A 135,014-nucleotide genomic window follows, 5' to 3' on the forward strand; every position below is an offset into this window, starting at 1 on the left:
ATGCATTCAATGTAAAGCCAGTAAATAATATGCTCTTGTTTTAAAGATGAAGGTGAAGCAGAGAAACCATATCCCAGTTAACATTCATTTTCTTCTAATTTTATATTGAAATATTGATAATACATGTTTTTCATTTGAAATACAAAACACTAAAATATCTCTGGCAAATCAAGAAGTAGAAAAGATACTTATTGCTCAGAATTCAGAAACATGCTTTGAAAATAAACGTTTGTCCTTTTCCTATATTTTCTCCCTGTGAGGAAGAAGAATTTGCTTCTGAAAGCATTTAAAGTTGGTGGTACATGATAGCAAGTTTAGACAATTGTCACAAAATCCCCAAACTTTAACAAAGTTCATATTTATCTCTAACCTAGAAAGAGTTAAGAAGCCTATTTTCTACTGGAAGAAAACTTCAGATGGAGCAAAAGTTTTTGTTTTTACTTTTTTCTTTAAGATTTTGATTGAGATACTATTTGGAGGCAAAGTACAAATTTAATTATACAGTTTTACTACTAAAAAACAATTAGGGCAGATTCATGAAGCAATTACATCAATTGCCCTGTGGCTCCTGTTAGATTTAGTAAATGCTTTCATTTTTTATCGGCTGCTTGAGCCATAATAAAGCAGATGGATTTTAGTTGCTCTCAATCAGTGGTTAATTTTCAGATTTTTTTTCTTTTAGTCTCACTGAACTAAGTAGTGAGGGCCATAAGTTGTCATGTAAACTGCTAGCATATCTTTCAAAGGAAATGGATATTTTGTCATTGCAACTGCCCAATTACAAGTTTCCAGGCAGTGTATGAGCAGCCATCAAATTAAGTGAAGTCAAGTTTGGTAACATCAGTTCGTAATCTTCAGTATTTAATATGATTCTTGTCTTTGTAGTCAATTTCTGCATATTGGATTGATTTAGTCAAATTGTTTGGTCAGTTTGAGATTGTAGGCAACATCAGTACAACACAAAAAATATTACATTCTTAATTGGCATTCTTATTTTTTTTCCTCTGAAGATAGTAGAAGTACTTGAGTACCACAGAACAGAAGTATCCAATGGTGCCACTCTTCTCCTATCATTTTAACTTAAGCAAGCTGAATTCTAAGAATTAGATCTGGTTATTTTCTCTTACATGATATTTTCTAGTCTACCAGGGAAAGAAATCAAAATTTCTGTACAAAAATTATTTTAGGTATGCTATTCGTATTTCATAAATATAAAGAACAATTGAAAAAAAGTTAGGGCTGAGACATAATGAAAGCAGTGTGTGTAAAAAACAATATATATTTTTTTCCAGTTAAACATTGAGTTATGAACAACTTCTGTACTTTTACTTCCTTAGAAATGAAAAAAAAATTCTACAATTCATATTTTTGAAACTTGCACATTATCCCAGTTCTACCCACAATGTTTAAACTGCTGGAAAACAAAACTGTCAAAGTGCCAAAGCAGCCGCATCTTAGATTTACAAGGTAAGATTTGTGTAAGAGTGATTGAATGTGGTTTCTCTTGCCTTCCATTTGACAAAGAATACTTTTGAAAGGAATGTAATCTTAATGACAGCAAAGAAGAAGCCAAATAATAAACATTACTGTTTTGTATCCCACTGTCCTGTCATAAAAATAGTAGTATGCGCAAGTGGCCTTTTTATGTATGTAGCATGAGGATAAATTTTGTCTCCTTGCTTTCAATTGAGTAGTAAACAATAAGCAAGGTCTATGATGGATCTTGATATTAGTACAGAATTATTTTGTACTGAGTTTCAATGGATAACAGAGTTAGCTAGAAAATCCACCATAGAGTGCATGTAGGAGATGCACCTAAAGAGTTTTAGGATTATGAGATGCACACAGCTGGAGAGTTTTAAGATTATCACTAGCAGTATATTTTCTTTTTAACCCTGTTCTTGTTTTGTTAAAATTAAAAAAATAAACTATGGTTCAAAAATGGTTTCTTTACAGAATGCCGGTTAAGTAAGAGGATTGTAGAATGTCCTTTACTATACACTGAATTCTCCTTAATTGCTTTTAATCTGTAGACGACCACAAATGAAACACAATAAAGGGACTAACCTTTTCCTCTAAGCTTGATCGACAATGATCTGCAATTTACATTTCCGGCTGCACTGTTGGAATGATTAAGCTTTGTTTGTTTGAATTTAGTATTTATGATTATAAATTATCTACTCATAACCAAAGTCATTTGCATAAGAAAATTATCTTCCATCAATTATGATTTTACTGCAAGTACTTTAATATTGTAACAGCCTGTTAGTACTATATGGATAATTAAAGGGATACTGTAAACTCAAATTTAGCCTATAATTTATACTCGGCTGCCCTGAACTACCATCCCCCCCAAAACCAATGAACCAAAACCAAACCAAACTGTTATTAAACTTACCATTACAGCTGAAGTGTTTTCCTGAATCAGGTCTTAATCCCTACATTTTGTTCCATTGGATGTCAAACTGAAATTGGAAACTTCAGTATATAAAAATGGAAAATGTTTACTTTTTCACTCACTGCATTTTTTAAAACCTTTAAAAAAAACTCTCTTGAAGAGCTAATAAAGCCTACTAGCTGGGGGAAAAAAAAATCATTTTATTGCTTTTTCTGCTGGGTTGTTTATTTTTGTCTTGCAGGAAGGGAGGATATCTTCATCTTATGGCTGTGGTATCTGTCTAGAAATAAATTAATCTTTGAGCTTTCTCCTCCACCCCTTTCTCAAAAAAAGACCTTTAATCATTATACAAGTCCTAGCACTCTGGTACATGTCAAAAGGACTTCTTATCAGGTTAGTCAGACTCTTCTAGTCGCTTAAAGGAAACAAAGTATAGAAAGACTAGTAATCAACCTTTAATAATCTTTACTAGCAAGAGTGAAATTATTTGATAAAAGCAGTAGATAGTTACTGTAACTGCTTATTGTTATGTTAATTATTTCATATACTAGAATAGCCTTATCCTATCAACATCCCTAAGAATTTATTTCTGGACTTAATATTGTAACTGCTTTTAAAAGATCTCTTGCCCATGAGCTGGGTGAACAAGAAGACAGAAACAACTGCATAAACCCTGGAGCTACTTTAGTCTGCATGTGATATCTGTGCTGGGACCATGCAGAATTTGTACAAAGATTTGTAATCTGAAAACCAATTTTTAATCATAAGACACATGACCATCTCTAACCTGTCTTTATATGTTCTGTACTTAGATGTGCAAAATATCATATCTTCTACCAAGCTCTCTTCCCAGTGTAGTAAATAGAGGAGACGGTAAATGAGATCTTCAGGCTGTGTCGGTGCTGTGATTTTTAACTCTTGAAATAAGACATGTGACTTCATAAAAATAATTTTGTTTTCTATTCTGTTTCTCAAAATAGTCACCATAGTAAATACTAGTGGTGCCTTACTCTTCCCAGATTAAAAATGCATTGTTTGCTCTGAACAATCATTCCTACATGTTTATTATAATCTCCCTAATGCTGACTTCACTGATGAGCTAATCATACTTCAACTTTTTCCTCCTTATTCATGCATTCCAAATAAGTTTTTTTGTTTGTTTGTTTTTGGAGCACTTCAGGTTTTATAGGTTTTCAGGTTTTTTCCTTTCATTAAATGATTTTTAGAAGTATTTCTTCATCATAATAAAACCCACACCTAATTTCTTTTCCAACTCAAAAATATTAACACTACTCTCTGTTTTTGGATTCATCTACTTACATCAGCGGTCACTACTTTGAACTTGTCATCATTTTATGATGTATGTATTTTGTAGGCTTCTTTCTGTTATTTGATCATTGATCACTTTTTCCCCTTCTTTACAATAGGTATGCCAATATCAATTAGTCTTGAACTGCTTGTTATTTTGTGACCTTTAAAAATGCCATATTGCATGATTTATGTGCTTCTGCTGTGTGTGTTCAGATACAGTTTTGTTGTGGTAGAACCATGGGCCTTCTCTGATTTGGTAATTCATTTCCTTTTTCTGAGTGAAAACCCATCAAGAAATATTGACATTCTCACTGTAGTGGAGACTAGTAAATCTTACCTGAATAACTGTTCTGTTTGATTTCCTAATTTTAATTGCTTGAGGCAATTCTTCCAACACTTAACTAATAATAGGAAGACTTTCTATAGGAGACTTCCAGAAACAGTGAAGTGAATGAGGTTCTGCTGTAGACAGCAGAATCCAGGAGGCAGGAGTGGATACATGGGAAGACGTAGGTGTCATTCGGCAGCAATGAGTAGTGCAGCACTGTGAAGAAGGGAAGAGATGGAAGGGAATGAACAGAAAAGGAAGAACAGGTGGGTATCTTCATGTGGAAAAGCAGAACACTATTTTAAAAAGAAAAAGGGTAAGTTTTTTATTTTTATATTTTAAATCTGACTTCGTTAATTTATTTTACTTCTTACGTCTAGCATTTTAAAGATCTCAATAAATAAATCTAATAGTATAAGATTTTTTTTTTTCTTTTTTTTCCTTTTTTTTTTTTTTTAAACTAGTTGAAGTGATTCTAATGTATCAAAATTAAATTGCCCTTTTTAGGTCATTTTTTAACAAAAGGATCATTACCCCCGCTCCTGGGTAAGTGCAGATATTCATGTTCTTATGTTAATCTCTTTCTTCAGATTGTAATAGTCATGTTCTTTCTCTGTATAATTTAAATAGACTTCACTGGAGAGAAATTTGCCTGGAGGGGCTGGAGAGGGTAAATATTTATGTAACTTTTACAGTTGGTGACTCCTGCTATTTGAGCTATTGGTAAGTTCTGACTTCTATTTATATGGGACTATTTCTGATATATGTGGGATATTTCTGACTGACTTGGAGGAAATTGAATTTGAATACCAACCCACAAAACAGAGTATGGCTGGGACAGTCAGTGTAAATATGTTTCACATCTCATATACTTTCTTACTATAGAGTATATTGTTTTAAGGATCACTTTCACAATTTATTTATGTAATTTACTGGAATGAAATAAAATATTATGTAGTAAGCAAAGTGTCACTGACCAAAGTTTGAAGTACCATCTCAAAGTAGAATTTATAAATGAAATCACATCACTTATTTGGAAATAAAACTTTGATCAAATACTAAGTATTTAAATATATTAAGTTCTTTAATTCAACAAATTATGTTATATTAAACTTTTTTGTTTTGTTTTGTTTTGTTTTGTTTTCTTTTTTTTTCAGCAGAGAAAACATCATATTTCATTATTCAAACTAAAGAAAAACTTTTTCAACTGTGATTTGGACCAGATCAAAGTATTCCAGCTTCAGTCATGTGCCTCACTGATGACAGGCAAGTGTCACCTAAGTGAAATGAAATGCATCCAGGCTAATGAAATCCTTGCCTTCTGGTTATTCCTATGGAGAGCTGCATTTCTAGAGTTACCAAGGTCAAACTATTTTGAATTGAGCTAAAATCACCAGTAATTTAACGTAGCCTCCCAGGCCTCTATTCAAATAGGTAAAGATTAAAAATATTGCTTCCTATTTCATTCCCCTGAACTACCCCAAACCTGAAAATCTTAAGCCTATGTTTTCAGGTTAAAAATGTATATGCTAAACCCAGTTTTTGCATAGTCACCCCCTTCTTTATTCTAATGTCCAAACAGGAAAACTGTAACCTTCTTTGCTACCTGGCCAGGCCAATAAAAATGTCCCTCTCTATTTCTCTTTTTCATCACTCTTAATAACAAGGTAGAACTTTCTGCCTGAGAGGTAGTGAATGAGCCATTGTAGAAAACTATGACCCAAAATCATGGACAAACAAATAAAACTATGACTCTGTTATTTATGTAGTCCAAAAGTTAGAAATGTTACTATCTTTGTATGCAGTTGGGTATTTAAATACACTGTGCCCTTTTAACATACATCAGGTTACTTCAGCTCAGTCATCTGTTCTGCAGTATTTGCTCACGTGCATAGTTTTAATTTGAGACAAATATGAGGTAATGCATCCTGACCTAAAGTCACTGACTTTAAATTAAACTGAATTACTTCACATTTGTTGTGAACCATGAACCATGAACACTCACATGGACAAAATGAACTAATCTAACAGTGTAATTTAGTGAGACAGATAATTAGTCTGTGGGACTGGCCCTTATATCTTTTTGTGAAGAAGAAAAGAGGAAAGGATGAAGAAAAGCACATGTGATAAATGTTTGTCACATCTAATGATCTGGAAAGCCCTGGGCTAGAAAGTAATGTAAGAACCGTAGTCTTTCTGAGAAAATGGAGGCTTGCACCTTACTTTCAGATAAATTGTGCTTGCATGAGGCAGTTTAGAGCTCTAAGTTTAGAGCTCTAAGACCAGCTTTCTTAGTGGAAACATTTCCCAGAAAGAAGAATTCTAATGACACAATCCTAAAGATTATTCTGCAGAAGAAGTTATGAAGTATGGGTTTCTATTCAATTACATTAAACACTACTTTTAATATTCACAAATACAACATTTGTAGCACTCAGAAATACTAGTCAGAATTAAGAGCACAGTGTTGAGTGTGCTGAGCAAACAATAAGTCTTTGTATCATAAGGTGTATGCAAGAATTTCTTAGTGGAAAATAATATATCATCTAAGCTATCCAGATTTAAAGAACTGCAATTTATCTCAGGAGTACCTGTCATTAAGTGCCTATCTACACTTCGGAAAGAAATGACATAGACCCTTATAACATGCGTAATAGGAATTTATAGCACGCAACAGAGTGTATTTTGAGGTATGAATTACTTACATGTTCTTAATTATTCAAAGTCTGCTGATAGAGGTTATCCTAACAGGGATGACTCTGGATTTTGCTAATAACTGGAATGGAGTTTGCAAAAGAAAATATAACACACCTAAGAAACTTTTCAAAATCCCTCACAGATGTTGTTTTGTGGAAGCTATATATACATGCTCATGAGTATCAATAGAAAGCTGTATCCTGCCAATAAAGATGGATTTTTGTGCTAGCAAATAACTTGAGGTTGAATTTTGAGCAATGTAGCAATAATGTCTTCTACATTCAAACAAATGGCAAAACTAAACATTCTTGAAAAGGACTCAGAAACATGGTTTTAAATCATGAATTATTATGGCTACGTTCTGAGAGCATGCCACTTGTTGTGGAACAGTTTACTTGCTATGGAATAGTGTGGAATAAATAGTTGTGGAAAGTCAAGTAACACTGCAGTTTTTGTGAGAGTTGCCATGCAATTTAAAGGAGTTAATGAGAATCTAGTCTTTCAAAAACAAACAAACAAACAAACAATAAAGAAATAACCTCTAGATTTTGAGACAGTGATATCTACTTGTCTTCACTGGTTTAGGAAACTTTTCCAAATTTTGTTAAATGTCTACTTTCAAAATTAGACTGCAAATAAAAGATTAATGTATATGTTTGAATATGCAGATAATTAGTATAGACCACATTTTCTAGAAAACATTTTTTATGGGTATTTTAAGCATAAAATAGTACCAACATTTTGAAAGATAACATTAAATTAACAGATAAAATTCAGGAATTTCTGTGGCAAATCTGTTATTCATGTGATAAAAAATATAATGAAGTAGGATGGTATATACTGTAGAGGTGCTCTTGCACAATTTATCCTCTAGAAAGTGATGAATGGTCATAATAGCTCCTGTTTTACACCCTTCTCCCTGTGAATGAAAGTTTCAGTCCAGGAATCTAAGTGTGTTTCCTTGCATTAACAACATATGGCAGACAAAATAACACCTTAACATATTTCTCCAATTAAATTTCTTTTAAGTTTTTCTTTTTAAGTATTTATTGGAATTGAATCTGTATTGAAGCTACCTTTTGCTCCCTTGGCTGTGCACAGCTTTTATACAACACAGAAGCTGGTGTTTTTTTTTTTTATTATTATTATTTTTTATTTTTATTTTTATTTTTTTCTTTTTGGGAGATGAAGAGAAAAACGTCTTATGTTTCCTGACTCTTCAATGTGAATAAACCCTTAAAACTTCCAAGCTATTGCTGTCATTTTAAAACCAGAAGAGTTGTCACCTTTCTGAGACCAGTGGTACAAGCAACACTGCTTTGTACTTCCATAGTGTTTGACATTTTATTTTCAAGAAATATTGACTCCAAGACTCCCTTGACAGAGGACAAAAATTGTATTGACAACCAAAGTAGGTTTTCTTTTTCACTTGAATTGGCTGCTCTAATTTATTATCTCAGTCTTGAAGGTTTTGAATATTTGACTCTAAATTCCAGATATATTTATAGTACAGTGTTTATTTTTATATTAAAGAGACATAAGAGGGAGGTTACCGTGCAATCAAATTATTCTAAAGCTTCATATAACATCCAAATGATAAGTAGCTATTCTCAAATGATAGCCCCTAGCTATATAGAGGTATATATAGGTATATATCAGTATAAATTCTAAAGAGTTAAAGCTCACCCATTTCAAGTTAGTAAAACAATTTTTCTTGTAAATGAGCAACTAAAAATTTACAATTTAAGTTATGCACATGAAGCTTCAAACAAAAGTGCCTTGTAGTAAATGATACCTCTACCCTGTCCAAAATGTTGTATTACTTGAATTGCTGTACTTGAACTACTTCATATGGTTATTATAAAAGGTCACATATGTGGGTGGCAGATCACACAGTACTTATTAACTCAACTGCTGAAATGCAAGTGCAAGTACTAATGAACTTCAGAAATTTGACTGGTAGCATCTTCTTGATGATTTCTCCACTTAAAGTAACTTGAAAAATGACAAAGAGCACAAATGAGGACTTTTAGGTTGGTGATGCAGCTGGCTTCTGCTAGGAGAGAGCCATTTCTAACTGTTTTGAGCAGGTTCTGGAAACATATAGCGTTGCTGGATTTGTTTATTTATTTATTTATTTTTATAAATAAAAATATAACCTATATCCCTTTAGGTACTAGGGTTTCATTTGCTGAAGTCCTTTAACACATTGACCATTTTACTAACCTTTTAATGTTAACCATTCAGTTCATCTGTTCTTTGGCAATGAGGCCAGCTGTTCCTGTCCTTCTGAATGTGCACACTCTTTAAGGTTGATGAAAGTGGTTGTCTTTGACAGTCGTCAGCTTAATAATAATCAAAGAATAGAATTACAGCCTATCCTGAGTCAGAAGGGACCCACAAGGCCCATCAAGCCCGACTTCAGGTTCCACATGGCACCACCCAAAAATCAGACAATATGACTGAGAGCATTGTCCAAATGCTTCTTTTAACTCTGTCCGGCTTGGTGCTATGACCACTATTTCATGACAAACTTTCCATATTCTTAAGGAAGTCCCTTCATCCTGAACATTTAGAAAATCAATTTTATTTATTTATTTATTTTTAAAGTTACAGTTATTAACAGGATAATAAATAAATACATAAATGCTGGAGCATCACTGAAGACTACCAGGTTTGGTCTGGTAATTATCAAGCATTCTGATTAGACAAGGAAAAAAAAAAACAAAAACAACTTCATGAGATGAAGCTAAATAATTCATACAATATAAACTGTGATGAGTTCTCTGTTCTATCTGCTCCTTTTCTGTTCTGTCTGCATATATTTCCAACTCAATATAATCATGCTTACTTACCTGAAATATCTACCTTTCTGCTAGCTGTTCAGCTGGCCTTTTCAAAGAATGACCACTGTTTTAGGTCATTATGATGTGGTCTGTCTGCTGTATTCACATCTTCGGCTGGTATCTTTACAGCTGGTTCCCACTGCTTAGTTATGGTTAGTAACACGAATGCATACTGTTTTAACTTGCAGAGTTAGTTAAAAGGTTTTATGAAGCCATTTTTAATTGAGTGGATATTTTTATTTCTTCTGGCTATCCCTAAGCAAAGTGCAAATAAAAAAAAAAAAAGTGAATTTATCAGAATGGATGAAATTTTTACCTCCTGAAGAGGTGAAGAGAAACTGGACTGATACTCAGCTTCATTAGTGGTGAATTCACAGAAGTCGGTAGGAGTTTTGAATAAACATTGACAGCAGTGTAATGTCCTTAGAGGTTATTTCTGTTTCAGAGGAGTCTTCCTGTCCTGCATTACCACCTGTGCTGTCCCTTGTTTGACAAATTAAAAAGAACCATTACAGATATTTTAATGAAAATCACAGAATGCTGCCAACATTTTAAAGGAGAAGGAAGTGCCACAGTTTTTTTTTAAATTCAGAGTAACAAATAGCAGCTTCAAAATATTTCAGTCTCTGTGCCTGTCAAACAGCATGATCCATCCACCTAAAACAAAATCAATAAATGAAAAATAAAGTAAAATAAGTTTTCTAAAAACCAAAGTAATAAAATCTGTAACTTGTTTTCTGAAGAAAGGATCAAAGAGCAAATAGTACGTTTGAGTGTTCATCTTTCACTTGTTGAGCTGTTTAAAAGTGCTCAAACTGAGCAAGAATTGAAAGAAAATATAATGAATAAAAATTTGTTTTGTGGATATTTTGCTGCCTGTTTTAACTTGCCTCATTCCCTTTCAACACTGTTAGAATCTGTTTTAAAGATACAACCGGGTCTTCTATTTGGGAGATAAAAACACTTAGTTTTCAATCAGATTCATCCTTTCTAAACACAGTATTGCCATTAATTGTCATCTGTTTCATAATTAATAATCCAGATTTTCACATAATATTGTCTAGAGACAATCAGTCTCTTGTTTGATGTTCCTAGATGAAGCTTATGACTACTTGAGGCTACATTTCTCATCTTCAGTAAGTTACTTGCTAACTTTAACACAGTTGATGTGTGTTGTGTGTGTATTGGCATTTTAACTACCAAAGTTTCATCCTTTCCTGTCTCACTTTTCCTTTCCATACATATAGCTTCTCAGTCAGACATTGCCTTGACTCAGATGGATGGGGGCTTCCTCTTTCTGCACGTGCAAGACAAAGAATACTGCTAATTCCCAAACTACCTTTTATATTTTTTCCTTGACACCCTCTACTCTCTGTCTCCCTTGAGTTATCCTTGCTTCTGTTATCTTGCCCTAAAATTTCATTCTGTCCTTGGCTCACCAGATACTGCCACACACTCTGATTTGATCTGGGTATCCCCCTCCACCAGTTAAATGAGTTTAGTCTTTATGTTGTCTGTCTCATATTGTATAACATTCTGTGTTGCTGAACTGTAGTTGAAAGGCAGAATTTAGGTCAAACAGTAGGAAATAGAGTTAGAAAAGAGCTTCAGATATGTCTTGTCTGTTGTCTTACCTTTAGAATGTCATTCCTTATACGTTCTTGTCCTTGAGTGTTGTCTTTTCTTGTTATAGATATATGTTTCAGGGCGTATGTATTTGTCCTCCCTCTAGAATCTTACCTAGTAGTTTCCTGAATTGTTGACATTTGTTTTACAGGAACAAATTATCTTGATTTGGCTGTACTATTTCCTCTCTTACCTAAACATGGTCTAAAAATTGCCAAACTTACAGTTTTATTTTCACTTCTCCAGAGCAAGAAAGGAATATGTCTTAATTTCACATGTTGTTGTGCACCAGTTGGACCTTACATCAAGACTGTTCAGTTATTGTGACTTTTTATATATTTATTTTGTGATAATATATGCTAATTTAGAAGAAGTCTAAACTACAAAACATCTATATTTTTAAATTGTAATATTGTTTACTATCTGGCTATCCTCAGTCATGTTTTTCATTGGAAAGATACAAATAATGTCAGTGCTACAGCAGAGTCAACAGACTATCCACAGTGAACATAATTGTGAACACCACAGGATATTACAGTAGTTAATAAATATGTGCATTATTAAAACAGCTATAATAGTTGTAGCTGCAGCAAATTGCATTCAATAGTTCATCTTGCTTATTGGAAAAAATTGTAAGAATTATTTTTTCCTATTTGTTTTATTTCAGAGTGGTAAATCCTTCATTTAACAAAGTTTAGAAACAATAACTGTGATTCTTGTTTTCATAGTGTAGGTGGCTGTCAAAGGAAAGTGCGTTCAAATGAAGAACCAATTTTTCACGGATTATCAAACAGCAAACAGGCTGACAATGATTGGCTGCTAAAAGAACATTTGAGTTAGTCAATGAATACTGGTAAAAAGTGTAAAGTGCTCAGAAACTTTTCCTAGTATTTGATATTAAATTTTCTGTGCCCTTAGGAATAGGTGTTTTTGATGTAAGTGTTAGAAGTCTTTGATTAGTTTCAAAATAGGAACTGGAAATATTTTCCAATTAAGAAATGTGTCACAGTTTGGAATTCTTTGATTAGAATACATCATTTAACATTGCACAAGGTGGTGGCTTCTGACTTTCAGAGGAAGACGATGTTTTGTTGTAAAAAGGTAGCTGTGGAGATGTCAGTAGATGTTACTCATTGAACATGAGTATGCAGATTGAGAGTTCAAAAACAAAAGAAATATTGTGCCTTGGGAATATTTCCTTTGTTGTTTTCTTTTCTCTTTTCTTCAGAGAGAGTGTTGTTAGGAGACTAAGAATATTAATTATTATAAGTATATATACAAATTCTGAGTTATGTCTATTTCATAAGGGGTATTTTTTGTGAGATTATAAACTGTTGGACATACTACTTTTCCCTTATTGTTTGAAGTAAAACCAGTTCTGAATAATTTACAAGATTAAATGAAAATGTAATTTATATCTCAGTGATTTTTCCTTGGTTATTTTGTAAGATATATGTGATAAATTAGCTATAAAAAGGAGTGGTAACTTGCTTCATAGTGAGTCATAAGTAAATCAAAATGGTATTCAATGTAAAATGTGTTTCATGAGAAAATATGAGTAAGAGCACAAGGTTACATAGAAATTCCATTGTAATTTGGCATTTAGTTTACACTTACAGTTAAAACCTGTTTTGCAGCATATTTGCTAATGTACTTTGAATACTCTGTTTCCTAGTACAGGTCTGGAGCTCCTTGGGTGGACAGATGAAGTGGAATTCCTAGTTCAAAAAACATTTATTCTACTAAACATCTTGTAAAGTTGCCGGCTTGTGTTTGTTTGGCTGGTTGCTTGGTTTTGTTTTGTTTTGCTTTGTTTTCGTTTGCTTTGTTTTCCTTTGCTTTTTCTCCCATATGCTTTCAAATGCAACCATTCATCCTCTGCCAAAAACAACAGCAAAACCAACATACAAACAAACAAACAAAAAACCTACTTTAAAAATTATTTTAATCTTAAAAAAAAATAATATAAAAAAAAAAAAAATCTGTGTTCAGGCAACAGCTAATAGAATGGTGACTGTACTGAGTCCCAGTGCTCTAGGTCTGCCTAGTGTAAGCTGGCAAGATTTTCCCTGGCCTATACACTAACTAGCAAACATTTTGCTTTCAATGTTATCTCTCTGCCCACTATATACCTCCAGCTTTATCCTATTTGTTGCTCAACATTTACTAGAGATAAATATAGTGCAGGTAGACCTTGCATTTGCTTCTGATGATACCCTTCAGAACTGACCTTCAGTTCTCCTGTAATCTCATTGCAGGGTCTTACTTGGGCAGAAGTTACCAAATTGTACTAAATTATAGTGAGCTGTGGTGGTCTGGAGATAACAAGAATCTATATGAGTAAGTGCATCCTACTTCCTTGCAACTTTCTAACAAAAATTCTCCACCTTAGCTAGAGGGATTTGAATTTGTAGCTGTGCAGATGTTTGCTGTTCGGCTGGCATTCACATAACACTGTGCATGACTTGCAAGATGGAAGAAACACTGTTACCTACCAGGTTTCCCAATTTTATAATTTTCTCTGGATATTGAAGTTTTATTCATTTGTCCCTGGAATTTGTTTAATACAAGTCCTGAGATGTGATGGGCACCATTTACATCAGGCCTCAAACATAAATTTAAATTTGTGTTACTGAAAGAAGGGAAGCTGGACCCATGGGTGCATCTGATTGCTTCTTTCCGTAAGGTTGTCATCTGGATGCCAGGTTTGTAATCAGTCAGAAAAAAAGATTTTTCAGCAGTTCTTGTGATTTTGTTCAAAGAGATGATTCTGAGCTTGTACCAAGTTTTGTTTTCAGGCAGGACTAAGGGTGAAATCTACTGTACAGAAGTATGGGGTCAAATCATGAGGTCACTGTCATTAAGAGCAGAATTCCAGTGATTCTGATTTTGAACAAAGCCTGTAGGCTTTATTATATTATTTATTTTGAATAAAGCCTGTCCCATGCTTTTTATAATTCAGCCAGGGCAGATTTCTTGCAGCCCTGTTCTCACAATGACAGCTTTTATAATTGAATGTTTTCAGTATTTTAGACTCCCACAAACCAAAAGGAAGCCTTTTTATGAACAAGTAAGCCTCAAGCTAGGAAACCAGTCAGCCTGGTAAAATCCATGCTGAAGAACACCTTCAGTGCAGATTCATTCAAGATAACCACTTTCTGCATCCCTTAATGTCCTCAATTAGCATATCACCTCTTATAAATAAATATGTATAAAAATATATAATGGATATGTGATATTAAAAATGATTCACAGCTCTTTCAATTACATTGAATCACACATGAATGCTGAAAGAAAAACAGGAAAAAACAGAAAAAACAAAAAGAATCACAACACAAGCAGAAGTTACAACACCAGAGGACTCCTACACAAGCACTCATTCAACCTTGACAGCAAGCATTAGGTAGGGCAATGGTCACAACTGGAGCTTAATAGGTAGCTAGCGAGATTTCTGCTGAGGAAGAAAAAGAGAAATTCACAGTAAGAAGGGAAAGTCTTTCATTTTGCACTGATTTTTGTGAGGTAAAATAGTCTATCATTAGAAAGTGACAGGGCTTTTGATGTGCTAGCTGGAATTTTTATTTGCAAGGTCTGGCTGTAACCTGAAATGATGCAGGCTCCAGCCAAAACAACTCTTACCATGCTATCTGGATCTTTCCAGCACAAGGTTTTCCATGTTTAAGTGCAACATCATGCTGACTTCATTATTAGTTAAGTGGCAGAAAAGCATACATCTTTTCCTTGAAAATAATTTTTGAATTAATTGAATCATTTGAAACATTTTCATGTGTCAAAATTAATGAGAAAGGTCTAATTCACTCTAGACACAGTAGTATTTATGAACAACACTTTCATGAAAAACGATTTTTCAAAGCAATTGTACCTTTGCATGCTACACTGTTCTGCTTATATTGCAAAAATAATTCTCTCCTTTAGGCTGACTTTATATTAAATATTGAATTTGTTTGTTAATAATATCAAAGCACCCAGTCCTTCCATAGGTATAATTCAGTTTGCTGTGATTGGTAAATCTATCCTGATAATGTGAGTTATGCCAAATTTCTTATTTTTTTTTTTGTGTTCCTCTTTGGAAGCAGCATGCAAAGCAGAGAAAATATGCAGCTGGTTTGCTTAAACTCACCTCTACTTTGACAATAAATATTGATATTCCTTAAGAAGCTGTTCATGAATCCATCAAATTAGCATTATTGAGTACAAGTGTTATGTCTTATAAGTCATTAATTATTAACAAGGTTTTTGCTGATTCATAGTTAAAAATAAGCTTCTCTGTGAAGCCCCTGATTGCAGCAGGCAGATGGTGCAATGGTTTGAAAAATACAGATGATTCAGATGGCATATTCAAAAGCATCCATGGCTCAAAAGCTGGATTTGTAGAGTTTTAAGAACACCTAAATTTAACTCTTAGAAATCACTGACACTGTCATTGCTAATGAAAGTCTTGAAGTATTTAAATTTTGCTAATGAAGTCCCCGTGACATCTGTTTTTCTTTCTCATAGTACACAAATGCACCGCCAAGGTGTGACGTTTCTGAGTTTGTTGGTGTTTATGCTCTGAATGAGTTAACAGATTAGATCTTCTGAACTTTCTTTCTCTGGGTGTCTCATACAGAAGTATGAGTACAACTATATTGTATCAGTTATATTTGCCACAGACCAAATTTTTAACTCTTTTAACTCTTTTAACTCCTTTTAACTCTTTACAGGATGTCTAAATTGAGATTAAGAAAGGATTTTGGTGTTCATGAAGTTACTGAATGGTCTGGTTGCCATTTCATTTGCAAGGGAAAAAAAAAAAAGAAAAAAAATAATTAGAACTTGGGTATCATTTTTATATTGGAGTGTGCTGTAACTTCTAACACTCCATAAAAAGGCAATGGGTATGTCACAGCACTTTATTTCACGCTTAATCTTGTAGTGCTAACCAACTCTGCAGCGTGAAGTTCTCAAGTTGCTTCCAGATAGAAGTATCCAAATGTTAGCAAATTCAGCTATTTTCAAAAGGCTAAAGGAGATAGAACTATGTTTTATGCAGCATTTACTCAGCCTTAGAATTAATTTCTGAAGGAGCCTAGAAACTCGGATATTATTGTGGACACTGATTTTGTTAAATGAAAACCTGATGATTAGTAATTTTGTGATCAAGAATATAGGTTTTGTACAGAACATGCACAGTCAGATCTCTTACCTTGACCTACTATAAGCATCACCACAGGTTTCCATCACTGCATGAAACCATTGCAGAATGTGTGAGATTCTGGGCTTTTTGAAAAACATGACATTTTGAAATTCTCTTTTCAGAGCTGCTAGGGCACCTTATTTACTTTCTCTTTAGCAATGGAGAATTGAGTTGTTGTAGCCACTAATAGAAAGATGTAAAAATAATACATGAATAGTAACATCTTTGAAGAATTCTACCACAGAATTAGAGGCAAGATTCAAGATGGGTATATTAAAATACAAGAGCAGTGCTAGTCAGGATTTGAGTCTCATTTCAACTCAAGGCAGTTCGTTAAAACAAAGAGGGATCGTGTTTATCTTCCCATTAATCAGATTAGATGTTTTCCCTTCATTTTCTCCGTTAATCAGTCTTTGATTTCTTCATGGCCAACTTGCAGTGCAGTGGCTTTTAGAGTTAGTAAACAAAGTAATGAATTAAATAAATAAAAGAAACCCTAGGCTGCTGAGCTGGGTTATTTCAATACCCCCTTGGATAAGCCTTCTGACTCATTAACAGAGTCTTTGCTGAGCTGCTAGACCTTTCAAATGCAGTGCAGTGCACTTATCTCTGTTCATTTGGAAGGAATAGTGCTTGATTTAGTTATTTCACATGGTAATGTATGTCAGTTGATAATTTTCCTTAACTTACAAAGATTACATATTACCTTGCATTTACATTTGATTTGCTGGCACATATCAACATTCAGGAGCTTGTGGATTAAATATAAATAGAGTGTGCCTGCTTGATACTCCAATTCCAGTGAGTTAATAGCTAAGGGTGAATTACAGCAATAGAGCCCTAGGAAGGTTACAACATTTTGTAAAATTTCACAGAGTTTTCCCCACAGGCCCCCAGGCTTTTCAGATAAGTTGGGGAATATATGCAGTCAAATTTTCCAACGTTTGTAAGTAGATCTCACCATGCTTGTACTGCAGTCCAGAAACAAGACTTCAAGTCAGCTATGTGTAATTGAACCAAGTCTAAATAAAATGCAAGTAGTTAGTGATATGATGGTGACAGCCTGTAGCTGACTGACTGAAAATTCAGTTTGGATGCCAGAGAAGTATCTGGTTAAAAAGCCAACAGGGAAAATGGTGCATTCTGCCTACTCTTTTCTCAGGAGATGAGTTAGTTTAAAACTTGTGTGTGTCAGTAGGCATACTCACTCTCAAGGGAACCATTGAAAGTGCATTAGACTTGAGCTTAGGTGTTTTTAGCCAGTAGGCATGGATCCAGCTGGAATAAATTGGCATCTGCCCAGAGAGGTGGGCAGGTCTATGGTGAACTGCAGCTGCTGAGGATCAAAGCTTGTCGATGGTAAAGTATTAATGCAGTGGCCATGCCTTCAGTCATCCCCAGCTAATGCAGTGATAGCGTGGTTTTATGAGTAACTAGTGCTTTGTAGGAAATAAATGTGCTACCTTATTGCTAACATTTGGAATTGTAGAAAAGGGGTGAATAGTTGCTGGAGCAGGAAAACATGTGCCCTACATGACATTTAGGGTATTTTCCAACTGAAAAGCTGAATTCCACTGTATATTTGAGAGTTCCAGTAGAATAAAAAAAAGAAAGAGAAGAACATATTCTGAACAGGACTGCTGACATCCTCTCTGTGGTTGCTCATAATAACAGAGCCTGTATTTCCCACAGTCCCACGCACTTGCACTGCAGACCAATTTTCACTGGCTGGTTCACAGAGCAGTATTTGCCTATGGGCTCCTTTTAATGTTAGGGAAAGATTGTGTTCACATCATGCTCAATTCAGTAGTGCCAGAGACTGGCCTGCAGAGCAGTTGAACTCTAGGATGCACTTTATGGTTGTAGAGCACTGTGGGTTTTTGTGTTCCCACTACCCCCCCCCCCCCCGAATGATCTTCTGGGCTTATTCTGACGTGAGTTATCACTCAGACTTTGGTGGAAATGCCTTAGGATCACACAGCTTATGCATATCTGAAGACCAGTGCATCTCTGTGGGACTGTCATTTTAACACTCCTGTTGGCACCCACACAATCTGTACCACCCTATTCAGATTTGTGCCTCTCATGTCATGCTGTCGGGGTGTCATCTGAGTGCTAGCAATGCACTAATACATGTGGCCAGCCACTGCACGTTTTTGCTACACACTAATCTCTCTGCCAGGTTGAGTTTAAAATATTGATCTGCAACTTTGTAATGGGTTTTCTAGGTGATATCCACTGCTCTCAGGGCTGATTCAGGATATTTTCTTCCAAAGCTACCATCTTTAGAGATCTCAGAGAAAAACATCTTCACACAGTTCTGTCAAACAATTCAGATGCCCTTCTCTCTCTTTCTCTCTCTCTCTTTTTTTTTTTTTTTTTTTTTTAAACTCTCAGTTTCACTATTCTTTTTTATTATTATTCTTTTCTGTTAAGATAAGGCAGTGCTAGTACCTAGCTGAAATTTTTGATCCTTGGGTGCATTGTTCCAAGACTTGTAAGTGATGGACTCCAACCTCTATAGAAATATCACTGCGAATTACTAAGGGCTGCTGTTTTGGTACATTACGCTTTACGACTTTGGAAGAACTTTAATATCAGAAATACAGAATGCTAACATTAACCCTTCAAAAGGCTATCTGAATGCACCATAAGGAGTAATGTCAGCTTCAGTAACTTCAACTGCTATCTTTTTGGCAACAAAATTCTGTTCTCCTGACATGCTTTTTGCCTCAGTTACCAAACTTCTTCAGTTAATCAATCTTATTCACACTGTCATTGCTTGCTTGATTGCTGTTAGAAGCTGTGTTGTTGTACTCCCCCGTTCCCCCCTAATCCTCCCCTTCACTCATAACCCTGCTTGGGTGATAACGATCAGTGCTGACTGTTTGGCAGACAGCTGAAAGCATCTGATTGTGATAGCCAAATTGGGCTCAAGGTGGATTTGGGGGAGATAAATCCAAGGGCTAATAGAGCACACACCAACCAAACAAGGCAGTACACAAATACAAGTAGTTGTCAATCATCTTACCCTGTAAATAGGGGACAGCTAGAGCCCATTAAGTTCTCTTGTACTATAGTGAGGCTATATGCTAGGCTGCATGCTAGGATCTTCTCCTTGAGCAGGGATGCACCTCAAGGTTGCTCCTCATTATCGAGAGACTCTTCTACCTGTGACAGATACACAGTAAGTGACTAAAAGCTAGCTTGTTGAAACTGTGCAAGTAATTTGCTATGCATGCTGAAATTGTAATTTTATCTAAGCGATATAAAGAATTGATTGTGTACGTAATCCTTTAGGCGCAAACTGTTAAGTCTGGGATTGGGATAGGATCCAGTCATTTCTAGACTCCTTGGAGTTTAGATGACAAAAGGAACTCTGTTCTGAACCTTGTCACTCAGTGTGAGGGTCTCCCTGATGCTTTTAGTCTGACCCTGTCCTCCATGCAGCAAATAATCAAGTGACTTTGCCATCATGAATCTGCTTAATGTTGCATTTACTATTAGAGCTTTATTAAGTCACTGTCTTATTCACGATTAAGCCCTGCTAAATCCCTATTTTCTTCAATAAATATATTGCTGCTTCTCTCTTATGAATGAAGTGCATAATTCCCTTGTTGACAGAAGCAAATTAGCTGGTCAACAGCAAGTCTTTCCACCTACTATCTAGTCATGATCACTTGTCCTGGTAGAAAGGTAACTTTTTTTTTCTTTTTTTTTCCCCCCCAATCAGAAAGGGATAGATGGAAATGAGTGGTATAGACCTTGTGCATACCCATCAAAGCTGATGGAAAGACTCCAGGTATTATGAAAAGGTTTAAGTTCAGTCCAGCAGTGAGCAGTAAATTAATCATGTAGATGTTCTGTAGGCCATTGAGTGACTCATGACACAGTTTGAGACTGCTGGTATGTGTATTAGCAAACAAACCAAAGAGGAAAGTTATCTTCAACTTCATATTTCTGTCTAACTTCCCAGAGCACTGTATGATAAACAGCACTTACCTTCTTTTTTTTTAATGGAGTGATTTTCAAGTAAGGTCAAAACAAATGAATATGGAAATAAATGGGCTCTTTAATTGCAGACAACATTATAGCTTTTGCATAAAATACCTCGGATCATTTGAATTCATCATTTGCCAGAATAAGAGGAATTGTTGTGCACTTAAAGTGTCACTCAGAAAGTCACCACTCACAAAAGGATTAAGTAAGGGCATGAACTGTCTGTGTGTGCACCAGCCATGCTCCCCTTTGCCCTAAGAAAAGATTACCCTTGAAGGGCAAATTTTGACCTGTAGGGCATCATGGAGACAGAATTATTCATTTAGTCAATTACTGTAAATTAGCAGATGAGCTCTAACTTCTAGAGATATAAAATAGTCAGCTTCATAGGAAAATTTCTCATCTGCTTGCCATAAATCTCACCAGGTTGTGTCCTGCCATGTTTCAGATACTGTTGGCATATAATAATGGATTCACTACTTTTAAAACTAAATTGGCTCTCCATCTCAGAAACGATATACAAGCGGAGAGCAAATGCAGATAGCGGAAAGGTTTCCTATCTCTTAAAGCCTCTGTTAAGGTCAGTCCTTTTTGAAGAGAACTCAAATACCTGAGGTACCTGAGGAGGGAAAGATGTAGGGAGGAGACTGCAAGGAGAGCTTTAGGATATGAAGAGCAGTCAGTCAGAGTACCTATTGACCAGTCACATCAGTTCTTTTTGTCCTAATGCACAGAAGCTCTAGGAAAATCAATAGAGTGCTCATTTTTTTTTTTTTTTTTAAATAATTTATTTATTTTTAATAAATTTTCTAGAAAGCAGTTTTTGGAAAGATATCAGAGAAATTGGGGGACTATGTTCTGAAAAAGAACGCAACCATCCAGTTCTATTTCTGTTTTTCTTTCATTTTATTAGTAATTTTGTTTGGATTTTTTTTTTTTTTAATGATACTTTCAATTTGTTCCTTTTTGCTGTCCCTACTTGCACATTTTAAACATATATTTCTTTACTGTGTCTCTTTATTTTCAGAGTCCAGAGCAAAGAATGCTTCAGTGTTAAAACAAAGGTCTTGCAAAATTGCCGAACACATTCATTGCAAAAAGTTTTCTAAAAATAACTACTCAGTGTTCACAGTCCTGTGAGTTTAGTTGTGGTTCAAAGATGTCAGGTTTTCCCAAGCTGTTCTAAAGTTGTCCTACATTTTGGATCGTGGATTAGGTATTTTCAGTAGACTGGGTATGCCTCCTGTCAGAAAGCTATAATGGGGGGAAAAAAAAAAAAAGAAACAACATGAAGTGTAGAACATATAATCACTGAGGCAGTGGTGTGCAAAAGCAATTTACTACGAAGTACATTTTACAGTTACACACAGCCAACATTATAACCAAATAAGTAGTTCTTGCAGCATTTTTATAATTGTCCTTGTGCTTGTTTTTTACATCACATGAATCCCTGAGGCTTCTGCCAAGAATCTAGGGTCTTGTTTAAGTTTAATATATGTTATCACTTGCGGCTAGCTTACAGTGCATCTTATGTAATTATATGCCAAATACTTTTATTTTGATTTTTTTTATCATTATTTAGAGGTGCTCCAGGCCAAGTAGCATGTCCTTGTGAAAATTTAGCAGCTACCAAAGCAATGGCTATAATGATTGTACTTTGCATAACGCCAACAGTCAAAACCTTAAAAAGCTACATAATACAAAACATTAGTGGCTGGTCTTTTTTTTCATGCATCTCAGCTACTTTAGCAGATGTAATATTATTAGCTTCTTCTGTTCACAATAAATTAGATATGCAATCAGTAGGGGTAAGAGACAGATTTAGAGAATATGAGAATGGCCTGTAAAAGATTATTCACAACAGCAATTAACAATTGCTGAAATTTGGGGCAGGAGAAGTGTTTTGTAAACAGGAAAAAACATGGTTTATTTCTAGAACTTAATTGAGGCAAAGTGTGTTTTTCTAAATGCCAATGCTGTATACCACTTTGCGGGTGGAATCACGTCTGTGACAGGTGGTTGGTGACAATGACTGGAACAGCTTGCTGCTCATAGCCAAAGGAATTTTCCTGATATTTCAAGTGCTGGGGATCTGTGTTGCGTAAAGGATTTATAACTGGCAGGTTTTAGGAACAACTGAGTGCAAACTGGTTCAGCATGGCAAAGCCTTATCTATGCCACACTTCCAGCTGGCTGTAAACCATTTAAATCAGTTATATGACTGGCTGCTTTGGTAATTGTGCTTTGCTTTCTTTTTTCTTCTCTCATTTTGGCAGACACCTCTGATTCAACCAAACTCTGTTTTGTTCATGCTAACTTATCAGGTTTGCTAACCAAGTAGGTTTGCTAACTTAGTTCCAATTGGTTAATCCTGTGCCATCAGGTTACTGGGAACTGCTAAGAATGACATTTTGTCTACAGAAATTTCAATAAGAGGATGATGATGACAATATCCCTGAATACCCAAGCTTCACTTGGAAATCTGGGGCTGCTTTACAAGCTTTTTTGGTTAAATCTCAAAGAATTCCCAAAATGTCTTCATATGGCATCCTTTTTTCATAAAGAAAGAGAGGTATATAGAGAGAGACCACGCTGCCAAGATGTCAAATTAATCTTGAGTCAGGAACAGAATCTGTCATCTGTTACTCATTATAATTATTCAATTATTTTATTAAGTTTTCTGCATCATAATTACGAAACCATTACCTGAAATGAAACAGAAATTGAAGGCTAGATTCTCACTTGACATTAAAAAAAAAAAAAAAAAATCCATGTCAGAAGCCATGAGACAGGCTGAAGTCAGAGAGACCAGAGGGATTTACATTATTTTTTATGTTATGGATATATATATCTTGATTGCCTGTTCTTAGTGATATTTAAAACAAAAACTGTAGTCATTACAGTGGGCTTTCTTTTTTTCTTCCTTTTATTGTTAGAAACAACCTGAAGGATCTGTAGAATGATGTGATAAATCAGTCAATTTACATTTGGCAGAATAAAATTAACATTGCCATTACTTCATAATAGGGCATGGCTATGATTATGGAATTGATTTAAGAATAAGGCTGATAAATTACAATTTTGTTAATATTGAATTTTAAACAAAATGATGAATTGCTGATCAATGCAGTTGAAGAAGCAACTTAGAAAAAAAAACACACCATTGTTCACTTTTTAAATTTTGTTATTTTACTGGTCCTACATATTAGGAAGTTCCTATAAATAATATTACATTTAAACCATGGATGCTTGTGTAATTCAAATTTCCGTTTCTTCTGGTAGAGAAATCATACCACCAGAGATAGCTCCATTGTGTCTGATCTCAGATATACGTGTAACTGAGCAGATAACAGTCGGTGTATGCACTTCTTTTCCCTGGGAAATCTCTGTAATAATAGAAATAGAGAAAATGTTAAATTGGGCACAACCTGGCCCTAGGCTGGGAAGAGAGGTCTCTTATCCTCTGTGTAACTTATTGGGCATCCTTCTCACAAATCATCACCATCCAGAAGAGAAATATAAATTTGTTAATGTAACGATGCCTCATTCTGATGATCAGCATCCTTATTTCATAGCAAAAGAGAGCAGAAGTTACCTCTATTAGAGTGAGAACGATTTACAACTGAAAATGAATATTTGCAAAGCACTGCTTTTAACATACTTTTCAGCTATTGTTTTCACAGCTCCTGTAATAATAAATACAAACAAAACAAAGTAAAACATAAATGACAACCAAATGGCAGCTTGCTAAATTTCCAGTGGATTGAAATGAAATCAATTGCTAAATCAAACTAAATTCATTTGGATGCAACTTTGAGAAGTGCTTATAATCTTTCTCTTTACCTAAAATATTCTCTTTAATATGGACAGGATAATAATTATTAATCATGTCTCTAATGAATCCCCAGAATTAAACACTGCTCCAAAGTGAACACAATATGTTCAGTGTCTTGGAAGAAATGTTGAATAGGACTAAAAAGGCTTTTTGCTCATGCTGTGCAGTTTCATTAATGTAAGTGGGAGTCTCAGAGATGTTCACTGACAACTCAGAATGCTGTCTTGGGAAACACTGGCACTCCTCAGAGAAGAGATGTGAAAATCCTCTGCTTGGGCAACTTTCCATAACCAATGGGTTATTCCACAAGCATTCTTCTGAAATCAGTTGAGGCATTCAATGCATGTGAAAATAGACATGCCACCATCCTTTGTCAAATGTTCTTGAACTCTATCCAGCAAGAAGGCTTACCAAAGTGAGGTACTGCTCTGTGACTAGAAAGTGCAAGCAGAGAAACAAATGCTTGTTTAGTTTGAATTTATTTGTTTGTCATAATTTCTACCTTTTCTACAGGAGCTGTTGTACAAAATCTTTGTGTAACCAATTAAAACAGTACCATGCTAACAAATGTTACCCTTTGGGTAACTCTCCAGTAGAGGTTGTTTCTTCATTAAATTACTCTGGGAAAGTCAAATATATATTTCAGCAAGATGAAAGAATGCAAATATCAGAAGACAGATTTCTTTAAGATTTTAGCCAGGGCTTTAGAAATTCCACTCTCCTAGCTCCTCGGAGTCATGCTTGGTGCTATGCCGGTTGCTTGCTGTGCTTTTCACTACAGGAAATCCTGACTTTCAGCATCATGGGGATTAGGCTATTAAAAGTGTTCTTTAATAGCAGATTCAGGAATTATACAGTCTGGAACTTAAGGTCATTCTAATTCTGCAAAGACCTCCTAATGAAACATTTTGCTACACCTTTGTCTTCCAGGGTATGTGAAATACTAGTTTTGCATTTTTTTCCTCACAATGTTTTATCCTGTGCTATCTGTTCAAATTTTAACTAGCACCAGTTTGGGAAGGAAAGGACTAGAAACTGCTGGTTTGCTTTTCTCCAACCCTTTTGTCAACAGTTGTAGTCTGCACACTGAGGCCACACAGCTCTGCATCACAGAGGAATTGGCCACACATACATGCTTAGGTGCAGTCAGAAAAGTGCATTTGAATTTCACCTCTGTTATGCAATATGAGTGAGAGACGTGCTGAGACAGGAGATTTTTTTTTTTTTTTTTCTGACTGTTATTCCTTGAGGCTGAAGGTTCAGGTCTGCAGGATTATCCTGTTTTATTTTTGGATTTATTGGTTCCAAACCTGAAGCACATAAAGACACAAAAAAGGGGAAATATTGATAGGATAATCAGGATTTGTAACTTTTCTGTTCCTCAGGAAAACAAATAAACAAAAAACCACTATTTAGGAATGCTTTTTTACAAAGTAATTATCTTGTATATGGCAAATGGGCCATTCTCTGTTGTTGTACATATCATCTGAAAGCCTGATACCTACATGAGCCAAGCAAAGACTTGTAGATAGGGACAATTTTTATTCCAGTTCAGGTAAATAATTCTTTTAGTTGCTAAGTAGTTTTCCACACTAGTAGAGATGTCCAGTGTTACTGAGCTGTAGTGAATTATAGCAGGAATTTTATAAACTGTAGCCTCTGTCAAATGAGAAACTTAATGTATGCTACACCTCCAGTAAAGGTTTCCTCCAGTGGTTGAAGCAGCATTTCAGAAGCCTCCAGTGAAATAGAGTAACATATTTTTGCTCAGAAAATCATCAAAACTGGGGAGGTTATGATCTTTATCAGCAAATTATTTGCATTTCTTTTACTGAAGAATCAGAGACAGGAAAAACAGACAGAATGAAACAAACAAACAAACAAAAAGATGTAGAACTGTTTGGCAGAGGTTCTAAAACAAAGACTCAAGTGTATTTATGGTTATAATTTTGCACAGATCACTTGGTGCTCTAACACCATGCTGCTGATCACAACATAAATCACACTTTAATTTTAACCTTTGCAATTCATCAATAATTTCAATATCAAAAATAATTCAGCACTGACACTATTGGTTTACAGGTAAGTGAAACAAGAATGGAGGAGACTAAGTAATGGATTAGCAGGCCTGTCAACAGAGGCAGAAAGATTCATGTTGTCTTCTCTATGTTTCTATCACATGCACAGAGCTATAAATAACAGTAACAGCTAATCAGACACAGGAAAGATATATGCTGTTACTGAAAATCAGTTATTTGTACCATCTAAGCTTTAAAAATTTAACCAGTAAAAGGGAGTTTATTTTTTGAAAACATTTTACTGCTTCTTTTGCATAACCTTATCTATTTAAATGATTTTCTATTGAACGTTTTTTTTTTTTTTTTTTTTTTTTTTTTTTTTTTTTTTCCATGGCATAACATTTTTTTTAATAAGTGTTTTTGCAATTCTGGAGCATGTTTTCAGGAAAATAATATTCAACTAAGCAAGCCTTTTATGTTTGTTTGTTTATGTTTTTCTTTGAATGTTTGAAGACTAGAGTTTGCTTTATTTTCCTGCTAAATGTGAAAATAAAGGATTGTCTGCCCAGCTGTTGCATTTCTTAGTCTTAAGATGTTCACTCTGACACTGGAATTTTGAGAAATGTCTGTTCATTAATAGCTTCAAGTTTACAGCAGCCCCTGAATGCAGCTTTCCATTCTGAACCCAACAATTCAATGGGATGAACAAGCAACTAAATCTACATTATGGTGGTGGTGTTAGTGATGGAACAGGCTCCTGCAAAGTCTGACAAATATCTTTCCTTGCAGATATTCAAAATGCTACTGGATGTGACCAGGAGTAACCTGATTTAACTTTGGCATTAGCCTTGGTTTGAGTGAGAGAATGGAGCAGATCCGATGACCCCCAGAAGTCCATCCCCACTTGAATTATGCTATGATTCTATATGGAGACCTCATTCTCTTGGTAAGCAGTTTCTAATTATCTTCTAAATCTATTTGCCTCTCATTTTATCCTAAATCTGGTTTAGGTTCTGTCAGATTACTTCTAACAGAAGCGCAAATGCTCTTGAAGGCTCTACTTAGAATACAAAGCCGTTGATATTCAGTTTTATTTTTCCTTGTGCTTATTTATTCTGTTGACTGAATACTTTCATCATACTATATCACTATATGGAGCTACTAATCCAATGTTGATGATAATATTAATTTCCCTTGTGCTAAACTTTATATCCAGAATATTGACACATCCATTCTATTAAGTTTGTGATTTGTGGTATAATGTCAGTATGCTGCAATGAAAAACCCAATGACAAATCGCTCTGTGTAGATATGTCTGTGAGCAAGTCTTCTTCCCTCTCCTTCTTGTTTCCAGTTGTAATAATGGTTCCGGAGTAAGTGCTAAAACCACTTAGTAGCACACTGACATGCATCTTTCAAAACAGCTTAAGATCTCTAGAGAAACAGCGATGAATGGAAAGGTGCCAGTGCTGGTCATGGAATACTTGGCTGCATTTGTGAGATTACAGAGCATAATTCAAACCAGCCTATGATTCTATGGTAAAATTTTGAAGGCAAAGTATGTTACTGTATCACAGACTACTCTGATATTAGGATAGAAGCATGAGGACTTTTAATTTCAGTAAATTATAACTATCAAATCTCCATCCTCATTCAGGGATTTAAATATAAAAATACAAAATGTGCAGCAATGATGGATAGAATGATATTCCAAACATATTTATTTTTTTTTTGCGTATACTTCATGTACCCTACAGATGCCTGCTGACATCTGTAGGACAGGTGTAATCACAGGTACAGATCACAGTCTTTGTGAAAAAGAAATGGCAATACAACAGAGTGCTTGGGCATGTAGAGACTACTGCTTCCTTGTCCTTATAGCTGAAAAATCTAACTGAAATGGACTTTCAGAAAGGTCCTAAACTGTGTTTTTTAACTTTCAGTCCTCTGCACAAATTACTGCTTATGATAGGCTTCATTACTTTCTTGAAATCTGGCCATAATCAGTAGTAGAGAAAGAAGGAGTGCTTTTGATTATTTCTTTGAAAAAAACACTGCATACTCACCTCACCAAACAGTAATTGTACATCACTTTCATCACTTTCATCACTATTCTCTGACATGTTCTTAAAAAAAAAAAAAAAAAAGCATCAGAGTAAGGTAAAGAGACTAATCTTGTTGAAACATTACATTCAAGCTAATGGCTTACGTTAGAGGAAAACCATACTTTAGGCTCAGAAAAAGAGTTTAGTCCGTGACTGGATCATGGAAATCTGAGTTCAGAATCTCCTACAATAATTCACGAGGGCAGTTTAGACTGTAGGTAAACAAGGGCAGTCTAAGTCATATCCCATATTTAGGTATCACAATGCCTAACGTGATAGATCTTATGTGGGACCTGCAGGTACAGTACAAACAGGAGTGCAGCTCAATACCAGAACTCTTAACTTAGAGTACTCTTTTACATAAAAAGAGGCCAAAATTAAATCCATAATGCATTTTGAGTATTCATGGCTCGGCATAGGTACTGTACTGTAAGAAATCTGCAGAGCTGGGACAGCTGTCAGTTGTATTGTAAAGTTTCTCTCTTTCCTTTCTTTTCTTTTCTTTTTTTTCTTTGTTTATTTTTCAAATCTTCACTAAAGAAGGAAAAAATGCTGATTCTTCTGGAATGCCTGCAGTGTTAGCCACTTCATATTGTTCAGTAGCAAGATTAGCAACTCCTACAGCTCTTGCTTTTTAAAAAGACGCTGAAATCATGTCTACTCCAAAAGACCAGACCATAAATACCAATGCATTAGATAAAGTCAATGCATCATTTCCTGTCATGTCCTACAGCATTTGCAGGTTTGGCTGGAAACAGTTTAGATGGCAATTTCAAGCTCTCAGCTCTAAAGCAGAGGTGTAGATCTTGTCAAGGCATTGAAAAGGAGGAAGAAGTTGCTGAACATACAAGAAAAAGGATGGTTTATGTTTGTGTAGTCTCTGTTCTATTATTTCCCTTCTACTTGCAATTGTAGTTTTTTAACTGTTTCTCTTGCTACCTGAAAAGGTAATATTTTTGCTTCATCTTGAGATCAGCCCTCAAGAGCACATCATTAATGTTTTCATTACCTAGTCACAGTGTTACTGTTTACTGGTTCTGGGTTTCGTCATGGTGCATCTCTCCGTAGGCACCGCCACTCTAAAGAAGTGGATAGCTCGACACTGTCTTTCAGTTGGGTAACTCCTTTGCACCCCTCATGCTCCACCCATTACAACTTCTATCCAGAAACCTACAAGCAGCTCCTCTGGGCTGCTGCCCTGGAAGGGCCACTTTTCTACTGGGTGCACCCATGGCAGGTATCTGCTACTCACTGCTTCTCTGGGCTGCCCAGCTGTGACTGAAGTATGCTTCTAGTGTGAAAGGCAACTCCTTTATAGCTCCTCTGCCACATGACTGGCAAAATGGGGCTGTTTTGGAGGAAAGTGGGAGAGTACTCCAGTCCCTGGGCCTGTGTGCCAGCTATACTTGCTGGGGAGATCACTCTGAACAGCACGTGGTATCTCCTGAACAGTGACAGTAATTATTAACCTATAATAAGGAAAATATTGATAGCTTACACTATTCTGTAGCCTGCTGTTGATTGTTATTGAAAGAATATTGTGCTAAATGCAATGGAAAAGTCAGCTTCCATGTTCCCTAGCATGTTATCAGCTATCACTACCCTAGCTTGTAAAACATGAAATCAATTGTGAAAGGTGTGAGATTAATAAGAGGTATTTTAATCTCCTCTTCATATACTGCAGCACAAACAGCATGATGTGCAAGGGTGAATGAGGGGAGGAAACAGGAGCTGTTCTCTTTTTCTTAGCTGCCTGCTAAATCTATCACTTCCTGAAAGGAAGCTTCAGCAGCGTCAATGATAGTTAAGAACCTGACAGATTCAAATAAGTCACAGGCCACATGTGCATCAATGTACCTCTTAGAAATTAGCTTCAAATGAGTGCCAGCTCTAACAGTTTTAATGAGTTCACACTGAAAAGCATCCCCAAAGTTCATTGCCAGCAGAAATCGAAGGTGGTCCTGCAGCAGTGTGCCAGCAGCCTACACTGCACTGTGTGTGCTGGTGCATTTTAATGGCCCACACAGAAGTATTAACACAATCTCTTTCACCTTTTACTCTGTAAAATATTTCTTGGATCTTGAATCAACTTGTTCAAAGCTCTCTGCCTGGGTTTTAACTACTCCAAGTAGCACATTTCTCATATTCTATTTGTGAGGCTTCTGCCTGATCAAAATCTGTTTAAGACAGTCCTGCTGGTCATCCTAGACTTTTCTGTAGTGAATTTTTAATTTCGCTTAGGGAAGGAGCAGTTTGGTTGCAGACTTGGTTGAAGGTGGAGGGTTTATTCATACAAACAGGATAAGCAGCTCAGAGCCCTAAAACTGAGAAATAATCACTGTGCTAGGACTGACGTTTTTACAAAGATGTGCAGCAGCAAGAAAACTTCTTTAGCAATCCCTTTATAATCTACTGCTGTCATGGCAGGGAGCATTTCTCAGGCCCTTCAAAAGTGGTAAAACTTTTTTTTCTGCCTCATCTCCATCTTCAGTTCTCTCTTTCCAGGTCTTTCCATTACAGACAATCATGCCATTAAGACAAAGTACTCTCTTCCCATAGACAGTAGCTCGCAAAAAGAAAAAGAAAAAAAAAAAAAAAAGGCAGAAAGAAAAGAAAAAAAGAAGGGAATATTTCTTTGCAAAGGGCAGCTGTCTTTTACAAAGAAGAAAATGTTGCCAGATGAGCTTAACAACATTATTAATCAGTCTGAGGAGACATTTTTCTTATCATTTTTTTCCTTTCTAGGAGGAATCTTTAGAAACAAACAATCCAGAGGAACAAATACAAACCCCTGCAACCTCAGATGGGGGGTAACTTCTCCTTTTTATTAAGGTAGTCTTCACTTCTGTCTTCAGTGGAAAATTTAGGGCAAGATATACATACCTTCTGTTTAAGTTTATACCAAAATGTAGGCTTTAAGTGCTTATGGGTTTTATTGTTTAACAAAAGTCTCTTTGTTCTTTGAGGAGCTCCACTCGGCATCATATTAATAATAATCATGTTTAATTGTTTGTTTGCACCTGTCCTGCAAACCTGCACCTTGACTGAAGAGCATCACCATCACAAGTTTCTACAAATAGCAGAGTTTTAACTATGTAAGGGGGTAAATATCTGTTCTGTGACTTTATTCTTTACAGGGAGTTGCTTAACTATTGGGAATTGTAGATTGTAGATAAGTATATATTGGTATATCAAAGCATTTTACAGACCCTATAAAATAGGGAGTTAACACTCTATTGATTCTTATTTTAGGCTGACAGAAAAGTTGAGTGATTCACTCAGATTCCAAAAGCAAAGAAGGAGACTTCCTCTCCTTTCCTGTATAGTCATTCTTTGGTTCCTATGCATGTGTGCTCAGGAGGTGTACACTTGCAAAGTTTTTCAGTATGAATAGAAAGTGCTTTCACTAGTATGGGATTTTTTAATTTCTTTGTAGTTTATTAATGAAAACTCCCACTGTTGCTCTCTTTATAAAAATATGTGAGGGATTTTATATCTAAGATCCATTTACAGGGATAGATGAAATATCTGCATAAAGACAATGAAAATTCAGACTGAAAAAAAAAACAAACTGGAATTTGCTTCAGAAATGGGAAATAAGTGGGGAGAAAAACAGTTCTGAAACAAACAAAAAACTTAAGCAGACTTTTTCAGAAAGAAGATGACTCTTCCAAAAGAGATGAATTTGCCCACAGTCTTATTTTCTGTATCTATAAAATAGAAAATAATTATTCTGAGAAAGGCAATTCCACTTACTACAGAAGTAAATATAGCACGTATAAGTGAATATAACACACATTGATATTTACATATGAATATGTACAATTATATATAAAGTCATTTATATGAGTGAGGTGATGAAGAAAGAAACTTTTGTGCACAGTGAAGACAATTTCTACTATAACTGTTATTGAAATGTTTCAGTGGTACTAGTAAAACAAATTTAAAATTTTATGCTATTTTATTTTCATATTGTTTATAAACGTTACTGATATCATCGTTGTTCCTAGCTTATGGTTTCTCTGAGTATGTCACATTTGAAAGTGAGGCTGACACTTAATAACTGTATGGAAAGGCTCTTACTGACATCACTTATCATTGAGAACAATGAATAATTGAACATGTTAATTTCTGTCTTCTCTCACCTGTTGTGTTTATCAGTGTAAGTAGCTCTGTCCCAGCAGTTCCTAAAAAGTCACATAAGCAAAAAAGGAACAATACATTATTTTTAAGCAATATAAGAGGGAACATAGGATCATGAGTATCCATCAAAACTTTTTTTTTCTTTTTTGAGTTTTGCTCTCCCGGAGTAAGGCTGCTAGAGAATGCAAATAGTTGGGAAAAGCTTTGCGTTTCTTGTGGCCCTGCTGCCCTCAGAAATCCTGCTGAGGAGTCACTACCTCTGGTCCTGTTTGCTGCTGCCCTTGGTAGCAAGAGAGCAAAGACTTCCAGAAGAAAAGCAAAATCAATAGGAAGTTTATCTGATTTTCAGTAAGATGCCTGCCACTGGGCATGCATTCATTTTCTACTCTGCCCTCCTTTCCGATCAGTTAAATTAATGGTTGAGAAACTGAACTTACTAAACAAACAAACAAAACCCACCACCTCTACCACCACCAAAACCAAAACCAAAACAAAACAAAAAACAAACAAACAAAAAACACAAATAAGCTAACAAAACTAACCGCCAACAATCCAACAACAAAACCCACGGATTTTGTACTAGAGAAGCTAACATATGAGGCATATTGCTGGCACAGGGTAGGAAAAGGGAGGGAGCTTAGAAAGATCTGGAGAGTTCAGAACATTGGATTAAATCCAGGAATTTGTGGTTGAAAGTGGATAAATGCAAGGCATTTCTCTCAAGGGGCAGGAAAGAAGAATAACAAGCAGAAATAAAATACAGGAGAGCAGGACAGAGAGCAGCAATGCAGAAAAGAATCCGAGAGACAGCGGGTAACAAATTAAATATAAGTGAAATGTGAGGCTATTAGGGGAAAATGCCACAGCTATTTTGGAGTGCATTCCTCATGAGGAGAGAAAAGCAATAATTCACATTCCCATAGCCTTTCTGTGATTATAACTAGACTATTGTGTTCATTGGGGGAGAACCACAAGGAATCAATGATGCTGATAAACTGGAGGTGTCCAAGTAAAAGGTACCTGTATACTTCCTCTGTTAACAGGGTCCTTGGAAGTCACTGTGGTTTGCAAGTGATCTATGATGGCCCAAAGAGACTTAAAAGAATGCTGCAATGCCAGGGAGACTTTTGAGAGGGAAGATTCATTTAGCATCTGGACAGGTATATGATAAAGACCTTTTGCATTGCTGTATTGTAGCAATAATTGACTCTTAAATTTGAGAGGCTATGGAACAACTGTCCTCGTTGCTGATGAAGAATTATGTGACCAAAACAATCAAGATGGAGATGAATATTTGTGCAAGTATATATTTTGTGCATTGTACCTGATTTTCTCTCTTCCCCCCCAAATTCACAGAATTTGAAGGGTACTCTGCCATATCCAGTGAAGCTATCAAAACAGATTTCTGTTAATCAGGAATTTGAAACAAATATTTCATTTTCAGTGTGAATTATATCATGCTGTGCTAATACACATGGAAGCTTTCAAGTTAGAGAAATGGAAGATAATTTTAGGATTTTCTACAGTTCTCTGATGTGTATCAAGGATGGTTCAACCAGTTAGACAGATTTGTACTCTAGAATCTGCACTATTTCCTGACACTTCAGACTATTTTCTGGTGTAACTAACATTTTCATCTCAAATACTTTTAAAAGATTTCATAAATGGATGTCAACAAAGTGTTAATTGCTCATGAGGGTTTGAAAAATAACATAGTCTCTGGCTTGCAATAAGCATTCTTTAAAAATAATAGAATCATAGAATATTCTGAGTTAGAAGGGACTCACAATGATCATTGAGCCCAGCTCCTGGGGGAGTAGGAATACTTGATATTTATTTCAGTAACAAATGTGTTAAAAAGCTTTCTTACTCTAAGCTACACATTTAGAAATGGCAAACTCTAGTTACATTTTCCACGTTATTTTTCCATATTCTTTGAGACTGACCTCCTTTGTTTGATTTTAAGTCTATGCCCCTCCTCTTATCAATATTCAAAAAAAAAAAAAAAAAAAGAAAAAGAGCAAGATATGAATATAAATAAATAAATATCTTTGTATCAGTAAAAGGTGAAAGGCTCTATATCTTTCAATCACATTCAAAGTGACATTGTAGACAAGCCACAACCATTTTCTGATTAGGAGGTGTAATTTTTTAAAGATGTTGCACTGACAGGAACAGTTAGTGACTCCACTTTGTTCAGATATCTCAATATATTTCTGGATTCAGGTTAATAATTATACTGGAAAATGCAATAACATTCTGTTTTATGATAGATTATACTGCTATGGGTTATAAATTCAATGTTTTCAAATGACATTCATTTTTTACATTTCTTTGAAAAGGAAGAGGTTGATGAAGTCTACAATACCCTGGGTGTTTTTTTTTATTTTTTTTAATCTTTTTTAAGTCTTAGTCCTTGAGGCAAAATATTTTTTAAATTCTCTTGTAGATACTTCCTAAAATCATCTCTCACATTTGTTTTCTATTTGAATCATTTTTTTATTATGATGAAATAAATAAATACATTTGTAATACGTATATAACTCTGCGCTGCGAAGTATTTCTTACAGGCTACAAGACTTCGATTGGGGATGTCTAAATTTTTACCGATTTTTCACTGTCATTACATTGTAATATCATATTTTCTCTTTTTTTTTTTTCTTTTAGGGTTTGTTTAATGAACATTAATGCTAGGTGATTTTGTTCGGGGCATAGGTGAGACAAAACTTTTTACCAGAGCCGTTAATTCTTCATCATTCATTCCAAAGAGCAGTAATATAATAAGTTACTGCAAAAAAAAATTGTGCATATGTGGATATGGGAGAGGGAAAAATCTTTGCTTTTCTTCTGACCAAAGCTTAATTTCACTGTTTCTAAATCTATCCTATTTCAATTTAAGACCATTCCCCCTTGTCCAATCATTATCTACCTGAGTAAAGAGTCCCTCTCCATCTTTTTTATAAGACCCCTTTAAGTACTGAAAGGCAATAAGGTCTCCCTGGAACTTCAGGCTGACCACCCTCAGCCTTTCTTCATAGGAGAGGTGCTCCAGCACCTTTGATCATCTTTGTAGCCCTTCTCTGGACTTGCTTTACCAGACCCACATTTTTCTTGTGCTGGGGGCCCCAAACCTTGATGCAGGATTCCAAATGGGGCCTCATGAGGGCAGAGTGGCGAGGGACAATCACCTCCCTCAGCCTGCTGGTCACACCTCTTTTGATGCAGCCCCAGATGCATGTGGCCTTCTGGCTTGCAAGCATGCATCGACTCTACATTATATCATTTTTCACTGGTATCTTCACTGTTTTTTTCACTATCTCTTTCTCCAGAACTTCCATTGGGTTTGGTAGGCATTAAATCAGCTTCTTGCTGTTTTTCTTTTTATGCTGATTCTTTAGAGTGAACATGTTGAGTCAGGAGCAGGGGACTGATCTTGATGGAACATCACACCCACCGCCTTCATCTTTATTCTTCACTTAATATCTTCCTAATAGCTTTTTTTCTCTCATACATTTCCTCTTAGACACCCAATTTTAAATAAAAATAAATAATACAGAGCCCTAAGTAGTCCCTGTTGGAAGAAATTTCTGACTAACATTTGTTCTTATTCAGGAGACGTTTGCTTCATAAAATTGGTTGACATTTAAAATTCAATCAGTTATAATCTTACCTCAAATTCTGTGCTAGAAGAATCAAGAGCAAGCAGTGTACAACAGCTAAATCATAAAACAATTAGGAATAATAGCTCCTTTAGGTAATAATAGTGTTACATTAAATGAGGCTTTATATTAATTGTCTCAGATGTTTCTGATCAACAACATTATATGATATTTCAAGTCACATTTTAAGACCTTTTCATCTCAAATTTTGCCTGTTAGGAGTAGGTTATTTAACATACAAAGAATCAACAGTTTCTAATCTCTGGATTGTTTTTTATCCATGTTATTCACTTGATTTATTTTATTTTATTTTTTTTTTTTTTGTGAAAAAAAATTCTGACTGATTGGAAAGAACTTCCATAATGTGAAATACTCTGACAATGAAGAAAAGTAAGAAAGGAGTCAGTGACTTATTGTTCAATTTTGAAAGTGGCTCTGTATTTGTGAATGGGCAGAGAACTGTTACAGAGTACTAGAGAAACAGAACTATGTCTGAACTAGATCTCCTCTGTAAGAGAAACTTGATCAACTGACTGCTTGATCAATGCCAGGATTTATTTTTTAATTTTGATTTTTTTTTTTTCAATAGCTAGTACACACAAAGCAACCAGGATATCTCATTAAGTGATACATCTTTAAAAAGTAGAAGGTGCACACTGAAACCATCTGGAATGTTTTTCCAACCATCTATTGGGAGCGGAGAGCTAAGAGAAGAATATAAAATCATTAAATTGAATGGCTGCTGTACTTAAAGGCTTTATAAACACACATACTTTGTAGGTTGTTATGAGCTCCATTGAGAGTATTACTACCTGAGAAAAGGCAATACTTTTTTTGTTTGTTTGTTTGTTTTTGTTTTTACTGGAAATTATACAAATAAGTATTTTCCTTCTTCAAAAAAAACTGTTATTTTTTCCTCAAATGTCAGTAATATTTTTGGATGTTGGGATATATATATTTTTAAATTTCTGTTGAAGTACAACTTAAATACTATATATATATATACATACATGTGTGTGTATATATATATATATATATATACATGTATATATATTTTTTTTTTTCCTGGAAGAATCTGAGTTTTACCACTTTGCCCGAAAAATTAGAATCATAGAATCATAGAATATCCTGAGTTGGAAGGGACCCTTAAGGATCATCAAGTCCAACTCTTGACATCGCACAGGTCTACCCAAAAGTTCAGACCATGTGACTAAGTGCACAGTCCAATCTCTTCTTAAATTCAGACAGGCTCGGTGCAGTGACCACTTCCCTGGGGAGCCTGTTCCAGTGTGCAACCACCCTCTCTGTGAAGAACCCCCTCCTGATGTCAAGCCTAAATTTCCCCTGCCTCAGCTTAACCCTGTTCCCGCGGGTCCTGTCACTGGCGTTAATGGAGAAAAGGTCTCCTGCCTCTCAACACCCCCTTACGAGGAAGTTGTAGACTGTGATGAGGTCTCCCCTCAGCCTCCTCTTCTCCAGGCTGAACAGGCCCAGTGACCTCAGCCGTTCCTCGTACGTCTTCCCCTCCAGGCCTTTCACCATCTTCGTAGCCCTCCTCTGGACACTTTCCAACAGTTTCATGTCCTTTTTATACTGTGGTGCCCAGAACTGCACACAGTACTCGAGGTGAGGCTGCACCAGCGCAGAGTAGAGCGGGACAATCACCTCCCTTGACCTACTAGCGATGCCGTGCTTGATGCACCCCAGGACACGGTTGGCCCTCCTGGCTGCCAGGGCACACTGCTGGCTCATATTCAACTTGCTGTCTACCACGACCCCCGGATCCCTCTCTTCTAGGCTGCTCTCCAGCGTCTCATCGCCCAGTCTGTACGTGCAGCCAGGGTTTCCCCGTCCCAGGTGCAGGACCCGGCACTTGCTCTTATTGAACTTCATGCGGTTGGTGATCGCCCAGCTCTCCAACCTATCCAGATCCCTCTGCAAGGCCTTTCCACCCTCATTTGAGTCCACAACTCCTCCAAGTTTGGTGTCATCAGCAAACTTGCTCAAAATACCTTCTATTCCTACATCCAGATCGTTTATAAAAATATTGAAAAGTACCGGCCCTAAAATGGAGCCTTGAGGGACCCCACTGGTGACCGCCCGGTTTCCTCCTTTTTTTCCTTCTTTGTTAGATCTTTGCCTTCCATACTTCTTCCAGAGCTAATGAACTTGAATTTGAATACAATAACTGAGCTCATTCACAATTTTACCTCATAATGTTTATGACATGATTAAGCAAAAGCAAAAAAAAAATAGTTTAGCAGCACCATCCTTACACCGTATTATAGACTTTAGAAGTATTGAATATAATCCCTATGAGACTGCGAAGGCCTCTTGTAGCTATTTTACATCTGTCTTAATAGTACTGGGTAAATGTCTATGTCTTGAAAATGTTTTATAATAAATTGCATTATAACTCTAAATGACTGCCTTTCACTATCACAGTCTATAAGAATGTGCCTTTCTGAAGACCCTTTCCAGTTAGCTTTCCGAATACTCATACCACCTTCTAACATGGCATTAGTGCTGAAGGAGTCATCACATTATAATATAATGATGTGCCTTTCTCATCAAATCAATCCCATGTATCAACATTGCTGAGAGATGATGAGGGCCTTTTAAAGTCTTTCGCTGTTTGTGACCTTGAAAGAGCTGTCTTGTGCTTCGGCATATCCAAATTTCTGCAGACACTCCAAAACCTTTCAGAGGACAGTTTGAACAACTGCTTACATATACTGTTGCAACAGACTAGGCAGAGCTGTAAAGATGTATTATCATCTCAGGTTCTATCACAGCAGGTGTCACCTGTAGGAAAACTCTTCAAAAATAAAATTGCATAATGAAGGAAAGGGGTGGGAGGGAGGAGAAGGCTTGCATAATTACACCCAGTGAGAACAATCAGCTAATCTTGGTGATAAGTGGAATTTGGATGTAAGCCAAATTGTAGACCAGAAAGGGCTTTAGTACACTGTTGGTTTATCTCTTTCCTCAGTTGAAAGAAGTGCAACTCTCATTTTTCTGCTCCTTTGCACTACTGAATCCCGCAGTCCTGCCCAAGACTGGAAGCCAGAGGGTACAGAACTGCTCCAGCAGCACAGAGATGCAGCCTGAGCATTGTCTGGAAAAACTGCTTTTGGTTTCTGAAGCTCCCTTTTGCCTTGCCATTAATGCACAGCTCTTGGATAAATCTGTAAGAGTAACACTGTGGCTGAATTAGAGATATGGAAGTTGAAGGTTCCTTTTAAGAGAGAAAGATGTATTACAAAACTGTAAAATGACTGTAGGATTAGCATTTTTCTTTAACCTTTTCTCTTTCCTCTTCAAAAATTTGAATAGCTGACGTTCCTTGCCTATTTTTTCAGTTCTGAGGTGCCTATTAGGAAATGCAAATCTATTTAAAATATACATATGCCTCTGAATAGACCTTGAGCACAAAGCAGAGTCCTATCCTTTTTACAAGCCTTTTTCTGTATCAAATAATACGCAGCCCCAGGCAGACACTAAAATATGTGTGAGGCATTGGACATGCCATGTCCAATTTGTGTTAAAATTTAGAGACAAAAGCTACCTGGGCAGAGCACCCATTGGGCCAGTTTTTAGATGGGCTTTTTGAAGTTTTGTTGAAAGCAGGTTTTAACAGAGCACAAGATTCAACATGAGGTATTGTTCCCACATCTCTTTAACTTGGAATTTCACTACATGTAATCAACTTGAGTCCCATATAACTATTTTTCTTCTGTGACTTGACAGACAGGCTAACATTAATATGGGAGTGTTACTTATTCTGAGAAGAACTAAATATTACTAGGCATTTGAAAGAAAGGTAGCCGCCCTCAAATAAAAAGGTGATATTATGGAAACTGCAAGTACATATATTATGATGGCTGTTCAAAAGAAAATCTAGGGAATGGATGAAATTATTCTTAGTGTACATTATCAAGAAACAAATCTCATGCACTTTGAGTATAGTGTTACCACTTGCGCAAAATAGGTGATAAAATTATATATGAAGAACCATAGACCCAGTGGCCTCCTGTCTAAAGCATTAAATGTCTTGCTTTCATCAGTGTAAATAGCACTGCATATTAACGATGTTTAGTCAACCAAAAGAACTGGTGGGCTTTTGGTCAGGTTCTGTAGTCACTTTTATGTGATCAGTAAAATACTGTTTTCAAAAGTTTAAAAGAGACATATCTTGGCAAGATCTAGAAATAGCTTCTCTGCTAAACTATGCTGTGATTTATATAAATTGGTATCTCTTCAGCCTCACTGTGAAGTTAAACTCCACTAGTCCCAAGATACTGGGGTAACTGTTATTCTTAATTTTCTTTTGATAGGTGTAGTGAGTGTACTGAGTACATTTAAAAGTGGAACAGTCATTCAAATTTTTCAGAGGAAGTATAGTTATGAATTTTTCTCTCCTTTACTTCCAGATACAGCTTCCCCCAACCCGCCACCCATACCCCCCTTTCTTGTAATAAGTGCTGGTTACTTCTTTTCTCCATCAATCAAGCTGTGTATCTTTCATATGAATTATGCCATGCTTATGAGTATGGCAAATGAGTAGAAAGTAAGAATCTGCAGTCCTGTTTTTCCACACAAGAGTATTCCAAGAAACTTGTAAAAAGAAAACTTGTAACAGATACACGTTTAACAACAACCTAAGATTTATTGTGTCTCAATTGTTGTTTTTCTTTTTTTGGTTGGTTGGTTGGTTTTTGAGGATTCAGTGAAGAAGCAACTGACAAACAACACTCCTGAGAACTAAGGAATTCTATGAGAATAAAATGTTGCTTTTATTTATTTTTCTTTAATAGTCTAATCATGTACAAATCCACCACTATATATTTCTCAGAGCAGTAAAAAATAATTGAAATTGTATCTTTGTACCATATTGCAGAGACCTAGTGCTGTGTTGCAAGATTTTTTTTCAATAGCAGGATTTGAATTAGAAGCTGGATAGGTTTAAAAGTGTGAAAGATGATTTGTTTGCTGGTCAGAGATGCATCAGATTTGTTTTTATCATTAACTGATCTCTGTCTCTCACTCACTGGCATATACATAACTTTTGAGACCATATAGGAAGGCCACAGTAAGAGTGCATATTTGGCACTGACATCTAAAACAAAACAATTGGAAAATAGCATCTTCAAATCTTTCATGGTTCTATTATTTGAATGTCAATATCCAAATTTTACAATGTCATATCGAGCCAAGTCTGATATTTTGAAATATTCCAATTTTCCAAAATCATAATAAAAAGAGTGGGCAGAAACACCTACATAAGTCCTTGTAGTCCTTCTATTTTCTTGGAAGAACAGCCATCAAGTCAAGGCCAGATCTTTCATTTTTTCTTTAAATAGTGGATGCAGTTTTGGAGCTCAGGGTCTTTTCTTGCAGGCTTTCATGTACTATTATCAAAGCCAGATAGTATTATATAGCTCATATATATATATATGTGTGTATATATATATATATATATATTATTTTTTTTTAAATGAACTTTTTGCATAAATCAATAAATCTGGAAAAGAATAACCTTTACCCAAATTTAAACAAAAGTTAGATTTGAATCCCATTACTAATTTTGGTTAGAAAATGTAGGGCTTAGAGAAAGTGCTAGACGTGAGGTTTGCTCTCTGGATTCAAGGTAGGATCAGCTTTCCTAACACATTTCTGACAAAATATTTATCGAATCTCAGTCCCTAAGTACTGCCATTGGGATATCTGCGTGTTACAGAGGAGAGACTGACTCCTCAAGTACCTACCTCACTTATATGCTGTACAGCAAACAGCTGTTATGCTGTTTGCATAAACAGCATAGCAATAACCTCATATCTGCACAAACCTCCTGTTAATTCACAGAGCTGATCTTTTTGAGTTATACAAGATACTCAGAAATGTAGGTTGCATTGCAATATTCCTAAATATAAACTTCAAAATTTATTTTGTGCCAGTCAGCATTATATACTCAAATAAAGAAGGAAACTGATGCTGAATGACTGATTTGACTAGACATAAGTCTGGTAACTTTTGCAACTGAAACTTATTGCACCTTTTTTTTGTGAACTATTCACCAAGGTAAAGATTATCCCAGATAAGATAATTAAATAATTTTGGAATAATAAGGTTTAGAACTATTCAGCTCATTGGAAAGAATTTTGTGAACAGAAAATGGGATCATCTTTATGAAAAAAAAAATCACTTCCCTTGCTGTCTCTGTTACCTCACACCCAACCAAACCAACAGGAGAGTGGCATTGATAAAACACTGTGAAACTTAAGTGAAAAACCTACAGATGAGTTAAAACTCCTCATAAAGAGTGCTTCATCTTCTGTACTGTATCTTAAGATGCAGCTGGAAAAGAAATATTCATTTTGAAGCCTTCATGAAAATGACAGGTTTCAAATAATCTGTAATTAGCTGTCATGATCTAGCACATTTTTTTCCACAATTTTCAAAGCAAAGGGCAGACATCTCTACCCAAAAAGAGTAAACAGGTTTAGCCAAGAAAGCAATGCTATCTGCAAGATACGTTTCAATCACAATATTCTGTTATGAAAAAGTTTGAAAGTTGAAGGAATTTGTTGTTGTTATTACTTTTAGCAATATCCTCATCATTGAGGGTACACTTTTTTTTCTTTCTTTTTCTTTCTTTTTTTTTTTTTTTTTTTTTTTTAATATAAGAGTGAGTTTATTAGCTGCAATGTATTAACAAATACAAACACTTCTGCCACAGATATTAATGAATATTTATCTGTTGACACTCATTTGTTCTGTAAACATCACATTGCTTTACAGAATGGTTAGCAAAGTAAAACTTAACATACTAGAAGAAAGAACAGTTTCAGCAATTTTTAAAATTATTATTTTATTTTTTTAACTCCCTGGATATAAATATTTTTCTGAATCTGATACATTATATGAAAGATCATTGATAGTCTTCACATAGGAACAAACAAAAATAACTATAAACATCACAAAAATTGCTTAAATTAGTAAAACTTTTAACATTCACCTGCTGAAGTGTCCTAGAAGTGACTTGAAGAAACAGGAGGAAAAAAGATTCTCATGTGGTGGTGGGATCCAAGAGCTCCACAAACAATTCATTGCTCCTTCTCCAATGAGTAGTTTGGCATTATGGAATTTAGTATTTTGTGCTGGATATTTACCCTTATTTCTCATTCCTTTTTTGCAGTAAAGACAAATAAATGAAAGACGTTTTTGAGCACTTACTACTGTTCACACTAAAGAAGATCATGCAAATGCCTGAGGTATGGACTATATATATATATATTTTTTTTACTCCATGACCAATTTTTGCTGTTTTTAAGTCACATCATCTCCACTATCCATTGTTATGAATATCTTTTTCATTTTTAACTCAGTAATATCTGAGTGCTCTATCATCTTTTATGCATTTATTGTCGCTGTGCATGGTGAAGTAACCTTTTCCATGTACTATCAATGGTACAATGAAATCTATGGCCCCAAGTTCATGGGTATTTATAATTCTATGAATCTGAGTTCACAGGTATTTAATGCTCTGTTCCCATTGAAATCCACACTCTTGAAATGATACAAAACCTGCAGAAATCAATAAGTTTAAATGATTTTGAAATCAGGTCTTTATGGCTTCCTTGAATATATGAGATTCCAAATAAGAATTTGAAATCAGGTTCCTCATTGTGTAGGTTACAAGAAATACAAAGTTGTGACCCTGTATCAACAGTTTTCCATGGAAATTCAGTGCTGAAATATCAACTGAGACCTTCATTTGGTAAAAGAATGCTTCTCCCACCCCTACCACTAGGGAGTAACATTCATTATTCTGAACATTTTAAGACAGACTGAAGGATCAAAGCACATTTTTGCACAAGTACCTACTTAAGTTCTATATTCTGTTCATGATTTTCTTAGATAAAGTTTTGGCTTGCAAAAATAGCTGTGAAAATTGAAGCCAAGGTGAATTTGTTGTTTGAATTCATATGGAACAGTTTGTTTTATTCACCAAGTGGTCATTAGCACAAGAGTATTTGCAAATTACCAGTGAGAACAGTCTTTAAGGCAGTCCTGCAAGATCTGTATTGTTATATATATATTTTTTAATGACTAAGAGGTGATATTTTTCATCTATCTGAAACCTGATGGGAACTTCTAGTACTGCAGAAACAGCTAACATCCATCAGGTCCATAGATGCAGTACTAACTTGGAGGTTATGTCACTGTCTAATGAATCATTGCTAACACTTTCTCCAAGGGTTTGGTAGCCTTGGAGGTTTCATTGCAGAATTATTTTATTTTTTTGAGATACAGTGAGATCACACCACTGGGTGACATAAATAAATAACCGTATGTCAAGTAAGCATCTAGCACTCTCATAACCCATGACTATTTGGACACTAAAGAAGCATACAATTTATAACAATATATCAGCTCTGTTTCTGCAAACAAGTATGCATTAAACTCACATTTTGCATTTGCTCAATTTGCTGGGCTTCAGACTGGAAGAGTAAGGAATCTGTTATAAAACATCTGTAATAGCCATCTGGTAAATAGCATAATTTGTTACATAGCAGATAGAGGGAAAAGGAGGTTTACAGTGGAGAGCTATATCAATAAGTGCCTTGGTTTCAATCACAAGTGCATCACTTTTTTATTTCTTCACATAAGGTGATAATGAAGAATGATGACCTCATGTCTAGACCTAAGCTTTTAACTTTGTTGCAGCTCTGGGGGTTTTAATGTTTTTCAAAAAAAAAAAAAAAAGCAATCAATCAAGTTCAAAAAACTGTCTGGCTAATTACCTCTGAGACGTTCTAAAACTCTCTATTCTTTCCTCATAGAAATGTAGTATTTATGAATTGCTTTGTTGAAGCACAAGCTAGGTTATGATCGCGGCCAATTCTTTCTTCACTTTTCTTTGCTTCTGCTCTATACTCGTGGAAGTGCTAATATTGTGAATCTCAACATTTGACAATGTTTCTTTCTAACTGAGATAGACATCAGTATTTCCTCCTGCACATTTCTGGAAAACAACATGTTTTGGCAGTCTCGTGATATAATAGTAACAAGGATATTCAATTTGTAAGTATCTCAGGAAGGGAACCTAAGGAAGCATAACTAATGAACTCCCAGTCACCCAAAGATCTTGTTTCAGCCAGGGTCTTGTGAGATGAATAGCAACAATGATTTGACTAAATCTGAGGTTTCTTTGAATTATTTATTAATCTGGAAGTCAGAGGTATTTCAAACAGAACAACATGCAATCAAATTAGTAATTTTAAAAATAGGCTAAAAGGGACCTCTGAGGGTTTTGGAGTTTAATCTGCTGCTCCAGGTGGGTTGAATTTCAGTGCTAGAGGAAGAAATTCAGGGTTTTCATTTTCATTCAGGGTTTCAGTTGAGTTTTGAAAACCTTCAGAGCACAAAATTCTTCCAATTCTTTGGGCAACCTACTCCAATGCTTAATCACAGTAAAGAGTTTTTTTCTTATGTCCCTTTCTACCTGCTCGTTACCTGCAGTTGAGGTGGCATTGGGCTTTTCTGTATAAAGATCTCAGTAAGAGGCTAAATACTCAAAGCAGCAGTCTTAAGGTTAAGCTACACAAGATGATTTAAATTTTTATATTTTGGTCCAGATGTCCTAATGTATAGGGTTTTGTTTTTGTTTGTTTGTTGGCTTGTTTTTCTACAAGTACGTACAAGCACTTCTGTATCCAAGAGTTGGAATAGTTGCAAGTGTATGTCTCGACTGAAATGAAAATATATAAAAAAAAAGATCAGTTCTAAATGCATGAGGTTAAGTTAAATATTTGGTGAGCTAGTAGCTTTCTATAAATATTATGTTTAGTGGAACAAATAACTGACAAGCCTAAAGTTTCAATCCTGAAGTAGCATTCACACATTCAGAGTCTGATCAGTAACTCCACTTATGAGCAACTATTTGACTAGGAGGTGATCACGGGCCAAGAAAGCATACTTTCATTTCATAGACAGAATCTAGCAAGGTGGAAAAATATCTAAGATCAAAGAATACGCAGTAAGGCTCTGCAGGAATATCCATCATTTTATCAGGCTAGTAGGACTACAGGCAAGGAGACCCTTGCAAGCAGACATAACTAAGCTAAGCATGCACGACAGAACCGTATATCAAAACAAGTTTGAAATTTATCATTAATTTGAATACAATAAAATAAACACACAGTATGCAATGAGCATTTTTTTTTTTCCTGAGTAAACTGAAGTACTGAAGTAAAACTCCAATATTCTTAAAACATCAACAAAATCAGGAAATGATTGCAACTGGCATTTATAATAAGCACTAGTTATGGTTGATGTATGAGATAATTATAATGCTTTGCAGGAAAATCTAACAAATCCCAGAACAGTTACTCTGTAAAATCTATTTTTATGGAAATTAGGGTATGAATATTGCATCCATTATAGCAAGAGGGCTATACAGGCAGTTCTGACAGTCCCAATCAAAAGTGGTGTCCACTCCTGAAAGATAATTATTCCTGAAGTTTTGCACACATAAAATAACAGGTGTTCCATTTTCTAAAATGAATGCTTTAATATTAAAACATGAGAAACTTTATAATCTGCACAGCTTGATGAACTTCAAGAGACAAGCACCTGTTTTGACACAGAGGTTAAAAGACTAAATAAATTGTGGTAGATACAGTTTAATATTTTGGGACTCAATAATGTAACAAGTTTGAGTTAAACTTCTGGCATATGTAGCATCACAAGACTAACCAAAGCTTTGGATATATATGCGTACATTAGATGTCAGTTATAATGAGCAATGCTTTAATTTTAATTATACAGTTAAATTGAAAAATCCCATTATCATTTTTAGAAGAGGTTAGTAAACTGGAGTTACTTTTAATTTGCACAGTCCAAGGAAGGAAAGCTGGTTATCAGTCTTCCATTTTCAATTCTTTATCTTTTATGGATTTGAAAAGCAGAAGACAGAATATCCCCTAGAGAGCTCACAGATAATTTTGAGAATAACCTGTCATTCCTAATCTTGGTTTTAAAGTGTTTCTTGAATGCTTCAGGTCCTCTTTTCCTGAGAATGCTTGTCGAGTTTTCATCTCTAAAAGATGATAGAAAGCTATTAATATGACTTTATGCTTGTCTGAGTTCCCCAAGGACAAGCTTTCAGTATTAGATATCTAAAATAGGCATCTATAATCCATTTTGCATCAACTAGAACTGCATTTGGACATTTGCAAGAGATGCATCCAGTAGGTAACTTAATGCAGATGCCTAATTTTAAGTACAATAGCAAATGGTTCTGGAAAATATCCCAGTTCTCAATTAGTAATTTGCTTAACCTTGAACATAAAATTCCTCTGAAAGCAGTACAACTAGCAAATTGCTCTCATATTTCCTGGGGTCAGGGTTGATTTTGAAACTTAGAAAGAAGATCATATGGGTTAGATAGATCTCAGTCTTGAGAACTGTCATTTTTTTTCCACTGGTACTTCAGTTGTAATTTCTATCACCGATATTATTATTATTATTTTTAATAAAATAAAAATTAACAGAAAATACCCTTCTGGAACAGTAATGGCGAACAGATCAACTTCTTCACGAGATATGCCGCTAGAAACAAGTTTTGCCTACCCTTTCAACTAATTTTTGATTGGTCCCAGTTGCAATTTAAGCTCAAATTAGTTGCAATATAAGCTTGAATTGCAACATACTTTCTTCCTTTTAAAAAATATTTCTATTCAGCCATCTCACACTAAGCATATTTTATCCATACAGTTTACTCAAGTGTCCTAGCCTCCCTGACATTATAACATTTTTTTGTCATATCAGAATAAGAAGTATAATCATAAAACATAAGGTGGAACTTTAATAAATCTTTGCATAAGATCCTCAGTTTTTGATTCAGAGAAGCTGACACACTCTTCATTTGTGTCTTGAAGGTATTAATTCCCCTTGAGTCAATTCTCTAATCCTTTTGTTAGAGTTCTTCTTCTGTACCTGCTTCTTTGAGGAAAGCCATTTCCCTATAGAGTAAGATATTTCCAAAAGAGAAGCGATATGAATCTTTGAGGAGCAGAGTGACTACCACATGATAATGGGATATATTTTATCTGGATTGAGAAGCATCTGCCAAGTACATCTCAGAGGAGCCGTCTGTTAAGAGGAGTTTAGAATAGATTGTTTACTCCATCAAATATCAGCAGAAACTCTACTTTTGCCTTGATTTCCTCCATTTATATTCTCAGTTGGTAAAGCACAAAGAGATTTTAGAGAGAAACAAGAAAATATTACAGCATAATGCAGCAACTAGAGGAAAAGAATAAGTTTTTTACTGGTAAAAGAATGAAATTACTTACTGTCCTGTTTCTATAATCTCCTATTCTTTTTCCTACCTAGGGCTTGTAATTAGAAGGATTAGGGTCTAGATACAAAGCCTGTTGCTACTACTGGGAATTCTGATGTCAGCAAGGTTGAAATCTACATATCTGAATATAGCCCATGAATACAGTTTTATCCAAGAAGGGAAATAAAGGCCCAGAGGGGTCTGTTTGTTTGATGTTGTTTTTGTTGTTGTTTGTGTGTTTTGTTGTTTTGTTTTGTTTTAACTTAAAGCATAGATTCTCAATTCCTCAAAAATATGAACATCTATTAAGTGAACAGATTAATCAGTTTGTGCATATTTTTAATCATTTTGGTAAACTGAGGCCTTAGTAAGGACTAATCCATGTGCCCTGATAGTAGGGACTCCTGAAAGCATGTGAGAAGAAAGTAAAGTTGGGGCATTCCAAAGAGCATTATCCTTGTATTAACATAATGTCTAGAATGAAAATATTGATGAGAGCCTGTTAAAGAAACTGGGTTTCTTACATTTTAATTTCTTCATTAGATTTTTAATTTATTTCATTTCAAAGGGTTTAACTCTTTTTTTCTTCAAGAACCTTTTGAAAAGTTCATGGAACCACTACAGAATTAAAACAGTTTGGTGGGTGCTATAGCATACATTATCTCAAAAATATTATTTTACCATGAACAGCTTTTAAAACTTAATCACCTAACCAGCACGCATTCCTAATTGGTCTTTTCCTCTAGGACTGCTACATTTTCTTGACCTTTTAATAACTGATGGTCTTAGAGAAAAGATTTTTCAGATAGCTTCTTGAAAGTCAAAAGAAAATCTGAGCTATATTTGCAAGTTCCAGAGAAGACATACATGTACAGCAAGTTGTGGCCTTATCAAATTCTGATTTCCTTTTGCTTCCCATGTGTTGCCTCAACTCTTCCAAGAAGAGAAGTTGGACATTGGGAGCAGCTGAATTATTCTGTGTATGAGGAAGCTTATCTGGGAGACATCACCTACTGCTCTCTCTGTATGGGGATGTATGCGTGTGGGGATTATTTAGAATTTAAATACTTTTAAAATCTGAACTTTTCATAGAGTGTTCTGAATTTTAAAATTATTCCAGAAATGAAAATGACGTCTATTTCAAGTTCACATATCAACAGATGCTAAACACATATGAAGGAACAAGTAGGTGTTGGTTTTTCACCTGCCCTGTCTCTTGTACTAAGCCCTTTCAAGATATTAAGTTTCAGAAGTTTTCTTCAAGTATTTGTAAATGAATGTCATCTTTAATTCAATACAGTTGTAGATTTCAGGTCTTTAATTAACTTCTCACACTCTAAATGTGTATTTTTTTTTTTTAAGATAGATTTGCATGGTGTGGGTAACACTTTTTTTTTTTTTTTTAAAAAAAAAGTCTTTGAAATGACTTCACCAATGTTGCTGTTGATTTCTTCAGCAGTGATGTGGCCCCATGTGTAGAGGTTAGGATTGGATAACATCTTCAGTGCCTACTTTATTCTTGCTTATGTATCCAATGACAGCTGCCCCTTCCAGCAGCCAGTCATGCATGTAATTGTAGTTCTGACTGGTTGAAGCCTCATGCTTAAGCAGTTGTAATACTGACAAGATTATGACCTGCATCACAGGCAGAGTATTTCCACCTTTCTGTGAAACAGGAGCCCAATATTGGCTACAGTTTACTGCTTGAGCTTTATACTAATAGAATGCTACTGTCTTCAGTAGCATTATTTTAGTGTGAAAGTGGACTTACGTGGTGAAAATCTGGGCTGAATTTTCAAGTAGGAAAAGATTTTCCAATGAATTAAGTCATAGTTTTAAAAGTTTGATCTGGCCTGCCTATACATGTATGTTTCATCTGCTTTCTATGCTGAAGGAAAGATTTGTTTATAATTGCTTTTTTTTTTTTTTTTTTTTTTTTTTGCTTGGCATATGTTTAGGTAAGAGTACTTGCCAGAAAATCTGTAAGAAGTATTCTTCTTGTTCCTTCTCTGATATAATATAATATTAATTGTACGATTCCTCCTGAAAGAATGTGGGTTTATTTGTTCCATTGTCATATTAGTACAATTTTGCACCAGCTGGAGGTCAACCATTATTCATTTTGAATTAGAAGACAGGATATTAGAGTAATTTAACTAGAAGGGGCTAAAGGTATGAAAAGTACTCAAGAAAACTAAAGTTTGGTATTGAAAGATCTTGGGTTTACTACTGATTTATGGGGAAAAAAAAAAAAAAAAAAGCAATTTCCTAGAGATGATGCTAAATGTTAATAATGATCACAGCCAGTTTATTTCGACAACAGCAACTAATGAGGAAGAAGGAAGAGGTTTGAAAACTTCCAAATCCACTATAGAACTGGAAGAAATAACAGTTAGATGACTTGTTTTTGTTGGCTTGCCTGACAATTGAGTCATCAATTTGGAACTGAAATCTATTATTTTGACTAGTCTGAGACAGAAAAAGGATTCAGAAGTTCAATAGTAGCAAAAATCCCCAGTTGTACATTCAAGAGAATCTCAAATCTAACTACCAAGGGCAAAAGTTACCTGTGGAAGTATAGAAAGGATGACTAAATCTATCTGAACTGTCAAATCAGCAAGCAAAAAGGCACTTAAGAGACATTAAACTCAGCTGCCTTGAAAATCACTGTAAAGTCAAGTAAAATCTAAGTAAAAGTGGAAGTTAAATAAGTAAGCATGTAGCTATTGTCACCAAATGACTGGTGGATGACACTGAATACAGCAGCATATGCTTATGTTTCTATCAAAGGGATATGTTGTCTTCTTGGGGTACAGAAATGGGGCAGTTAATATTATAATAATATTAACTAATATTATTAACTAATATAATATTAACTAATAATATTAACTAATATAATATAATATTAATAACATAATCATACTACTGATTATGTTATTTATATGAATTTTTAATTAATTCTGGGAGTGTATCAAAAATGTTAACAAACATTTGATTGTTGGTTCTACAATATTTTCCTGACTCTGCAAACACTGGGCATTTGTGCAGAGAGCAAACCTCTACCACTGCATGGCAACTCAGTGCAGTCCAGTGTGTTCCTGAATACATGTACATCAGCTGAGCTGTAGGAATGTGCAAGGTGTGTTCAGATTCATTACTCTTAACTGCACTTTAACAAAAATGTTCTTGATCAAAATTTAACTGACTTCTTAAAATGATGTCTTGCCTAACCAGGAAACAGCTATACATACACTCCTGCTTCTTCCATATATTTCCCATGAAGATTTCACATTGCTGTGACACTAGCCATACACAATGAATTTATTCTGTGTTTGAAATACATTCACAGTGTTGTAGTCATTTATTTTGACAACAAAGTCATCACAAAGCAACAGGGTGTGTAAGCTCTTTGCTGCAAGAGAACGTGGGATTGAAAGTTTGAGTTCCCTTGTGAAAATGAAGCTGGAAAAAAAAAAAAAAAACACACCTGAAAGGTGACAGTTTTAACATCTCAAGTGAAGAAGCAGTTCTTGCATTGCTGAGAACTTCATGAGAAACTTTAATGTTCTTGCTTTGATTCTCCAAAAGCATGAGCACTTTGGAAACTGCTGAATACATTAAGACAATAAGCATACTCCTTCATTAAACTATTCCAAAGTTTAATAGTTTTTCCTTGCTCAAACATCTTAAATATATAATATGCTTTTATATCCTTGGAAATCAATATCAGAAAATACTATTCAATTTTTGTATCTTCACAAGTCACCCTCACTGAATTGCAGAGTACTTCAAACTGATTTAGAAGAAGCAGTAGTTGAGCTGACTATCAAAATTTAAGTTGTCTATCCAACCAGGTTTCTGTATAAGTGCAATAACTGAAAACCAACCCGACTGTTATAAAAATAAGATAAAATAAGGGCAATATTAATTATATTAATTTTAGTCTGACCTGATAGTTTGCTTATCAGTCTGGTTAAAAAAACTCAACACTTCTCTCCAGTCTGTAGTCCCTTGGTGTACATCACCTGGGTTGGGTTTGGATCACTGTGATTCAGATTTATGATGCAGAGTAAATTTCTAATCTTTTGTGGGGTGCACTATATCTTTTGGTGATTTGTGCTATTGAGAAAAAAAATGAGACCTTTCTGCCCCCTCAGACTTGCCCACTCAGGTCACAAGTAATAAGTCATCTATCCATTAAACTCACGCAGAAATTATTCCTTTACTTTTACTTCATTGCTTTCAGATCTGGTCACAATGCAAAGTTTTTCTGATATTTGAAATCTTAAGAAAGAGGCAGATTCATCAATTATTTTGCTTGGAAAAAATTGTTAAATTGATGAGGAGACTTCAAAATGAAGTTTAAGAACTTACTTCACAAGTTCTAAAAGCCAAATTTTTCCAAACCCATGTGTATAAAAGGCCTTAGGCATTAAAGAGATGGCAATGGTTACACCAAAGCAGAGTTGTATTTTCTCTTACATCAAATAGCATCACTAATTATTTCATTTGAAAAGTATTTTCTTTTGATGAGTTTTTTCAGAACAAAAGTTTTCTAAGTATAATAATTTGTATACATAATACATCTTAGGAGGAATGGCAGATCACAAAGTGATAAAGGCAACTTAAGCTTCATCAACTCATTATGCAGGAGCAGAGTGGGAGATGCTGAGATATGAAACGGAATGGGAAATTACATGAGAAGAACAGTGGCCTGTATTTCTCTCTTTACAATATGTAATTACTTTCTAGTACATCTGTGTATTGTGTGGTGTCCACTTTGATACTCTTTCCTCTTTAAAGACAGGAAATCTCACCTACCTTCAATTGAAGTCCAGGGCAAAACTCCTGCTAGTTTCAGTAGGGGCAGAATGGAGCCTGTGGTTCCCTCTTCCCCAAGGAGAATACACTGAGAATATTTGCCATACCGTTTACTTCAGCAGTTCAAAAGCATTGTTCAGAAGATAGACTATTCACGTTTTGTCAAGTGAAAAGTTTTCAAGAGTTCAGTCATTAATTATGTAACTGAGGAAACTCTCCATGGAAATCTAATTTTGAATTACTAAAGCATTTTTATTCTTTTTTGTAAATAGCCAAATGTTCATGAAATTGTTTTTAGCTCTTTTTTCTCTTCTGATCTGACTGACCAATGGTCTGCTACAGATTTGCAGAATTTTTTATGTCACAAAAAAAGGAAATATTATGTCCTCTCAAATGCACATGTTGATAATGAGGAAATGCTTAGAAGGTTTTCAGTTTTGTCACCAAGTTCTTGTGTGAAATTTTGTGGAAGTCTCTGTTTTGGTTTTCATTTTTCAAAAAGAGACTTCCTCCATGTGACTATTTAAATTCCAATATCTGTGTGTATAATCTTCTTCCTCTTAAATTTCTCTACATCACAGACAATCAGAGATGAAACATGAGATGAAAAATTATTTGATTAGGTATTACTGATTTAGGTACTAGTCTTCTCATAAACTTGTATTTAATCTTGTATTTAATCAAAACAAACAAACAAACAAACAAACAAAAAACTATTTTAATAGAAGATGTAGTGTTGATTAAATTCACCCAAAAAGAAGGTCCAGATGCTCAAACGATCCTCTTGCTGTTCACACAAAAACTACTCAAATATTGCAAGTAATAATTGGATAAAGAAACTTTATATATTCCACTCTTCTGAAAGGTCATTGAGAGATAAGTAATACACAGGTAATAGGCAGAAACAGTTAACATATCACATCCTGACTCCTGAGGGGAATCAGTGCACAGGACACTAGAAACAACATGCTATTTAGTTTGCGTTACCACAGGATATGAATTTACAAAATGAATAGGACAAATTCCCGTCTTAGTGCCACCAAAGTAAATCAGGGATATCCCAGCTGCCTGTGGAGGAATGGCTCTGAATTGACAGCGCAGGAATGAAGAAGAGGTTCTGGTCAGGCACCAAGAGCATTCAGCATAATGAAACGCTTTGAGAACAAATGCATCCAATGGAATAAGATGAAGGGGCTCTGGTCCTCACTTCTACCATCTGGTTCAGTCATTAAGGGGTTAAGATTATCATCCCCCAAAAATGATTGCAGGAGGACTGGCGTACTGTAAGACTGATTGTAAAAGAGATGTGCATGCATATACAGTATGAAATTTCAGCTCTATTTAGACATTTGAGTTTAGCTATTGGCTTCCATAATAGCTGATTACAAGATCTTTGTTTTCATAGTACCTCCTAATCTGTCAGGATAATATGAGGAGAGAAAATTGGAAATTTTATCCTGTGAGAGGCACCGAAACTGCCTGAACTGTGTGTCCATGCTGTATCCCAACAGGACAAACTGCACATTGGCTTTGGAGAAAGAAGACATTGGGGAGTGGATCCCCACAAGCTCCAGGGACCCTCCATCTCCTCAGACACTCAGAAAAGAAAAAAAAAAGAAAAAAAGTAAAGCTCAGGTGAGATAAAACTGAGTTTGTGTGTGTGTGTTTTAACAGAAAGTAAGCAGAAAACTGCCTTCAGGATGTCCAGGGTTGCAGTTTATTCAGGGACCACAGTTAGTCTCTACTGATGTGGAGAATCCTCTGAGGGCTGAGGATTGCCCAGTCTCTCTAACGAGCTGTCAGGTCAAATCACAGAGGTATAGCTAGAAAAGATCATGTCCTAGTTCACGGTAAACCTTTTCATATTCTAAAGAGTGCCCCGTGCTGTGCGAGGAAGAGCCTCTGTCATATACTGAGGGTATCTCTGCATCCTTGTTGTCACGTAGTGTCAGTCCTGTGTCAGCAAGGAAGCAAAAGATAAGATGACCTCTGCTCCATGGCCCCAGGAACCAGGAATCTGTCGAGAGTAGCCTATGGACATTTGGCAGGAATGCGCACCTGAAAGGCAAGCACTTCAATTTGCACCAGTGACTGTAGGCACATAAGTTAATTTTATTGCAGATAGTGAATAAAAGTGTTATTACAAATGGTAATTATATAGCCTGTACTACAAATAGATCTTATTGTGTTCCTGCACTCTATCTCTGGTAACCAATAAATATATGATTAACCATACAGCAATAACAATAATTGAAAAAAAAAAGTCTTAAAAGCAAAAATAATGTATTCTTCTTCCATATATCTTCCATATATCTTCTTCTTGCTGGGTCCTGCACCTGGGGCGCAATAACCCTGAGCAGAGCTACAGGCTGGGAGATGGGTGGTTGGAAAGCTGCCAGGCAGAGAAGGACCTGGGAGTATTGGTTGATAGTGGGCTGAATATGAGCCAGCAGTGTGCTCAGGTGGCCAAGAAGGCCAACAGCATCCTGGCTTGCATAAGAAACAGTGTGGCCAGCAGGGCTAGGGAGGTGATTGTCCCCCTGTACTTGTCTCTGGTGAGGCCGCACCGCGAGTACTGTGTTCAGTTTTGGGCCCCTCGCTACAAGAAGGACATCGAGGTGCTTGAGCGAGTGCAGAGAAGGGCGACGAAGCTGGTAAGGGGTCTGTAAAACAAGTCCTACGAGGAGCGGCTGAGGGAGCTGGGCTTGTTCAGCCTGAAGAAAAGGAGGCTCAGAGGTGACCTTATCGCTCTCTACAGGTACCTCAAAGGAGGCTGTAGCGAGGTGGGGATTGGTCTGTTCTCCCATGTGCCTGATGACAGGATGAGGGGGAATGGGCTTAAGTTGTGTCAGGGGAGTTTTAGGTTGGATGTTAGGAAGAACTTCTTTACCGAAAGGGTTGTTAGACATTGGAACAGGCTGCCCAGGGAAGTGGTGGAGTCTTTAAAAGACGTTTAGATGTAGAGATTAGGGATACGGTTTAGTGGGGACTGTTAGCGTTAGGTCAGAGGTTGGACTCGATGATCTTGAGGTCTCTTCCAACCTAGAAATTCTGTGATTCTGTGATATAGATCTTTTCAATGCCAGTGGGAATGACTGGGAGTAAATGAAGACAGAATATCACCCACAGTATCAGTAGGAGCTTGCTTCCCACACTGATACGTGTGCTTGGATATTCAGAAGAAATTATATGCTCTGAAAATACAACACATTGTGTCACAGAACCTGGTAATTTTGAAGAAAAAAAATAATTAAGAGCCAAGTTATATGCTATACCAGTAAGTATAGTTTCTGTTGACATCATATTCATCCCTAGCAGCAGGAATCTTCAGTGTTACATTTCATAGCTGTGTTTTGCTAATGAGCTTTATGAAAATGGTATTTGCAAAGAACTGCATATTTCACAACATGCAGTCTACCTAGGACTCTTACCAATTTACTGTATTTTGCTTGTTCTAAAACTTTAACAGTCCTTTTTAGTACTTTCAAAATGTTTTACCCAGGCGTTTTCTTTAGGGCTTTTATTTTTTTTTTATTTTATTTTTTTTTATTTTTATTCCCTGTTGAGTTTTGGCATGCGGTGGCAGGCATTGTAAGGACTGAGAACAGTTCTTACAGCTGGTCATGATGAAGAATCTCTTCAGCACTGTGTTTTTCTTTCCTTCTTTCCTCTTTTTTTTTTATAGCACATGGTGCATTTTTATCTTTTTTTTTCTTTTTCTTTTTTTTTTTTTTGTCTCAGTGTTTGTACACTTCAATAAAACAAGGACTTTCAGCTTCCTGGGTTTTGGAAGACGACTGTGCAAATCATCCTGTAAAACCCTGCTGAGTTGTTTGGGGCTGGAAGAAGCACGCTGCACATAGTGTCCCTTAGTGCTTTCAATCTCATCTTTTATGACAGCTGGGAAGGAGGAAAAAAATGTGAAAGTGACAGTAAAGAGTGGAGAGGCACAGAGCTGCAGTGCTCAGAGAAGATTGGAAAGGACTTGGCTTTTCCAGTCAAGGCAGCTTGTACCACGCTTTGAACTTCCAGGCAAGAGCAAAAACAGATTTGAACAGGGAAAGAAGAAATGTAATGCATTTGCAAAGCAAAAGACTTCTACGTAACAGACCACTGTAGAGGATAATTTGTTCTAGTGTAAAATATCAGTGATATTTGAAGTTATCTGTGACTTTTATTCTCTTTGACTCTAGACTCTTAGTCTATAGATGTATGTTATTTATATGGTAAGAATTACCATTATGAGGCAGATGTGAGATCTGTTCTTCATATAGGTCTTATGTATAGGTCTTACAGAAAGATAATACTTTTTTTTTTTTTTTTTTAACATATATATATATATATTTTAACAATGGTAGTGTTATTAATTGCGTTGCCCCTAGATTGTATTGCAGTATTGGAACTTGCTGTCCCTCTGTTTTTTGCGAGCCTGGACACAGTAAGAACTAAAAACATTGTAAACATTGTTGGACAGATTCAAATGCAGACATAAAAGACAAATTCGTTTCCTACTTCTTCCTTCAAAATCAAACACCTTTTACTTTTTCATTTGCTATTAAAGGCCTAAACTCCTTTATGAAACATTCATATTTTGCCAGATATCTCTTAGTTTAACAAGGGTAGAATGAAAAATTGTTTGTGCCTCCAGAGAGTTTAGGTTTAGGAGAAAAGAGATTTCTTTTAATTTTTAATTCAGGTCTGTTGCTTTATTCATTTTATTCTTTTTCCCTGCTAAGCTTTATCTCATTAAAAAAATTAAAGCTCTACCTTTCTTTTGATTAGGATAAAGCAATAGAATACCTGAATAGTCAGATCATATATATATATATGCATATATAATGTTTGCTGAGGTAAAGTTGCATTATTCAGATCAGATATATTTTTAATTGACTTTTATGGCAACTATGCAGTCAAAAGTTATAAAGTTTATTTATAAACAAGAACATAAATTTTAAAGCTTCATGTTGAGTGAAAATCTATAAATATAGAAAGTTCAGAAAGAATCTTCTGAATGTGACCCGTGACACAAGGAAAGACATGACCAAGACTCTTCAGTCTGCTCCCAGAGTGACACAGCTTAACAGCTTTCATGGAGAGCCAGCATAGTGCAAGGCCCTTCCAAGAAAGATGTTCTATGGTCAGAAAATAAATGGAAGTAGTGTTGGATAAGCAGGGAAGATATGGATATCCAAGGCCTTCTTCACTCCTCTAACGGGTATTTGCTCAGTTGCATGGAGTAGATGCAGAGCAAAATGCCCTTTGCAGGCACTTCTCTGAACTCTCTGTACTAAATTGCTTCCAGTTATATTTCATTCACATAAACATTTTGTAATTAAAGTGCTTGGCTTCCTAAATATTCCTAACTAGCCTTTTTTTTTTTTTTTTTTTTTTTTTTTTTTTTTTTTTTTTTGTGTGTGTGTGTGTGTGTGGTTTGGTTTGGTTTGGTTTTGTTTGAGATATCTTTATCTGTGGGATAAAGATATCTGTATCAATAAACTGATTTAATTGGAAGAAAGGTTAGAAATCGGTTAACTTCAGCATATAAACAGTGTGAAGGAGGAAACTAAAGGAATATAAACTCAAACCAGTAGGCACACATTTTCTCAATTATTAATAAAAGATCTTATTTTTCTAATGTGAGCATCTGGTTTCTCCAAAAAAGTGTCAGATGAAGAAAATGATAGAAGGGAGTGAGTGTGATCCTTGTCACTTAACCACACAGCAGGTGCTCAGGCACTGTCACATTATTCTTGGTTTTTACTCCTACCACCAGATTTTGTCAGGTGGTTTGTTGTGTATATTTGGGGTATTTCCCATAGCTCTTCATCTTTGCCTCATGGTTAGAAGTATGTTTCTGATAGGAACAGCTTGTAAGAAAAAAAAAAAAGAGCAGCCTAATAGATCTTTGAAAAGTTCTGTGGGTCTTCGAGATAACAGCCTGAGTGCCAGCAGTGCATCCTCAGGATGATGATTTTATTGGAAGAAAAGGGAAAAGGCCGCTGCAGTTCTGTGACAGATGTCAAACATATCAATAGCAGGTAAAAAGCAAACTGCTTGTCTGATAGCAGGAATGAGACAAGACTTAGCAGATTACCTGCAAAATCTTTATTTCCTATATCTTTATGTCAGTTTTATTTTCACAAAGCAGGGATATATAACTCTGAAGGAGACAAAAAGTCAAGCAGATTCCCCATTGGCAACTTGAAGCTAATCAACAGGCAGTCGGCAACCGCTGTGGCATTTGTTAATATTAATCGTGTTGGTGTGACACCAGGCTAAATTTGTTGTAATGGAGCTAGAAATATTTTACTGAACAGAATTTAAAAAATGTCATTGCATGACAGAAAACAAATGTAATTGTGGGAAGAGAGAGCTCAAGAACCCTTTGCAGTTACAGAGAGAAACTAGATAGAAGACTCTGACAATTTGATCTTTATTATGATATAGATCTATAACAGAACTAGCATTTTTGTGTGCTTCCTTGAATTAGTCAGATTTTTCAAAGTCCTCAGTACCTGGCTGAAATAAAGGTAGATTCTGCAAAGAACTTTAAAATAAAGTGTAAAAATGCATTTTCAACAACAAAACTGGGGCGTTTAATGCACTGTTCCCTTTTGTTCCATGACAATATGGTGCATGTGTTTGTGTGTGTGTGAGAGAGAGGAATAGATTCAGCCCTTCCTTGCTTTACAGAAAAATCCAGCTTTGCTTTTTGTTGCTGAACAATATGTATCTATTTGTATTTCCAGTTTTATGTAGATTAGACATGTTTAGTACATAATGAAGAAGACAAAATGACTTTGTATTGGTGTCTATCAGGCACTGCTGCATTAGCCAGTTTACCCGACTGCTGAGACCTGAATGGGCATAACAGCACCTTGTTATTTTCCCTTAATCACTTAGAGAAGTCTGAGATCACTTTGCAGTATCAGAGCAGCACAAAGTAGCCCTATATCTTGACTTTAAAAAGTGTACAATACCTTTTATTATTCTTTTCTTACTTAAGTCTTATTTAGACAATTCAGTTCACTGTTTAAATATATTTGAAAGCAGCAAAAGCAAGGTATTTTGTTTTCAGTTCCATTCTTCCCAAACATGATAACTTTGTTTATGTAAGCCCCATTTAAATTTATAGACAAATAAGCCTTGAAAGAAACTTCATAAGAAGTGTGTATTGCAAGTTCCACTGATGACAAACTGTAATAATAAAATTTGGAATAACATTAAATCAAGAATCAATGCAGGTATTCTCATGCAAATTTGGTGCTGATTAGCTGTACTAGTGTTAATAATGTTTAATAGCAACAATTTTGGATGAAATAAAGTGATATTGTTATCTCTGTTGTATGCAAAAATTTCTTTTTACATTTTTATTGTAATTATGTATTAATTCAGAATATTTTTAGATTTTCCCCCATAGCAGACCATTTAGTCAGATCTTTTTCTTGCTGTTGTATTATTTTTCAGTACAATTTCTGAGAGAGCTATCTTGAGAAAGTTAATGGAACTACTTAAATGCCTACAGTGAAAAGATTGTGTTTAAAGGCAGTATAAATTAAAGAATTTTACTATCAGTGGCCTTCTTGCTTATTCTTTACCTTCTTGTTGCAAGTAAATGTTTCAAAGCACTAAGAAGCAAGATGCATGGTTTAGCTACGTTTCTGACAAATTCATTATAATCTTTTGAGACATTTTTTCCTTGTTAAGTACAACCTAATACATCTGCAACTTTATCACCTTTAACCACCTTTATCAATTTACTCATTACTCATCAAACATTATAAGAATTACCTTAATTTAAAATTCTCCAATATGAAAATGATCAATGACTGACACGACTGTTCTAATGCATTCATTGTAAAATAAACATATAAGAAATAACTTATATATTTTTTTCATATTTAGTAAGAAATTCATCACATCATGAAGCAGTGGAAAAGAAAAGTCATTGCTTCAATTTTAGTTCTAGGTAACAGATTATTTTTACTGGATTATCAATAATTACAAATCAGGACATGAGCCCAGGAGTTTAATGTTACTGTTTAATCACGTGTGGGTTGTATCCACTAAACAGCATTATGAGACAGTTTTATCACTGTTTCATTATTTATCCTGCTACAATAATACTCATCAAAAAGAGCAATGAAAAACTATAGATGAGTTCAGCTCACTTATACTTTTTTATATTTTCCAGCCAAAAATGAAATTGCACTTTTTAATAGAAAGATTCCTCAAATTACCTGAAAGACACAAATTTTCTGTGTTCAAAATATGGTCTATCAATATTAGCCTAATAAAGATAGATAAAGCTGGTTTTGATCCCTATGTAAGTATAGTTTAGGTAAGTATTTTGAATAAAATATATTTTTAAAAGTCTGGAACATGGTTAAATAATCAAATTCAAATTTTTATAAATGAAAAAATGACAAAAGGAATTAAACAGCATAGACATAAAGCAAATGAAGTAATTAGCTTATTCAACCAGTTGAATGAGAGATGATAGGTAGTGTATTAACTAGCAGGTAAAGCCATTGAGACAAAACATTATTAATTCAGATTTCTAAGTATATAGATTACTTTGTTAAGCAGAATGGAAATTTAATTAAAAAAATGAAAACACAAAGGATATTTAACTCCATTTAGACTGAAAATGAGATGAATGAATCAGACATTTTGTGGGGGGAAAAAAAAAAGAATAGTGAAATGTTCAATACTAAACAGGTTAAAATGAAGCACAGAATTAATGTTTTTTTCAGCCTCTTGAGTATTTCCAGAGTGATATATCTCATCAGAGGTCTACTTTTTGTAGCTTGTCTTGGTCTCTATTTAATAGCTTAATCACAGAAATGTAATCTTCCTCTTTTCTTAATTTTTTACTTCATTTACTGATCATCTTGAACAAAGCAAGGTAGTGAAAAAAAAAAAAATCATGCAATTATGCTTTTGAACATTCTGGAGAAAATTTTCAGAGGGGGCATGGTATCCTTCTTGAAATTAAAATTATTCCTTCAGTAGAGGGCCACGAACACTTTTGTCTTAGTTTTAACATGGTGGGATTTGCTTACTTCTGCTGTCTCAAAATATTTAATGCATTTAATGTAAATTCCCTTAATACTGAATCTTTTACATAAAAGGCTGGAAGAGATTCTGATGATAGTTTCTGTTAGGCCACTATTTCATTTATTACTAGGATTTTATGTATGTATATGTTTATATATGTTATTTATTTTATTATAAAATATTAAGTTTATGTTACATTTGATATTGTATTATATCACATATATCACACTGTAAATTTATAATATACTAGAAAAAATGTATGTAATATTAAACATATATCAATTGGACTAGCCACAAGAAGAGTTCCCACTTCCAGAATCCTAGTTACAGCAGTAAGATTCTGGAGAAAAGCTATTCTGCAAAGCTAAGTTGCCTGGGATGGCATTTCTCTTACTATTTCTCTTACTACATTTTTCATTACTATGAAAAAACACATAGTAGGAAGATCAAGATTACATTCTCAGATTTAAGCATGTACTGTTGTGTCAGCCTGATGGGAAAGCAATAACGGTCTAATCCTGCCCCCTTATTCACTCTGAATACTCTGAATACTATTCTGACCATTCAGCCTATTACAGTCAGTACGACTATTCCACAAGAGCAAGGTACAGAAATACTTCATATGAGTAAGTGGGACAGAAAAGGTCCTCAGTGGCTGTGCTGAGCAATCTATGTAAGAAGTAGTTAATGAGGGGCCAGGAAGAGCATGCCAGAAAATTCTCAAACTTCCTTCTAGAAACTTATCCTGAGAAAAGGTTTAGAAAGTCTCTCATAATGCATAAGTGAAAAAGCACCTAAGCACCACTTTTGTTTTAACAGAAATCTTAATTTATTTATAATTAACCTCAAGACTAGGTACCCTTTCTCAAGTCTGCTTTACTGCACAGTATAGAAAAGGAAAGTAGAGGAGTAAATAATGAAATATGTTGTTTTTCATTCCTTGTTACTTAGGAATATTTTATACATTTGTATTTATAATTGTTCTTTTAGAAAAAAAAAAGGACTAGCAGTGCCTTATTTCTTGCTGAAATAGACAGTGGAAATGAAATAATTTGGGAAAACCATACATTATATTAGAAGTTTTTGTTTTGTTTTGTTTTGTTTTTTGTTTTTTTCATGTTCAAAAGTTGCAAATAAACAGGGAGTGGGATAATGAAAAATTGTTTCATATGTATGTTTCTGAGGCCTTTGTATTCAACTAGTTAGTGTGAGTGTACTTTTTAGGGTTTTGATGGTTATTTTATTTCAGTTGTTTTGATTTTTTTTTCTTTCTTTTTTCTTTTTTTTTTTTTTTTTGAAATGGACCTTGGACTAGATCTTGATCCCAAGTGATGTCTCTGAATAATCAGAAAGCAAAGTAGCTTTCACCATAAAAGTGACATTAGCTTATTTTTCCTCTGGGATAAAGAAAAAAAAAATTAAATCTTAGTGGAAATGACTAGTCATTAAAATGTTTGTCTGAAAGCTTCTTCTGTGCTGCCTTAACCCCCATCTAACTTCTGGGAAAAAAAAAAAAAAAAAAAGAACTGAGACCAACTAAGGAAAGTATTGTATTTCTTGTCTGCATGTTTTGTGAACTCTCTATTGCTCCTCAATGTATTTTTTGATTCAAAACCAGAAGAAATACAGATTACATTTATTCTTCAGTGGCATATTATCTATCATTAATAGAGCATATTTGCTTCACTGTGCCATATATATATTTTTTTTTCATATAAGATACATATGAGATGATGGTTAGAAACCCTCCTTTACATCCTAACTAAAAGAACAACACTGCAGTTGACAGAAAGCCCTACCTGACAGAAAGTAGTGCCAGAGAGCAGGCATTCCAAATTGGTTGATGTTGTCCACTTATTCAGCAACCACTGCAACTCTTGAAAAAATTTGGTTCAAAGGGATTTCTTTCTCTGAAATTAAGAACACAAGAATAGATGCTATTTTTTTGAAAACAAGTCTTTTTTCTTTAGAGGTGTTGCTGGGTCTTCTAAAGAGGTACTATCTACTTTTTGGCTTGATATTGATGGATAGTTTTCCAGGAATTTAATATAAAGTTGACTGTTCAAAGTGTGAGAGGAAACAATAAAGTAAGGTAGAACATCTTTGGTCACAGGGAAACCTTTTGGGAAGGTCTGAGAAATGAAAATCCATTGATCCAATTTCTCTGTGATTAATAGGTGAACGAAGAGCTATAGTTTTGAGCTGCATTTCTGACCATCCTGTCAGTCTTTCATTGAAGATGAACATTTAGCCACAGGCCAAAGTTTTACTGTATTTTTTTCTGATGTTGTCCTGTAGAAAAGCAGTCTGTTTTTAAGCCACAGTGATCAACTGCAGTGACAATGACAATGTAATTCTGATCTAATTTTGCAATTGCATTTGCAATTTGCATTTGTGTTTGCAAGGAAATGCATTTCTTTCAGTGGCATACCAGGAAAAATATATGGCTCTTGTAGGATTCACAAACAATTCACAATGAATAATTCACTCAGTAAGCTCAGAGTCTGTTTCTCAACATGGAATCATCATGAGTAGATTATAATTTCCTTGAATACATTCATGATTAGATTGAACTTCTGTGAGTTATTTTCCTCTGTGGATTAACTGTCAGCAATTGACTGCATGCCTGATTCTTGATATTTAGCATTTGAGGTGTGTTAATTTGTGGTGATGGGCCACAAATGTTACTTTATCTGTATGTCTCCAAAGGAGATTGGCTGGATGACAGCAGAGAGAAAAGAAACAGTTATTAAACAAATATGGGACTTGATGAATAAGGATGTTGTTTTTCCGAAGAAAATATTTCCCTCTTAACTAGAGCAGAACCAGACATCTGTTATGCAAAATAAAGGTTGTTTTCTAATAGCAACAAGGATAGTGAGGAGCAGCAGTACACTGAATGGGACAGACTGATAACCCCTGGCAACAAAGCTGGTGGTATCTTACTTCTGTTTATGCAAAAGATTTTAAAAAACACATAAATGAACAGAAATAACTGAAATCACTGTGGATTTAAGTGGGATGGACTTCTATACTCAGTTTTGTCTTACTAAAGGCAGCATTAGCTCTGAGTTTAATGAGAGTAAATTCAGTCCTTTACACTAACATTTCCATTATTATTTTAGAACTACAGAAGTATAGTACTACTGTGGCAATGTTTACCTTCTCCTAGTTTATACCTCTTCCTTTGCTTCTTCTATGTTTTAGCTTTCTCTAATCCTAATAGAAAGAACTATTTAAGTCATTACATTATTTTATTTGAAGTACTGACATTTAAAAATTTTATGACAAAAATAATTTGATTTTATCTTTCATTTGGGATTCACTTGAATTCCCTTTACTCTATGTCCAACTGAATTCTATCTTGATGATATAGTTTTGTTTTTATAGTTATTTTTATCTAGCTGTAAGATAAAATGAAGTAAGTGTTTCCTGTTAAATGGCATGCTGTTGTATGTATCATTTCTTTTTACTGTATGAAGATCCCATTTATTTATTTTTCTTCTGCTATGTAAATTACTTTCTCTGACTCTACTCTGTTATTACTTTCCTTGTGTCTGAAGATTCAGTACAATTGCTGAAATGTTCAGTTAGCTTCTGGGAAACAGAAACACTGGGAATCAGAAGAGTCACAATTTTTGAAGTGCCAGCTCCATTGCAAAACAGTCATGATCTCTGTCGTGATCTGCTCCATAATTTTGTTGTGTGGGCGAGTCTGATTTTTTTCCCATTGTGTTCCCTGACTCATAGAGTACTTGATAAAGTGTGTGGAGAAAGAACGGAAAAAAAGTGAGAGCACAGACCAGCCATTGAAGGTGTACTTGGACTGCAGTTAAATGCTTATTCTTCCCTAAGAAACGTCCTGAGCAAAGCAGACATTTTAAGACCCAGAAATGCACAAAACCCTGTCTATGTACTGTAGTACCCTCCTTTCCAGTCCCACTTCCCCAGGAAGTTACTGAGGGCATGTCACTGGCATATGGCACAAGGAGTGTTGTGTTTGACCATGATAGGGATCTATCGCCTCTTCAATCTCTTACCTCATCTAAACAATCTACCTTATAGCTTACCATGGAGAAATAGCAGCATAAGGCTGTAGTGCTGTGGGTAAATGGGTGGCTAGCAGTAAATTACTTTGACTGAAAAAGCTTCAAATGCAATGGAATAATATAACAATTACGTATGAGCAGGTATAATAGCATATAGTAGTAAATAATTTTATATAAAATCATAGAGCAGTGACATATTTTTTCTTCACTGAAGTCTACCATTTTAAAAGCATACTTTTAATATTACTGGATGGATATATATGTTTATAAAGAGAAAGAAAATTCAGTAAAAAACTAAAAATTCATTAAAACTAAAAATTCTGAAGAAAAAAAGTCTGTAAAAATTCTGTGATCCCAATTCAAGAAAAAAAAAAAAGGAAAAAAAAAAAAAAGATAAAAAGATAAAATATTTAGTATTCACAGACTTTAAATAACCCAGTAATTTTGCATGATAAAAGAGATGAATGGAGAAAGAGAAAGGGAAAATGAGACAGAATACAATTTAGTTTAATGTATATCTGTCAAAATTCTTCCTCAAATGATGAAAAACGAAAGGCTAAACCTATTAACTAGTCCATTTCATAACAAAAAAAAATAGTGTTTTAGGTAAATTTTCAGTTTTTATAGTGCCTGATGTGTGATGAACTTGAAATAATCCATGTATAGAAAACTAGAGATTATGACTAAAGCACTGCTAAAACACTCTTTCTTGGGTATGTGCAATACCCATTGAAGCAATTACAATCACAGAAGGAAATTACAATCTATAAACTACTTTCAAATTGTATTAGCATTATATAGCAGATCAAACATATACTTGAAGTAAATTCATTTGATGGAGCTACATCAAAGACAAATTCGGTTTAGTATATTTAATTTCCACTGTGAGTATTGAACTGGAGAGTGTTTAAGCTCATAATTGGCACACCAATGTATGGAAGAGAAGTAAATATGCTATTAATTAGGAGATAAATATTGACACATAGCAAGATTAAATTATATCAAAACATTAAATGTAACTTGCTTAATGCACTATTAAGTATCCAAATATTGTGTATCTGGAATTGTAATTATATGCCAAATTAACTATATGGAAGGGAAAAAAAAAAAAAGAAATTTTTCCAAACACTTGGGACAGACCTGTCCTTACTCCAGCAGCAGTTAAGTACAAAACAGAATTAGTCAGAAATGTGTGTTGTCCCAGCTGTACAGCATGACACAAAGAACTGTTGCACTGCTGCTTACGCCTGAAAACATGGACTTTCTATTAGTATATATGGTACTAAATAAATATATTACATTAAGAAAATCCAGATTTTTATTTTATTTATTTATTTATTTATTTTAATTTTAATTTTTATTTTTATTCAGTGCCATGCTTCAATACAGGAGAAAGCGGAGTGTTGCTGAGCCTACACTACTACTGTTTTAGAATTTGTCTTTTGACTGCTTTGTGTCAGGCATTCAATATTAACTTCTTGACAATAAAAACACAACAAATTGGGTAAGTAACTTTTTATAGCATGTACAGACATTCCTCAAAACATAAGCATAGGAAAAGAAACTGCTAAGGTAGAAGGACAGACTGTAATTTCTCACACAAGTTTCAGACATTCACAAGAAGTGACATTAGAATTTGCAGCACCATAAGGGCTTTGGGAATGCTCAAAAGCATTGGTAGCAGAGAAAACAGAAGAGAATATGAATCATATTAGTGTCTATCATTGGTTATTTTATTTCACATTGTGCTTCCAGAATTCTTCCTCGTGAGACATCAAGATATTGATTTAAATCTCTATCTCAATTTGCTAATACTCATTAAATTCTAAAAAATTAAAAGGCTGGATGCCTTAGAACCAGGAGATGGAAATACATTAATACCTGTGGATACAAATGGGAGGAAAAACAGTTTTTAAATTAAAACACTTTAATATAAAGAAAAATAAATACATAGCTTTTGACATTTTTTTCCCCTAGGTAACACTATTTTTATTTTTTTTTTTCTCCATGAGATAAAGAATCTCATGGACTTTAGCTTTTTGTTCATAGTCTAATCTATTCACAGTAGCTGAAGTAATGCCATTAGGGCATAAATATGTATAGGCTGTTAGTATAATCACATTAATAGCTTAAGTTCTGCCCATGTAGCTGAAGTAACAAAGAAACCTTGTCATTTAGCTATGTCTTTCTAGTGGTAACTGTTATACTGGAAATCAGAGTAAGAAATACAATATAAGAACCTATATATATGCTATTATTGTAGTCATAGTTCTATGTAAATACCTGTCATGAAATATATTTTAATTTAATAACTACTTTCAAATACTTTTACTTAGAGATGATGATTATGCATATAAAAACTATAAATATGCATGAATTTATGTATGTATATAAAGGTAAAAGTAATCAGAATAAATACAATAACTTACACAACAAGGGTAGAGATAAGATTATGGCTGGTCCATTAAAGTCTATGAATATCTGCCATTGGCTTCAATTAGCTTTGAATTAGGCACTTAAACAGCAGGAAGCAAATGGAATATTCTATTTGATTATCCTGGTCAACGAGCAATGAATGCATAAAAATAACTGTATGAAGACCCCTATGGAATTGGCCTCTCTGAACTATGCTGAAGAATGGCAACTTTTTACAATGTTATTCTTACTTATTTTTTTACTACCCAAAGAATGCTGGGTGTTTCATAGGTAATGAACTGACCTCTGTGTCTGCGGTGAACTTAGGTGCACTTTCAGACTTGCTGAAGAACAGGGGTCCAAAAGTGCATATTAATATTAATGAAAAATTATTTCAAGGGGATTTTTTTTTTTTATGTTTTCATTTTGTTTTTCACTACAAAGTCCAGAAGTTTTGCTATATTTTCATGAGCACACCAGTGACTTTAAGTAAACCATACCTAAAGTCACCACCACTTCTGCAGTGGTTAACAGGAGGACCCGACACAGGTGAATGAGCACAGTGCTACAAATGATGGGAGACCCAAACAGAACCTGGCTAAATAACATTTAATGGGCTGGGATAGGCAGTGTTTGGGTAATAAACATATCGACTTACAAAATTTACTGAGTGGGTCGGAGGTTAATTGTGGAATTCGGCAGACTGCCAAGTCTCACAGTCCTGCTGTGAGTCTCCTCTGCTCTCTCTGGTGTCAGCCACAGCTAAGGTGGTATCTCATAGGGTTTCTTTGACCCACCGCCTTGCTGTATTCAGGGCCAGTGGACGATGCCATTAGGTTAATCATTCCAGATGCCTCCCTGCTGCCACCTCTGCTGTCCCAGAACAACCACCCAAACAAAATAGGAGCTTTCAGGCTGATGGAAAGGATTTTCTTCTGTCTTCTGGGGTGGCCTTCTTAGTCTGTATTTCTTCTCACTCTTTCATTTTTTTTCTCTGCCTCATATTCTTTTGTAGTGGTCTTGTATTTATCCCAGACTTTACAAAGCAGTTTGGATGCCTCTGGATCTGAAAAATATGCCCAACTATCCTATGCCAATTGCTGTAGCTATCTAGCAGAAGGGAAAATATTAATTACTGAAAAATACATATATATATATATATATATTTGGCCTTTTTTTTTTTTAATCCAAAGACGATCCAAGCCATACAATTTTTGGTCATGGCTACAGATACAAGGTCTTGATGCCATCTGGAAGGAGCAATATTGGAGGACCTATGTGTTTTCCTCTGCTGGATGTATCTGAGGATATCAGAAATGGCAAGCACTCCCAAGAAACATTTAAAAATAAACTAAACAGAAGAGAACTTGGGTTAGCATTGACAAAAATCACTGTTATATCTAATTTCACTGAAGTGAAAGCATATGTAATGCTGATTAATCTGCAAAAGCAACATGCTTACTAAAATTGAAGGTATTGTTTAGTAGTTTTACACAATTGCATGCACAAATGAAATTTCAAGTAATAAGCTTTTTTTTATATATATATAATTTATTTTATTTTCAAGGTAACTTAAGTAAATTGAAAAATATAAGGTTAAATAGATGGTGGGGTAGATGAGCTAAAATACTCTTCAAAAGCCTAGAGCTATAAAACTAGCAGTCTACCTCTGGGAGTCAATGCCAAAAGAAAACAAATACAGTTAGGTGCTTCTGAACATCAGTCTGACACAACACACAGGTTGCATCTTGCAAAATAAGTTGGCCAGAGCAACTATGCAAAGTAAAAGATTCTCTAGGTAGAGAACATGTAGCTAAAAAAAATAAAATAGAAATATTATCAACTTAGAAACATAGGCTGTCAAGATAAAGAATAGTGACTAATATCCAGAGCTGAACTAATACCTGAAACACTTGAGGAATGATGGGCCAGCTGGAGTAAAATACCATTGATGTATTTTACAATAACAATTTGCATATTGATTAAAACCCTTAATTTAGATTGCCTTAGGTTTGCTCTGAGCTGTTATACTGATACCTGCCAGCCTCTTAACTGTGGATGGAAGAAAATTACTTGTACTGTCAATAGCTGTTTACCTATATTAAAATAATTAGCAATCAGAGTGTACTCCACTGGCTTGCACACTGGGAGTCTAATTAACTTTCTTCTTTGGATTTATACATCTACTAGTAAATAAATGGAAAGCCATCCCATGTCGTCCATCATGGGGATGTGTCTGTCATTATTTTGGAAAGGCAAATACCAGTTCAAACAAGGACATGTTTTATGTCAGAGATTTGTCACTGTATCTTTTCAGTGCATCGTGCCATTATGCTCCCTTATTCAACACGGAGCATTATTCAACATGTTACACTGAGCAATGCACTGCAATGACAAAGTGTTAATCTCCATTAAAAATTTAAAAGACATACAGCTATTTTCATCTGGGAAGCTGGTGCTGATTCATCTGCAGTCCTTCCCAGCTGAGGCGAAGTGGCAGCCGTAACTCCCGTGCTATTACACGTTAGTGAAGGACCATCCTTCAGTTCAACTTCCAGCAGCAGAAGCTGGAGAGTAAAATTGTTTCATAAAAGAATGAAGTCCAGTGCTCTTTTTTTTTTTGCTAATATATTGCTAAATGAATGTAGTACGACTTTTCTATTATTTGCAGATGATTGTCAGAGACTTAAGTACACTAGGCATCATTACAATCTCAGACACAATTTTGCTCAGGAAGTGTATCAACGTACCTACACCTTTCTGTGGGTGGGAGGGTTCCAGTTAATTCTGTAGCAGTTTCTGCTCATCTACTCAGGGTTTGGGGAAGCCACTGTTCCCTCCAGGGTGCAGAAGCAGGATTACAAGTGGACTGGTGAAGGCTGAGAATAAGAAAGCTTTATCTTCATGTTTACTGAAACTTCCTTTTGTGATGGTATTCAATTCATACTCCTATAAATATTAATAATGGTGCTTTTCACTAAGAAATGTGTTAATCTGAATAATGGAAACATGAACAAAAGAAAAAGAGGGAAGAGGCTGATGGCAGAAAGCTTAGGGAGGATGGTGTAAGTGCTCTCAACCAAATAGATAGAGTTATATATACATAGATTGGTTGATTTTTAAAAGATGTAGAAATGCAGATTCATTTCATGTATTTACCTTGGACACAGCACATGAATTGTGGTGACACCAAAGAGCTCAAAAGATCCATGCAATGTTGGGAAAAGTAGTGTAAGGCAAAAAGCAATGCAAATCCCAAGAAATCAAATAGCCTGAAGGGACATAGACCATGAGGAACTATGGATTCCCTGACCAAAGAAAACAAGACCATGAACAAATACAGTAAATATGGAAGGTAAAAAACAAATCTGGGAACAAAAAAGACCATAGAAAATAAAAATGGAAAAGCTTTTATTGTTTTAATTAAGAAAGATTGTGAGAAATAATGAAAAAAATTACCATGAAAAATGTCTGAAAATAGCATAAATTGTTAAAAATGCTTGATGGGTGACAGCAACCAACTATGTTGAAGAAATATCATTTTTAAAATCGGAAATAGAAGAAACAAAGACAAACAGTGAATTTATGTTACAGATCTGAGCACTCAGACATTCTCATGTGGTTATAAATAGGACATTTAAATAGGGTAGTTTGTGGGGCACGTAATTCCAGCTGACATGAGGAATTGTTGAAAAGCGCGAGGAAACCTGTGTGCTGCTTGTTAGAGTAACAGCTTGTGACTGCACTCAGAAACAATTCTCTTAAAGATCTAGTCTCCTTCTGTTACAAATAGCACAACAGAAGATTTTTGACTATTATGGGGAGTGCCACAGGTAATTATAAATAATGGTAGGCAAATATGAATGCACTATCACAAAAAATTTTAAGTGTAAAGAATGTGAGTAAGAAATAATACTTAATGCAGAAGAAGCATGGCAAATATTTTTTCAAAGATAATTTAAAAAATAGACAAAAAAAAAAAAAAGTAGTGCATCCTATTTTTTTATTTTTATTTATTTTTATTTTTTTTTTAAAGATTGATCTTTAGAATCACAAAAGATAAAGATCATGTTCTGTGATACGCCAACATTGTATTGAGCAAATATTCCTTGACTCCATTAGCACAATGACAAGCCAAATTTATAATTAGATTTGGCATAGTACCAGCATGGCTTTTGGTTGTCTTGATGCATGAGTCAAGTCCTGTAAGAATACACCTTACATCGAAATGCAACATATAAACATTTCTGGAAACATCTAGCACCTTGTACAGTTGCTCAATACATTATTGTAAATATAGCATTCTTCAGCTTCTACAAGTGATGCTCCTAAATGGACATCCAGTTTTACAGCCCCTTACAGAAGTGAAATGTATGTCATTATGGATTTACAGGCCTCTTTCCTTCATTTTGTCTGTGGTTACATATTGCCTAGCAATGCATCTTGTAGGTGTTACTGTAATATAAAAATGAATATTGAATGACTAGGAGAATAATGGTAGTACGAATTAAGGACTTTACCTTGTGACTTACATCACAGTTTAATTGTTGTTTTCCTGTGTAAATGCTACTACTGGGAAGGCAGTTTTAGGAAAGCTCAGAAAAATCCTTCCTATTCATTTTAACTCTATATGAATCTCTGGCTATGAAAGCAATAAGGAAATTTATTTTATTCTAGTCATAAACTAATATTGATATGTATACTTACATATTTTTAAAAATCCAAAAGAAAAATATGAAAGTTACTGTTACTTGGAAGGCATTTAGCCTCAGAGGTGAGGAAAGCTAAGACTATAAACTAGAATTGATGTCCTTGCTCTAAGCAAGCTGGTGTTTCTTCTCTGGGATCAGCTGTGGGACGAGGTGTGTGCCTCATGAGGGAAGCTATAAAAGTGGGTTATGGGACACAGGTCAAGACATTTTGTGGAGCTGATCACGCAGATGCCATGAGAGGAAGCTGGGGTAAGGTGGCTTCCCTAAGATGAGGGTAAGGAAGCAGATGCTGTGAAGAGTTGAAGCTCAGTGCTGGTGGGGCTCTATCCAATCTGAGAGGTTGTCAGGGAGGGTTAAAGGAGAGGGTGTTACATTGAAACACAGCAAAGGCACAAATTCTTCTTACATCTTTGAAAAATTACTAAGGAGTGAAAATAAAACGTGTTAATCTTTGCTCTTCTTCAAAGCCTCTGTTTCATGTATGTCATATCTATTAGAAAGCCTGCTTTAAACTTCTATTTTCTTTCTTTATAGGAGTTATTTGTAATCTGGATGGCTAACCTGATCCCTCTACTATAGTTTACCACACCATTAATTATCAGGGAAACAAAACCGGGAAGTGAGAATTAAGTTTTTAATAATAATGAGCTTGACCTCATGAGTTGAGTATGTTAGATAAATTCAGCTGTAGTACCTGACTGAGTGAAAAGCGGGCAGAGTTAGAAGGAGGTATAGCTTATTTGAATTTAATGAGGATGTGATACAACTCTTGAAAACCTACTGGGTTGTATAACCTAAATTAGTAGAAAGCTAACTCATCTTCTGGAAACAGGCTAAATGCAAGTAGCAGGCAGTGTTAGACCCTGCTGTGCTGGGAGATGTCCTGTAAGGCATTTCAGGCTTGGGTTTAAGCTTGTGAATTTCATGACTAGTCTGGGAGTGGGAGTAAATGTCAGATTGTTGAATTTCTAGTCTGATATTAAACTAGACAACTCCTGCCCCAAAACAGGGACTTAATGTAAGAGAGCCAGGGAGATCAGGCATATAGGAAGAGCACACAAAATGAGACCCTTCTGATATAAACAATTTACAACACACTCTGAATGGCTGGTAGAAACCTGAGGTGCAGTAGTGCTCGCAGTGTGCTCAGAAATCTAATTGGAACTGCAAAATGATTTAGAAAATGATCCCAATACAACCCCCAAAGCCCTTGTTTATGAAGCACATCTGAGGGGGTGGGGGGGAAAGGGGGGAGCACTTTCCCCCTAGAGCAGCAGCCTCAGCTGCATCTTGATATAGTGGCATTTTGTAAGCATAACAAGATAAACCATGAGCCTTTTGAGGGTGTCCAGAGAAGGCAGAATTCAGAGGCTTGAGGGAGCTTGAGTATTCTCTTAGGAAAGACAGAAGGAGATAAGTTGCTTCCTTTGCTTCTCTTTATATTATTAGAAGGCCATAGTGGGAGTCTAGATTCCTGGTACTCACCGTGTGCAACCATTACCTGACTATGTACCACCTCTCCCTGCTTACTGAAAGGAGGAAAGTCACCTTTGTTGTTTTTTAAACTGTGTTATTTCCAATTGATCATGTAATCATGTATAGGAAATGTCTGAAGGTTTAAAAAGAAGAGATTCTATGGGTCTCTAACTGCACTCATTTTTTCCAAGTATTGAAATCAAGTGTTATTTTCCTTATTGAGAAGGCACCTTGACTATTGAGAATGACAGCTTGAGAAAAAGCTCATAAAATACACTTGGAAAGTTGCTTGCTGATTCATGTGACAACTGGTGTTTGAAATAGAGCTAATTAATATTCTCATTATGATAATCACCTTCAACATTTCCCTTTATTTTTCCAGTCTCTCTCTTTAGCTATCTGTCTCTGAGATAAGAAAATTATTATCAGTGTATCAGCCCAGATACATTTCAGGCAAAGAATAGCAAGAATTAATTCTGGTCTGTCTGAGGAGAGTACAATTAGGAAGCCTTCATGATGAGACTAAATCTCCAGATGATTCAATCAGATATCCTCAATTCAGACTACTATGAAAATTTAGTACTCTGTTCACTTTCCAAAATGCACTTAGAGATAAACTCCACTACGGAGGGAAAAGTATTCTACCTGTAAATAATCTGAAACAAAGCAGTTATTTTGTAATCATGGAAACTTGTTTGCAAAGTTGAAGCTAAAATATATGGGTCTTTGAATATATGGATTTTTTTTTTTTTTTTTTGCCTTTGCATAAATATTAATTGTATTGGTTCAGTGCAATATTTCCAAAAGATACAAGATTAAGACATCAAAAGTTTTGACCCCTCATTTTTCACATTTTCTCTTCTACTTGGAACTATGATCAAGAATAATTGTAATAGATGGTAATGTCTGAATTAGTTTCACAGGAAACTGATTTGGGTAGCATTATCCGAGCTTTGACAAATATGGTTTGCCATGAATTTTGTAAAGAATTCAGGGGGGAGGGGGAGAGAAAAGCTTCAGATTTGATTGATGTTCTCTACAAAAAAAAAGATGAGTTTCTCTGACTTTCACCTTGTCTTTGATTGTCCAGAGCTGTGAGTAACTTTTTGTTCCTGATCCCCTGGAGATCACGACTGTAACTAATGAATACAACCATTAAAAGATTCCACTGCCCAGAATTCTTGGAAATGAAGAAAGAATAAAAAATAACCTGACTTCTAAATCATGCCAGATAACATGAGAGTGATTTAAAAAGAGCTATTCATATCTTTGAAAACTCTTCCTTCTGAGCCACTTTGGAAAAATGGTCAACAAGCAATTCCACCCAGGTGTCTTGGACTGGTCCCTTTTAGCACAAGGTCTTGAATTCTGGAGCAGTTTGTAGTAGATAACTCTAAAAGTGGTTGTTTAGTAGACTTGAAAATATACTGGAAGCAACAGAAGGACAGTGAAGTCATATGAGAAGTGTTTGTACATTGCATAGTTTTGCTGGAACTTAATCCTCTGTACTGAAGATGGAGTACATCAGTAAGATTAGTCAGATGAGGGCTTGCTGGTATAAAATACAAACAGACCTATCTGGAAATCTGCTGAAGTAAGCCACAAGCCTGATATCTGTTAAAAGAAAAACAAAACTCCCACACACTTGACTTAATAGACTCCACTGAGAACTCATTGCTGTGCCATCACCTTTGTTTTCTGCAAATGTCATCCAACACTGTGTTTCACGTTTGCATTTTGTGCTTTGTTTACTAGTGTTTAGTTTGGAGTTTCAGATTCAGACAACCCCCAAAACACAGCATAAAACATGCATGAGGCAAAGGAGCTCTATGAGGTTTCCTCAGCTGTTTTCTCTAAGAAACTGAAATATTTTTCTGCTTTCAAACAACAAACCAGCAAACGCTTGCTAGTTTCTGGTAAAATTGTCAGCTCCCAAACCAGTAGGAAACAGAAATCCGCAGAGCAAAAAGTTTTGCCGTAACTTTCATGTATGCTGCCCATGCTTTGTCTAGAGGCAAAAATTCAGATGCCAAAGTTTTTCTGTTACAAGCCTGTCAGTCTATTTTCACCTTCAAGATTATCTCATTTCAATTAATCTATTTAGATGTTACAATCTTCAACTTCATGCAAGAATGAAAAATGTTTTAAGGCATACATAAACTTTTCTGCAACTGATCAGTTATAGGAAAAAAATGTGGAAAGGTATATTCACATAACCCTAGTGTAGAATTTGTCTGTGATCTAATATGCCCATAAAATTTACTTTCATCCCCTATTCTGAAGTCCTAGTGTTGGGATTCTTTTAGCTGAATGAGTTAGGTCTTACATTATGTAAACAAGAATCCTTAAATAATTTGAAATAGAGACTTTTTGAGGATTTTAGATTTCATGGTAAAGAATTATTCTATCATTTCATAAAACTGGTTATTGATTTGTAGTTCAAAGAAGAAAATATTTGAGCTAGGTACATAGTAAGGGGAGTGGAAGATTTATAATGGCACATCCCTTTCATTAAAAAGAAACAGAACAAATGAAGATCATGAAATATTTACTTAAAATGAATTGAAGAATTTTGTTGTTACCTTTTGTTGCCTGTTAAATTCTGCACTAATTTTAGCATTAATCTAGTACTAATTTTGATAATTAACATTTGTACTTTTAGAAATGTAATAATTTATGTCTTTGCACAGTATTTTATAAAGGCATTAACTCTACAATTTGCAGGAAAAAGACAGGGTGAGTGGCTGGACAAAATCACACAGCCAGCTAAGTCCAAATGCAAATTTCACTTATCTGCAGGTGAAAGCTGTATAATACAAATGTATCATCCAAAGTATGTTTCCCTGCAGGAAGATGACCCAAGGATGACATCATTAAGGATCTCACTAACCAGCCAGGTTTGCTCCTGCTGCTGAGGCAGCTCCTGGCTGGACTAACTGCCCATCTAGAGCTGCTTTGCTATTGCTGCTTTTGCAGGGGTGGGAAATCTGCTGAGAAGCTTGGTGGTGGGTAAGTAATGAATGGACAATAGAAGCGCTACTTGTACGATGGGCCTACTTCAGAGTGAATAACGTTACTAGCTTCAGTAGAAGAGAAAGAATAGATGAAGAAATCTAGGTTGATTCAAAACAGAATAATGAAGTTGCTAAAGGACAAATTTGTCAGAGATATTTCTGTACAATTGAATCATTTTCTTGTACTCCAAGTGCAACTTTCATTCATTAAATGCACTGACAGCACCATAGTCTAAGTTATATATGTCCTTAAGAAGTCTTTTTTTTTTCTTTTGAAACTGTGGATTATTTATCTGCTGTTTGTTAATTTTTTGAAGTTATAACCTGTCTGTGTTGATGGGAATTGGTCTAATTCTTAAAAGTTTTTTTGATTGTTATGCCTATTTTTAATTAAATATTCTCAAAGGAATTTTAGACCTAAATCTTCTGGGCCTATATCAGGGAAAACACGTCACACCATATACTATTTCCTTCTCTTTCTTCCCATGTGCATGCTTTGCCCCTGAGGGTAACTTGAATATGCTTTTATCTAGTTTTATCAGGCTGTTCTACAGCTGAGCACTCTGCAATATTGGATTCTAGATAAAATTATCTTTAAGCAAGTCAAGTACTTGGCAACAGCACTCTTTTCTAATATCTTTAGAAGCTGGTAGTAGTTTGGGACATGAATGGGTGAATATTATGAGACTTAGAGTAATTGCAAGGAAAAATTAAAAAAAAAAAAAAAAAAAAAAAAAAAAAGATATATGTACTTTCTTTGTGGGTTGGCTTTTCCCCAGGTATTTGTATGATCAAGTAGTATTCCTCTGCCCCCCCCATCACCCCCAGCACACACAAATTTAAGCTCATAATAACAGGCAAAAATATATTTTATTAGCACCTAATTGACCACAGCAATAGGGTAGATCTTAAAATCCCTAGCCAGAAACCTGGTGTCTTCAATTAAAACAGGTGGAAACAAAAAACAGCTTCATTCTTTGTATCTCAGCACCTGCTCATATGACCATGAGAAAATAATAAATAAATTCAAATTTTGCAAACAGCCAATAAATCATATCCTAGCTAGATGGGAACTATGAGCCAGAAAGAAAAAGCTTGAACATTTTCTGTAATTCCGTAACCCACTTATTTTCCAACTCTCCCAGAGTGTTTCAAAGCCTTTGAGAACATGAATAACTCTTCCTGTTTTAGAGAATCATATTCATCCAGTCGAGAAAGGGAAATTTCCTGAATGTGATTATGTGGTTAGCCACAGCTGACCAATGAAAATCACATGCAGGTTTGGAGTAATGAACACTGATGTTCAATAAGCAAAACACATTGGAGGGAGCAAGTATTACATTAGCCCAAATATCAAATTTAAACAACTGAAGATGTGATCATGAATATTTCATGAACTGAAGATGAAACTAAGTTTGACAAACTATTAGTTTTCCATTTCTGATAATAAGCATTTTCATTTCATGTTTCATGCGATTTTATCCCTGAACTTTAATAATAAATTGTGTATTAAGAAATATTGGAGAATTAATTCATTCATAATGTATGAAGAAGGGGAAAAATGACTTGCCTTTGAGTTTGGAAAATAATTTATTTCTTTTAGTAGATAATTCCTTAAAATCACCTATCCATGTCACTGTATCTGTGTGGAAATGAAATCTGTTACACTGCTGTAAATACAATATGTTGTTAGTGGAAAAAAACATCTGAGACTTCATTACTTTTTTAAAAATGCACGATTCAAGTATAGTCTTCTACACCGCTTTATGGAACAGAGCTAAGATCTCTTTGTTCCTACTTACTGTAAAGTTCATTAAAATGTCAAACATATATTAAGCATTGTTGCCCTTTTTGACCTTAACAATTTACTAATATTTGAACTATTGGCAAGATTGATCTCTGCTGAAAAACTGTTTGCTGAGAAATTGATTGCATGCTAATGATGTAACAGTGCTTATGGTATAAAATTTTCAGAAATTCTTGTTCCCTGAGCTTTTGTGGGAGTCAGAATACTCCAAATCTGATTAGCCATATCTCATGGTGCTCAGGGTATCCTGTCACTACAGATTCGTGAGATTGTATTGTAATTCCATCATCATTCTTTCCTTACTTTCCATAACTTCTTGCTGAAGTCCTAGCCCCTGAGAAGGGAAATCCTTCTAATGCCCACAGTGTTATCCATAAGACACAGCTCTCTGTGGTGAATCCAAAAGTGTGCCCATCCCACTTGCAGTCTGTGATGCCACCAAATCCAAGACCCACAAGACAGCAAATGCCACTCTTCCTGCTTACATATGAGAAATTTAATGCTTTCCTGACTGTTTTTGTTCTGTGTACTTTGACTGCATGCTTTTCTCTTTAAATTCCAAGCTAAGTTTCTTCCTGTTTCTCTTCTTGTGCAGGCAATCTTTACTTCTTTCCTTCATCAAAAATGGAAAGGCAGTACCAGCTCCACCTGGCTATCAGCTACCTGGGAGATACAACTGGGCTACAAGATGTGTGCTTTCAATGGCAGACTTGTTTGCACCATCACAGAAAAAAACTTATAAAAATTATTTATATAAAGAGAAATACCTTTTATGGTGCTGCTTAAGAGTGTCTTAAAACAAAAGCTATACACTTGAGGGCAATGAAATAGTTGTTTTCATCTCAATTTTACTTTACGCTGTTCTTTGATCTAACATGAAAATCATTACAACTTATGAGATAAGGCAGCAGACAAGACCTTGGGGGATTCTTAGTTATGTAACTCTACATCCAATTCATTATCTTGTGACTCTCTTCCTCAAATAGCTTTCTGAGAGATCAAGTTAGTCAAAGCTACCATGGGTTTTTAGCTTTGCTAAAATCTACGGTATTACATGCTCAGTGAATTTCCACAGCTTTTGTTTGAGTCAGTGACAGCACCTGTCATTTGCCTTTTTATGTCTTGAAAGCTGCTGGTGGCAGCATAATCAAAGATGCTGAGTAAAAATATATATCCCAGAGCAGTGGCCTATAAAAGGCTCCATATATTTTAGCATAGACTGCATGTGTCATAACATGTAGTTTTTTTCACGTATGTATCAACGCTTTATTGCATAATCAGGTATCTAGTCAAGTTAGTAATAGAGAAGTGCTGCTAAGGTAGAAAATGAAACTAAAACTATCATTTTTTACTTGGAAAGGGGGAGGAAATGTTTGCTTAGCCATTGAATATTATAGCTTAGGAAAAAAAAAAAAAAGGTCACCTTCACTTACGAGATGTTAGTAGCAAAATGATAATGTTCCAGGGCTTATTACTTACTGCTCACTTCACAATGGTTATAAAAGTGCCAAGATTAAGGAATCAGTGTTTCAACTACAGCAGAACATCCCAGCTCTCCTGTCTAACGTTTGAATCCAAGAAAACAATTTTTACCTCTTCTACCTTCTGCCCCACAAAGAAACATAAGTATCAATATTTCTGATTTTTGAAGAAAAAGGCTTGAAATTTCATTTCTAAACTTTTGCTTTCATACATAGTTTGTGTAAAGAAACAGAATAAAGACATCTTCAGAAGATAGGCTTCTGTCTTGTTCACTCTGCCTTCAGCTGTGGCAAAAAGATCATAGAATCAAAATATGATTCAATGACCCATAAGGAACATTGAGTGAAGTACTCATAGTATGTTTCCTGCAGAAGATGGCATAGGATGGTCCTCTCCAGCTCTTCTGTCCTAACAGGAGGAAACAAAGGAGAGAAAAGTTGTGCTCTATGCCCACCATCAATGGGGAAGGGGCTCTCCTTTAGAGGGTAGAGCTATTAATACAACTATTTTCCTTCTCTCCTACCTCTGGACATCTCTATATGGTTGATTACAAAGGGAAACGTTATTGGACTGAATGATGATAGAGGAAAACTGACGATATTTTTTTCCTCGTCCTTAGTAATGAAACACACAGCTAACTACTATGAAGCCTAAGGGATGGTTTAAAAACAGAAATAATAACACTATCTTCAAGGTTATAATCTTTCTAGATCTACAAGCACTATACTTTGTGGATGAAATGCAGCTGAGGAGGGTCTGCAAACTGGTGTGCAAAAAGTGTTTCTGCTGTGTACAGAGAGCACCTTCTACATCTGTGGGGAAGCACTGGAGAAAGACCAGAAAATGTTAAGGTATGGGGCTAGGCCTTACCTGCTGTTCAGAGACAGGTAGCTACCTTTGGAACCAAACTTACGTCTTTGGAGAAGTATTCAGTGAATCAGTGGACATGGCTGAAGCCGATGATTTTCCACACTGAGTGGTCATGAGCAGAAAATGATGTATTTTAGAGTCAAAAAAGCATATTATTTTTCTGTAGTAATACTGTAAAGCACCTGTCCTACATAGACAATATCATGAAATACTTTAGTCTTCTCTTTTCTGAATGCAATATACTTTTAAGGAATGAATCTTTGATAAAGTAATAGCCTAGTGTACTGCAGGCAAGAACATGCAGTTTTCTGTACATTAACTGTGAACAGCAGCCACTATTCATTAAATATGTCATATACTCTGAGGCTATGAATGTTTGTTTTTTTTCAGCACCAGTTGTCATTAGGTCTTTGGACAGGAATATTCTTCAGATTTCTGTAAACAAAGTAGATTTTGTGATCAGATTTTGCTAGCAGATTTATTCCTTCCATTCGAACAATTATTTTTGTTTGCCTAAATGAAATGTTGAGAGGTGCACATGCTATAAACCACCCCAGAACTCAGTGGGAATTGTTTCCTGTTCTGTGACTTCTAATTCACCCAATCAAATTCCATAATAAGGATGTGATTTTTGTGTCATCATTCAAGACTCTGTATTATGGGGTACTTTTTAATTACATGCTATAAGATTTTTTTTCTTTGTATGTTTTCAAGAACTCAACTACATCAGAAGATGTGAACAGAGTGATAGCTCTGATCCTCAGGACATCAGAAGAAAAAGCTGCTACCTCCAAGCAACAATACCTTCATATGCTTTAAGTCAGTAAACTACTACATGTTTGAAACCCAATCTGGATTGCCACCCACTGAGTTTCTGTATATTTTATTTACGTGTTTATTTGCTTGGTTATTTCAGGGACAGGGAAAAAAGTAGCAGTATGCAGGGAATTACTGCCCTCTGCCATTTGGGATACATAGTAATTCTGGGATGCAACCGGTCATCTTAAAGGTATATATAAAAGTATTTTTCAATGTATTGCATGCATTTTAATCTGTGGGAGTACAGGTAACTGTTCACAGGAGATTCATAATTTGCATTATTTTTTTTCTATAGGTTTTAGAAGGCATAAAAATACCTTTTAAAGGCTTTCCTATCAAAGTCTAGCCTACTGGGAAGAGGAGGAAAAAAGAGGGTGAAATTTCTGCACATCTAAATGACAATCTTGGAAATGTAAGCTTTTGCCACTGTACGCAACAGTTTGTGAATCTTTTGTAACATTCATAAGAGACCATAGAATATTTCTAGGAAAGAAAAGTAGGTTAGACTAAGTTATCCAATATCCACAAAGATGCAAGCACCTGCATTTTTCTAAACTGGCAGGAAATATAAGAATCACTTGACAGAATCAGTTGGAAAATAAGTTAGGTTATAGTAAATCTAAGTAAAAACATGGCAAAGAGGTTTTTTGTTTTGTTTTGATTTTCTAAAAAAAAAGGTTGTCCTTTCTTAACACAGTCAGCAGTATCTTTTATTCATATTTTTTAAAAATATTTTTACTCTATTTCTCTTTATATAGATGGCAATTTGAGTTCAATGCTGTCCCTACATTTCTATTTCCTGAATTTTGGAGGTAGAAACCCTATATGGACAATGGTTAAATACTGCTAAGAATAAAAAATGGTGAAGTTAATATAAAATACTTCTGACAGTTCTACTTGAAAAATGTCAGTCTTTAAATGTATCTATTTACAAGTCTGGAATACTGTTGAACCTGAGGTCCTATTTCAAATATCCAACAAGAACAACTGTTTTTTCTTTTTAAAAGTGAATGATTTCACTGATAGAATTCTAATTGTGCGGGAGCTGTGACAAAAGTTCCCAGCGATGGTAGACAGTAGGGTTCTTTTGCAGAACCTGGGCCATGGGCAGGACCAAGTAGGAGGAGGCATCTGGACTCAGTTACTTCTTGTTGTACATCCTTTATAGCTTCAGGAGTAGATATATTTCCAGTTTGTGTTTATTTTGGAAAATACTTTCATTAGGGATAGGATGTGTTTCCAGTCCCGATGAATGATCTGTATGCATGTGAAGTTGGTTTAGAATACATTGCATTTCTAATGCTGTTGCTGTGTTTCAAATTGAAATGTCACAAATACATTTTGGAGGAAGGTACTTTGCTTTTTTGGCGGGTAGTAGACACCATTACCTGTGCAACCGTTCTTAGGTTCCTCTGTGACTCCATTATACTCATTCAGAGGTGCATGTTTTCCAATGCCTAGTTTTGAGGAGTGATCAGAAACATAAATTTGCTCTGAGATAGTGCTTACATTTCAGAAAAATGAATAATTAAAGACCTGTTCTTAACTCACACTGGGAGTACAATTGTTTGAAGGGAAGAAACTCAGGTTTAAAACACTGACCATATAAATACAAAAAGAGAAGCTACAACAAGCTAGCTGAGCTCCACTGCAAAGGGAAGTTCAGCCTGCACGAAACAGAAGTTGCCAACTGGCCCCAGACTGTCCATGCTGAAGAGCAGTCCTGCAGTTGTGCAAGGCATGAGACAGGTGCAAAGGTACAGATTAGGGACAGTAATGTGCTGCAAAGACATCTATTCTTGCAAGAAGACTTTTCCAAGCATACTTTGGAAGTAGGTTGCAGCTACTTTGCTGCATAGGGAGGTACAAAAAGATAATCATCAAACATTGCTTCTATCACCTGTTACTTCTGTTTCCTTCCTTGGAAGAAGCCATTAAGGATAAAAGTTATCCTGAAAAGTATTTCCTTAGCAGAATATTTCTTTGACTGACCAAGCACTCCCTTAGGTTAAAGGCTCCTTATTTAATCAAGTAATGCTCAAGTGAAAACAAACCCTAAAATAAGTCTTAGTACACTATGATCATCTTGCTGCTTTTTAATTTAGAAATAGCAGTAGCCTAGTTCAACTTCATTTTATTCTTCTCCTGTTATGGTATTGCAGTGCTGGAGATAAATCAGTCTTATGGAAGCATGTGTTGTATATTTCAAGGGATTGTGAACCAAAGGTTAGTCTGAGAGGGAGAAAATAAAATTTCATCCCTGGAACTGCCAGTATGAGGACTATGGCTCAAGGAAAAGAGCACTCAAATTGCTAGGAGACACTGCAAGTCCATGGTAGTAATTTCTTCACAGGCAGAATAAAAAAGGCAAATCTTGCAATGAGAGGCTGCAGTTATTTACACCGTCTGGAGAAGCTTCCACTTTCCCAGGTATCAGCCATCAGCAAGACCATTTTAAATGTGTCACCTTCTACCATATGCTCCCTCAGGAAAATAATTCAAAGTATAATACATTAAAAAAAATAAATAATTGCTTAACTTGGCATTTTGCAAAACATGGCATTTGTGAGAAGCTGGCACAACAATTGTCAAAGTGTCCGTATCAATACAAGGATGTAAAACAAACTCCCTGGCAGCAGCTTGTACAGCTGTGTGTGCCCACTCCCTCCTGGCTCTTCCTACCATATAGTGCTTTTTTGGTCTGAACTGTTTGTGTGATTGGAGGGGGGGTGTGAGATTGGAAATGTCTTATAAAAAAAGAAAAGACCTTTAAAATGCAGCTAATGCTTCTAAAAAATAATTCTTTACAAATTTGGCAGTTGCTTAAAAAAAATAAATCAACAACCTGGCATGTGGAAATGTGGTATGTGGACAGCTAATACTAATTAAAGTATCTCTGCTGTGCTTCATATCAGCCTGTTTTGTTGCAGCTGGGATACCAAGCAGATCTTGGAGGTCATTTTTATTGTGGACAGCCTACCCCAAAACATAAGTGTATGTTGTAAGTAATAGGGAGGTTTGCCTATCAGGGTAGGGATACTTTTTTGAAATAACACTCTTTAGAAAGCTCAGGCCCTAAGTTCTTGTGAATTATGGGTAGTTTTCATAAGAGGGTCTCAGCTAATGAATTGCAAGGATTTTATTCAGCTTAAGAATTTTCCGATTTGCAGAGTTGGGTTCACCTGGGCTTCTAAGGATATCATCACTGTGTTGCAGGTCTTTAAAACAGAATAAATTAAAAGAAACAAATAAAATTACGTGTAGGTTGCTTATGGCTGCAGAAGCAGTTGATATGCATTCCAATGTTAACTATAATGTTTATTTTAATATCATTTACTTGCCTATTTTTGGGTGTATTATACAGCTTGAAAATTCTTAGCAGGCATTTGAAAACTATTATACATTATTACTTCCTTAAAATCATACACTTAAATCAGGTCACCCAGCTGTTTAGCATCTGATAACAAGATTAAAGGGATTGATTGTACTCTGGAAGTCTGCAAATACCTATTAATCTAGGAGACCTTGGAAGTTAATCAAAATGATATTTCTCTACTGAATATGGTATAAACAGTTGAAAATACATTTGTAATTTGCAATGGGTATTTTAGGCTCTAAGATACATTATTCTTGTTGAATATTAATCTTTTTAAGTGCTTACAGTAATTATTATAACTTTGCATAGTAGATAGTTAATTCTCCAAGTTTCTGCAATTTAGTATATTGGAACTGTCCATATTTTCATTAATTCCATCAATCAAACTTAACTCTCTTCCACCTCTAAGAAGTAATTATAATTATTTTTATGACCATATATATGCTAATGAAATAACTATTTCATGACATTTTAATTAATTCTCAAAATGCTTATGGACTCAACACTGACTTTGTCTCAGAAGGACTAGAGCAAAGAAAAAAATCAAATTATTCTTGTGGCTAACGGGAATAATGCAGGAAATATTACCAAATGCAATCAGAGCCATCTTATTTTGGTAATTTCCTTAGCTTCAAATTTTCCTTTGTTTAATTATGAAATTAAATTCAAGGTAGTTTAAATCTACATTTTGCAAAGATTTTTGTACACAGATACTTTAAAATCTTTTTGTTTTCTTTTCTTGTTTGTTTGTTTCTCTCAACTTTGTCAGTAGGCTGGCTCCCATTCCCTGTCTTCACTGTTAGAGGAAGCTATGAAAATGGCAAGACACTTTTATGTAGATAAAGACAACACATTTTCTGCATAAAAATTGCAATTTGCAAAGGTATCCTAAGCTACTTTGATGCCCAGAGTAGAAACTGCCCATCGAATGTTAGAGAACACTGCAAGTCAATAAAGCAAAATGTGTTGAAAAATTAATTGGATATTCTTGAAAATAAAATGGGTGGGAGGAAAAGTTCCAAATTTTTTATTCAGTTTGAAAATTTTGCCTTGTTTCATTCCTGAAAATTCCAGCTATAAGCATACGCTAGAATAAGTGTTTGATATTTTAGGATCTTCACTGACCATCTGGTATTATGGGAGTCATTACAGCGTTGTCATATGAGGTGATTTACTGAGGAATGGGGCTTTTGGAGAACTGCAGAGGGATGTTAGTGGAGAAAAAATATGCTTGAGGTCTGTGGCCAGCAGAAAAGCCTGCACAAACTTCGTCTGCAGGTGGCGCTTTCCACCATTTTGTAAATGACCCTCCCAAGTGGGCTGACTCTGAACCACTCGGGTTGGTCTCTAAAACTCCGTATCCCTCGCTTTGATCGCTCTGTGTGATGGCCATGGAGCTGGAGACTTTAGCCAGTCCTTTGCCTTAGGTCAGACTCTAACTCTTCAGATCTTTTGTTTTCATCTAGGCCCGAGCTTCTATCTTCTGCTCTGAATTCCTGCAGTCTCCCTCTGGCTGAGTCTCCCTCAGTGTCTGAGGAGAAATTTCTGTCTTAAACCCAGAGGAACTTCAGAGAGTACAGTGATTTGACAAATATTTACTTTCTAAAGGCAAACAAGGTTGAACATTAAAGATGTGAATTATGTGCCAGTATTGGCACAAACATTTTTGAAGGGAAGAATCTTGCAGAACTAACAATGTCATTTCTTTTTCTACTCATCATTATCAGTTCTTTTGTCAGCGTGTGTTGTGTTCATTGGCCCTCTCCTGTCAAAAACAGTATTAAGGGCAAATGCACTGAGTTCAGCTATTTCTGGAGCACTGCATTTCTTGTTCTCATGCACAACAAACCTAAAAAATATCTCACATTTCTATCATCTGGAGGAGACATAGATACAAATACATGCAGAGCTTTGCAGATGCTTATTCCTCTGGGGGTCAGATTCTGGCTTTGCAGTGGTGGCACTTGTGGCAGACTTCTTTGGGGTCATGGACATTGTGACTAGGCTGGGTCCCAACTGTACAAGCCTCATTCCTTCCCATGAAAATGTCTGCATAGTGAAGCATCTTTATTTCATTCTCTCTTTCAGCATGAATGACCCCTTCTGCAATTGCTTCGACAGAAATAAAATCTTGCTGTTGCAGTTGCCTCAGAGCCAGTGACTGCTAGGCCGAAGGAAATATAATAGCTGCTTTATAGGGTGAAATCTTTATATCTTCAGCAGACTCAGATATGATGTGTTTGTTTGCTTTCCTCATCTGTGTAATATGAGGCTTACATGAGCTATTTTTGGTCTCACCTCAATATCAAGAGTTTGCCTTGTTTTCATCTGAGGATGACAGGCAGAAGTGCTACAGGTTGGAGCATATCTTGGTTACGTATGTCTTTTCCTTCTCTTCTGCTTAAATTCATTTCTACTTTCCCCCTCCTTGCCTCATATAGTTTAACTGAAAGCAGTCTTCGAGCCTTTTCTATACACAGCTTTCAACGAAAGGATATCATCATCTCTTTGGAAATGCTGTTCGCTTGTCTAATGAGTGAAATGAGTTTCATAGTACTGGATCCCGATCATGCTTTTTTTTTTTTTTTTTTTTTTTTGCCAGTAATTAGTTCTAATCTAATGAAATTCCTGCAGGATAGTTATATTAGAAGAAGACCTGAAGTCTGTGCCCAAATACATACCATTACACCACATCATAGCTCCTTCTCTGAAGTATTCAGCATATGATACTTTAGCCAAATTCCACTAAAAGTAAAAAGAAAAAAAATATATTATCAGTGGAATTTTATGGCTTCTATACATCAGAACTTATGATTTTGAATTTAGCCACTTTAAGGTATTATGGCAATCATATTATATACACATATATATATTTTAATGTACTCCCTAAGTTTTCTTTAATTATTTCCAGAAGTCATTGAGAAAGTCAGTTGGATAACATCTGATTTTGAAATAGATATGTTAAAGATAGAGCAGTGGATGCATTTTTTATATTGTTTGTGTTTGTTTTGTTTTGTTTTGTTTTGTTTTGTTTTCTTTTTGTTTTTAGGTACGGGGCTTTGGAAGGCATAGTAGACTTTTACATTAGACTATAGAAGAATGTCCAATGCCGCTGTATGCCAATTTCACCACAGGACCTGGATGAAGATAACTTGTACAGAATTAACCAAGGCTCTATTGATAACTATTGAATATTCAAGCTTGTAAGATTTTTATTTTTTTTTCTGGTTAATTTTCTATGAGTGTATCAGTAATACTGAAGGTTTTGTGTTCTGCAGTTGGAGGAATGTGACTCCTCCAACTTAAAAAAGGAAAAAAAGAGGAAAAAGGGAAAAAAAGGAAAAGAGGAAAGTTAATGGGGTAAATGCTCAATAATTTGGTCAAGATTCATTTTATATGGATAGGCTTTCTTTGCTAAAGTATACTGAATGTGTTTGTAAGGACAGGGGGAGGAACAGTGCTCACTTCATGTACTATTTGATTGGTAATTGCAGAGAGTGATTTGAAGTATTCCTTAAGCTCACTTGCAAGCTCAACTGTTTGAACACAAATGTTATTGTCAGTGCCAGTAGCGCAGAAGCAAGTCTCTCACTCCCTTGTAGTGCAGACAACGCTAAAGCATGCCAGCCTGTGGTTAAGTAGGCTAAAAATATAACTATTCTGTCCGTCTGCAGCTCTTTAAGTCTATACCCCAGCTGCATTCAGACTACCTGAGAGCACTTTCAAAGAGCCTCAAGCACATCCACATCATGGGACTTCCCCACAGTGCTTGAGGTTTGCAGTCCCCTGAACAAGAACTGAAAACCACTCCTGATGTCCCGGACACCAGCTCTCCCCTAGTGCCTCTGCTTTCCTTTCCTGCAGAGGCTGTGAACACAGAACAAATGTCCTTAGATGCTGATGACTTAAAGCCATCTTAAAGTCATCCAAAACACCAGCTGAGGGGGACTGGAAGTCTTTTATGGTACATGGAACATCCAGGAATTTTCCTTGGTGGCACCACAAAGAGAAGCAGTGTAAGCAGGGTGGAGTTTAGCCATGGTAACCCTAACCAAACTGTCTTCAATAGTAACATCAATGATTTTATTCTGTTTTATACAGTGTCTGTTTTCTATTTTCTACTACTAAAATTCTGCTTTTTTTTTGTTGTTGTTGTTTTGTTTTATTTTTCACAGAAAAATAATATTGAGGAATCCCGGTAAGGATAAACACCTTTTTTATTTTTTTTTTATTTATTTTTTTTTTCTGTAGTTCCCAATAGTTGCTTCTCTTATTAAAAAGAATTGAGAAAAAGGTATTGTTAAATTTTGATTTGATTGATACATGAATTTTTGATGATGGAAGTAGAGAATAAAATCAACATCTTTTCAGGTAAACATTTTGCATGGGACTATCTTTCTTAACATAGTTTATATTTAAGCAGGAGACAGTATTCCTGTGTTTTGATCCAGAGTCATGTCAAAGCTGCTGTGCTATGAGCCCCCACTTAGGTCACTTAGGTCAACTCCTATATAATTATAGAAAGCTGGAAATGCTGGTGGAAAAGAAGAGTTTGGAGAAGTAGGCTTTGCTGTATCTTCACTGCCAGAGCTAGAAGGAAAATCAAGCCATGACTATTGCATCTCCTAAACTAATGTTTTGTCTTTCTTCATTTCCTACCACTCCCCGCCCCCCCCCCCCCCCCCCGAGACGGTGACAGGGTGACTATGGCAATGCAGACTGGATGTTGGGACCATGGCAAATTTAAGACCAATGGCCTCAAAAAACAAACATTTTGTATACTGATTTAAAATATGTTGCATTCAAAACTCATTACTTTCTTGAAAAATGTCTCATCTTAAAAATGTAAATGAATGTTTTAATGGAAGGAAATGTTACTTCTAATGTACCGTATGAAATCCTGCTTCCTGAAAATGAAGCTGCATATTGATGTGATCGAGACTTTGAAAACAAAAAAAAAACAAAAAAAGTAATATACAGACAGATGATATTTAATTGATTTGAATAGAAGGTAAGTTTACATCTTGTAAAATTATGTAAATTTCTGTCTAAATTCCATACTACTGTGTAGTATACAAAGAAGCATATGAAAATCTACTAGAAAGTGCAAAGATTAAGCATGTACAATAAATAATATCAATGTGATAGAGTAACTGATGCTGAAACTGCAGGAATATGTGCACAGTATTATAATTAAATTTCTGAGATTTGCAATGCAGGTGGTAAATGCTGTCATTGGACTCAGCATGCTACAGAAAGCTGCTAAAATTCATAGACACAACTGTTTATAATTAGAAAACACTATCCTTCTAAATCTAATCACATGTTCAAAAATTTGGGCAGTAACTGTAGAAATAAAGTAGTATTTCTCAGTCATAGTTTGATTTCTCAGACTGTTAAATGGTAAAACTGAAGTGTTGCTCTACAAGGTGTCTCAGAGCTTGATTTCCTTTAAGCCAGCCCTCACTGTACTGTGTTATATTAGAAGTGTGAATTTAAATTTCAGTTCAGAATTGAATGTTCTAGTGGAAACACTATTAGGTATACGTGTCTTTGTGTCAGTTCACACTTTTCCAACTACCTCATCCCATGGTTTTAAAACTGCAATCCAATGCAAGAAATTAAGTCAAATTAATAATTGTTTCCAGAACTGAATTCTAGGCTAGAATGAGGTTACTTTTGATTTTGTTCCTATGACCTGATCCTGCAATCCCAATGCAAGAAGAAACATTTATGTTTGAACTTGTGCCAAACCTCACTACTAAAATTCTTTTCTTTCTGCTTGCCTCCTCATTTCCTCTGTAACATTAAGGAAAAATTAAAATATTTTTACCTTGCCAACATGTTGTTTTCCTCTTTTTCATAATGCAAAAAAAAAACAAAACAAAACAACAACAACAACAAAAAAACAAACAAACAAAAACAAACAAACAAAAAAAAAAAAACAAAAACACAAACAAACAATGTTGCTTCAATTCCTTCAAATGGGAAGGATTATTTTTATTTAGAAGGCTTTTTAAATGTATCTTTTCTTGACTACTTATAAATCTTTATCATCATGAAACTCCAATACAATCAAATAAGAACAGTTGAAACGGTTCAAGGGAAAAAATATGGCTCTCCAGCAACCTCAGTAGCTTTAACGATCTGGTAAAAGACCAAACAAACAGATATAATTATCATAAAAAAGCTATTGCATAGCTCATCCCATCTGATTTGTTTATGGGATAAAAATTGAAGTACTTATAACTATCGGAGGTTTTCTCTGCCTTCAGATGCTACCCTTTCCTACTGAGCTCATTGCAGCCATTAAGGCTCTTGCCCTGAGAAGGCCTTGGATAATGAAATCCATACTTCTCTCTTACTAGAGCAAATTGGCTTAGTCCACTGATTTACTGGCTGTGCTGTACTGTCTGATGACACCAGTATTTGAGTATGCATCTGCGTTGCAGGTATCTCGCTGTTCCTCACCATAACATTCAGGTCTCTTAAAGTCTGTGGTGAAGAAGTATTCTGGATTTCGTATGGGAATAAAGTAGTTTCTGGTCCTTTCCCCTATTCAATGTAAACAATACACCTTGGTTGGGAAAAAAAAAAAAAAAAAAAAAAAAAAGAAAAGCAGCTTGTGAGTTTTTAGAGATTTGTAATGTATTTTCTGTTTTCTTTTAGGTCCATCAGTTTCGGAGGATCAGATTAGATCTGAATTTGTTCTTCAGCTGGGCACAGCAACCTGGAGAGATCTCATGCTTACTGAAGGTCACTGATGCTTGAAGATCTCTTCAAACAAGAACAGAGTTATTCATCTGTAGGTCTGCTATTGCCTCTGGATCCAACCCTAGAGAGCAGGGCTAGGTACGGGCAAGGGGTCTTGGCCTGCCCGCCAGCAAGTGGCAGCGGGGGACACTTCTTGTACTTCTGCAGTCTGCTGTTCAAAGTAAGGTTTTGTTTTCATAGCCTGTGCTGCCATGTGTATCACAGTTAAGGCTCTTCCCCTAACCGCGACCTGTAAGCATTTTTGTACTACTGAAAAGTAGCTCTTAAAATATATTCTTGAGTACTAATTGGTGTTTCCACTAAATTTGCCTTTCTCCAGTATGTACATGTTATATAGCAAAGTCAAAGTGTGCTTGTGGGGTAGACTTGACTTATGACTAGATGTTTATTTCTGTTTTAATGATTGTGGTAACTGTTTTGAGGTGATTTTTATTTTTTATTTTTTTATTTATTTTTTACTTTTATTTTTATAAACCTTTGGCAAGCCTTTAAGGCAAAGTACTTTGTACTCAGTCTTTATTTATGTTGCATATATGTTGACTCAGACAGGTGCTTTTATACGGCAGGTTTCTTTCTGGTAGAGCAATTGATCTGGCGCATAAATACATTCTCACATAAAATTCACTAGGAGCAATTGATATGTCATGGAATAATGAACTGAAGGTTGGGAATTTTTCCTTGCTTGTATTTCTCCCTCTAATCCCAGTTTTAACAGTTCTTATTCCCCCACTCCAAAGACTGCACTTCATTTCAATCTGTGTGTGTGCTCAGGCTGGGGTTGAATGACCCTAACAAAGCAAAGAGGGAAGAAAAGCCAGGAAGTGGCAACCCCTGTAAGCCTGAAGGGCCTGGTGTTTTTTACTGCCCCAGGTGGAATCTTGGCATAAATAAAAATCCCATATTGTGTGCACCCTGTCTGCAGCCTTTTTGCAGAATTTATTGTGAAGCAAACCCTAGGAGGGTGCACTAATGAAGTAGCATTTGCTGCTACTAAATTTAGTAAAAAATCAACAATCTCTGCATTGCATCAGTGAATTTAAGACAGAATACTCAAGAGAAATATGAACTGCTCCTGTAAGTGAGAGCATATGGCATGTATATTGGTTTAATATATGTAAAACGTTATAAGTAAATATAATGCAGAATTGTCAGTTTGTGAGACAAATAGATGGTCTCAGTTACCTGAGATCATACATACCTGCCCAGGGAGACTGACACACACTTGCTCAAAGACACTGTAGAAGACCATAATGGTGAGGAAGCCATAGCTCCCTTCCATAAACAAAAGGGAAACAGAATCTTGGAGACCCTAATATGGGCAATGTCAACTAATGGTTGTAAACCTCAGAATTTATTGCTTCATATATGAAAATGGAAACTGTTTTTTATAACGTGATAAAAACAAAACAAACAAACAAAAAAAACAATGCCTTATCTCCTTGGTGAGATTGAATCTCTTTTTCTCTGTGATATTTTTGTTACAAATTACTTTGAAATTTGACTGCCATAGACAATTGCAATTTGACAGACAGAGGCACTGGACATCCACCTGTTTCTCCCATGCTGTAAAACCAAGAATTGAGCTTTTGCATTACTCAGGTAACATGCATAGCCAGATCTCCACTGTTGAGTACTCAAATATGTGCTATAGAGAAGCTGAGTTTTCTTTTCTTTTTTAATTTTCTTTTTCTCTGTCCCCATTCCTTTGTGTCTCTGCTCTCCTGGAAAGCAGTGTCCTTTTCTCCTTTTAGTAAGTTTAAGAAGAAATGTGTAAAGTAAGAAAGTAAGTGAAGCAGAACAAGGAAAATGTAGGGGGGGGGAGCTCTGCAGAGGGGAGTGCTCGTTTATTATTAGCAAAACAGCTGCGGAAACCCTACAGTAGAGGACAATAAATGAGATTATGAACAGACTTTGCATAAAAAAAAATAATCAGTGGAAGCTTGAGAACAGTGAATCAAAAAGTTATTTACATCCCACAAGGTTGTTGCCAACTCCCTGGCACCCACAGGTGGGTTTTCATTTTTTGCAGTCCTGCTGAAAGGCCAGTGGGAAGCAGGTTTCCATTTGCACCATGCACTGTACAAACATAATCTCACTGAAGAATGTAAAGTAAAAATAGACAAGATAATATCTGACGTTTTCCAGATCACAAGTGGCAGAAGGTATTACTGCTATGGTTTAAAGCATCACAGTTTGTCAGCTTCTTTGGGTGAAGTGAGCAGGGTTTTAGCTATACGGAAGAAAAAAGGTAAGAAAGGGCACTAACTGTGAGAGAAGAGGGAGAAAAGGTGTTAGATAAGGTGAGGATGGACTTTCTTGCTTCTGGTAGATTGGTTTTTAGAATAAGAGAGGAAATAGGAAGCTGAGAGAGAGATCCATGTAATCTGTTCACAGCAATGTGAAACTGAGTTGGTGGCAGTGTTCGTAGCTGAGTGGAAGAGGAGGAGATGTATTTTACCAAAACTGAATGAAAACAGAAGAGAAAAACAGTAACATTGGGAAATTAACATTTTACTGTGTTTGGTATTTGTGAATCTACCCACATTAACACATTTTATCATATCCTAGTCTCACATTCAAATTTCGCTGCCTTAAGGAGCACAATTTCAGATTTTGCTTTCTTTATTTGTTGTGAAATGTTTCAGTTGGAAGATAAAATACTACTCTGGGTCCAAACTTTATGTGACAGTAGTTGTGTTGACGCTCAGGACTGGGAGCTAAACAGTACTGAGAGGATGAAGTGCTACAGATTGAGCTAGAAAGTGTGTACTATGGCAGGTTTCCAGCCTCTAAATTGCTTACAAAGGTTATGGTTGTTTGATTAAGTACAGGAATGGCTATTGAGATACTAATTTTATTTTTTTCTGCTGTGATTCACTCAATAACACCTCACACGGTATTATTATTTGTTGGATACACATGTGCATACTCCATAAATACACGGAGCAGACACTATTGAACAGATAGAACAATGAAAAAGGTTGAACGAAGAAACAAGAATTAAAAGTTAGGAACTAAATCAGGCCACTTATGTCAGGCTTTGTCCTAGGAGGAGCTTCACAGCATAGCTGTAGAGTAGAAGACCACTGCAAGTATTTTCTACATGCAATCATGTCAGACTGATTAAAAAAAAAAAAATCATGCTTTTCTCTCCTTCATATTTAAAAGAGGAAACCAAAAGATTTCATTTTGGTTAAAATGTTTCGTCTTGTGGTCTGAAATACTTTGCTCTGTTAGTCTTAAAGATGGAGCAAAATAATGGAGCAAAATAATTTCTTCGTGCCTGTGTACAGAACTGGGATTTAGTGGTGTGCTTGGTCTATGTTAAGGTATGAGAACTTCATGTTATCTGGGTTTTATGGGCATTTTTATTTTCTGGGAGTGTTTTTTTTTTTTTTTTTTTTCTGACTTGTCAGATACACCTAACATGCCAGGTCAGTAACCTTCTAATTGTTTCAGAGAACCAAAGGATTAGAATATAACAATAATAATCCTGTAAAGATCTGTGAAGAAATGGGAAAAAAAATTGACTTGAGATGTTTGGACAGACGGAAAAATTAAATTAAACAACATCAAGAATTATTTCAACACCGGAACTCTGCTTCTGGACTTTGGGCAAAAACCATAGAGGGCCAGTGTAAGCCACCCTTAGGTGAGATACACTTGTGTGCTTAGCTGACCATCTAACATTCCTTATCAGTGAAAACATGATTTTCCTGGAATTCAAAGGAGTTTTGCAATCATTTTCCTTGGGGAGTCAGTATTCCATCTTTTCACTTCAGAAATATTCATTAGTTTTCGTAATGTCTGGCAGCAACTTTCCTATCTTCAGGATGTGGAGAAAAGAGGGTTAGTGATCACAGAAGATAAATACAGACAGTAATGATTAGTGAAAATGATTGATAAATGGGGTTGGGAATGGGAACCAATTTGAGACACTAAAAGGCAGAAACAAGTGTTTAAATTTAGAATTCTGTCCTCAAAAAGTCCCTGCCTGTCAAATATGCGGAAATAAATTATGAAAATCTTGGCATTTGATATTTCACAACGACAGCTATGACATTCATGAAATGTATGCTGCTAAGTCATTGCCCACGGCAGGTTTATACAGTGTGTACAGCTTCTCTGGGTGATGGGCAGTGCACTTGAATATATTTTGGGGACGACAGAGTACACTGACGGGTCCAGTCTGTTTCCTAAGATGAGCTGAAATCTTGCAGTTTACATCATGTAGCACCGAGGTCCACTTTCTATACTGCACACAGTCTGAGTGCCAGTTTTGTCACCCACATAGATCTGGACAAAATAATGTTAGGTAGTTGAATATTTATCTCAGAAGTTCAACAGTTTAAAGTCAAAACTTTACAAAGTACACTCTTAAAAACTGGGTCATGGCATCATTGACAGAACTCCTACTGATTTCAGTGGAACTGCATTTCTTCCACAGGCTCCTCAGCAGTTCCTTCCATGCTTAATTTTTAGAGAATGCATAAAATTCTGCATTTTCTCCTGTATATTTTTACTTTTTGTAATTACTAGTGAAACAACAAGAAGAAAAGCTGCCTATTGATGAGCTGATGGCCCAGCTCGTCAGGCTAACCATTTTCTTTTCTTATTTCCTGTACTTCTCTGTCTACACCTGCCTCCTATTTTTGGTGTAGAACAAAATCTTTTCCTCCTATTTGAATGGCACCTAGCACAATTGATTCCTTTACCTAGATAAGAGTGTCTAGTTGCTGTGATAGTGGAAAAAATAAAGCTTAATCACATTTGCATGCAGAAGTAGGGAATAATACAAAAATATTCCTTTAACAAGATTAATATATATATGTATATATCTGAGTGTGATCTTTCATCAAGGCCTATGAATTTGGAAATTGTTAATGAGCTAAAATAGTATAATCTTTTATGAGGGATTTTTTCTCTCATTATTTTATAGAAGAAAATAACTTACATTCAAATGTCCTAATATAATATTACATAAAGCTTGTATTTATTTTTTGAGTTACAATATTTAAACATCAAGCATCCCCTAAAGAAATAAATTATTCATTATAATTATAAAATGTAATTTAAAAAAATATATATATCATGTATTGGTGGCCAAGCAGCATATTCAGTGAGAATGTTTCTTCTTTTCTACAATAGCTGTGTACTTTGAGATAATGTTCTAATTAACCTAATTGCAGCCATTGTATTGAACTGTAGGTTGAGATCCAAAGTGTCATGGCAACTAGCAGAAAAGCTCTGCAAGTCTCTGCTTTCTCAGTATAGTCTCAAAAATAGCTCTTTATTATAGGAAATAAGGAGGTAAATCCTCTTAACAAGATAAAGCTTAAACCAAGAAAGAATTTTCCCCTTTGCACTTGATGGTAAAGCATAAATTAAGCATTTCTGCTTCAATTTAATTAGCATAAGCCATCATAATAATGTACCCCATAAGTGTTTGCTTTTCCCATCTAGAGCAAACCTCCAGTGCTCAGGAGATTTACTGTAAATCATTGAATATTAATTTCTTGGATTTTATTGAAGAACATTTTACACAGTCAGCTTAGGAGAGAGAACAATCATTTTCTTTCCCTTGCAGGAAAGATCTTATTTAATACTGTGATAATAACTTTAAGGAACTCCATGAAATGCTGCTCCAGTTTTATGATCTTGCTAAACTCTAGAGACAGCAGGAAGTGGAAATTTTGACTAATAGGAAGTGTATATTTTAAATATGTCTGACTTAAATGCCTGATAGCATTATGTCTCTGTGCACTTGCAACTCATGTAATCTTTCATTTCATTAACAATTGTAATGCTAATTAGAAAATTGATTCTCAGTTTAATTCACAGAAGTATATGATTCTATACAGGCTGAATAATGATTACAAAATTGCCATAAAGTCAGAAGAGTACATGAATAAAGATCACAAGATGAGCCTGGTGAATTATATAAATATATAACGTAATAGATTGGAGTCTTCTTACTTATTGGTGCTTGGTAATATCATCAAACAAAGCAATAATGTTTACTCTGTGTTGTTTTTCATAAATTAGTAATCTTGTCTAATACACAGAGCTTTTCCTCCACATTTGCTTTTTTGTTTTATTTTGTTTTTCATGAGAGAACTAAAGTTCATGTGTATTGGGTTTTATTTCAATGAGATACTTATGTCTGTGTTTTTTGGAGCTCTCAAAATATTGTTCCATCTAATTATAATTTCATGAGACTTTTATATTCTCTATCATTAACTAGCTGATTTTGGAAACAAATATTTATGACTTTTGTTTGTTTTTCATATGTTTGCCTGGGAAATAGGGCAGCTGGGAGTAGCCTGCTGCCAGCCCAACCCATGCTGCCCACGAGCAGTTCCCTTCTGCTCCCCACAGCAGTCCAGACAGGACACAGGGCTTGACCTCAACTAATTGCTGGAATTTTCTGCTTGTGAACAACCCTTTTCTATATCGAATGTTCTTCTTTTCACACAGGAAAGACTTCCTAAAAATATTTCCTTAAAAGCTGACCCATGTACTTACACTGAGTAGCTGGAAAGAGTAGACATGAAAAAAAAAAAGTCAAAATCTAGTGACTATTCTCCCCTCCCCTAAAATCCAGTCCAAATAGCAATTTAGTAAAAATAAATAAATAAATAAATAAAAAGAATGAAAAAGAAAAAAGAAAGTGATATATAATTAACACTAACACTGACTTTCTAGTTTATACCATAATAAACCATAAGTGATTGTCCCTTGAACCCTGGGAATATCAATAAGTCCACAATAAAAAGGGGGTGACATCTGTCACTATGTTTATATGGTAGGTTTTGGTAAAATAAGGGCCAAATATTTATTCTGGTGTTCCAGCAGTTGTTCACAAAATACATATGTGCAAGGCTTCTGCTTATGGTATCTCATATCCAGCCATTTGATATGCAAAGAGAGGCACTTGCATAAATGAATCAGAGACTTGAATTTCCAACTCTGCCATCTGTACAAAAATGTAGCTTGTCTGCACAATTTTGTAGTCATAAACATTTATATTTGCAAATTAAAGCTGGTCAGGAGGTAAACTCAACTAAAACACTAAAACAAATGCAGAAGTAGTGACCTATGCAACACAGTACCTGGTTGACTGCACTTAATTTCTATTGTGAGACTTTAGGCAGTTAAAGCAAATCCCAAACTGAAAATTCACTCCAGCTTTCTGATTGTTGGAAAGCTGGAACTGGCATCCAAGCTTTTATGATGACTGATATAAATCTCAATGAATCGCCCATGAATGAAATGAATTGCAGTCTCCAAAGTTCTCTTATTTGGCTTTAAATTAAACCAGTACATATTTCTAAACTTTTTTTCGTTTATACCTGTCTGAATGTTTTCTCTAAACAGTTCTAAGGACTCTAAGAACATGTAATTTTACACTTCTAAAACCCTTTTCTGTAAGGAAAAGAATATATGAGGCCTACAGAGATTAAGGACCCAATTTAAAAGTAATCAAATACTCATTTTTTTCCTATGAATATTTAGACAGGTGACTTGCCACAAGTCACACCTGAATCTGACAAATTCTGAGTTTATTTTGCCTTGGTCAAGGACCATCATTTTTTTCCCTTCTGGACTCCCGCAGAGGATTTTTTTTTCATGCTCTGTCTACCAGTGTCTGCTGGAGCTGCTGTGAGCATGAGCAGAAACAGAAGTCTCAGATTCAAGAGCAACAGGAGAAATGATCACATCACAGGACTTCAAATTCTCCATTTCTCTGCAAGCCTTAGAAGCAAATGTGAATTCAGGGATAGGGATTTGAAGAAACAGAATTTTAGATCTAGCTAAAGGCTGTAGAGTTTAGAAACTAAGTTGTACTGCATAGCTGATTTTGTCTTTTGTCAAATGCGATGTTCTTAACCTATATTCAGCTTGTTCTAGTTTACAGTTGGAGTACAGTTTTCCTTTCCTTTTCTTTACAGTTTTCCTTCTTTTTGCTCTAACGCAGATGTAAGTAATAACAGTACAATACAACTGGATGAAACTTAATTTATTTTTTTTTTCAAGCAGCCAATTAAAACTTCATTTAAACAAAATTAATCCCCTACTTCTTTGTCAACGAGGGTTGATGGCTTTTCAGTTTCTGTGGTGCTCCTACATGTGTTAAAGTATTGCATTATTGCAACGCTGCTGGGAGCTCTTTTTTTTCTAACAAATGTCAGGAACAGTTTTGCTAATTCTTCTCCTACATGTCATCCTTCTTCATTTATTTTCCCAATGACAATGCCATGTTCTCCAGAGATACTTCCCCCAAGCTATCACTTTATTCATTTCTTCCTCTGCCTTGCCTTGAGGAACACAATAAGCATGAGGACAGTGCAGAGGGTTTCTCACATTTATTTTATTTATTTATTCTCCTTTGAAGAGTTGTGTAGATCTGGTCAAAGCTGGTAAAAATTTCTCTTTCATTTTTCATTTGTACAAAGGTATTCTTTCTTAAATATGTATGTAACACTAAAATGGTTGAATGAAAATGTTTTGTGACTACAGAGTTCTATAAGACTTCCTGGTCTGACCTCCAAACAGCACAGCCAAAAGGTTTCAGGCTTTGTATCACCACATCCATCATGCTGCTGAGCTACAACTTATCTTTCATGAAAGTGTTTAACATTGACTTAGAGAATTCAAGTAATGAAAAACCTTTAACATTCCTAAACAACTTAACAACTAACAAATTCTGCTGTTGAGACTGCATATTATTAAATCATGAAAACAACTGCTTTCAGCTTCCTTTTTTATTTTTATTTTTTATATTGACTTTTGTTAGATTTTTCCAAAAAGTCCGTGATTAGATGAACACAAATTCTCTGCCTAGATTTCTTCCCTTAGTAATTTCCACTGTTATGAGAGTTTCAGCTACTGATGTTTGCAATCTTTTTTATTCCTCTGTTCTCGCTCAGGAAGGAACTCATTTGTTCCCTGGCCTGTGGCTCCCTTGCTCACTTACCTTTCTTTAAACAAACATTTGCTCTTCACTTTTTCTTTCTTTGGTGTCTGAGGTAGTTATTATAAGAGTAATACAAACTCTAAATGGAAGAAAATAAAAATTAATGAACATTCAGTTTTCTTCAAAGGTCATGAAGGATCCAATGAAAGCTGATTTGAGATAGATAGGTGTGTAATTTACCTATCTTTGAAAATCCTGGCCACAGGCAATATTATTATCTATTAAGATGTACTTGGATGAGTCAGACACTTTCCACTACAAAGGGAGATTTTGTTTGCTAACCCAAAGACCATATGAGGGGAAAAAAATAAAAAAGAACATAGTAAAAGGGGAAAAAAAAAAAAAAAGAAGAAGAAAGGATCTCAAATCTTATCTTGGTGTATATGAGCTCAGAGATAACAAAATCTCTGAAGATATAATGACTTGTACCAGATGAAAAATAACTCAGGCTAACAAAACTTAAAAAGAAAATGGACTTCACACTATTGAAATAGATTGATGCTGCTTTTAAAGAAAATATAAAATTATCTAATACACAGAAAGAATGTGAATACAATTAGGAAGAGAATGTGGTTAGAAAAATAGAAAGAGAATGGCAAAAGGAAAATACAAGAAGGGATGAGAATAAATATCTAGATATATTCCACACATACAAAGATTTAACTTAGGTTCTTATTTCTTTCTTTAATAGGAAAAAAAAAACCTGCCTAATCTCCAGAAATGTAATTAAATAATTCTTCACATAAAATGTTACCCTCTGAGAAGACATTTTTTTTGCACATGCATTTGTCAGTTTGTAGTAAGTAACTAAGAAATATTGTTGGAAAATATATTTTCTCATCAAGATTTTTTAATATTTTGCATGCAAAATTCTGTGTTTTTTATTTTTATTTTTTTTCCATAAGGTGTTTGTGGCTGTGTTACTATCACAAAGATCATACCAGAAAACAAGAATATTTCTTTAAATCCTTTGTATGCTAAATCCTTACCAGACATTGCTTTTGTATGCTAACCAATAACTCATTTGAACCTGTGATGAGAACTACAACAGTGCTATTAACTGTCTCAGACTGCCTATATGGAGTTTTTGTTTGTCTTCATCAGGTGGATGAGAGAGCTGATCCATCTGGTATCAGCTTCTTTGCACCTCCTTGTTTATGTTGCTGCATCAAGAAATCTCATGACAGTAGGACACCTTATCTACCCATTTACTGATGTTTAACATTTAACATCTACCTGAAAAAAACCTTGAGACTGGAATGGTTTATGAGTACTTCAGCAGAGCAGTCAAGGGCATCATTACAAGAGTGATTGAAATGTGCCTTTATCCATACAGGAATTTCCCCCAAACAGCATCTTGTGGGGAAATATCATTGCTGCAATTTTCCAGCAATGTATAAATTACCCTGTCCCTCAGATTCATGAGAAAGTTTTGTATTGTGTGGACTTGTCAACCTGCAAATTTTGTGAGTGTAAATCGAATATTACATTTACAAAATAAAATCAACACAATCTTCACATTTTGAGGTAAGGAGAGAGATTTTACCGCCTTTTAAACAACTGGGGAAGGCAAGGAAGGAGCAGCAATCATAGGAATATGAAGTGCTGAAATATACAATTAGAAGAGGTGTCTAAAAACTTAATTGAACAATGACATGCTGTCACCAGAAGCTTAAATGCAATCTTGTAATGACATTTGCTATAAACCATGTCAAAATGAAAAATAGGTGTAAGCTGACGTTTGAGACTGTCTGAGATTTCTGGGCTGCTGATGGATATTCCTACAGAAGCAAAACAACTGACAGGAACATAAACTTCAGCAGTGATTACCCTGTAATTAAATGGAAGCAATAAAGGATAGAGGTAACAAAACAGGAACAGAATCATGTTGACAAATGTTTGCTCAGTAATTCTCCTGAAAGATTTGAAGATTTAGGTACAACAATAATAGTTGTTTGTCTCTGGTGCCAGATTTCTATGCCTCCCATAAAACAGAATGGTCAATTCCTATTTGACCCAGTTTTTCCCCATTACCATGTCACATCACATGCAGGTTTATCACTCCCTGGTAATTATGAAGGACCTTGGCAGTGCTTTTCCTGCTGTAGCACATAGCATCTCACAGTCCCCAATGCACATTCACCTCCAGGAGTACTTTTCTGGACTTCCTCTGATTTTCATGGGGAATAGAAATGGACTTTTCCCTTGGCTGTCAGACTTCAGCCTAATTTTTCATTTAATAGACCTTACATATTTGAGCATAGCACTCTCTCATTTGTCTTAGTGATAACTGTCAACCAAGTGCTCAGCTCAGAAGCTCAGGACAAAAAAGTGTTTCTTCTTTCCCACAACATTTATCTGCATGAAATTTATTTCAAACAAAACTGAATAGAGATACAAAACATTTAATGATGAAACCCAAAATACAATCCAGCTGCTTCAAGTGCTTCATCAAGGTTCGAACATGTCCTATTAGCTATTGAATATTTCCTACTGTTTATTAATGGATAATAGTAAATGGAATTTGTTAAATAATTTCAAGTAATGTTCTTAGAAAAGAAATTAGCATTTCTTTCATCAAATACATTTTCTATTATTTACTAACCCGTAGAGTTAATTTTAATAAGCTGAAAGCAAGTAATACTAACAGCAAATAATTCCCCCTAAATTCTGTATTGAGTGCAGCAGACCCTTACTAATCCACATTTTGCTAATCCTCCCTCTTTATAACTCACACAAAAGAGTCTCTCCCTTCACCTCCTGTCTCTTTGCAAAGATTTAATATCATAATGTTTCAGACTGTTAGAATCTCATGATTTATACAGCATAAATAATTAAACTAGACCCTTTTTTCAAAATTAAATGAGCTGTGTATTTCAGAACTTGTTACCTTAGCTATAAATTGTTCAAAAAGCTGATCATCTCTTATATGCAATTGAAGTGTTCACTGTTTTGAAGCTCTGGGGTTTCAAAATTAGGAAAGTCACCCAGGCAAGAATAGGCTGTAAGGGGTGCAATATGCATAGCTTACCTGTCAGCAATATAGCACTTATACTGTTTTTTTCTATTTTCATGGAAGCCAAAAATCAGTCGATGTGGTGTCCCGGTACATTTGCTCTGGAACTTCTGATGCTCACCCAGTGGCTCGCCATCTCTTCAGATATCACACACACTGTGGCAGTTGTGTCCTGGTTTTGGTTAATATAAAGTTAATTTTCTTCAGTGGCTGGTATGGTGCTGTGTTTTGGATTTAGGATGAAAATAATGCCGATAATACACTAACAGTTTAGTTGTTGCTGAGCAATGCTCAGAGCCACAGAGCCAAGGATTTTCCTGCTTCTTGTGCTGCCCTGCCAGTGAGAAGGCTAGGGGTGCACCAGGAGCTCCTGGTAATTAGGTAACTTACCAAAATAATACCTTTTTAAATTTATATCGATAATATCATTTCAATGCATATATTTTTAAAAGACTGGGGAAAAAAAAAAAAAAGAGAGAGAAAAAAAGTTACAAAAAAAAAGTATTTTGGCCAACAATGCAATCTATAAGGCAGTGCACAAGAAGGTTGTTTTGCTATGCAGGGAAGGTCTGATAATTTAGATGCATGACTTGTTTTAAACCTCATAGAGTAATATTTGTTGTGTTACCTGAATAAATCTGTGTTTAATCCCTTGGTGATGACAGTCAGAATTTCTCAACTCCAAGCTTTGTGTGTTAACACTTAGCATTTGGAAATCCTGATTAGCAGCACAGATAGTCAGAGGAGTAGAACCAAACAATAGATGATGTTTCTGTGGAAAGCTGTTCATAGCAAAGACAGCTAAATAAATAAAACATGCTTCCTTCACCACCCAGTGCAGCAACTTGGGCTGGGTGTTTGGTACTGAAAAATGTTCATAAAATAAAAACATCTGTCCTAAAGGTGTTTAACGTGTCATAGCCAACACTCATCAGTATATAGAATCAGGCATTAGTTGTGAACATTGCAGGTACAAATGTGCTTTACTTGTGCAGACAAAACTCCAAATGAATTCAGTTTGGTTACGTGCATGTAATTACAACGGCTTGGTCTCTTTATGTATGTGTTAGCTGAAAACAAATGAGATTTGTTTGATGTTTCACATTGCATCATGGATAAAAGATCTGTAGCAAATAGAAAACCTATTGCTTTGATCCTATGCTGAAACAAAAGAATGTAGACTAAGGTCTCAATCCAATTCTCAGACAAAAGCAAACATTTCTGATCATAACATTGTCTAACAACAAACAAGCAAACAAACAGACAAACAAACAAAAATGAACAAAGGGTATGCATCTTGCCTTTTTTAATAAAAAAAAAAAATATTTTTTTTCTTACTAATTTTCTTGCATCGTGATCAGCAGTGCATATTCTGCTGTCAAGAAAGAAACTATAAAAACCACCACACAAAACTCAAACTTATCATAACACAGTGGCTGTTGTATAAAAAGGCCATGAAAAACAGCACTCTCATGTCTTCTATTGCAGGTGGTGAATTTCAATTAATCAGATAAATGCTTATACATTTAAAATTCAACAGAACAAAAATATAGATTGAGACTTTATTACCTATGTGGGTGAAATTCTTGGTCTTTACAGGAATAGCTGCACACCATAGAAAACAGAGAATAAAAAATATCAGTTTATAAAACCTGTAGAAACTAGCAAATGAGAAGAACATAAATAGGAAAAGAAATATAAACCAAAAACAAACCAAAACAAACAAAAAGCCTTAATACAGATCCTGTTGCTTTTTTTTTTTTTTTTTTCCACTGAGAAGAGAATTAAGTTTGAGAATACTTAACTTGTCACTTATTGAGAAGTAGGGAAAACATATACTAAAGAGAAAAAAGGGTATCAGAAAAAAGATTTCAAATCGCATTACAGCTTTGCAAATAATATACAAGTAAAATGCATAAAACCATAGAAACTGAATGTTTCCATTACCTTCAATTTATTTCAATGCTCATATGGGATACCAAAATGCATCCAAGATAGAATAACCTAATTATTCTTGGAGTTCAATGGAAACTTTCTCCATCAGACAGCTAATTATTTTAGCCACCTTTGCCTTCTTAATATTAAACCCAAGAAATACAACACCAAAAAAGGTAATTTTAAGTTTAAGGATCCCAAGTGAAAGAGACAAAACTTTAAAGACATTAACAACAGACTTTGTGTCAATCTTTAAGTTTAAAGGAGTCTTTTGTCTATAATGGCTGAAAGTCTGACTCCAATGGAGACATCATAAATGTTTTGTGCCATGATTTGAATTTGTCCTATTTTATCTTCTGGATTCCTGAGAAATGGTGCTTCACATTAATTGAAGAAGCAAGTATCAATGCAGTGAAACAATATTTTTTCTTGGGTGACCTCATTATGATATTTTGGGCAATATTATACAAGTGACCAAAGAGTACTGAACTAAATGTTGACCTTTCTTCAGGAAAGTCTGGGACTGCAGTTGCAAATTCACACTGAAAGGAAAACTTTAATTTCCCTGAGGTGGGACTTAGGGAAGACCTTCATCTGCCCTTCTAGCTTTCTACTTCTCTGTAACTTCAGTTTTCTAAAAAGTGCTTATATTATTCTTCTGTTCCTCAACATACAGCTAATGAACAGGAGGGTAAGAGAGAATGAGAATGTTAGGCTCTGAACATCTTTAAAAATTATAATTTTGTCCTATAAGAAATTGTGAAAATAAGCTTCCACAAGACAAAAAAAATGAGCAAATACTTGATCTGTCATGGATAGGAGTCATAGCAGAATACAGAATTTTGGAGAACAATAGACAAGCAAATACACGAGCACCTACATTTACTTATTACACAAAATATGTTTCAGCACTTTAGGATCTTCAATGGACTACATTTTGCCTTTCCTAGATCACTTCCCTGTGCAGTGTTTCAGCAGGTCCAGCCTGCAAAGGAATGGCCCAAGTCATCAGGCACTACCAATAAGTATGAATGTCAATTCTGCAGAAATGAAAATGTGGTATATAACATACTCATAGACTACTTCAGAATTGCATATGTAAAGAGCATAAATATTTGTCCAGTCTTCTCCAATAATACTTTATAATGGCAAAATGTCAACTAATTCTTTATGACAGAAGTTACTCAACTCTTCCAATGGTCACTTGAAATCACATTGATTTGGCACAGAAATCCAGCTGTTTTCTCTTTGCAATACCATCCCAGTTGCTGTTCATTCCTTCTATTTTATTTCCCCCAAACCTGCAAATCTCTAATTAAAAAAGTCAAAATGCATGATTAATTACAAATCAAGAGTATTTTGAAAGCAGGAAAGAAAATAAACAACTCTGGTAAAGTGAACAGATGGGATTACAAACTAAATTGCCATCATTAGCATTATGAGTCCTATAATTAGTTATTAGAATAACAATACATATCTAATATTAATATGAGATAACACAACTGTTATTATAGGGACTTGGAAAGGTTGTAGTTAGAGATAATTGAAGTCTGACTTCCTGCTAATATCTAGGTTTGACTTGCAGAGATAAATTTAATTTTGTGGACACATTTCTAATTTAGCAGGTTTTAAAACAGAAATTGGCCTCATGATTCTCCATATTACAGTGCTCTGCATTATGAGGAAAACCTCTTGCTTACAAGTGTAAACCCTGCTTTCCTGGGAGTGGCTGGACACCTGCCTGCCAATAGGAGCAACAAATAGGTTCCTGATTCTGCTTTGCACATGCACTCAGCTTTTGTTTTACCTAGTGAACTGTCCTTATCTCAACCTACGTGTTCTTGCACTTTTTCCTCCCTGATCCTCTCCCCAGTCCCACCTGGTTGGTGCTGAACTGCTTTCCGGGACTCAGCCAATGCAAAGATTTATGAGGCTTACTTGCATATTTTGCTTTAACTGCTGTGAGTAAGGATAAATCATCTGTATCTTATTATCTATGACAACTGGTAGCTTCTCCATGCCATTTTCTACAGCCCTGTGCTGGCAGTGCTATGGAAAACATCCACTGGTCTCTGAATGGGACCCTGCCACCAAACGTGTCCTAATTCACCAGATCATGTAGTGTTGCCAGAAAAGGTGCACAGGTGCCCCAGGTGAAATTCTGGATGAAGTGGAGGCTTCTCATGATAAGTCATCATGTTACACAAAGTAAAAACTAAGCCTCAACCAAAAACATAGTTAAAACTGATAGAAAACTAAGGTCAATAATAAGATGTTATATATTTTTCTTTTAACTTCAAGCTCTTTTGCTTGAATTAGAGAACCAGAAAATCTAATTGAAACAGCTGTATGCTTAGTTCCATTTAATGGGTTTTATACAGTCAAATATACATTAAGAAGAAAAATGTTTATTGCTGATGTGCTGAGTATACTGTATGGGTAACATTTAATTGAAAAAAGATATCATTTTGAATGACTGTTATTTTCCTATCTTCCTAAAATGAATCTAACACCAAATTAATACCCAGTGTAAGCAAAACTGAAGTTCAAAGGTTTGATTTGTAATTCAAGGAAACATTTAAGCATATACTTAACTTTGACCAAATGCTTAAAGCTATTAACTTCTAGGGCCCTAAAGTAGTCCTTAAAGTTAAATGGGTGCTTGGGTTATTGTTCACACAGAGCTGTCTTCCTGAATATTACTTCCCTACCAGCAGTAGCCCTCTCGAAACCAATCCCATTAAAATAAGTGGTACTAATTGATGAGGAAAAAAAAAAAAAAAAAAAAAAAAAGAGAGAGATAAAGAGAAGGAATAAGGCATTTGATTTTAAAATTCTCCACAGTGATACTGGTTATGTAGTGCTGCCCTTCTTTGTTTTCAAAACCATACCATGCTAAATCCATAGTGCTTCTTTAGACCAAATTCTCCTCTGTAAGAACATTTGTACCTCTCCCCACCACGCAACATAACACACACCCAACCCACATTTCATGTTCTCTGTAATTGTTTCGGTGATTGCTTTGGTCTGTGTTTTGAGAATAGTAAACAATTCAAAAGATGAAAAGAAAGAGTATGAATGTAAAATGTTAGCTTAAATTTGGCATTACATACATCACCCTACTTGGATTTATTGCTAACTACTTAAGTATATAACCACAAAATCTCCAACCCACCATTAAAGTTCAGTAGAGTGTGATTGCCCCGATTCTTTCCTCTCTCTCTCAAGCTCTGTCTCATTTGCCAGCTGGCCAGCCCTCCCTTCCTCCTTGTTTTTCCACTGAACAAAATGTTTAAAAAACCCGAACCAAACAAACCAAATAGACATTGACATAAAAATGACAAACGTGAAGGATCATAGCTAGAGTGATATGAAGCAACAGCTGTCCTGTTCAGCCTCACTCTCCAGCACCCATCTGCAACCTGAACCATCTGCATATGGGAAAGAAATCGTAGGAAGAAAAATTGCAGGAGCATGGGTCATACTGCTGTGTTTGTAAAGTAGAAAAATCCTGATTTCCCAGCACAAATAGATGGGTTTTGAATGTCATCACCTGCAGAGAGGAGATTTCCGTTTCAGACTACTCTAGTGCTGTAGGATACTTTCTACTGTGGGGTGAAGCAAGCTTCTAGCAAGTACTGCTCCTTCTCAATCCAAGGCCACAAACCATGCACTAATCTAATCCAAAGTTTATTAGAATCAACTAACAGGTTCTAGAGAGTGGAAAAACAAGTTGTCTTGGAAAAAAATATAATCTGAAACCTTCAGCAATTAGTTTGGAAAAATTGAACTATTAGGTGATGGCATGTAAATAGTATTTCCCTGTCCTTTAAATGTCCAAACTTATATGAAACCTCTAACCAGGGCTGAAATCTGTGAAATCTGACATAATGTTATAATGCACAACTTTTTTTTTTTTTTTTTTTTCCAAAGTAAATATTTTCTTTGAGTCCAGGAAAATCTGCATAATCAAGATCAGGATAATTTGTTTGGATGCCTGGCAGAACAGCCTGATTTCAAGTCTCTTGCCCATTTTGGAGAAGGCTTCTGGAAAGATTAGAAAAATACAATCTGCCTCAGACATATCTTGGTATGGATTGCCTAGTTATCTGGAAATATACCTAGCATTTGAACCCTCAAGTACTTGGTACTTTTTATTTTCATTGAAGCTTTTATTACAACAGACATTCGAGTTTTTAAAAGAATTAACTTTAATTGGAATTTATTGGCTATTCTTCCCCTATAAAAACACATTTTAATTTAAAAGAACATGTTTCTTACAGCTAGGTTTCAGCCCAACTGTTTTTACTTAGTGAAACCCTGTGAAATGCCATTGTGGTGCTCACTCACAGAGAAGTTATTCATGTAAGTAACGGCTGTAGATCAAAGTCCATAATCTTAAATAAAAGGTTAATTTTTGCAACAAATTATAGAGTGGCTCTTTGGCTAGTTTTACTTTTCTAAAAAAATTTTCAGAGACACATTTATTTTGAATATGCATTACTCCCCAAGACATAACTTTTCTTTTATTGGAAGTTTTATTTATATAAGAGTGAGACGTGAATATTTGGAAGAAGGCACGTGTTTCTGAGACATTCCTCTTGCAGGTTGCAGATGAGTCACAGGAAGGAAATTTTTTGATGTCTTGCCAAGAGAACAAAATGCTAGGTCCTTACATGGTGCAAAGGAAAGGGGCTCCATTTTCTTCCATACACATTTATAGCAGCTGTCTGGCTTATATTTTATTTTGTAGATATCTTTCACCCAACAGTCTTCATTTTGAACAGTCTCTAAAACTACAAAAATAGCAGCTGTAATACCTGACACTGGACAGGGAAAACTTTGGAATTATAGAAATGTGGGTAGGAAAAAAGACATGATGTTTGTTTGAGCAAAGCATGTAACCGATATCTTTATTTAAATGGATAATTAAGTGAACACTTTAGAGATGGCCTTTGCCTGTAATCTATTTTTCTTCATTGACGTTCACTTTTAGACACAGCTTTTGTGAAATAAACTATTTTGCTTGTTTGCACTGAAACATATTTGTAATAAACATTTTATGTGATGCAGGTGCTACAAGCATGACTTAAATATTATGACATTTAATATTAAAACATACTGTCATTTGCTACCTGTCAAAATAATGCTAACTCACAGATAAAGAATTCTGTCTAGCTATGGAAATAAAATACCACCAAAATGATAACTAATTACTATGTGATAAGAGCTGAAAAACAGTACTAAATATGTCATGAAGTGTTAACATACACATTTTATTCCTTATAGATTCCTTATAGAAATGATTATTTCCCTGCTAAAAAATACAGCAAGTAAGTACTCCAATTACAGATGAAAGAGAAGGTATGTAAGCCTATGAATCTGACCATGGCACTACAGCAACAGGTTTGGCAATGTTTTAAATAAACAACAGAATTTTATCTCAAGGAATTGTAGACTAAATCTGATATATAACAAATAATACAAGCATTTTGTGATCATTTACAAGATAAGGCCTAAACCATTGTCTGGATAGGATTAATAGGAGTTATTTAGACTATTAAATTGGTGGCTAAGAAGAAATTATATGTTCCAATTGCAAAACTGTAATTTTTTATTACAGCTTTATTTATTTATTACTGTTGTATATTTTTTCAGTCTTGCATTTGCCACAAAACTTCAGCAAGTACAAAGGTATTTATCTTTATTATCATTTCAATCTTAAAAGAAGATATTTTCGAGTTTACATGGGTACTTATGTATCTTCCACACATATTTTTGGTGCATTCTCTTCAATGGTAAGAAGCATATGGTGTATGCAACATTAGATGCTTGCATTTCTTCTAGAAATTATTCTGTCGAGATTACATTCTCCCTGTTTATCTGTTTATCTGCATATTTTCTTATAAAGCATTTGCTTTTTTTCTTTTTCTTTTGTGCATTTGATCTAGAAAAAATTACTGAATTTTCTCATCAGAAACATGCACATCCCACTATATGGAAATAAGTGCTTTTCTGAAGTACACCTATGCCCTTCCCAGTCTTATCTGCAATTATTTATTTTATGTGTTTGTCACTAGATATCTTGTTTTTTTTTTTTTTTTTTTTTTTTTTTTTACAACCTGAATTTCTCTTCAAAATAAATCCAGTTACAGAGTGAATACAAGATCCTCTGTTACAGACACAAAGAATGTCATAAAAAATTCCCATCGTAGGAACAAATAATCAAATTAGAATTTACCTAGGACTTTTAATTCAATCTAAGGAAGCATGTTGTATTTATCCCACCACTGAAAGAAGCCATACTTATTTATGGAAGTTTTTTAGATTTGCATTCAGACTTTGCATTCAGGTTAACCTTCAAAGAACATTTCTTACCATAGCTTTGATTTTTAAAATTAGACTAGTACTGTGAGTGATGTGTGATGGGAACTCAAGTGTCAGGAGTGCACAAGAGAATAACTTGTAGTCATTCACAGTTATTTTTATGCCTCTTGATTTCTTTAAATAAAGTATAATAATCATGCACTTCATGAAGAGAAAAACCATTCATGTTCCTATATTTAATGCACAAAAGGATAAAAGAAATATATATATATCATAGTAGTGAACAGAGTGGGCTGTTTCACTCCAGCTAAATGGTCATTTTCCTGTAAAGATGAATTTGGGAGACATTTCATAAATTCTGCCAAGTGTGCTCTTGGCATTGGCTTGTCTGAGGCCCAGTAACTCATCTGTCACTTTCTTTGGAAAGCCCCAAAGAAGCAAAATTTTTTGCTGGTTTAAAATAAAATAAAGATCAAACACAAACCTCCTTATACATGTATCTTTTGAGTTGTGTTCCCTGTCTATATCCCCTTACTAGAATTAACATTGTGATAGTCTATTTGTGCTTATAGGCATATAAGCTTAACCAATATGTACCAGGAGATAAATTTGGCTGTGCATTTCATAATGCTGCAAGAACTGCAGTACAGAGGCTGAGGAATAAATGAAGATAAAATCCCCAGTTCTGAAATACCTTATGATTCTGCAGGTGCTTGGAGTATAATAATATGGTCTAGAGATGAATTTAGAGTATGTGAAATTAGATGCCACCTGAATTTTGACTGCATACCTGTGCATAGTAAATAATTGTGAATGCTGAAATATTGGGCATGGTTTGTGAATATATAAATATGCACCAGCATTTGGTATGCAGGAAGGGTGTGTGTCAATGGAAGAAGGCTTACTCAGAGAAGTAAGCCTTCTTGAATATCTTCTTTGAATATGCAGCAGCTGAACTTTACTCTTTTGCTGAAGTTTGTAGTTCAGCATTTTTATTTTTATTTATTTTTATTTTTACTGTTTCTGTTGTGAAAAAGCAGCTGGTCAAAGCATCAGTAATTACCGTCAAAGCCTCTTGCCCCAGATTTCATAGTGGGGCACAGCCAAAGCTGCACCTTTTCCCTACTTACCAGACCAAGGCCGAGACATCACGGTGTGTCAGAAAGCTGCATGTATGATATACTGCACACCATGCTCCTTCATTAGTAGCCTACAGCTTCTCTGTATGCCAGAATTTATTGTATAAAAAAAACAGGTCATAGTCCCTTCTTCTGACACCCCTGTCATCATACCTCCCTGTACTCCTCTACCATGCATCATGCAGCAGAGGTCATAAATATTTAATTGTAATTGTAATATGTAATAATACACCAAAAAAAATCATTACCACCATCTGTATAAGAAGGACGGTTATATTACTTGATCGTACAAAGATAAGCAGAAATAAAACAAATTAGAAAATGGTGATTAGAAAAATTGCTCCTACAGGTAAACGGGCTAAAGCAAATCCTAGGCAGGTAAGAAATTCTGAACAAAAAATAAAAAAAGAAAAAAGAAAGGCAGGGAGCTGTAGTTCTTGGTGCAGCTTTTGGCCCATTACCAGCAAAGACGATGTGGTGATGTGGTTCACAAGAAATTTCTCTTTCACAACCATAATCATCCTATTTGAGGTACACTTTGATTGACTTGACACACTAGGAACAGTAAGTTTGAGACGAAACAGCTTTGAGAGATCCATAGCCATGAGTCTACTTCATGGGTATCCTTTCTATGCCATTTTTAGGGTCTGGATCCACAGTCATTAGAAGTCTCTGGGTGTCCCATCCCAGTACAGGGCCAGGGACTCCACCATGGACTGTGTGGGGACTAATGGGGCTTTTGTTCTGTGCTCACTCCTGGGCAAGTACCAGGTTTCAGCAAAGAGACTTCTTTCTTTCTCAGCTGTGAATAAGAAAACTGGAATCTGAATGGCAGAAAATGGTGGAAGAGAAAGATTATAATTTACTAGAGACTAATTGTGCAAGGCTAACTTATGCCCAGTTCTCACAGCATCTCAGGAGGGAACTTCTATTTCTGGAGGTACAAAGCACTTAATCTTCACTTCCTTCTCCTATCAGCAGAGACAAGAGAACTTCATGTTCATTGTTTTTGGTGTGACACCACTATTTAATCTCTGTCCTATTAGCCAAGAAAAGACATGAAGACCTGTATGTCTAATGTTCAAAATAAAATGAAGTTTATTTGTTCATTTTTCAACTCACTTGAAGACAGAATTTAAATGTTAAGTAGACACTTAATATCACATAAATAACACTATTTTACATTCTAAATATTAGATTTAAATGGTGTGCACATCATTAAAGAAGTTAATACAAAACGGATGGTTAGCCCCATAATAGTAAATTGCTCACATGCTCCATTGTCTGAGAAAACAACTGAATAAAATCAAAGATTTCAAAGAAAATTATGAATGGGCTATTATTAAGAATGTTGTCATACTATAGAAATTGTAATGGTATAGTGTGCTTAAATCACCTTCACTTACATCTCTAATAATTAAAAATTGCATTGGTCATAAACTAAATTCATTTTAGACACACAAAGGAACATATGATTTAATTATCTCTCTACACAACAAATTAGATTTTGTTTTATGTTTTTGGATGTTAAATAAGTAATTATAAGAGTCTATGGCCAAATAAATTTAGTTTTAGAAAAGACAACTAAATTCAGTCTTACTCTCTTTCAAAATGAAAAATTATAAAATTTGCAACACTCAATTTTACATTATATATTTATTTTAACATAAGCATATTAATAACTACACATCCTTAGGTTAAAGAATCAGCACAATTTTCCCATTTCTCACATAGCTGTGGGCTTCATATTTGGGATGCGGATGCTTAGCAAAGCTCCAAAAAGAATTTATTGAAGTGTTCCTGTGTCACACTGTAAATTCTATTTCTAATAAAAACTTCCATTTGCCAGAGAGCTGGCCATAGACAGCTGGTTGTGCAACACCAGCACACAGGGGATGACTATCTGCAGCTAATTCAAATGGTGAACAGTGAACAGCATAAAAAGGAGTGACCTGAAAGAGTTAGGTTACTAATGTTATTAAACTACTGGACAAGTCACTTTATTTAAAACTTTTAAATGTAATTCTTTGAATCTTTATTTAGTTGCATTAATCAGATGCTCTCGTATCCAAACCTGTTTCAAGGGAAATTAAGTATTCATCATTTCTACCAATTTTGTCAATCTGTAGAGAGATTTGCTTTACTTAATATCCTTACATTTTAATAGCCTTTGAAAATAGCCTTTCAGTTTAATATAAACCTAGCTCAGATTGCATTCTGAGTATTAATTTAATAAGCATGAAGATTTAAAATAAAAAACAACATGTGACTATATTTAATAAGTAGCAAGTATATGGTAATAAGACATAAAATAAATAATCCTGTACTTTATACTGGTTGAATTTGTGCAAAATTGTGGCTTAAGCTTACCTAAAATAACCAGGATTTAAGAAATGTTAATAATATTTTAATTTAGCTTTTTTTTTTTGGGGGGGGGGAGGCAGAGAGGAAGGAGGGGAGGGGAGTAACATTTCCTCACTTTAACAAGTGCCTCAACACAAACAGAATAAACGGAGGCTGTGTATGACATTTAGATATTTTTATTATTGAAAAATACCTATAGTTGTTACAGACAATTAGTGATAATGATAATGCAGTTTAAATTTCAATATTTCTTTCTTTCTTTCTCTTTTTTCTTTCTCAGTGAATAGTCATTACAAGATAAGTAGTCCATTTCAGTTGCTGGGATTTTTTTTACATAAGAAATTACAGGTGGCAGCTCAGAATTAGGTGTTAGAATTAATTATATTAGGAATATATTCATTGGTTTGTTCAAAGTAGTAATTTATCATATATGAGTAGAATATATTGATAAATCTCCAAGCATGGGCAGAGCAGCTTCCTGAGATACATTTATGAATGCTCGAACAGCCCTATTTATATTTCCTGCACATTCTGAGGTTCAGAGAAATATGCTGTGGTTGATGCAGAAAGGCAGACATGGAAGTCTGAAAAGCTTGCAGTATAATTAAGTGATAATAGTACTATCACACTGTTTTATGAGGCAGTAACACAGTCCCCAAGTGAATAAACTATGAAGCTGAAGGCTGCCTAGTTTATTCCAATGAAGGAACTGGATCATTGCCAAGAACATTGCTCCAACAGTACTGTTAAATTAGTATGCTATAAATGTTTAATTAAATAACATTTGGTGTGCATGCTTGCACATGTTATGGAAAATAATGTCATAGTTTGAGAATTAAGAGAAAGTGCCAACAGAAACATTTCAGGGGTCACTGCTTTTGAGGAATACCCCATAATGTAGCTATAGTGAAATGGTCTCCTGTTCAATTCACCAGCGTTGAAACCCAGAGGGGTTTCCGTGGCACTGGAACAAGAAAGACCTTAAAAAGTGTCAGTGTAGTGGGACTGTATTGCCAGTGCTCCCATCTCCTCTGAATTTTAGAGCTACGGGATTAAGGCACAAAAAAGCTAGATGAGTTGTAGAACAAGAAGGTGGTGTCTTGGTCCTTGATCATGAGGAAGGCTGTCATCACTGTCTTACTTTTCTCTGAAAAAGACAGTTGAAAAGATTTTTGGAAGACGGGCAGTCCTGAAAGACGTGGAAAGACTTGGAAAGTTATCCGTGAAGGCCAGCAAGGCCCAGGTAAGTGCTAGCAAGGCACTGGGGGATACCTGAGACAAATCTCCATAACTTTCAGTCTTGACAGCTCTGCTGAGATTTCTGAATACAGGTACTAATTCAATCTGAATATTTGGATGCAGATGCCTACTTGCACAAGCACCTGGATAGAGGCCACCAATTCAGTTTGTATAAATGACCAAACAGCTGTCAAACTGTCATGATTTTGGTTAAGAGCCAGCTTTCAAAAATGGTCAAGAGATGAAAGTCTGTGGGTGTGTGGTTATTGATTCCCTTGGACCTCTAAACATACCTCACCTCCGTTGAAATGTACTCAGGGAATAAGGGTGGCAGACTGGCAGCAAACAGACTACACTTCCTTCAATGGCAGATTAAATAAACTAATAAAAATGCTACTCCTGACACAGAAACCAGTCTGGACTTTCATTTCCAATACAAGTGCCAATAAATACTTGTAAGCTAGATGCATCAAACTTCTTGCATTACATCAACCAGAAATGCTGAAGAAATGAGAGATTATGCTATGAAACAAAATCAATGGCATACAATAAAAAAAGTGTGGAAAATCGAATTTAAATAAAAATAAAAACAGATGCTTAAAAATAAATGAAGAATAGGATATCACTTCTTTCTGTTTCTTTAATTTTGTGTTTCAGACAACAAGAGTAAGCATCCTGTTTCAAAGCTACACTGTTGTGAAATGTTTTTCAAAGGGGATACAAAATGAGCAACCAGCACAGGTGATCAATCAATTGGAATATTTTCATTTGGAAGTATTAATGTGAGGCTAAAATTTATAGATCTTAATTGAAAACTGAACAAAATTTTTCACAACTAGTCCTATAAAAACCTTTTCCAATTGGACTTTGGTAAAGTAAATAAAAAAAATACCCTTAACGGCATTTGAATTTATTTATATAATAGTCACTTTTCAGCAAAGCTGCTCCGAATTTGGAACTCAGCAAGCTCTAATCCATAAAGAAGAAGATTAAGATCAAGATTTGGTCAAGGCGTTAAAATAATTCTGAAAAGAATTATTGGTTTCTCTGTGAAGAATACTGTTCACTTGATAAAGGGAGCGAGATGTTGCTATTATGGCATTACATACATTTCTTCATAGCTCTTATTTTCATGCCTGGATTTTATTCATTGTATACACTGTGGCACAAGATACTATGGCTGAACACTAACCCATATTTCCAAAAAGTCTATCCAAAAAAAAAAAAAAATCAATACAAAAAGTACATGATGAAAAGCATTCAGAAAGAGCGATCAGTCCTTTCAATGGCAGTCTTTGTTCTGTTCCTTACACTTATTTTCAAGCAGCATATTTGCATTAAATCCAATTTCCAGAGTAAGTTAATGTAATATTAACGGAGGCTGGATAAGGATCACCTTGAAATACCATTAGCTAATTATCAACAAAATGTGGCTTTCTTTAGATGTGCTGTAGAGATTTTGACAGACAGATCCAGCAAGATACTCTTTATTTGTCTTTCCCTTGTTCCTTCAAAGGACAACTGAGACCACAGGGGCACATCATGAGTCACATCAGCTCCTCCTGGATGCCTCATGCCACTTTCCATTGGGTAAAAACTGCATCAATGAAGAGAAAAGCAAACAGAAAATATATTTAATACTGAAACAGATTAGTCTGCCCTAACATGACAGATTATCTTGGTTGGCTATTGCCAGACTGCACCAGTAGTCAAAGGGATTTGTAATACAGACCAATTTCCTCATTTGCACAGCATTTTGACTAATGGTTCTATTGCCCTCTTGGCACAGTGGATCAGCTGATATAATGAAAGGATAAAAGAACAGTTGCTCCATTTTATAAAGTGATTACATAGTTTCTCAATAGAGAAAATGAGAGATCAAGGACCAAGGATTTATTTATTTATTTATTTATTTACTTATTTTTCCTGAAAAGGACCTAAATAATTGGCAAGTAAAATGGAACCTCTAGTTGGTAATACTTCCTAGACTTCATAATTAAAACATTTTAAGTTAAGATAGAAAAGTGAAACACAAAATAAATAAAAGCAAGTCTTATTTTATTCCACAGTTCTTGTCATTTTCAAATATAGGTTCAACTTTCTATTCTGGCCTTGTGTAGTTGAGCCTTTTCATCCTGGCCTTTTTAATTGAGCTAATCAGTATTTTTTGTCAATGTTTTTTCCTCCAGTTTTCTACATTTTCTATGTTGCTTAATTGGAACTAAAATAGTTTGGATTGCTGAACTGAATGGATATAATTTTTATCAATTCAGCATTACACTAATGTCATACTTCCATATTGACTGAGAGATGTTAGAGTTCAAGTATCTCATCCTTCCCCTGGGCCACAAAAATCCCTCATTTTGTAGCTTCCCAAAAGATTTTGATTAGTTGTTGTTTTGAGATGATATTTGCAATCATCAAAAGAAGTGGATAGAACAAGCAAAGATGTAAATAGCAAATTGAGCAGCCTGGTCTAGTGGAAGGTGTCCCTGATCATGGCAGAGGGGTTGGAATTAGTCAATTGTTAAGGTCCCTTCCAATCCAAACCATCCTAGGATTCTATGATAAATATTTTCCTGTTGGCAACTGCTGTCCATTAAAATGGAAATAATTTATGCAAGATCATTGCATTTTGCCCATTATTTGTGTCAGGAATGAGCAGCAAAAGTAATTTAAGAGCAGGTGCTGTATGTTTGTTTTATAATGATTTTTTATCATTAGACTTATTTATATTCTCTATAGCATTGCTGATGAACAAAATACAAAATTACATCACAACAGATAACCCCCCTCCAACTTTAAATGCACAATTTTCACAGACCAGGAATAATCCCCTCCAAGGAAGTTTGAGGCAGGAGAATTGAAATTCACTTTTGGGGCCTTTTTAAAACCAAAACTCATTTTGATATTTCAGGTCCAAAACTTTAAGTATCTAGCAAGCTCTAAACGTAATTCCCTGAAAAGTGGGCAGCCAGAACTGTGGCCAACGAAGGCTGCTGTGCATCCTCAGTCCTGGCATCCCTACATTGCCTGCACACCTGGGAGTCATCCAGCCCCTTCCTGGGTGTGTGTGCTGGGCATTTCCCTGCGAGAAAGTCTGGTGTGCTGACACCAACAATGGAGAATGCAGAAACAAGGATAATTTTTTACTTGTACTGGTTTTGGTAACAAAAATATAAATTTGAAAGGAAGGTGATAGGGAGGAGTTGGGGGCAGGGGATAGATAATCTTAACTTTTAGCTATTAAGATACAGTACAGATATTTCAAGTGGAGACTGAAAAAGCAGCCATTAAGAAATGGGGCTGTTATGCTCGCACTGAGTCATGACAGCAGAGAGCTTTGTGCTCTTGAGTGGTCCTTTTGCAGAAGAGTAATCAAACTGCTGCTGCTCTGTGCTTTGCTGAGAGCCTCCTTCATCCCGCAGTGCTATGTGGCAGGGACGCATTCAGCTGAGCTTGTTACAAATCACTCGAGTGGCTTTTCCAGCACATACACACTAGGTGCGGCAGAGTGAGCAAGTGCTCTACAAGGTAGCATGGCTGTAAACAAAAACTTCATTCCAGGCAGAAGCTGAGCCAAAGTGGTATTCTTCCAGAGCTTGTGGATTTTGTCATGTGGACTTTGGACCAAAATAATAATTTGTGAAGATGTGTAGGTGTAAGATTGTGAGAAGGACTTAACAAGTTAACTTGTCTGTTGTCACAGGCTATCATTTGTAGTAGAACTGCAGGTTGGAATGAGTATTTTCAGCTCAAAAGGGTCAAGCATTAATTCAATCACTTTTTGGTGACAAAAAAAAGTGGTTTTTTTTTTTTGTTTTTTTTTTTTTTTCCAATAGCAACATTTTTTTTCAATGTATTACAAGAAAGCGTAATATATTTATTACAATTTAAGGGTTTCAGTACGATTATACTGCAGGTAACAAAACCAGTCATATGATTCCTTTTATTTTAGAGCAACTATACCTAAAAGTGTAGTTATTCATCCAGAATTTTGGGTTTAAATAAGAATAATATATGTCCTCTTAAATTACAGTGATAAAATAAATTGAAGGTACTTCCTGTCTAGCAGAATTTAAAGTGAAGCTGTGAAGCAATACGAGTTATGCTCTTTCCCAAAAATATTCATAGATTCCACATTTGAAATTCCCAGAGCATATCTCTAGATGTTACCACAGCTATATAGAGATGTATGTACAAGAATATCGAACAAGAAGAGATGCAATGTTGGAGTAGGATTGAGAGAGAGAGAGATGGATGGTGGAGATTAAAAGCTTGAATGTCTGTCTGGCATTACCATATGAGATGCTCAAAATTATGTATAGGGCAGGTGTCAGTTCAGAAATGGCAGATGGCATTTTCGGTGCATCAGCATCATTAGTTAGCAGAAATATCTTCAAAAGTAAAGATTTGGGGATGGGAGGCACCCTGCAAAATCAGCTCTCCTTCAAAATAACTGTGCTAGAAACGTTATTTACTTCTGTGACTGAAGAACACACAAGCCAGAAAAGTTGCAAAAAAAATATGGTTGTTACCTCCTGCAGATGCTGCTTTGTAAGACTCCTTTTTGAACTCCTCTGACAGGTCACCTTGGCCTGAATATTTGCTGAGGCTAATTGGTATGGAGCTGGAGCTACCACGCTCCAGCCGAAGGTCTGTCAATACAGTGCTGCAGAGCAAGGAGTGAGCTCTGCCTCCCCTGTGCTCCTGCCCAAGTAACAAAACAGAGACAGAAAAGCTTGGCTACTTCACCAGAATTCAGAATAGTATGTGTCCAATGCTTTGAAAATAATATTAATAAAGATTATTTTTGAAGTCGAAGCATATACTTCAGCAAATTCGAAGACCCTGAAGATGCAGAAGGGCTAATCTTGTTTCATTTTAGTTTCTTGTCATAGGTGTTGTGGAATAGCTGTGCTCTGGGTGCTTGTTTGGTCTCAGTCTCTCAGGTCTCTTTGTTGTAAATGTGATCTCTTCAGAGCACAGAGGATAAGATTCAGCTTGAGATGAAAACATACATACCAGCATGCTGCAGCTAATCCTTGGCTACTTTGCTCTGTCTCCCCTCACCACACACAACACAGTGAAGAGAGATATTAAAAAATGGATAGATCTTGTTTTGTTTATACTAAAATTCATGACCACTTGCTTTGGCCTTTAGTCCCAGAAAGTCACAACATTTGCATGGAAGGATGGCTCCTCACACACACCAGTCCAGTTAAAGAAATTCAGTGATTTCAAAAGCAACACCCTGTTTGGAACAGTCTGAAGGTGCTCGTAAGGTTGTGTTTGTGCAGATCCGAGTCCCCTGCCTTTTCTGCCTTATCATCTCCTTTTTTTCTCCCCAGCACTATAAACTAGTTTTCTGAAAAAAAAATATAAATAAATATATATACGTATTTACAAAAACATATCTGACAATGATGCTGATGACATTTTCATGCTCATCTTTGTACATTACTGCTATCATATGGTGTATTCTCAACTTTGTCTGCAGGCTCATTTATTTTCTAATTTATCTTTGAGAACATAAAACCTACAAATATTAAAGCTGAAATTCAAAAAAAAAAAAAAAGAAAAGAAAGAAAGATGTGGCTAAAAGATGTTATATTTGACTTGATGGTGCTTGGAGACAGACAAGATAAAATGTCAGATGAATAATTCCGTACTTCAAAAGACAGCAAATTGCAGAGGTTAGGAAGAAATGGCCAGTTGTTTCTCATGGGAAAAACTTCAGATTTACTGGGTGTATGTGTGGAATTTTTCCATGTTGCCTGGGGAATGCAGACACCAGCAGAGAGGGAAGGGCAGGTAGCACATTGGCAGGACTTCACGGAGCCATGGGTCTAGTTTTAAAGGGAGGAAACACCACTTTTAGATGTTATGGAAATTAAAAGTGTGATTGCAGCCATCAGCAGGTGCTCAACACCTCTCAAAATAGTATCATCTCAGTGCCAAATTTCACGTCTGAACCGACTGGTTTACTGTGCTAATAAATGGATAAGCTGGTGTGATTACATAGGCTGCATCCTCAGGACACATTTAGCATGGGGCCAAAGCCTTGTATTTTCATTGCAGTAGCGTGGCATTTTATACTAGACCTAATGGGGAATGAATGATTGGCAGCATTAATGATAAAACAATATTCCAAGCTGAGCTCTTGACTTGCAAAAACTGAATACCATTCATGGCATGGCTCTGGGAATCTTCAGTGTGAATAAAAAAAGTACAGCAGTTTCCTCATTTAATTAAATTTAAATCTATGGGGACTGACAGTGCACGTCTTGGGCTTATGCTCTTTTTTTTTTTTTTTTTTTTCTTTTTTTTTTTTTTTGTCTTGTAAATTTAAAGTAGTTTTTAATCAATAGACAGTCTTAAGTGGAAATGAAGTTGACACCTAGTTACCTTTATATACGGATTTGTATTCATTGCAAAACTAAGTGCAGGAAAAATATCCAAGGAGATATTTAGCTATAAACCACCAGACTGTAGCACAGAGTTCATATGCACATTGTCATGCTCTCTTATGGCTCACTTATGGTTGCTTGGAATCTCTTCCTGGTCTCACTTTCAACTGGTTTCATGTCACCAAAAAAATGACTAAATAAACAGATGCCCACACCACCTGATTCACCATTTCATTCTCAGCTGAACTGTGTCCCTAACCAGAAGCCATGCAGCACTGCAATGTAGGGAATTAAATCAGTCACGTTGCATTAAGCCAACTGTAGTCAGTGGCACAAATTGCTAATTCCAGGACATTTTAAGTTAGTATTTTTGGGTATGACATGCTAGCATAGGTGGCTTTTTATTCGTTTATTCATTTATATTATTATTTTATTTATTTATTTATTTATTTTATGTAATATGGCTCTTTTTAATGTAGGGAAGCCCCCAAGAAATATCTCCCAAATCCAAGTTTGGCTCTGCAACAAGCTTCTAAAATCCTAGTGTGCACAAAGACACCTGTTAGAAATTGAGACGAGATATTAAATCACCTGACAGTTCATTTCCACTTTCCATGCTGTCCCCTCTCTCACCTCCTCCTAACTAATTATACTGCTCTTGTTCAAAACGAGCACCATATTGCAGCACTTGATCAGGATTTTTCCTGTAATAGTAATTTTTTGCTGCCAGGTCCATTAGGGTAAGAGGCATTGAGAGAAACAAGGGGCTCTCTCCGGTCCTCCTCTTCGTCCAAACACTGTGGGAAATTCCTGATGGGAGTCAAAGGCCTTCAAAGGGAGATAGTATTATTTAGGAATAGTAACCTGGGAAGGATCAAGAATAAAGATATTGAACAGGAACAAAAACTGACAAAAGCTTGGAAAGACAGAAGGAAATGGAGTGGAGAGAAGTGGACATGTGCAGGTGTTGAAAGGAGGGAGGAGTGGTGGAGGTAAAGCAGAAAGGAGGGAGGGAGAAAGGAGGCAGCAACACTGCACTCTGCAGAGGTATAACTGCCAAACCTTGAGAGAGGTTCTTGGAAAAAATAGGGAAAGAGAGATTACTGTAGAGATACAAGGTAAAGCAAGCCCTTGTAGAGTTTCAGAAAAGGCCAATTAAAGGCAATGAGGGTAGAGAACTAAAGGATATTTAGCCATTTCAACATGTACTTCTATAAAAACTAGTCAACTTATTCCTGAGTTTTAGCATTTTTATTTGTTTAGCAAATAGCTGTGATCTGCCTGCCAATTCATGTCACCCTTCACGGCAGGTTCACAGACAAGATAACAGCTTTCCACTTAGGTTCTCTAATGTTAAATTGTCAGCAAAGCACACATCCTCCCCTCCTTCCAGCCTCCTGTCAAGTCATGCATTACTTTGTTCTTTGTTCCCCTCCTGTGAGTTATATACAGGTAGTTTGAGTATTACATGAGGAAGCGGGGATCTGGTTTTAAACAAGATAAAGGGAAGGATTAAACTTTTTTCCCATATCTTGGGTGCTAATTTGACTCGTGCTAAAGGAGAGATTGGTCTCCCTCTTTCCATGCTTGTGCAGTCCACAAAACCTTATCCTGTAGGGCCCCTGCAATTGCTCATCAGCACTCCATTGCTTGCAGGTACAGAAAGACACAGCCAATTTGTCATTTCTTACATGTCCAGCTGCCCCAAGCCAGTTGCATTTAGGCAATTCCGTACATGCCAATAAGAAGACATGTAAGTGCCCCAGGTTAGGAAACTTTTCAGTGTGTGTTTGTATGTGTGAAAAACCACATATTTTATGTTGAAAAAAAATCTCTAAAAAGTATGCATTTTGTGCTGGGGGACAATACTAAATTTGTGCTGCAGATGCTCAAGCATGCATGCTAAAAGTCAGAAGAGCTCTCCTCCATACTATGAACGGGCCACAGTGCCCTGGGCAGCACCTAGAATTAGCTCATGTAAAAACATTTATTTTCTGATTTACTTAGGAATAACAACTTTGTTTTGAAGAATATGCAATAAATAATGGCAATTTATACATGCAAAGGTAATGATTAGATGCAATGTTTAATGACCATATTTGTCAGAGAGTACTGGGAAATGTATGAATTGAAAGGGTCAGGATATGGTGGAAGAATGTTGAACATAACGTAATGAAAGATAACACCATAGAGCCAAAACAAAACAAAACAAAACAAAACAAGAACCTACATAAGGCAATTTAAAATTCCATGGGTAACCTCACAAGCCAAGGAATGCTTGAACTGAGAGTTTTTGCATTCAGTGTTCCTATTCTTTTAATAAAGATTTTATATTTTTGGAATAATATCTAAATCAATGTCATAAAAGAAAGATAAAATTATGTATGCTTAAACTGATCTCTTTCTCTATGGGCTAACTGCTTCTTAGATGCTATTTAGAAAAGTAACAACCAAAACTGTATAGGAATTGCATAGTTGCCTATGAGTACAAGGGAAGAACTTTGTAGGGATTTGCCATCTCTTTGCACTCCTGAGTGACTAATACCTGGGAGCAGGTCTAAGGACTACCTGAGTACCTTCTGTTATCATGAAAATGTAGGAATCAGCTTCCCGTGGAGGCCAAATCTACTTCAATATCTAGTCCCCATTCTGCAGAAAGATCAGGAAAATCTTGGTCTCCAGAAAAGGTCCAGAGAGACAATTCTGATTTTGGCATGGTCTCATGGGACACCTTATAATCTATATGCCTTACAGGACCAGGAAATTAGCTTTTAAGCTAATTATATTATATTAATATATTAATAATTAAATATATTATAATTAATATATATTGTAATATATTTAAATATAATATATTAAAGAACAAGAATGTACTTTAATATATAGTTAACCTCTGGGAATTCCAGTTCTGTTAGAGATGAAAGGATAGGAATAATCATTTTATGAAGAGAAATTCCCACATTTATTTTATTCACTTCATCTCTCATGTAATACACATCTGAATAAAGTCTTAAAGTATGAAACCTATTTTTCATCACAACAAACTTCCCGAAAAATGTCTGCCTTGTGATATGTGGACTTGATAGAGCATTGCTTTGCCATTTTTTTTTCCTCTGAACGAAGCCTTGCTTCTTCTCTGTATGCTGTCCATTTTATCCACCCAAAAGCAGCCAAGATTAGATAAGAGCATATATTTGATACCTGATCATTACAAAGATATGAGGACAACTCTCTAGTGAAATTTCCAACAAAGATAAAGGGTCAAAGTAACAATATCTTCTATCCTGTTGTTATCATCTTCTATCCAGATCAGTGGAGTAATCAAACACTCTGTTATGTGTGAACATTTTTTCTGCAATGTATTCAATAGAGGGGGGAATCCTTTTTAACAATGTCGAAACCAAAAAAAAAAAAAAAAAATAAAAGAAAATGAAAAGAAAAACCTGATGCACCAGTTATATACGATTTTGGACCAACATTTCTTAACACAGTAAAGTCATACGTTACTTGTGTCTGCAGTTACACTCTGACTTTAGTGGCAAAAAATTAACATACTGATGGTGCTGTCCAGAGTTCACATATTTTTGATAGCAGCTGAAATGAATGCACCCTGCATGGAGTTACTTAAAAGTATCATTTTCTCATACTCTTGTGGAGGTTTAGAAAATTTGTTTTAATAAAGAACATTGTAACATGCTTAAATAAAATAAATAAATAAATAAATAATCGCATGATAAGATCTGTTTCCCTCTTTTGCTTAAGAAATATATATATAAATTTTAAGATTATGTATTTAGAGCTTGATTTGTAGGTATCTCACATCTTTCTGTTGTATATGAATTATAACCTTAGGAAGAAACCTCTAATTTCTGTAAGAAAAGTGTTTAGGATAGCCAGAGCTGTACTGGGCTTTTAGGTTTGGAGCCAGGGAAGATTCAATGGCTTGGTTGTACTCCTCTAGTGCCTTAGGACACATTTTAGAGACATTTTTGGAGTTCCAGCTCTTTCTGGGGCAGGGGAGGTTAGTCCTTGGGGCTGCATGCTGAGAGTAACAAAAGCTCAGTTCTCATTTCTGGTTTTGCATTCTGAGTTTGCACCTGCTCCTACCCCTTCTGCATGCTCTTGTCTTTTGTGAGTGTTATAAAAACTACACCTGACATGGCCACTTCCACTACAGGCCTGACTTTGAGGTTCAGTGTATTGCACTTCTAATTCAGCAACAACGACATTCCTCATCTGTCTTTTCTTCTATTGTCCAATAGACAGTGCAGCTACAAAAAGTATATTATGACTATATGCTTACATGTGAAATAATTGTTGTAAATAATCTTTTGAACAGTATTAATATCAGGAACAGCCAAATTTTCTATGTAGAGAAAAAATTGATTAAAAAAATAAAATAAAACACAGTCTGCTTAGAAAACAGACAATTGTATTTAGCACCAACCTTGACTACCAAATCACTTCCATCTTATGAACCAGTTAGGAAAAAGACAAGTGTTGGAGCTGGCAAAAACAAAGGTTACTATCCAAGAGAAATGTCTGGAAATGGCTTGGAAAGCAAGAAAAATGACACATAATGCTATGAGTAATGCACATACCTAAATCCACCCACTGTGCTGAAATTGCAGTTGACTTCAAGGGATTCAACAAATGCAGTTTCTTAAAATCCAGGCAGTAATCAGAACATTTTTCTGTAAATGTAACATTTACTTTTAAACTAGGTACTAGTTTGGAGTTATGAAAACTATGCTTGCTTCCTCAAAAATAATGAGTTTTCACTGTATCCAGATTTCACTGTCTCTTCTGAACTGAACAGGATGATAGACATGTTTGCCATTTTTTTTCTAAGGCAAGAAAACAGCAATAAACAAACTGCCATTTTTCCTACTACAACAAATTCAAAGTTTCATAACATCAGTTTGAAATAAAAATACAAAAAAACAAGTAAGAACACATTATATTATTTTCAAAATTGTTCTTGGTATAAACTGTTGCTAATTAAACCTCAATATATTTGTTAATTTCAGAAACAAGAGAAAATTGTTTTGCATTGCTTATTTGTGCATGTATGTATTTGTACTCTTGAAAGTTAATTTGTCATTATTCCAGGATTTATTGCCATTTGGAGGTAAGATTCTGAGGCAGCTCTGTACATCTTTTTACATCCATATTTTGAGACACAGCATCTGTTGCTGAACCTGAGCTCTAAATATACATATATTTTCAGTTTTTTTTTTCTTCATCCGTAGCAAGATTTAATTTGTTTCCGTGTCTCAGATCTCTCCTATTATTTAAAATATCAGATGATTGCACTGCTAATCTTGCATTTAACAACTGACCTTCCCACCCCTTGAGAGTGTAAAAGCTGCATTTCTATTCTATTATTGCAAATAGCCTTCTGCTAAACTCATCCAAAGTTCTCAGAGATACTGCTGTAGAAGTTGTACTGTTCATTGTGCTCTTGTGCACAGAATATATGAAAGAAAAAAAAAAAAAAAGTAATAGGACTTTACAATCTGATCATTAACACTTAATAGCTTTGAAATGTATTTTCCTTCCTACAGAGAATGTAAAAGTCTATTCTGTAGTGAACAACAAAGGAAGTGTATTGAAGGAACAAGTAAGGAAGGAGTTTTCAGAGACAGTTGGTATCTACTTTAGAGATCTACTTGATTCAATACCTAATTGCTAATTCAGCATCTAATTGCTCAGCATCGCATTATGTACTTGTCTGCGAAATACAGCAGTCAGTTCAAATGGCTTTCACAAGGACTTCTTAACAGCACCCTTCCTAGCCTTCTCACTAAGTGTAATTATTACTGATGCCATCTGGAATACTGAGATGAGCAGCCTCCTACCACCTGCAAAATGTTCAGCTGCTCTCCAAGCAGTCCCAGGACCTTTTTTCAGATGCTGACACCACTCCGTCTGGGAGGCAGTGAGGCCATCACACTGACTACCCAGCATGCTAAATACATTAGCCTGTTATTACCTGTCCAAGAATTGTGAGCCACCATTTAGTCCCACTTTGGTGGGGTCTGGAAAGTCCATGACCTCCATGACATGGTGCATGACCCACTGCTGCTCTTCAATGAAAGGTTAATTAGTACTATTTTCTCTCCATTATTGTGGGTAGAACATTAGGTCCTCATAAAAAATTGCAGTGTAAGATCCAGGTTCACACTGGTCAGCCAATTTATATTATAAATTAGTTATGCTAAAACTTTAGGACAGCTCAGATGGTTCTGGGTCTGTTTCAAGGAGAATTATGCAACCTCCTACAAGCATAAAGCATTCTGAAGGTCTGCACTATACCTTTGAAATATTAGAAAACATTTAAAGGGAGCACAAACTATAAGCACGGCAGATAAAGCAAGGAAAAAAAAAACAAAACAAAACAAAACAAAAAAACATCTTGCAGAGCATCACTATGTTTAAACATATCTGGTAGTCTCTAAGTAGCAATTTATGCTACAGCAGCCACCGCATAGAAACTGCTTTTGTATCCAATTTAAAAACATGAATGTTCCATCCTTACCCTAGAGCTTAAAGACAATTTACAGAAGTAGGGCACTATGAAGTATTGCTACAATAAACTGTTGTTTTACTTCCCTTTTATAGCAAAAATTAGGGGAACACTGCAACTGCTGTCAAGTCTTAAAATATACTTGCAATAAAATAAAAGCCATCGGGTTTCTTTAATTTCAATGTTTTTCTTCATTATTCAAAGGCCTCCTTAAATCTTTCATAGATTCAAAATCTAATCTTTCATAGACTCAGATTTTTTAAAAGAAACACACAACCCTTCACCAATTAATCTAAACTTCTGGCTGCAGCATAAGCGGGCATTCATTGTCGTTCTTTATTTTTCTCATGGAAGAATGCATTTTAATTCTTCAAAACCTTGCTTGTTGTTTCCCTTAAATTAACAGAAGCTTGAATATAAAGCTTCTTCCTGGTAATATTCTTCTAGCATGAATGAAGAAACACCTTATAATTATAAACTCTGTGAATTCATTTGAAACCCATTCTAAAGGCTGGAGATGCTGGTGGTTTAGACAGGACTGATATGTTCTGGTCCATAGGAAGCTACCATCTCTTTCATTACACAAGACCTTCACCTTCTTTGTAATGAGCACAGATATAGGATATGCTGAGTTAATATAACCAAGAGCAATCACTTTCATGACTGTTCTCAATGAATGAGAGAAATTAACTAGACTTTAAATAATATGCAAATATAAAGACACTACAATGGGCTACTGTCTTTTCCTTGTCTCCTCTCCATGAGAGAAACAGATTAGCTCTAAACTGTCCAGGTTATAAGTTTTTTTAATTAAGAAAAAGCAAATCTTCACTGCAGGATTAGTCCTTCCGAAAGCAACAGAAATACCAGAGGATTAATGTACAAGAATGAGACTGGTGAAATTCAAATCCTTAAACCCTTGGGAAACAGCATCCCATGCTTAAGAAGCCTGTAGAAGCTTGTATTTATGGGTTTGCATGTTCCACATTCATGAGATGGCTGTAGTTGAACTTCTCTCAATGGCATAAAAACAGTGAAAGCAATTACTACACCAAATTCATCTGCTGATTTTTGTATGATGTTAAGGAACAGACAAAAGATTTTTTCAAGCTGTGTAAACCAAAGTGATTTTGTTAGAATAACATCATAGTTTCTTCAGCATACAGTGGAGTCACCCTGCAAAGAGCTGCAAACCCTGAAACAAATGGTGCTAGACAAACAGGCAATTCAAGTCTACCTGTTGGCAAGTACCCTGCAGTGTTGGCTTATTTTGCTTGTTTAGATTTAAATGCAAAACAAAACAAAAAATCCCAATGTTAATGCACTGCGCATATAGAACAGCTTTTGGTACCCTTGCATGCAGAAGTGGAAGGAACAAGCTTTAAACAGAAGGAGGAAAACAAATAGTGTAGGAGTTGACAGATATTTGCATTTTAGTAAAGCATTTGATGCTGTCTCATGAAATCTTAATTGAAAAATTAATTCAAGTCAGCTTGGCCAGCAACAATTTTATGTAGATTGAATATTAGGTAAAAGACAAAAAAATGTTACAATAAACAGCTGTGTAACGAGATGGTTGGAGGTGTCCAGTGGGGTAACATACTGATTGTTACTCCAGGTTTAGTTATATCTTCATTAGTGATCTAGAAACAGGTGTAAATAGGATCTTAATGAAATGCAGAGATTATGCTCATTCTAGAGGATTTAAAACTCCAACAAGGCGTGTGTTGCTTTGTGAAATAAAAAGGAGCTGATTAGAAACACGGATGAAACATGAAACATGGCCAAAGAAACGTGGCCAAAAAGAGATTCAGCCATAGAATAAAATGGTTTTATTAAAAAATAAATAAATAAATAGATAGACAGATATAACAAATTAGAAGACAAATCATTAAAATAAGAAGTGTAGAAAAAGAAGCTGTAGTAATGGAGAAGGAGATACATGGTTATGTGTCACAAAACTATAAAAAATATAAAGGTAACTCCAGGATCCAATGCCCCTTGTAGCCAATGGAAGTCTGGCCATCGATTTCAAAGGATTTTGGCAATTGCAAAGCGGGGATTTCCTGCAAACTTGTCATGGACATTGCATGTGCTCCTAGAAAGATGATCAACTGTATGGAAATCAGAGAAGATACTCAAGAAATTATTTATTTGTTTGTTTGTTTGTTTGTTTGTTTGTTTTGGTGAGAACTGAGGTAGGAAGAAAAATTAAGAGAAGTGACTATGGCTTAGGCAAGTATGGAGTAAGTGGAACACAGTAACAAGGTAATTATTCACTTCATTATATGGAAGTACAATTTTTAAAAGTAAGAGAAATACATTACACAGAATGAAAGACATTTGATGTAAATATCAGGAAATGCAGAATATTAAACTGTTGAATAATAGAAGAGATGGAAGTTGTGTGGCTTAGGACTCTTAAAAATCAGATTGAATGCCAGCTACTGAAATGCAGGAAGTAATTTTTCTTTTTTATTCTTTACAATTCAATGAAATATTTGACTTAAAAAGACTCGTATCTTGCAGACAATTCCTGTGCAAGTTTCATGTGTTAAAAGCTACATCAGGAGAAGCTGAAATGGTAAAGGATAAATTGCTTTTAAAAAAATAAATACTCTTTGAACCTTTTGATCATGTAATCTTTCTCTTTCTGATTAAGTTTATAGTCTTTTATCAAATCTAGTACTCATGTCAATATCTTTAAACTTTTTTCCCTTATATACAGGTTAACAAAGTAGGAAATGGGAATATTTTTACCAGTATCCCAAAGATCTGTTAGTGGAAGATTTTTTTACCATGATTTCTCTTAGGTTACTCTGTCTCCTGACAGAAATACCAGCCATAGGTATGTATGTGATGTAAGATTTGTTCTCAGGGATTTGTCTTCTCTGGTCAAATTCCTTTCTTAGCTTTTAATTTCTAAATTTGATAAGTTAATGTGATTAATCAATACAGTTCTTTGGATGTGTCCACCAATTCACTTTGCAAAAAAGTGCAATGCAAAAACATTAAAAAAGAAAATGTAAAGAACTGGGATTCAGTTTCTTCCATTTCCCAATCTTTGTATTTTACTTTCCAGTTCTATACCAAATGTAAGAAGCAAAGAAAAAGTTTTGATGACAAATAAGGAAGTTTTTTGTTTGTTTGTTTTTCCTTTCATTTTTAAGGAGACAAATTAAAATATAGGTACATAGTTATAAACTTAGGAAATGCAAATTCTATCTTGGTATAAATAATCATAAATTCAATCATTTCAAGATCAGTATGAAAATCTACAGCAATAGAGGATATATACTATATCTATCTCAGCATTTGTTAATGTATAAACTCTTTTACTCACACTGGTATTAATTCTCAGTAGTCGTAGGAAATATTAATGCACAATTTGTAGATTTAACACACTACTACAGTTTACAAAAAACACACTGAAAACTTGCTTCTAGTCAGTTTGGACAGGAACCCATCTTAATTTGATGATATCGTTACCAAAGTTTAAGAAAATAATGTAAAAGTAATAGGGGATTAAAAAAAATATATCTGGTGAATGCTTGCCAGGGCTAAGCATAAATAAAATTTCAATATAAAAAACATTTTATATATTTTTACTATAAACAAACATTGACAAATTTATGTATCTAAGCCTAGAAAATCAAATTGTCCTGTACTGCAAGAAGCTAGGATCAGATAAGCTGAATATAAAGCCCTAGTACAACACTTGGAGGCCTAAGTGCACATCAGAAAACAGGAAAGCAGTGGTATTTGTCCATGTAGTAGTGGTGAGACAGTTATTGGAACAGTCTGTTTAATTCTTCAGTCCAGTTTCCAAATTGATATTGGAAATATTCAGAAAAGGATATGAAGAGGTCTGGAAAACCTATTTTCTAGGGAA

At 35.3% G+C, this 135,014-nt stretch overlaps 3 long non-coding RNA genes across 4 annotated transcripts; all 3 read left to right on the top strand.

Moving 5' to 3' along the window:
- The first annotated feature begins 19,452 nt into the window (after nucleotides 1-19,452).
- Nucleotides 19,453-78,048, top strand: LOC311441267. 2 transcript variants are annotated; one of them, XR_014695864.1, is made up of 7 exons: nucleotides 19,453-19,590; nucleotides 27,045-27,201; nucleotides 31,106-31,192; nucleotides 33,547-33,663; nucleotides 43,361-43,436; nucleotides 67,813-67,945; nucleotides 77,894-78,048. It is a non-coding gene; the product is annotated as an uncharacterized lncRNA (long non-coding RNA). The 2 variants fall into 2 exon arrangements; XR_014695865.1 differs by lacking the exons at nucleotides 19,453-19,590; nucleotides 27,045-27,201; nucleotides 31,106-31,192; ... (1 more) ...; nucleotides 67,813-67,945; nucleotides 77,894-78,048 and adding exons at nucleotides 33,234-33,316; nucleotides 54,844-54,956.
- A 2,423-nt stretch (nucleotides 78,049-80,471) lies between these two features.
- Nucleotides 80,472-83,228, top strand: LOC311441269. Its single transcript, XR_014695867.1, has 3 exons — nucleotides 80,472-82,198; nucleotides 82,932-83,036; nucleotides 83,134-83,228. It is a non-coding gene; the product is annotated as an uncharacterized lncRNA (long non-coding RNA).
- Nucleotides 83,229-87,761: 4,533 nt separating this feature from the next.
- Nucleotides 87,762-93,473, top strand: LOC311441268. The gene is made up of 4 exons (XR_014695866.1): nucleotides 87,762-87,839; nucleotides 88,501-88,768; nucleotides 89,547-89,615; nucleotides 93,082-93,473. It is a non-coding gene; the product is annotated as an uncharacterized lncRNA (long non-coding RNA).
- Nucleotides 93,474-135,014: the final 41,541 nt, after the last annotated feature.

Source organism: Aythya ferina (genome assembly GCF_964211825.1).
Source record: "Aythya ferina genome assembly, chromosome: 9".
NCBI classification, from domain to species: Eukaryota; Metazoa; Chordata; class Aves; order Anseriformes; family Anatidae; genus Aythya; species Aythya ferina.